Source organism: Amborella trichopoda, chromosome 12 (assembly GCF_054954075.1).
Source record: "Amborella trichopoda isolate Santa Cruz 75 chromosome 12, AtrichopodaSantaCruz75HAP2 v2.0, whole genome shotgun sequence".
Lineage (NCBI taxonomy): Eukaryota > Viridiplantae > Streptophyta > Magnoliopsida > Amborellales > Amborellaceae > Amborella > Amborella trichopoda.
Window position 1 is genome coordinate 36657204 of NC_142347.1, and position 144179 is coordinate 36801382.

At 33.9% G+C, this 144179-nt stretch overlaps 1 non-coding gene across 1 annotated transcript; it reads right to left on the bottom strand.

The window, feature by feature from the left end:
* Positions 1-14682: 14682 nt before the first annotated feature.
* LOC148779564 (small nucleolar RNA U3) lies at positions 14683-14880 on the bottom strand. Its single transcript, XR_016046633.1, has one exon. It is a non-coding gene; the product is annotated as a small nucleolar RNA U3 (small nucleolar RNA).
* Positions 14881-144179: the final 129299 nt, after the last annotated feature.

The window sequence follows — 144179 nt, forward strand, 5'->3', positions numbered from 1 at the left end:
TTATAGAGGCAACACATTTTTCTCTTTATTGGTCGGATCTCATCCCAAAATTAGTCGTAGCTCATCTTTCATATTGCATCACGAATAATAAACCTATTGTCGCAAAAGATCATCATGTACCCTCATCGCATGGGGTCGTATGTTCATGGGCTCAAAAGAGTTCTTCAAATAAGCTGCTCCCTTTTGTAGCCATGCAACCAGCACCAACATTTGAGTTTCATGGGTGAACAACATTATAGTCGGTTGTTCCATTTAGCATGTCAAATACTAGCAGATTCTCCCACTGGAATATTTAGTTTATCTAGATCTCGATCTTTCTCAATCTCACCTCATTCCTTAGGTGATAAAAACATGGTTTTATATACTTGGAGTTCTTATGGAATCATGGCTCCTATGACACGCATATCGTCATTGTGCTGTTGTAGAAAATTCTTACTGCCTCACAACGCATGAGGTGAAAGTCAAGTTGATTAAGAAATTTCTTAATCCATACGGCTTCCTCGATCATCAAACAACATGCCATGCACTCTGCCTTCATGGTGGACAATTTTGTCACATCAAGTTTCTTTGATTTCCAAGAAACTGCATCCCCTCCAAGCATGAACACATATCCAGATGTAGACTTCGCATCATCTGGATCTATGAGATAGCTTGCACATGTATATCTGAATATCCAAGCAGCTAAAAAAATGTGGGATTGTAGCAGCTCCCACTCAATTATTACACATGCAACATATACATTCTCAACATTCTTATGCATATATCATGAGGTAGCATATCAAGTCTTATGCAATATGTAATTCAATACCCGTTGGTTTCACAATATGCAAAAACCTTAATGAACTATAAAAATTCAACCACATTAGATATCTTGGCTATAAATTCATACAAACCAAGTTATCTAATCAACACAATATGTGTTAGGGAAACCCAGCATGATGGCATTCCTACAACATTCCATATGGTTCAAAGTCTTGAGTAATCGAGGATTCTAAATAACTAGAAATATGGGTCAAGGCATATAGGTATTTAAAAAAAAAACAGTGCATAATAGTTTTTCTCCCACTTTTATAAATACCTTCAAGACATAATGTTTTTCTTTTTAATAAAAAATAAATTGACTTGGTATATATATATGCATTCACAAGCAATAGTTATATAATAGTATGACAGTTTAAAATGATTTTCATAAAGACTTAATTACCTTGCAAGACTATGTGGTTTTCTCAAAACCATATTTATAGACTTAGGCTTTCATCAAATCATCCAATTTAATTATAAAATACATGCTTAGCCTTCATAAATCATTTTATCGCATTCACCTTTAATTTCCTACCAAGTCAAGTTCATGGCCAAAAAAACAAATCATATATATTATCTTATAATTTTATCCAAAATAAAGCACGACTAAATAATGTATATTAAAGCCTTGACAAAATACTTCATTTTTGGCAATTATGGAGAATTTATCAAGAGATCATCATCACATGTAACACATCATATTATAGACATTATTGAGAGGATGGTCACCAAGACCAAGTTCTATCAGAACACTCCCTTTGTGCTTACATATTTGAATGAGCCACACCCATCTCTCGTGTTTCATACTTAGGGCTCAAAGCCCTTGATCAAATCACATCTCCATGTATATCACTACCTTAAGTAGTTCATATTCAAGCACAAGGAGGCACAAAAACACAAGGTATTCAAAATCGACGCTTTCAAATTTGTTAGCGCTTATCACTTAATGTCCATACACTCTGTACAAATTCATAAAACAATTAGTCAAAAATAACCAAAGCACATTACACAAAGCTATTGAATCCTCTTTCGCTACATGACCTTACGATATAATGTGGGATAGATTTCATACCTCAAAACCATGTAGTATGGTACTTGGGCTTTCTTGATTCATCGTTTTTACTTGTTTGACAAGTTTTTGTGATCTTGGAAGTGCACGCAACTGATGGAGAATATATTGGTCATTAGTTTCATATGTCACAAAGTGTCAATCTCTTCGGCACTTGGATTCTCCTGTCTTACACCGTGAAGAAAATATCTTCTTCATCCCATTATTTCAATTATCACAATTTTGATTCTCCCACTGATCTTTAGCGTTTCTATGCTACCACCAAGTCTCTCTATATATCCCTACATTTCGAAGAAACTAAGATGTTTTTATAGGTATTGTGTTTCTTCTTCTTTCTGTTATTCTCAGATCGAATACTCTTTACATAAAGTGTCATATCTTGACAACTTTGTATTACCTCTCTCTGAAGTTTTATTTTAATAAACCATACTCATAGCACACTATAAAACCTTTTTAAATGAGCCCTAAAAAAAAAGCATTAATATTTAGGAATCCAAAGATGTATCTTAACATGCCACATCTATTTAATTTATTGAAGAATAAAACTTGAGCATCCCATGATAAAAATATGATATCTCTCAACTCATAAAGAGTTAATCTTCGAATCCTTTTAAGTATTGAAATAGTCTAAAAAATAAAAATAAAATAGTGCTCAGTTCCATCCCTAAATCATACCATTTAGTGAATATTCATTTTAGTGACATTTACGTCACAATGCAATTTTTTTCAGTTGAAAATCAGAATGAGCACCTCTTAATAAAAAATTTGTTTATCTCAATCCTCAAAGAATTTCTTCTTGAAATCTTTTGTGTTGAAAACTAGACTCAAAACCAAATCATAACATCATAGTTTGAATCTAAATAATATTTTCCTTCAGAGAAATGAATAAGTGACATTCACGTCACAAAATAAATCATATTGCAGAATTCCAGGATGAACATTATCTAGTAAAATTGTCTTTTCTCTCTACTATCATGGAGTTCCTCTTTCAAACCAATTTTGTTTGAAATTAGACACATAATAGTAATACATATATTTTCACAAGCCTTATATCACTCTGTTAAGTAGGCTTGATAAATATAGTTATTCATTTATTCAATGAAGAACATACCAAATTGCAGAAAATTCGGGATGACCTCTCTTTAATCCAAAATTTTTATTCCTCTCTTTTCATAGATATTTCTCTCTCAAATAAATTTTATTACAAATTAGTTTCAGAATGGAATTCTAAAAACTTAGTGTGAACCATAAAACATTCTATTAAGAATAGAAAATAATTTTTGTTGTAGAAAACAGCACTTACACATACTTCAATAAATTGATCATATCTTTCAAACCACGAGGACTTTCTGGATGAAACTTGTTTTTATTTGAAAGTAGACTCAATTTTATGAGTCACAATCCAATTTTAGCTAAAAATAAAATAATGTGATTGGTAAAAAAAATCATGGAACTCAACGGACAGTTCCTGAATTTTGCATAGTCAGAACTGAAACCTTTCATTGTTGAGTCCATAACTCTCAATTCCTATAGAATCTCCCACTGAAATTTTGCAGGTAAATCCTACTCTTAAAGACACAAAATATCACTGAGTATGTAATAGAAAAATACCTCATTATATTCTTCATATCACTACTCCAATATAGCTCAGAATACTCATCATACAAAGTGTCTTTTCAGTGTTGAAATATTTCAATAATTCTTAACCGTGGGTATATTTCTTAACCACAAAGGTCATTAGCTTTCTTATATCTCATTCCAAAGCTTGATCTAAACTCAATAAAGAGAAAAGATAACTAATGACATCAAGTATCAATAGCTTTAATACCAATGAAAGAAAGACCTATATGATCTTTTACCTGGGAATACATTTTTTTTTTCTTCACCCCTTTCTGTTAACAAAAGATCACTTACATGTGGTCTTTATTATAATAAGATAAATTTCAAAATAAAATCAACATAACAATAAAATCAAATCTTAACAACTTGATGTCACTGAAACAACTATGCACTATGCTAGAGAATAAAAGATAAGATTGCAATAAACAAAATGAAGAGTGTCGAAGATTACCTCAGCCGGGTTTATTACACCTCACACCGAGTCACCACCATCCGATGGGACAAGATCAACGGTCTAGCTTCAATCTCGAATCGAGAAAGAAAATTTCGACCAAACCACACCAATGGAACATGAACCCCTTTGATAAAAAACTCAAACCCTAGGTGAATTCTCTTAGCAACCTAGTTTGATAGAAATAGATTCTCTTTTTACTAAACCCTAAAACCCTTAGTCATAAATTCATATTTGAGAGATAGGAGATAGAAGAACTCCATAACCAGAACCCTTAGATTCTTTCACAATGTGGGAGAGAGAGATTAAACATGAGAGAGAGAAACTTTCTTAAGAGAGAGAGATAGAAAGATAAGGTGTAGAGATTTTGGGTAGAGACAATCCTTTTTTTATAGGCTTAAACAAGATTAAGGTTTTCATTGGCTTGCCTCTTCTTGTGAGATTGAACATAGACTGTCGATCAAGGGTGACTTGTGAGATGAGCCATCAACATTATGGAACGTGCATGGACCATTATCCCCCTTTCCTTAACTATTTTTCCATCAATAGAAATTACATAAATTAAATCTAATTAAAATATTATGCATTCCATATTCTTTCACAAAATATTCTATAGATATATCAAGTCAATATACACTTTCAATATTTGGTCAATATATGGTCAAAATATTCCATATCTTATTTGACTACATGCCATAACGTAATATTACCAAAACATGGAATAACTTAAACTCCAAGAAAGAATCCAATGGGTGGGGCATGCCACCCATGTGTGGTACATGTGGGCCCCACCCACTTGACATATGGTGAGCCCATGTGCACTATGGGCCCCTCCATGATATTTTATTTAATTTTAAATTATCAAAAAAAATTCTAAAACATTATTTGAATTTTATAATTTTCTAAAATAAATTTCTTCATTTTTAAGTCCAAAAAAAATATAAATAAAATATTAAATGACTCATAAAAATTCAAATAATAATTCTAAAATAATTTCTATCATAAAACAAATATAATTAAATTAACTTGATGGGAAATAGATCCTTATGGTAAGGAATTTAATCTGCAATCATGGGGGCACGCCACCTTCAACTGTAGACTACAGACCACATTGCGTTATCGAACCGACCAAGTGTTTCCCATGACCCACAGTACAAGCAGGGGTTCATTAGCGGGTTACCAAATTTTGGCAGATGAGCAAGGGATCGCAATCCCAGTCTGTAGATTACAGGTCCTTCCCTAAAGACAAGTCAAGGTCACCAAGACCTTATGCGACCACAGCTCTATGGTGCATAAGGTATCTCTCGCACATGCATACGCTTCACTACAAAAGATGGATTTCTGGCTTTCCCAAACGATCTATCGATATACATGCCGTGTCATGGTACAAGGATGAGGTTTTGGCCCCTGTCTCTGTAGGTCACCATCACACACAAGGGTCATACAATCCCTCGGCTCACTCATCCGGGCATGTTCTCCAGCCTCATCAAGGGCTAACTCATAAACCCTCATCGATTTGTTCTTCATGCCCAGGTAACATGGGTTTTTCGTAACCGACTGGCTTAAATCATTAAGCATAGATCGGACTCAGCAAACAATCGTTTGCTTAGTATTGTCCACGAGGGACCACACTCCCATTAAGTTCATGTTCCACTATATCATTTCATTTTACAAGCACTCATAAGGCCTTTAAAGGCCACATAAACCAAACAGGAACTACAAAAAAAATAACTCCAATGTAGTTGATTATTGGAACTTTTTTGGAATTTAGCCTTTACTTCTAGTAAGGAGCTCGTGTATTGCACAAAATCTTAGACATCTATTTAATATATGAAAAGAAGTGTAAATACACAAACATATCGTGTTATCAAGCATAAATAAAGTAATTTACAAAAAATTATAATAATATTGACTTTAAACAACTAACAATAAATCAGCAATTTAAAATGGGATTTTCCTATTAATTATAAATAATTAATATTAAATAGAAAATTAATAAACTATTCATTTTAATATTTTATTGTATACCAATCTATTAAGAAAATAGTTTATACAAGATTGACGCCTTGGAGAATTAAGGTGCTACTAAAAAATACATAGAAAAAGGTTGTTTTGATTTTAGAAAACCATTCATTTGATCATCTTGATATCAAGATGTAGGAATATGATTAACAAATATTTTAAGTCGAGAAAATAGTACATCCTACAATACATTATGTGGACAATCCATTTTCAAGATTTCCATTTATTCATAGGTATGCTTGATTTTAACCATTCATGGAGTTTAAATATTTGTAATTAGAGATGAAAATAAATTCTCCAACCATCCCAAGAATTTTTTACACCAAAATTACATACAAATTACACCCATCTATTTGGATCGAGAATCGATCAGACCAATATGAATCCCCTAAAATATGAGAAACCAGCTAATTCACCCCAAAACCAATCAGTTCCCCCTAGAGCCAGCTGCTTCCTAGATAACCGAACTAGGCTAGACAACCCGTCGCAAATTCAATGATTTTTGTTTCTTGTAATTTTCATTCATGGAAATTATTTTTATTCAAATTTTTTATTATTGATTTCTTTTTATTCCAAGGCGGTATAACCCAATAGAGGCCTCCTCTTTTCCATTGGGCACCTACGTGCGTTTGAATATGCCCAACCCACACAAATCCCATACCCAATATCCCTTTTGTAGGGGCAGCCCCCTTATAAATTGACAAATGAATCTACTAATTGTTTCCCCAAAATGTGCGGAAAAGAGAGATTCGATATTATCAAGACTCCAAACAAGATAGAACAACTAGAGAAACACATATCTTGAAGAACAAATTCACCATAACTGGTTTCATTATCGTTGGATATACAGAAATGGGATATCACATATAAGTGGGATCGAGAGAAACTCCAGGGAATTTAAATCCCTGTTATAATTTTCCCCGAGAAAAATATAGACTCAGGCACCCTTGAAGATATTACAGCTCAAAAGAAAGAAAATATATAGAAGGTGAAACGAAGAAAACATAAATGCTTGGGCGCATCATGCCCGAATAACTGTATTACAAGGGCACGTTCCTTCACTTCCGGTCTTCTTTGAGTCTTGTGGCCTTCAAGTGAATATTGATTGCAGATATTTATCTTTCTAGGTTCACATGGTCTAAGGTAGAGAAGAGGCTGGTGGATCAACTTCACTCTCTCTCACTAAGGCAATTAAGTTTAATGGTATCATGTCCCTCAGTGAGTGAGTGAAAGAGTGTATTTATGGAGTATGAGAGTTGTTCCAGGTAGATAGGTGTACTTCTCCAAGGTCAATAACTTCGACTGCTGCTCTCTCATGTGATAGTTGCAAAAGATAAACTTCAATCCCTTTATTTCGAAATCATATTTTAGGACGTTGACATCCTTTAACTCGTTTTCAATGTCCTTTCAACTTTAAAACCCAACAAACTCGTTAGAACAAGTTTGAACCATGAGAGAACTCATGAGATAAGATATGTCTAGTTTCCAACTGTCAAAACTGCCAGTCTGACTAAACATGTTTCAATTCAATAGCTATAACTCTCCATTGAGAAATCTTTTGCCATGGAAATTTACAGACATATAAAGGACGCAGAAACAACAAAATGGTCCTGGTCTCCCTCAACTTGGATAAGAATCAAGTGACTTATGCTTCTTTGAAGTTTGGGCATTTTTATTCTCATTCTGAGTAGAAATCAACAAATGATGAGATTAATAACTTGACGCCCTTAAAGTGTTTTGGAAAGCTTTTGCCTTGAGGAAGCATTCAAAGGATTTTTGGAAAGCATGAGAAGGCTTTTGCATAATTTTGGTAAGCACTATATTATGAATGAAATTATTTTATTTAATTTTTATTGATGGAAAAATGGTTTAGGAATAGGGGTAAAGGTTCTAGCACCTTCCATAATGTTGATGACTCATTTATGAAAAGGATGGCTCAAATCTCTCACCCCACAAGTCCCCCAAGATCAATAGTTCATATTCAATCTCACAAGAAGATGCAAGCCAAAGAAAGCCATAATCTTGTTCGAAACTTCTAAAAAAGATATTGTCTCGACCCAAAATATATACACCTTATCTCTTACACCTAATTCTCATTTCTCTCTTATATCCCACAAAAGGGGCACTCCCCACTTAGAATATCTCTCTCTCTTAAGAAAGTTGATCTCTCTCCCTCAAGAAACCCAAAGGGGCACACCTTAGTCTCTCATCTTTGATATCTCTCTCATGATGGTTCTCTCAACTCTCTCATGATTGCTCATCTCTCATTGGGTTTAAAGATTTGTGATAAAAGAATTCATAGTTCCATTAAAAGGCTTGGCGTAAACTTGCTTTTTTGATTGAGATTGAAGGTTGATCATTGATCCCGCATCATCCGATGGTGGTGAGTCAATATGGGGTGTAATAAGCCCGGTTGAGATAATCTCTGGGACTCTCTTTTTGTTTCTTGTCATATATAATTATATTGTCTTTATATTCTCAAGCATAAGAATGGTGGATATTTCCTTTGTTTAAAAAAAAATTGGTTTAATAGCATCATGGTTTTTAAGATATTGGATTTGTTAGTTTTATTTTCTTTGAAGCAAAAGTTATTGTAATAAGATTACTTGTAAGCGATCTTTGCCAAAAGAAAAGAAAAAGAAAGAAAGGTAGTGAAAAGAATAATAAAAAAAAAAAAATATTTCCCGATAAAATCGTATTAGTCTTTCTTTCAATAGGTTCAATTGTTGAAGACCTTCAAACACTTTTCGACTTAGATCCAAACTACATCTAAATAGGGCGGGGAGGCATATATTGACCTTGGGATCATTGATCCCATTATCTGGTGTCAAAATAAGATTTGTGACAATCTTGGAGTTTATTGGATTGTTATGATCCCTTTAACTGGCGGAATTCTTCAAAACTTATCAACTTATATCCAAACTTCCCCTAAATAAAACGAAAAATGATGAAATGGCCTTGGGATCATTGATCCCATTGTCTGGTCTCAAAATGAGATTTGTGACAATCCTTGAGTATGTCCGTCGGTCGAGATGTATGAGGACCAATTGCAGAACTTCCAATACATTTAAGGCCTTAAAGGGCAAGGTCCATTTATATTAATCGTTCTGATATAATATTTGAGGTATTTACATAAATAACATATCGATTGACCATTCAAAATATATTTATATCCATTAAGCTTCCATGTGTTTGAGGATTATTCAATTTGCATATTATTCCCATCCGTTGGTTTCTTGTACTTTATCTGAGATTCACGTATCTAAAAATCACGCCCAACACGTCATTCCATTTAATACTTATTTCTTTAACGATGTATCATATGCCCAATTTCATTCACAGCAAGTTCAGCAATGAACATCCAAACAACAAATACCAAGTAAAACAATGACAGTGATGATTTGGACTGGAAGGCAAGAAGTGTAAGTGAAGAATAGGATGAAAAGACTCATCAATTAGAATTATAATTTTGTTGCATGCGTGTGCAAAGATTGAGGACATAAGGTAAGGAAGGGAAGCGGCACCAAGGGAATAACATATTATATAAAAAATAAACAAAAAAAATTAAAAGGACTTTATGGAATATTCAACTGGATCTTGAAAAAACTCCGAATTACTACAAACTAGAAGATCACTATTACAATAGTCTTTGACTTACAATAACAACCTTACAACTTGAGCATCACTCTTTTATAACTTAACTGAAACAAAGTACATTAAAAGCAAACACTAAAGAAGTAAATGTACATGAATTTAGTATGACTTGTGGGAAATCGATTAAAAAACATTCAACGCTTGAATAAAATCAATAGCGCAAGAAGGCATTCTTCTGATCTAATATTAGGAAGAAATCCACTAACACTACACTATTGATATTTCACTCTTACAAAAGAGTCCAAGAGAACCTCGAATGGAATATAAGACCATGAGAGCCAAAACGGGAGAAAACAGACTCAAACCGGGGTAGTTTGTGCACTAGGGTTTGATTGAAACATTCAACCATTGTGATCAAGTGGAAGAGATTTGGTACGTGAAGCGCACTAGGAGCTCACTAGTATGCATCTCATACTTGCAATTGCAGCAACATAAACGCTTGAAACTACACCAACAAAAGGGGCATACAATAAAGGTTCTTTTATTCAAAGACTAAAGCACTTCAAGAGGAAAGATTAAGCAAGAAAGCTCACTGTTATGAGCGATTCCAGCAGCATAATTAATTTCACACTTAGGGGTGGTGTGCCACTCGCTTCTACCGTCTTAAGTATTAAAACTTACACTCTACTTAACCTAATAAAGTATCATTATCATTGGGGGACATTATATCCTTATATCAGCAATCACAACTCCCCATTTTAAAAATCCTTAGTAGATTAAATATTTTAAAAAATATATAAAATCTCTACATTAACAATGCGCTCACACACATATTACCATACATGTCTCACCCATGCGCTAAAAAAAAAACAATACACTTATCAATATTATATGCAACAACTAAACAAGGGCTTCACGCCAAGGTTGCGCCTAAGTCCCATAGTTGAGCCTAAGTCCCCATATCCTCATATCACCAATCACAACTCCCCATTTTAAAAATCCTTAGTAGATTAAATATTATAGAAAATATAGAAAATCTCTACATTCACAATGTGTTCACACACATATTACCATACATGTCTCACCCATGCGCTAAAAAAAAAACAATACACTTATCAATATTGTATGAAACAACTAAACAAGGGCTTCACATCAAGGTTGAGCCTAAGTCCCATGGTTGAGCATAAGTCCCCATTTCCTCATAACACCAATCACAACTCCCCATTTTAAAAATCCTTAGTAGATTAAATATTTTAGAAAATATATAAAATCTCTACATTCACAATGTGTTCACACACATATTACCATACATGTCTCATCCATACGCTAAAAAAAAACAATACACTTACTTATCAACATTATATGCAACAACTAAACAAGGGCTTCACGTAAAGGTTGAGCCTAAGTCCCATGGTTGAGCCTAAGTCCCCATATCTTCATATCACCAATCACAACTCCCCATTTTAAAAATCCTTAGTAGATTAAATATTTTAGAAAATATATAAAATCTCTACATTCACAATGTGTTCACACACAAATTACCATACATGTCTCACCCATGCGCTAAAAAAAAAACAATACACTTATCAATATTATATGCAACAACAAAAAAAGGGCTTCACGTCAAGGTTGAGCCTAAGTCCCCATATCCTCATATCACCAATCAAAACTCCCCATTTTAAAAATCCTTAGTAGATTAAATATTTTAGAAAATATATAAAATCTCTACATTCACAATGTGTTCACACACATATTACCATACATGTCACACCCATGCGCTAAAAAAAAAACAATACACTTATCAATATTATATACAACAACTAAACAAGGGCTTCACGTCAAGGTTGAGCCTAAGTCCCATGGTTGAGCCTAAGTACCCATATCCTCATATCACCAATCACAACTCCCCATTTTAAAAATCCACACCAATCACAACTCCCCATTTTAAAAATCCTTAGTAGATTAAATATTTTAGAAAATATATAAAATCTATACATTCACAATGTGTTCACACACATATTACCATACATGTCTCATCCATGCGCTAAAAAAAAAGAATACACTTATCAATATTATATGCAACAACTAAACAAGGGCTTCACACCAAGGATGAGCCTAAGTCCCATGGTTGAGCCTAAATCCCCATATCCTCATATCACCAATCACAACTCCCCATTTTAAAAATCCTTAGTAGATTAAATATTTTAGAAAATATATAAAATCTCTACATTCACAATGTGTTCACACACATATTACCATACATGTCTCACCCATGCGCTAAAAAAAAAACAATACACTTATCAATATTATATGCAACAACTAAACAAGGGCTTCATGTCAAGGTTGAGCCTAAGTCCCATGGTTGAGCCTAAGTCCCCATATCCTCATATCACCAATCACAACTCCCCATTTTAAAAATCCTTAGTAGATTAAATATTTTAGAAAATATATAAAATCTCTACATTCACAATATGCTCTCACACATATTACCATACATGTCTCACCTAGGCGCTAAAAAAAAAAAAATACACTTATCAATATTATATGCAACAACTAAACAAGGGCTTCACGTCAAGGTTGAGCCTAAGTCCCATGGTTGAGCCTAAGTCCCAATATCCTCATATCACCAATCACAACTCCCCATTTTAAAAATCCTTAGTAGATTAAATATTTTAGAAAATATATAAAATCTCTACATTCACAATGTGTTCACATACATATTACCATACATGTCTCACCCATGCGCTAAAAAAAAAACAATACACTTATCAATATTATATGCAACAACTAAACAAGGGCCTCACGTCAAGGCTGCGCCTAAGTCCCATGGTTGAGCCTAAGTCCTCATATCCTCATATCACCAATCACAACTCCCCATTTTAAAAATCCTTAATAGATTAAATATTTTAGAAAATATATAAAATCTCTACATTCACAATGTGTTCACACAAATATTACCATACATGTCTCACCCTTGCGCTAAAAAAAGAACTATACACTTATCAATATTATATGCAACAACTAAACAAGGGCTTCACAACAAGGTTGAGCCTAAGTCCCATGGTTGAGCCTAAGTCCCCATATCCTCATATCACCAATCACAACTCCCCATTTTAAAAATCCTTAGTAGATTAAATAATTTAGAAAATATAAAAAATCTCTACATTCACAATGTGTTCACACACATATTACCATACATGTCTCACCCATACGCTAAAAAAAAAACAATACACTTATCAATATTATATGCAAGAACTAAACAAAGGCTTCACGTCAAGGTTGTGCCTAAGTCCCATTGTTGAGCTTAAGTCCTCATATCCTCATATCACCAATCACAACTCCCCATTTTAAAAATCCTTAGTAGATTAAATATTTTAGAAAATATATAAAATCTCTACATTCACAATGTGTTCACACACATATTACCATACATGTCTCACCCATGCACTAAAAAAAAAACAATACACTTATCAATATTATATGCAACAACTAAACAAGGGCTTCACGTCAAGGTTGAGCCTAAGTCCCATGGTTAAGCCGAAGTCCCCATATCCTCATATCACTAATCACAACTCCCCATTTTAAAAATCCTTAGTAGATTAAATATTTTAGAAAATATATAAAATCTCTACATTCGCAATGTGTTCACACACATATTACCATACATGTCTCACCCATGCGCTAAAAAAAAAACATTACACTTATCAATATTATATGCAACAACTAAACAAGGGCTTCACGTCAAGGTTGAGCCTAAGTCCCATGGTTGAGCCTAAGTCCCCATATCCTCATATCACCAATCACAACTCCCCATTTTAAAAATTCTTAGTAGATTGAATATTTTAGAAAATATATAAAATCTCTACATTCACAATGTGTTCACACACATATTACCATACATGTCTCACCCATGCGCTAAAAAAAAAACAATACACTTATCAATATTATATGCAACAACTAAACGAGGGCTTCACGTCAAGCTTGAGCCTAAGTCCCATGGTTTGTATGTGCGGCACACAAGGCACACATTGCCCACTTGTGTGCCACACATCACACATGTGAACCTTCTCATTTGGAATTATCATTCAACAATTTTAATAAGGAAAAAGTTTATCCAAGGATGCTACCTTATAATGTAGAACTACCGATGCCCCTAAAAAATCCTCTATCTCTCTACCTGTGCTCTTCTCTGTCTACCTCCTCTATCTCTCTACCCGAGCTCTTCTCTGTCTTTCTAATGCAGCCATGGGTATATCTCACTAACCGTGCTTTTATTTGTCTTTCTAATAGTCATGACCCAGCTAATAGGCTGTGGCCGGGCAAAAAAGGGGCATATGACCATTAGAGACAAGTTTGTCATTTTTTTTTAAGTTAATAATGTGTGGCTAAGATTAAATATGATAGATGGCCAAAATTTTGTGGGAATTTTTTAGAGTTATGAGTTATAGAAAAACTTGGTATTGAAGGATTTTTGCAGGGGACAGAGACGCAAGTTTGTAAAAAAATAAGAAGATGTGGATTGACCGACCTTCCTTATGATATCTACTTACAATCGGATCATTTTATATTTTAGGTCATTATTTGAGATCTGGTTGTAATTTACTCTTAATATTTTTTGATAATGTACTTTATTTAAATAGAAATTTAAAAAATAAGGGAAATGGTTTGATAGGGCTGCAGCCCTATCAAAGTAAAGCTTCACCTAATAACTCAGCCGAAATTGTAATTCAAGCATTGAAAAGCCTTTAAATAGATCATTTTGACTTAAAAATTATGATTGTGAAAAAACTAGTATTTCAAACCCCAAAAACAATGTATAATGTTAAAAAATTACCTAGACCCTCTATTTTCTGCTGAAAACAATTGTGTAAAGATCCCAAAGATTTGTATGTTTTATTTAGTTTCAAATTTTATTTTTGGTATTGAAAATTGATATTAGAGCCATCATGGAGTTTCCGCGATGGAAAGTTCTTTCTAGATGAGGATTTAAGGTGAGGCTTTATTTGGTTTTCATAAAGCCTAGGCCTTATAAAAACTTCATCTTAAAAATAAACACTCAAATATAATTTGTGATTTTTTTTACTTTTATTTTTATTTTTTAACAAAAAAAAAAATGGTTTTTTTTGGTTTGTCAGACGACATGGCCATCTCATCAGCCGTTGGTTTTGAGAGCGATCATCTTGGGCTAATGAAGCCCGGTGAGGTCCTATTCACACTCTAGCCACGTGGCAGTATGTGATCTTCCAGATTGTTGTGCGTCTCCATTGTGTCAATGGAAACAGATGTACAACCAAATGAACAGATCCTGTTCAAGTAAGGTCGGAATGTAATTTGTGATCTTATGGTAGAATAAATGATTTTGTAAGAAATTTCCACCCCTTAATTGATATTTTCCCTGAATAATTTTCACGCTTGAGAGATGGGGAAAGTTCTACGAAGGTAGACACAGAGACCTACATATTTTAAGATACATAACTCAAAACGCATTTTCTTACCACGAGAAAGACAGGAGAGAGAAACCAACACAGATATTGCAGAGAGATAGAGAGCCTACAATCTACCAACTTAGAGAGAGAAAGAGAGCACCATCTAGAGAGAGAGACTACTATCTTGGGCATCAAGCTTTCTTTAGAATCTTGCATCGCAGAGAGAGAGAGTGAGAGAAATCTACTCAGAGAGAGAGAGTCGCATGAGCATGGCCATGGCCATGGCCGAAGAGTGCTGCACCCACCGGTACCTAATGAGCCCTTCTCACCCTCAATAGGGAATATTCCCCTATTGCCTCACCCAACGAATTCGTTTCCTCAAAATTCAGCAAAAACAAGTCTCTTCTTTTTCTTTCTACAAGAAAAGAAGATCAAACAACTCCACATCCTTATTTCTCTCTCTTTTCAGTAAACTCCATTGTGGACGCTGCCTGCCTTGCCGGAAATCCTTCTCTTCCGCCCATCCCACCCATGGCTCAGGCAAGAACCAATTTCCGGCAACATTTCCAACCAAACCCAATTTTCCGTTGACAATTCCGGCCAAGATTCAACGGGCTCTAACTACGAGTGGGCTTCATCGCCTGATGGAGTTCTTTTTGTCGATTGAGAGGAGCACGCCACGTGGGCGCCGTTGCATCAAGTTAACGGCGTCGATTTGAACAACTCGGATAGTGATGATGTTGGTTCTGACTACAAGTGGGCTCCATCGCCTGAAGGCATTCTTGGCGTCAAGAGAAAGGTTTCAAGAATCGCCGATCATTTCGAGAGGAAGCAAGAACCCGCCACGTGGAAGGAGATGCATCCAACGGCGTTAAGCCCTCTTGCGCACCAAGTTAACGACGTCGAAGCGGACGGTGATAATACCTCTGACGGAGATTTGTTCTTTAGCTGTCAATCATCGACGAGTCTGAGCTCAGGTATGACTCGATCAGCAGGGACGACTCGATCAACATAGAATAAAAGAGAAACTTGTTTCAGAGATTTGAGGATTGTCCTCTTTTTCTTTTTTTTCTTGGTATAGGTTTGTTTTTAAAAAAAAAAATCGTTTTTTCTTTTCTAGGTATAGGGTTTTTTTTTTAATTTTTTTTTTTTTTCTTTTTTTCTTTTCTAGGTATAGGATTTTTTTTTGAAATTTTTTCTGTTTTCTTTTCTAGGTATAGGTTTTTGAGGTTATTTTTGTATGAATATTTCTGGTGTATGTTGTCCTTTATTTATATTTATTTTTGCCTCCTGGGGTTTAACCCACAAAACTCAAGTTTGTTGCTATAAATGATAGTTTAGTACTGGATTTTTTATGTGAACTATTGGAATTTGTTTTGCTGTTGTCTTAAGGAAAATTGAGAATCCAAAATATCATATATGGTGGTTACTTTTCTACAATATTGGTCCATCGGAAAATTTAAAATAAATTTTTAAAATCATATTGAATTGTGTGCTTATTTTTTAATGTATCTGCCTTGATTTTTGAGATATTTATAGGTAATTTTAAAATAGTATAAATTAGATAATCCATTTTCAAGATTAAGGACCGGAAACCCAACCTGAGAGTCCATTTATATTTCAATCCAAGTTTGTCTTCACGAATTATACTATATTTGTCTCTTGTAATTGTGTGATTTCCTCTATATAATGAGGTACTTATTGATGTAAAATATTCATCCAAAAATAAGTAAAGATGTAGCCCGTTTGGGCTTTGGATCCGTGGAAGTAAAGCTTCGGTCTGAACTATGTAAATGTTGTGTTCTCTCCTCTTTTCTCCCCATTCAATATCTGTATGCTCTCACGAATCTTATCATTTGTCAACAAATACAAAATACTCCATTTTTAAGGCTCAGTCAATCTTTTTTTTAAGGCTCAATCAATCTTTTTTTTAATAGCTGGATGCCAAGACGCACCTAAATGTTTTTCAAATTTTAATAATAAAATAAATATGAAAAATGTTTATATAAGTATGCATCCTTAGCACATCAAAAATCTATCTTTAAAGGTTGTTTTGACCTTGAAAAATCCTCTAATTGATCATCTCTACATCGAGATATGTGAGCATGAAAAGCAAAAAGATTTTACGTCCTAAAAACAATTTATCTCGCAACACATTATCTAGACCATCCATTATCAAGGTTTTCAAGTGTTTGTAAATCTATTTGATTTGAACCATTTTTTTGTAGTTTAAAATCGTATAATTAGAGATGAAAATAGATTTTTAAGCCATCCTAAAAACTTTTGGCACCAAAATTATATTTATAATAAAATTTGGAAGTGCGCCAATTATTTAAGATTGCAACCTTATAAAATCCATACCCAAAAATAAAAGGCATAATGTACTGCATCAATTTACTTCTCAAATGAATCTCACCTTTGATTTCCCTTGTGTTCTCTAACGCAATTTAATAAACTCTAGCCACGGGGAGGACGCTTATTTCTTAAACAAACGCTAAAAATAAGTGCTTCAAATTTTTTTTCAAGAGTAATATTTGAAGAAGTTTGGGCGTCATTCAAATACCCATGATACCAGTGCTTGGGGAGAAAAAAAAAAAAACTCTTATTTATAATGGGTTTTTTTAAGAGGTTGTTTAGAGGGAACTAATATAAACGTTTTGTGTTTTTTTTATTTTTTTGTTTTTTTTTTAATGTGTTTTGAGAGATATTTAAGGCAGGTATAAAATAAGACCATTTATCTTTGGTGCAGAGGTGGTCCCATTAATTTTGTCCATTGAATGTGAAATTGGTTGGCTGTAATTATTCCATTGACCAAGCTCAAACTGCAAAATTTTTTTTTTCGAACTTTATGACACATCCAAGCTATCAAATTTCACATTGGATGGTCGTAAATAATTGTAACCACCTAGTACCAAAAGTAAATGGTCTTATTGTATATAATCCCTTAATAAGATGTTTAATTTTTTTAAAAGGGTTTGATTTGTATAAGTCTGGGCTCCTAAACAATCAAAATAAGACACACCTTCAAATACTATCGAAAGATGTTATTTCAATATTGAAAATTTTTGTGATAGCCAGAGAATTTATTTTAATCTCTAACTATAAACTTTAAAATTCAAAAATAGTTTCGACTGAGCAGATCTATGAACAATTGAAAATCGTAAAAATTGACAATCTAAAAAATGCATTACAAGATAGACTATTTCCAAAACTTGAAATCCATATTTTCCCATGTTCGTACATCTTGAAGTTGAGATGATCGATTTGAGGGTGTTTATACATCGAAACAACTTTTTCTTATAAATATTTGAGGTGTACCTTAATTTGATTGTTTAGGGCCTCACTCTTACATAAACTTTTTCTTTTTCAAAATGGTGTGGAGTTTGGCACTTACGGCAGCTAAGATTGTTGCTAGCGGTTACAAAAATATTGTTATGTATTAGGAGTACCAAACCTTCTCTTGGTTTAATATATTGTTTTATACTCCAATACCGAAACAACTCTTCGAATTTTTATCCTAAACAATTTTAGTACTATCAATATAGAACATATTCTTGTCTTTTTAATATACAGTCACGTTTGGCAGTCATAATATCGAACTGGTTTCAATAACAAAAAAAAAAAAAAAAGATTCTGTTTGGTACTGACATCGCCCAACTTGATTCTATAAAAAAAAATAAAAAAAATTTGAAAGACCATGAATTTTAATGGTCCAGCAGAACACCAATCTATTTTGCAAAGGTGATAAATATTTAGAATGCAAAAATTGAAAGACCATGAACTTTAATGGTCCAGCAGAACACCAATCTATTTTGTAAAGGTGATAAATATTTGGAATGCTATGACACCATGTGCATATGAAGTGCGCTTATGTCATAGCATCACGCCTATTATTTGTCGTTATAATTCAATAGTTCAAACTCAGAGAACTTAATTTCATTTGAATCTAGAACGTTGATTAAGAACCCTCCTTATACATCACGGATGAACCGTGTTATCAGCTTCTGTTTTTGAGTAATTTAGTGGGGAAGAGAGCCCTACCCATTTTTTTCAACTAGAATGGGGAGTTACATTTTGAAAGTATTAATTAAAGGTGTGAGCGGCAGGAATTGGTACCAAATTATGGTAATTGGGTGTGAGGATGCTACTACCATGACCTCAGCCACTTTCGTATCTATCAACTTCAACTTCTTTCAATTTATTCGAAAGGAAACCTTTCCTTTCTTCCTTGTCCGTGAACTTTGTCCAAATGAAAACCTTCACTCATGAAACACTGAAGAAAAATCAGGAGCACCAAGATTGTGGCAATGTTAATTGAAACCTTAGCCATGGCTGGTGTCTTATAACCTGAATTGTGGTGAGGAATCAATGATTAGGTCGCAACAATTAGGTTAAGAGTCGATAATTGATGGTTGGTCGAAGTGCGGCGATTTTCGTATTGACATGACACTGGTTATTAGAAGGAAATGAAGGCACAGTTGGTAGCTTGGGCCAAGGCTGTTGCTTCATATGCTCATTCTTCCTCCTTGGGGTAAAGCTCATACCACGCTATCCTATCCAAACCAATTAAGAAAGAGGGAGAGAGACATGGAAAACTGCGTAAAAATTCAGCGGCACAGGATCTAGCAAAAAACTTAAAAACTTGATTCAAGCAAGAAGAGCAATTGCAAGAAAGATTTTTCTTTTTCTTTTTTTTTGTCCTTTTTCCTTCTCTTTTTGAGATGAGCCAACCATTGTATTAATGTCAAAGAGTATGTACATTTGACAAGTTTTAGGCTCTGTGATGTACAGTTTAGCTTTGTGATTGGGTCAACCGTACAAGAAATCTTGTTATGTCAAGGGCTCAAGGCCACCATACTCTAAATTTAAGAGATTTTGTGCTATGCTACTAACTTACATTTCATTTACATCTCGATTTTCGCTGAGCATTCTTCACTACCAATTAGGCATAATATCATCGAAGAAATGTTTAACCCAATTCTATTTATTCTTTGTCTTTGAAGTTGTGAAATTATGTAGCATGTTGAACCATGGCATTCATTTGCAGCACTCTCTTGTTTGATGAGATTCAGTGTTACTTTGATGTAGTAATGTTAGCAAACGCCGTAAATCTATAGTCATCAGGGCATTTGGGTAACAGATGGACCACCAATCACGTAGCATGTTATTCCCTTACCACGGTTCAAGTAGTAAATTGTTCTTCGCCTTCAATGTTGGTGCATGTATCATCTTGTGGTGAGTCGTGTTGCTTCGTGGTGTTCCTATTCGGCTCTTTCTTTCCCTTTGTGAGCACTTCTTCTATCTCCCTCGATTCAGGTTTCTTATTCCTTTGGCATCAGTTTTAAGGCTGAATAATATTCTCTTAGTGCTATAGTACAGTAAAGTACTATAGTATATTTCAAAATAATGAACATTCTTGTGTTGGTTTCTTAGGTTTTAAATAAGGGAAAAGTTTATAAAAGGTTGAAACTTTAAAATATAGAATTGCGAATGCACCTTAAAAATCCATTGTAGAATGTTGTTTCAATGTTGAAAAACTCTCTAATTGATCATCTCAATATCTATGAAAAAAAAAAGATTTTGAATCCCAGAAATAGTACATTTTGCAACACATTATCTAGGCCGGCTATTTTCAAGATTTTTATATATTTATAGATCTACTTGATTTTTACCATTTTCGGATTTTAAAATTTTATAATTAGATATGAAAATAGATTTTTAGATAATCCTAAAAATGTTTTACAACAAAATTATATGTTGTAATAAAATTTGGAGGTGCGCCTTAATTGGATTGTTTAAGGTTGCAACTTAATAGAAACCACACCCTTTAAATAAATAAAAAGTAGAAAGTAGCAGGTTTTTTAGTCTCACAATGAATAGTGGAGTGTGAAAAGAGTAGTATTAATATAGAAATACTCGTATGTCTTATATTCATGGAATAAATGAGAGAGTATGCGTGAGGGCTAAGGCTCAAGGTTGCTTGATGGCACAACAGTCACATGTCATGTCTGGCACCTTAACAATCTAGGCTCTGATACTACTTGTTGTGCGTGGAAATTCTAAAACCCGAAGGGTTGATTTTCAATAAAGAGATTTTACATGGTTTTTCACAAGTGTGATTACTTCTATAGGCAAAGATAATCAATGATTTTTCACTTCACATTAAAAACCTTTACCACCATGCCACTTGTACGAAAAATTTACATGATTCGTCACAAGTGTGATTACATCCACAGACGAAGACGATCATAATCAATGGTTTTTCACTAATTCAATTTTTTTTTTTATAAGACACTTATTTGAGAGACTCTCAAAACTCAATCTCCCACCATGCTTTTTCTATCTTCAATTCTCCCTCTACACACCCTAGTTTCCTTTGGTTATTTACTAATTTTCTCTCTCTACAAAACCCGCTATATAAAGAGAAGATAAAACCAAAAACTAGGTACTTGAGGCCTCTTTAACTTTCTCATCGCTTTTGAAAACTTTATCCTATCTAATGTAGACTCACGTATCTATTCTAACCCAACTAGGACTGACCTATACAAAGTCATAAAAGATAAGAAAGGTGGTTAATAATAAATCCCCAATTAATAAGAAACCAAAAATAAAAGGAAAACAATCTTTTAAAATTAGGGATTCAATACATAATTAACAACGTGCAAATGCGATGGCACATGATGGTGCACATTGGCCTTCACATGCTTGCATAGTGATTTCTAAAAACCTCATTGGTCACATTTCATGCGAGTATACACCATAACCGTTATTTTTCGCTCTTTAAAAAGGGTGTTTTACTCCTTTTTATATATACTTTTTACTATTGTGAATTGTCTCTCTGAATATTTTCTTACTGACTCTCTCTCTCTAAAAATACAAAAATGAGCCACCTTCTCTATCTAAATTTAGATAATTCTAGTGCGAAGTAGTCTTATCTATATTGTGCAACATTAGGTGAATATCATCGGCGCCTTTCTAATTACATATATCCCAAGGACTTATTTGTCTAGTTTACCTTTTGTATTCTGGTATTGTACATTTAAGAGGTAAATTGCAGTCTTGAGAGAGTGCATAGCGTTTGGAAAATTTATTTTCATAATTGTTTCTTTCGTTCTTTTCTTATTACGCATTCCAAGCCCGTTTCACCCACCGTATAAATTCCAACATATACAATAAGACCATTGTTAAGGCAATTTTTCAAATTTTATTGTCTACAAGAATCCGTTCCCTATGTTGTGTAGGTATTCTTGCGGTGTCTGCTCAGCCATAGAGAAATGGGTTCCTATGGCTGCAGCCAAGCAAGAGAGATGATTTGTGTTCCAAAAGTGAAATAGAAGATTGGGGAACCTTACCCATGCTGGTATTGAGCTATAATTAATAGTTGTAATCAAGAGGGCTTCTCGATGGTTGAATGCCATGAAAGACATGGATTTGCCCCATATAAACCCATTTATTTCCAAGACTTCAAGTAAAGTAATTAAGGTGTACATGTTATTTTTAAATCGGAAAAACATTAAAAAAAAAAGAAGAGGTTTGAATCCTTGAAAGCCCAGTTCCAGTGCATGTCAAACAGAGCCTACTTTCGCCGAAAATGGCATACTCATTTTCTCCCTTTTCTGTGCATGTTCTTTCTGTTTCCTTGTTCTGGTTTTCATTGCCTAGATCTACATGAAGTTTAGAAATACGCAAACTTTAAGATCTAGTAAATATCTACTTCCAAAGTGGCTTAGGCTATAGTAGAAGCCCATTGGCTTATCTAACGTTTTTCTAGCCATGAAAAAATAATAAGTAATGCAATTATTTTTAAAACACAAGTGACTAACCATAATTTCGACAAGCTATTATTGCTGGATCCTTCCACAATCCAAATTGTAAGACCCGAAACACTCGATTATGAAATGTATTGTGGAGATCTAAGTATGTGTTTGTATTCTTTTATAATTTATATGTTGCGTCATTTATTATTTAGAAGTTTCTTTTGGATATGAATCGACCTCAAGATTCATAGACATAAAAAAGAAGAAGGGATTTGTAATCCTAAAACTAGTTCACCTTCTAACACATTATCTGGACCATCCATTTTCAAGATTTTCAAGTGTTTATAAACATGCAACTTTAGGTATTAGAGAGAGATGGAGTTTTGAAAGAGAGATGGTGATTTGAGAGAGAGAGAGACGGTGATTTGAGAGAGAGAGATGGTGCTTTGAGAGATAGACGTTAATGAAAAAGCAAAGAGTTTTGAGACAGTGTCATTTTAGTTTTTTTTTCGTCAAAAATTCATGGTCAAAAGGGTCCAGGGATGTAAGATGGAAAAGATGAAGACTTTTACTTACAAGTAATATTTTCAATCTTTCGGTCTCATGAGAAATAGAAGTAAAAAATAAGAGATAAAGATATATTTTTCCTATTTTGTACTTTCAGGAAAAGTACAAAAAACACCATTTACTTTTTGGACACAGAAGTCACAATCACTCATGTCCTTCAGATTTCAAATTGGGTGGTTGTAGGAGAGTCTTTGGATTGACTCAATGTTAAAAAAACAATTATCCACCCTTACTATGGTATCACCTTGCTAGCTTTGGAGGTACACCAATTCTGTTGTATGTACATATTCTTTTATGGATGCGGTTAGCATGCGGGCCAAGCCTATACATGTAGAAATGCAGCCATTGAATAAATCTATTTTTGAGATGGTTTTTTGGACTTAATTTATAAAGGTTCATGAATATGAAAAAATAAATCAATTTTAAAAACTAAAAATAATACTTCTATTAAGAAAAGAAAAAGTTTATATATGGTTGCAACTTTAAAATGTAGAATTACTGATGCACCTCAAATTTTTTTTGGAAAAGGTTGTTTTAATGTTGAAAAAACCCTCTAGTTGATCATGTCGATATCGAGAGATAGGAATATGAGAAAAATAATAATATTTATAGTCCTAGAAGTAGTGCATCTCGCAACACATTATTTAGACCCTCCATTTTCAATATTTTCATATGTTCATAGATCTACTTGATTTTAACCATTTTTGGAGTTTAAAATTTTATAATTAGATATGAAAATAGATTTTTAGATAATCTTAAGAAGTTTTTATACCAAAATTACATGTTTGGATAAAATTTGGAGATGTCTTTCTTGGATTGTTTAAGGCGGCAACCTTACAGAAACCACACCCATTAAGAAAACATTTGGACCGTTTCTTTCAATTGTTTTTAGATGGACCTCATATTTGCATCCATCTTTAAAAACATTTGATAACTGGAACATCCAGGCCCATAAGATATAAGTTCTAGTTTATTGTAGTACTTCTTTGTTTGTTAATAGGAAGTACTATAGCAAACTGATTTTTAGAAATTATAGGTTCTCAAAAAATGATAACCATTGCTTCCATCCGCCATTAAAGTTCGCTCATCCAGGAAGCTCACCCCTCGTCTTTTTTTGTGTTTTTTTTCCCTACCATGACCTTTCTCCCTCTCTATCTCTCTTTATTTCATTTATCTATGTAACATGCTATTTTTCTCTCTAAATCGTCTCTGACCATGCCATTTCTCTCTTCCTCCTCTCTCTAACTATCACGTTTCTCTAACACTTTTGTCAATCTAAATGTGCCCATTCTCTCTAATACCATCCCTATCTAACTCTATCTCTCTACCCGTGCTCTGCTCTGTCTAACTCCTCTATCTCTCTACCCGTGCTCTTCTCTGTCTTTCTAATGCAGCCATGGGTATATCTCATTAACCGTGCTCTTATCTGTCTTTCTAATAGTCATGACCCAGCTAATAGCCTGTGGCCGGGCAAAGAAGGGGCATATGACCATTAGAGACAAGTTTAGTCAATTTTTTTTTTAAGTTAATAATGTGTGGCAAAGATTAAATAAGATAGATGGCTGAAAGTTTGTAGGAATTTTTTAGAGTTATGAGTTATAGATATACTTGGTATTGAAGAATTTTAGCAGGGGACAGAGACGCAAGTTTGTAAAAAAATAAGAAGATGTGGGTTGACTGACCTTCATTATAATATCTACTTATAATCAGATCATTTTGTATTTTAAGTAGTTATTTCAGATCCGTCTGTAATTTATTCTTAAGATTTGTGTATAATGTACTTTATTTAAATAGAAATTTAAAAATAAGGAAAATGGTTTGATAAGGCTGCAGCCCTATCAAAGTAAAGCTTCACCTAACAACTCATCCGAAATTGTAATTCAAGCATTGAAAAACCTTTAAATAGATCATTTTTACTTAAACATTATGATTGTAAAAAAAATAGTATTTCAAACCCAAAAAATAGTATTTCAAACCCAAAAAATGAGGGTCTAGGTAATTTTTCAACATTATACATTGTTTTTGGTGGCAAGAACCAAGATGGCACATACCAAATTTCATATTTATACAATTTGTATAAAAAAAACTAAAAATAAAATACTTTGAGACATCGGATCTAAGATTAAACGATGAGTGGCTCTCTTGATCAAAATTGGACTGCTGGATGGTAGGGGGAGGATAGAACTTCTATGATGTAACAGAAGCATAGAAACCTTTCTCTTATTATTATTGGGCAGTATCAAATCGCATAAAAAAAACTTTAATATTTCTTGTTAACATTATTGAAATAATTAACACTTGTGAAATACTTTTATTTGATGAACGTATATTCTTGAATTGCAATCTTCAATTGTCTATAAAAAGACCGTTTATCTTTTGAATAAGGAGGTCACGACTATTCTCACTCATTCGGTGTCAAATTAGAAGGTTTGGGGTGAGTCACGAAGTCCGAGGTGTTTTCTTCGGGGAAATTTATGTCTAATCAATGATACTCTTACAACCACCTATTTTGAAATCTAACGAACAATAAGGATTGTGACCTCTTTATACAAAAGATAAATGGTTTGTTTTTAAACAATCCCTATTGAAAAATACCAAACTTTATTAAAGCTAATTTAATGAATATTTATTGGAAGTGGTTTGTGTAAGGTTGCAATCTTAAACAACCAAATTAAGACGCACCTTCATATTTTATCATAAATATAATTTTGGCATTAAAAGTTTTTAGGATGGCTTAATAATCTATATTCATCTCTAATTATAAAATTTTAAACTCTAAAAATGGTTCAAATCAAGTAGATCCATAAACACTTAAAAAAAAATTCAAAATAGACATTCCAGATAATGTGTTGCAAGATAAACTATGTTTAGGACTCGAAATCTTTTTGCTTTTTATATTCATACATCTCAATATCGAGATAATCAATTAGAGGGTTTTTCAAAACAACCTTTTACGATGGATTTATGAGGTGCCCCTTAATTCTACATTTAATGTTGCAACCTTATATAAACTTTTTTACATTTATTTTATTATTAAAATTTGAAAATTCCAAATTCATAGAAATAAGTTAGTGAATATTTATTTTTATTATTACTTTTAGAATAAAAAACAAGGAATTGATAAAAGAAAATGATCGAGCCTTAAAAATGTTTTGTAGTTTTTTTGGTTATCGACAACAAAGATCACCTAATTTGAGCTCCAAATACATGGATTGAAGCATAAATGGACTCCCAAGGTGCGTTTTCGGTCCTTAATCTTGAAAATGAATCGTCTAATTTATATTATTTTAGAATTGCTTATAAATCTCATAAAAGTCAAGGCAGCCGCATTAAAAAATACACACACAATTCAATATGATTTTATAAATTTATTTTTAATTTTTAGAACAGAGCAATATTTCATTGTACATAAATAATTCAAAAAATTAGGCGTCATATAAGAAAATTTGGAATCTCAATTTTCCTCAAGAAAAAAGAAAAAAATTTCCAATAATTCACATAAAAAAATCGTAGATAATGTTGAAGATTTGGTGAGAGCATACATACACAGACATTGAATGAGGAGATAAGAAGATAGAATATAACATTCACGTGGTTCAAGCCGAAGCTTTACGTCTACGGATCCAAAGCCCCAATGGGCTACATCTTCACTTATTTTTGGATAAATATGTACATCAATGGACAAAACTCTAATTTATAACAACATGCTTGAGTTTTGTGGGTTCAACCCTAGGAGGTAAACATTAAATGAATAAATATAGGACAACAAACACTAGAAATATGCATACAAAAATAACCATAAAACCCTATACTTAGAAAAGAAAAAATGAAAACAATTCAAAAAAAAAAAAAAAGCATACAAAAATAACCTCAAAAACCAATACCTAGAAAAGACCAAAAAAAAAAACAAAAAAACAAAAAAGAGGAAAAGAAAAGAAAAGAAAAAGTAACCAGAAAACTCAAAATCTTTAAAACAAGTCTCTCCTTTGTTTTATGTTAATCGAGTCGTCCTTGAGCTCAGACTCGGCGACGATTCCCAGCTAAAGAGCAAATCTCCGTCAGAGGTATTATCACCGTCCGATTCGACGACGTTAACTTGGTGGGGCGAAAGAGGTCTTAACGCCGTTGGATGCATCTCCTTCCATGTGGTGCGTTGTTGCTTCCTATTGAAAGGATCGGCAATTCTTGGAACCTCTCCCTTGACACCAAGAACAGCATCAAGCGATGGAGCCCACTCGTCGTCAGAACCATCATCATCACTATCCGAGTTGTTTAAATCGACGCCGTTAACTTGATGGGGCGCAAGAGGCCTTAACGCCGTTGGATTCAACTCTTTCCACGTGGCGCACTCTTGCTTCCTCTCCAAATGATCGGCGATTCTTGAATCCTCTCGATCGCAAAAAGAACTCCAACGGGCGAAGAAGCCCACTCGTAGTCAGAGCCCATTGAATCTTGGCTGGAATCGTCAATGGAAAATTGGGTTTGTTCTGGAATGTTGCCGGAAAATTAGTCCTTGCCTGAGCCATGGGTGGGGTGGACGGAAGAGATGGATTTCCGGCGAGGCAGGCAGCGTCCACAACGGAGTTTACTGAAAAGAGAGAGAAAGAAGGATTTGGAGTTCTTTGATCTTCTTTTCTTGTAGAAAAAAAAAGAAGAAACTTGTTTCTACTGGATTTTGAGGTAACGAATGCGTTGGGTGAGGCAATAGGGGCATATTCCCTATAAAGGGTGAGAAGGGCTCTTCGGCCATCGCCATCGCCATGCCGATGCTTATTCTACTCTCTCCCTCTCTCTGTGACAGGAGATTTCTTCTCTCTCTCTCTCTCTTTCTGTGACACAAGATTCCAAAAAAAGCTTGATGCCCAAGATAGTGGTCTCTTTATCTCTAGATGCTACTCTCTTTCTCTCTTTAAGGTGGTAGATTGTAGGCTTTTTCTCTCTCTCTCTCTCTGCAATATCGGCATTGGTTTCTCTCTTTCCTCTCTTTCTCGTGGTAAGAAAATGTGTTTCAGTTATGTATCTTCAAATATGTAGGTCTCTATTTCTATGTTCGTAGGACTTCCCCATCCACATCTCCATCTCCATCTCTATCTCTCTAAGGTCAAACTCATTGAGGGAAAATATCAATCAAGGGGTTGAAATTTCTTACAAAATCATTAAATCAGCTATACTATAACAGATTATATTTAGGTTTTTATTTTTAATTTTCTATTTAAATATATTGAGAGTAAATTACAGACGGACTTGAAATAGTTACTTACTTTTACTAAAAATATAAAATTATCAGATTATCAGCAGAAATTACAAGAAAATTCGATCAACCCGCATTTTTTATTTTTTATGTTTTATTTTTTATTTTTTATTTTTTATTTTTTACAAAATTGACCTCAATCCAAGAATTTCATCCTCGAACTGTATTTTAATTTATTTATATTTTTAGTTTTTTTTCCCGTAAGGTAATGCCCCATGCTTTAGGGGTAGTGCCCAAGTGATCTAAGGTTAGAATCCTTAGATCGCCCTGTGGGCACAGCATAACCCTAGTAAAGCAACGAGGTCCTGATCCTCGAACCCTTGTTTTTCTCTAAAAAAAAAAAAAGAAATAAAGTGCGGTCAGAGGATAGGGACCTCGGTCAACACATGTTTTCTTATTTTTTTGAAAATTGGCCCTTAGTCCAACGATTGAATCCTCCGACTGCATTTACATTTTTTTTTTTTTTGGTTTTTTCATTAGTAAAGCAGGGCCTGAAGCTTTAGGGGTAGTGCCGAGTTTATCTGTAGAAAATAATAATTCAACTCCTTAAACCCTTCAATAACAAGTACTTTTATAACTCATAACTCTAAAAAGTTCTTACAAAATGTAGATCATCCATCCTATTTAATCATAGTCACTCATTATTAGCTTAAAAATAAAAGACTAAACTTGTCTCCAATGAAATAAAAAAATAACAATTAAAGTAAAAAAATAAAATCCCAATAATTTCTCTTATTATATTATTGCCTCGTTTTTCCTAGGACTATTGCCTGGGCGAGCTGCATTAGAAAAGACAGAGAATTGAGATACATGAGTTTGAGAGAGAAGGCATTAGAGGGACTGAGCAAATTTAGAATGACAAAAAGAGTTAAGAAACGTGATAGTTAGAGAGAGGAGTTAGAGACAAATGACATGGCCAGTGAGAGGATTTAGATAGAGAAATAGCATAGATAGATTAAATGAGATAAAGAGAGATAGAGAGGGGAAAAGGACTCTGTAGGGAAAAAAAAGAAAAAAACAAGATGAGGGGTATGCTTCCTGAAGGAGCAAACTTTAATGGCGGATGAAAGCTATGGTTCTCATTTATTGAGAACCTAGAATTTCTAAAAATCAGTTTCTTATAACACTTCTTATTAACAAAACATGAAGTGCTACAATATACTGGAACTTCTAGCTTGTGGGCTTGGATGTTCCAATTATCAAATGTTCCGTAATGAAACTTGATTTTTTATTTTTATTTTTCATTTAAATGCTAACTTATTTCTATTTCATTCATCGTTTATCTTTACAATCTAATAAAAGAATATGTACATACATCAGAATTTGTGCACCTTCAAAGCTATCAAGGTGGTACCTTACTAAGGGTATCTACCCTTGAATGGCACTCCTTGTAACACCATGAGGTTGGATCCCGCTCAATATGTCTCAAATTTCGTTGATTGTTAAGATGAATCTCTATGGGATATGTAAAACTGTATTTCTGTATATTTGAGCCTTAAGCCCCTATGGAAGATGTATTTTAGAGCCCATAAAAGATGTGAACAAGAGCTCCAATTTATAGAGTTACAAAGCTGTGTACTACTAAAGAAAGTAGCATATGCAATAAAGCATCTTCTTAATATTGGTACATAACCTTCTTAATATGGGTACACATAAAAGGAAGAAAATATTGTACCAAAAAATAAGCATAGGTTTCTATTATTTTCACACTCCCCCTCAAACTCAAGATACGTCAAGAGAAAGCAACTTGAGTTTGAACAACTGAACGCAGGCCTTAGAAACAAAGCAGGAAAAGAAGAAGCTTGAGCAACTGCAAATTAGCAATCCTAAAAAACTGACGCCTCGAATAAAACAGTCTCAGATAACAACAAATCAATAGGCCTCCGAAATAGATAGGATCAAGTAACGAAAAAAAAAAAACTTGATCATCCTATAGGGTGGAGTAATCGAAAACTCCATCATCCAATTTGATTGAGTAATGGAAAACTCAATCATTAAATATGATCGATTAACGGGAAACTTGATCATCAACCAGGATCGAGAAATTCGAACATCAAACAGGAGGCACGTGGAAGAGCCGATAGCAATCAGTGGCGGATCAACAAGCACAGTTGAACCTTAGATTCAAAGTTGAGAACAGTAAGTTCCAAAACAGATCAAAGAGTCGAAACACAACTTGACAGTGAGACATATCAGAAAGTCGAAACACGACTCGGTGGCTGTTTTACAGATGGTGCAAATCAGTCCTTTTTAGAGGCCTTTTTTAGAGGTGGAGTTAGAGGCGGGTTTCAAATCCGGCTGACCATAGATCCAGCATCAGAGGGGAACACAACAACAATGGTTTACCTAAAGCAATGGGCAGTGGCAGATGGCTTATAGATCATAGATAAAAATTTTGCCATCAAATTTTATTGCCAAGACATCTCCTTTTTCAAAAGCCATATACAAATTATATGAGCACCTTCAGACGTGATCAAGAACCTGGATCTGATATCAAAACTTAGATGCGAGAATTTTTTTTTTGGTAACAAGATCTACAAACACGGAACAATGGATCGATAAACTTTTAATGTACTGTGAGAGAGATCAATTAGCAGGCAAGGGTAAGACGGTGACCAAGACTTTGATGATTTTTTCCCACTAGAAGACATACCAACTGACTTTTAAGAGAAAGTTCGGATGTGTAGCAATGGTTACTAGGGCCTACACCAAAACGGTGCAAAACCAATGGTTAATAAGAAGACTCAAATATGAGAAACTACAAAAGTTTCTCCCCAAAAAATATTTTTGTAGAAAGAGCGAGCAAGATTAATTGGATCTGACGAGCCAATACATTATAGAGATCGATATCTACCGCCATAGTATGGTCGAAAGAAGGAACCCCTCATAGACATGAACAGATAGCATATAGAAACTATGCTCTGATGCCATGTGAAAAAACTTTATTTTTGTACATTTGGGATTTAAGCCCCCAGGGAAGATGTATTTCACAGCTCATTTGTAGAAACCCTATCAAAATTATGGTCAATGGAACTCCTAAAAACCTCAATTCTGAGCCTGAAGGACCACAAAAACTCTAGTATACCATCGGCAACCTAGACCCAATATAACTTTATCAAAACTACCCAAAACCTATTCCAACTTGACTTATATCCCGAAAGCTTTCCAACGGTCTAAGAATTGCCCGAATCTGATCTACATATAAAAAAGTCATATAAATGATAATTTAATCGCTATGAGACCCAAGTGTCGAGTTGCGGGCTGGGCCGTGACGAGACTCGAAAGGCCTAGATGTGGCCCGATGATGTAGTGAACATGCTTTCTTTAATTAGATAAAGCCAAAATTTCCAAAAAAAAAAAAAACAAGAAAAATCACCATTCGAATCCTATAAATACCCCCCTCTATAACCCAAAAAGAAACCAGAGAAAAGATATCAAGAAAACCTTTAAAAAAACCCAAAATTAGGAAAATAGTCCAAAAATACCAAAAAATAGAAAAAACCCTAACGAATTCCTAAAACACTAAAAAAAATACCAAGGAATTCCAAAAATCACAGAAAATCTCAGAATTCATATTGAACCTTAGGAGATCCTAAAACTTTAGAAAACTAAGAAAATTCTCCTCTAATCTTAAGAAAAGCCTAAGTAGTCCCTACTTAAAATTCTCAATTTTTTTCCCTGCTTTATAAACATAGATCTAGATCAATGAAAGTTAGATCTATCAATTCCAACAAGCAAAAACATAAAAAAAAAGAGATGGTAGTGCGAATCAGAAGAGCGGCTTGATTCAAAACCGAACTCTAGGTTTCAGGTCCCTAGAGGTGAGTATTTATTTCTTCGCTTAATTTAGTTTGTTTTTATTCATTTAATTATTTGCTTTATTTTATTTTCTTTTGAAAATTAATTTATTATTATATTTAATTACATTTAGAAGTGTTTTTTTATGTCAAAATACGAATTTGGAGCTGGGGCTACCAGTGGACTCAGAAAAAGAACGAATCTGCATAGATCTGGGATTTTTTTGAGCCCTTAATTTAAGCGACCTCACTTTCTCTACTTTTTAAAAAATAATCCAGTTTTGTTAATATTTGAGCATATCTCATCCCAGAGATCGGCGCAGCGTAAACAGTTTTGTTCCCACCGTGGGGGACTTGAGCTTCATATCCATATTTTAAAGTTAAAAAAAAAGCTTCTTTGTTTTCTCATATTTATTTTCCTGCAAAAATAAAAAAACAAAAAAGAAGAAAATTAATGTAGATTTGAAAAGATTTCTTTTAGATTTTATCTTTTCTTTGTAGATTTTATATTTTTTCTTTCTCCATAAAAAATTTAGGAACTTTTTTCTCTCAATCTTTATGATCTTTTAGATTAATCTTTATCATCTTTTGGATTAATTTTTATCATCTGTTTTATATCAGGCTTTTTTAGATTCATCTTTTAGATCAATCTTTACCATCTTTTTTAGATCATCTTCTTTTAGATTCATCTTTTAGATCAATTTTTATCATCTTCTTGTAGATCAATCTTAATAACCTTTATCTTTAGTTCTTCTTTTATATTCATATTTTAGATCATCTTTGTTTTTTAGATCATCTTTAGATCCATGTTGATCATCTTTTACATCTTCTTTTTTAGATATTATTTCAATCATGCTCATCATCTTTAGATCATCTTTATCATCTTCAAAGCATTCTTTATCATATTTTAAATCATCTTTATCATCTTTGGAAGCATCTTTAAATTTTTTAGTAGCATTTTTTATCTTCTTTAGATCATACATATCTTCTGTAAGTGCATATTTATCTTTTTAGAATACATCTTTTAGAAAGGATATTTATCTATTTCCTAAGAAAAAAACGAATCTTTATATCTTTTGATAAAATAATTTTAAAATGAAAAAAAAAAACCGAAAAGAAAAGAAAAAAAGATAGATCTATGCTTTCTTTGCTTTATCTGTTTAGATTGGAAATATATCTCATCTTTTTTTATCTTATCTTTTGCTTTTAAGCCTTATCTGCATAGCTTAGAATTTTCTTGACTTTATCTTCTTTTTAAGAAAAAAAAAAAAAAAAATCTTTTAGAAGCATTTTTATCTTGTTTGTTTAGATAGCTAAGAAGAAAAAAAGCATAAAACGAAAAATATGAAAAAAAAAAAAATAAAAATAAAAATGAAAAAGAAAGAAGATTTTTGTGCATGGTTCACGGTGACTCACTTATTAAGTCTACTCCATAGTCTAGACTCCTTTGGATGACAAGACCTACAAGACCTTATAGCTCAGTTCCCTAGGTCTACCCTATCTTAGGTCAGTCAATATCAAGTTTTAGTGGGTTCATAATCCACACCAGGGCAAAGCCTAGTTGGCCCATCTGCAGTCCATCAAAGTCGTATAGTCCAGCTAGTCTGCATGGCTAGAGCTACTCAAAACAGTCAAGGCATTCGATCTGAGACTAAAGAACCAGGGTTAAACCCACATTCATATTCTGAGTTTAGGTCTAGGGAAGATGCAACCCAATCAGGGGCACACCTCCCACAAATGTCCAAGTCTAAAGGTAATGTTGCACAACTAGGGGCAAACCACCCATATATGTCTAGCTCTAGAGTTAATGCTGCCCAATTAGAGGCACACTACCAACCTCCTCAAAAGATCCATTCTAGGGGTCACCAACTCAGTAAGGTTCATAGCAACTCAGATGATGAGCTTATCAGGCAAGCCAACCTGTTAGACTTAGAGTACTGGCTAAGATTAAGTTAAGGCCCAAGCAAAGCTAGCCGCCAATGAAATCTAGAGAGTCAAACATATTCGCTTAAATCGAAGAGTTCATCAGGCCATGCATCTATTCCTCAAGGTTCACCCTTGATTCTATGGACTACGAGTCCCTTTCAATCTAGTGTCTTAGGAACTTACCTGAGGTCAACACTTTCTTGAGGCCTTGTTGAGCCACATGCCCCACCTAAGATATCCAGTCGTTGGTCAGGTCAGAGTCATTCTAGCCCTTGACCAAAAGAATCATGTGAGTTCAACCACGTTGGCGAGCCGACACTAGCATTCTTCTTGTCCTCCACCTTTCACAGAACCGACTCAACCATGGGACCGTCCATACCATAGTCAATCCAGACCTGACCCTCCTCAGGTCCTGTATAGTCACCCACCGATGCAGCCTATTTAAGCCGTCTTGGTCTCACATTATTATTCACAAGTGGCATATTCAGCCCTTGTTCTAACTCAGTATCCTCTGAGTCAGTCATATATGTCGGCCCCATACTCTCTGGCCTCCAGCCATCCTTACCTGGGATAAATACACCAGGCCCCCATTGTCCATTGTCATGCACTAGCACCAGCTTTCCAGTCCCATGATCCTTCAGTCCAGGTCACTTCTCAGACATATCAGTATTATCCCTCTGCTCAGGCACCATTACCCCATGCCTATTCTGTACCAAGCTCCAACCGCCTCAGCTCAGGCCTCTTCACCTATGTCAGCATATGCGGCTTCAGCCATCTCGTTGGTCCAGCCTACGCCTAGTCTGGTGCAGCCAATATCAGCTGCATCTCCTGCACCACAAATTATGCCATCGGTTTTGGGGAACCAACAGATTTCTGAGATTAAAACCCATGAGTCAGTTGAGTTCGTCCAGCTGAAAGGTAAATTGTCCACATTGAAAGAGACCCTGGCTAAGATCTGAGTTCCAAATATACTCCCTCCACGATCTTATGTCAAATATGTTATTGAGGATGTCGAACCCATTTTTTTTTAGTCTATCTAAAGGGAGGTTTCCCTTAATTGTAAATCAGAGTGAATGAGTTATTAAAATTTGGTCTCGTGAAGAGATTATATTTGGGGTGGATCCCCTTGCAAATCTTTGAGAGAGTGTATTTTCTCTCAACCTTCATTTGTTTTTAGCATTAACTTTCTGTATTTATTCTTTCCCTGTATCACAGGATCTATGATCCTAGGCCCTAGTGCACTGACCACCTAGAATCATCCTCTCTGACTCGCTCCCATTGCACAATGGGTATTGGATTTAAAGTCTTGAAATTTCATAATTCCAACAGTAGTTGGGGTCACCCTTAGCGGCATTGATTGTGGGGACTTGTCTTATCATCAATCATAGTTTTTTAGTTACAATATATCTCTCTTGGCATAGGCATTCTCCTTCCCTTGCTATCTTTTGGGAGTGTTCGTCTTCTCTCATTCCTTCCTCCCGCTTAAGGGGGGTTACCTATTAAGTTGACTTGATAATGTTCGAAGAAGGTAACTTGAATAATTCTTCTGGGTCAGGCTATTCATCCCAATTAGGTGGGTTTTTAGGAAACCACTTGATAATGGTTCAGGGGGACCCTTGGGGGTTTCTTGGAGATCGTATTTTGGCCATTGGGAAGACAAAATAGTTGATTCAATGAGAACAATTGAACTTGGCTCCTTTAGATCTTCCATGTCTTCCCTTGAGTTTACCTTATAAGGAGGTATAATTGGATCCTCTAAGCTCAATTCTCTTTGGATGGAACACTCATATTTTTGGATTTTCGAGATTTGTGAGATGTAATCCTATCATCATCATCCTAGCCTTATCCTCTAATTAGTTGGGATCAGATACACGAATCCTGCTCCAACCTTTTGTTCGATCAAGGGCCATACCCCTAGTCAGACCACAAGTCACCACATCCCTTCTTACTATTTCTATTAATGTCCTTTTGCGCATCTCATTTGCCCTTTTAGAGCCTTCCACTTGAACTAAATCACCCCTCCTTACTGGTGCAATCTTTTGCTGAGTTTTTTTTCTAAGCACTTGTACACCTTTTGCTTGTTGTTCTTATTATTTTCATTGAATTTGTTTCTTTACTATTCTTAGTTGCTTTTTATTGTCTGCTCCCGACATTAGAGGATGCATACCATGTTATTGTATTTATGAAATTTGGACAAAATATATTCAAGTATGACACTAAATGCTAGCAATCCATGACATTTCATCATTTTATTTTAGGATACAATTTCTGCGAGTCCTCGACAAAATAGTAGAAATGTGCCCCCTCTTAATAACCCATTTTTTAAATGCATTTTGGCCCTAATTTTTAAGGAATATATATTCTAACATTGAGATAATTAATATGTTAAGAATAAATAAATTTTAAACCAAAACATGATAATTTTTGGAAGGAAATATTTAGACTGTGGGTTTTAATTCTGTTAGAGGGATCACCATTTATATATATCTTTGGGAAGTATAGTTTATGCCTTGGGGATGCAATGTAGGAATGCATCACCCAACACATATAATATAACTCTTTCATTTTATGTTATTTATATCTATTTGAAATTTTATTTTAACTCAATTTTTTTAGCCAAAATTGAAATATTCATGATTTTTTATTTGCCTAATTTTTGACTCACCATATTTTTTGCCTCGAATTGTTAGATAAAAACTTATTGATTATTGTATTTTGACTTGCAGATATATTGTTGTCTATCACTTGCTAACTATCATCTGAACTTAATTTTACTCTCTTCACCCAAAAATATGAGAGACAATGTTTCAGCCCATTCATAATTTCATTCTCTTCATCCGAAAACATGAGACACAATCTTTCAGCCCATTTGGAGAAGGAGAAGAAATTGATAATGACATGTCTTGTATTGGCTTTTGCTTTTATGTAGTCATCATCGTGACATTTCTTTCTTTGAGGGAATTCAACGAAGACATCATGAAACTTAACTAGATGGTGCTTAATCTATAAACAGTCGGATTATGTTTGTTGTACATAACAATAGAATAAGCAATGATGACTTTCTTATATATATATATATATAGATGTGTTGACTCTATTTCACCTAACTATAATTTTTTTATTTTTGCCTATTAGCCTCCTGTAACCCGATCAACTTATAATGATTAACAATTGACAACAATATTGTACGATAACTAAGAAGATGATATTTCTTAGGTATTGAATGAAAGTAAGCAATACTATAATAAACAACTTTCTAATTGTCCATACCATATGATTAAGATGTTGTGTGCTTTCTTTTGTTAAAACCATATTACATGCATACAATATGAAAGACAAACAAAACATACTAATAACAAAAAAGCTTTAGTTATATTAACTTATAAAAGATAATGATAGAAGAGTGGCTCAGAGAGAAGCCAATGTACACTACTTTGTTATAATTGAAAGAACGATAATTTAATATATGGACTCTCTCTTTCTCTCTCTCTCTCTCTCTCCTCATATTTTACTATTTGGTTTTTCTTTTAGTTTATTGGGTTCATTTCTCGTTTCTTTATTTTTTTACTGGTTATTTTTTAGGTTTTGTTATATTGGTTCAGAGACTAAGTTTCTTCTTTGAGGTAATGATTTCTCCATCATACTTTGCTTTTTTAGTATTTTGTGATTACTCTGTTCTCTGTTCAAATGGCTTGCATATTTTTTTATTATGGATTTTTAACGGTAATAATGAATGTGAATACAATTCGGCATCTTTGAGTTTATTTTATTTTATTTTTATATTTATAGTACATGAAATCACCCTAAAAAAACCCACTTTACATATGCATTTAAAGAATAAAGATTGATATAGAGCTCTATATATCTCTGTAAAGCCTCTGGTTAAATAAATCAATAAAGCCTCTAAATAAGTTAGAAGATTGAAAATAATGCATACTCTCTCTATCTCTCTTCCCGTATACGTACTCTCTCTCTCTCTCTTCCCTTATGATTTATTTACTTTCTAAGTTGGATTTAATACTTTTTTTTTTTTAACGACAAAATAATGTCGCTCTCTCTCTCTCTCTCTTTTCCCAATAATCCCGTAAATATGGGAGCAATGAGATCCTTATTTATTATTTTATTGATATGGTAAATTTTTCTCTCTTCTCTATAATCTCATAAATATGGAAGCAATGATATCCTTATCTATTTTGTTGATATAGTAAATATGGAGAAATGATATCTGTATCTATTTTGTTGACATTGTAAGTATCAATAATAAATATCCTTAGCAATGAAATACTTATTTGGATTTGCCAATTTCTGATACACGGCTTTCGGTATCAATTTGGGATAAAATGGTGGAAAGAGTTCAAGTCAAGTTGGATTTATGGAAGCCAAAATTTTGATCTTTGGGTGGAAGGGCAACTCTTTTGAGTTCATGTTTGGCAAACCTCCCTATTTATGAAATATCTATTATTTAGATGCCGGCTTCAGTTGCTAGGAAAATTGAGTGTATGATGCAAAATTTTTTATGGGGCTCTTATGGGGAAGCTAGGAAGTATCATCTCCATAGGTGGGATATAGTATGTACTTCGAAGAGTAAAGGAGGTATGGGATAAGGAAAATTAAATGTTTCAATCAAGCCCTTCTTTAGAAATGGTGGTAACGCAATTTTAACTTTGAGGATCAGTTATGGTAACAAGTTCTTTCCGCTAAATATGGCATTAATAGACAGGGATTTGGATCTTGGGTAGCAGAGGGAATAACAAATCTATCTTTTGGATATCTATTTTTAATTGCAAACCTTTGATTGCGGGTTATTTGGGTTTGTCTGTTGGAAATGGTGATCAAATCTCATTTTGACATCATCAATGGCTTGGAAATAGTCCGTTAAACTATGTTTTTCTAGGAATTTTTGACAAAATGACTAATCTCAATGCTAAGGTGGCTGATATTTTAGAAGTGAGAGGGAATCAGGTTATTTGGAATGTGAACCTTATTTGAAATGTGCCCCTCCAATATAGCATGATAAATGGTACGCTCTTCTCTCAATTAAGTTTTTTGATGGAGACTTTGCATGAACCTCCAATATAAAGGGATAAATGATACACTCTTCTTTCAATTAAGTTCGTTGATGGAGACTTTGCATGAACTTTATATTCCATGAAATTTGATAGATGAGATGGTATGGGAGCTGGAAAGTGATAGGCTTTTCTTGGTTAAATCTTGCTATAGGATGTCATTTCATGATCGATGACGATGGCGGCTGGAATTCACCTGTTCAATGGAGTTTCAAACTTAAATTCAATAGTAGCTCTTTAGGTAATCCAGGTGTGGCTGGAATTGGTGGGGTCTTTCAGAATTGGAATGGTAATGTTACTTTTACCTTTGCCACCCCATAGGAGTTGCCACTACAAATCATGCTGATGTGCTTGCTCTTTTACATGGACTGAAGAGTTTTATTAGTAGAAGTTTGGGTAACCGTTGTGTGATTGAAAGTAACTCGATGAATGTCATAAGATGGTGTAATAAAGAGCTACAAGTTCCCTGGGAGCTCAAAGCGGTGTGGCTTTAGATCTTTGACATGGTAGAATTTATAACGATCTCTTTCATCCATATGTATAGGGAGGCAAACTCTTTGGCTGAGGGTGGGGCTTCGCTTACCTCTTTTACAGTTTCTGATGATATAATTTCTTTTATATAAGTATTTCATCAATAAAATTAGATAACATTTATAAAAAAAAAAAAAAAGTATATCCCTCTCTCTCTCTCTCTTCCTTTTTGGTTTATTTACTTTCTAGGTTTGATGTAATGCTCATATCAATAATCCTATAAATTTGGGAGCAATGAGATCCTTATCTATTTTGTTAATATGATAAATATGAGAGCAATATATGGTCGGTATCTCCGTCTTCATTAATTTTGTTAAAAATAATCCATACTCTGTCTCACTCTTCCCTATAATCCCATAAATAAGGAAGTTTAGTTAAAGTGATAATAAAAAAATTTTCATCTAATGACTTATGCGTTTAAATATGTTTGAAGTACATGTATCATACAAGTTGGGTTAGAGTGGTAAAAAGGAAAGTGTAATAATTGTAGTGGATATGTAGAATTTCATACTGCAAATTCAATTTTTTTATTTAATTGTTAAAAATTCTACTTATAAGTGCCACGCCACCATTAAACGCCCCCAAAGCTATTATTGGAGAAACCTGATATACCTTTATTTTCAAATTAATCTATTAAGGAGCAAAACTACTAGGGCATCCAAACTCGTCATTAGGAAAGGGGCTGGTTAGGTGGTTGCACCCCCATATCTAGTTACTACGTTATGGTTTCCAATTCTACTAACACTTTCAGAAAAGCTAACTCCCTAATCTATCTGAAAAAAAAAGAAGAAGCTAACTCCCTAATCTATATGAAAAAAAAAGAAGAAAAAAGCTAAAAAAAAGAAAGAAAAAAGAAAAAAGCTAACTCCCTAATTTATCTGCAAAAAAAAAAAAAAGAGGTTAGGAACCTCTGCTGAGTTACCTCAAAAAAAAAAAAATCCAAACTGATCATAGCTTATACATTTTGGCACTAAGTAATTAAGATCTTGAATTATAGTGTTGGGATTTAGATATCTTGGGTTCATATTGATATACATCATTATGAATGTATATGTATAGATCTCTTGATAAGGTTAGGTATCTAGAAGATAGAGACCAAGTTACTTGGTGACCAAGTTATCATACCATAATTATCTCCTCTAATCGTGTGATTGTCCTCTATATAAAGATGAATTTATTGATGTAAACATTTATCCAATATAATGAAGATATAGCCGGTTGGGGCTTTGGATACGTGAACGTAAGGGTTCGGCATGAACCACATAAATATTCTCTCTCCCTTCTATGCTCCCACAAATTCTAACATGGTATTAGAGTTGATCTCAGGAAATTTCAAGACCATCTGCAACCACCAATTCTTGTTGATGTGTTGGTAGCATAACCTTTATTCTCCCATGATGTTCGAGGATCGAGTTGGTAAAAAGAGTAATGGTGATTCCAAGGTTCCTTGTGAATGATGGCGATGTGAAGCGAGTGCTAAATATTATCCAGGGTTCTTTGTCTCAAATTTCAACTGCAACCCTTGACCTCCAAATCATTGGCACGGATCAATTTGCTATGGTGGAAGAATTGGCTTTTCTTATTAAAGATAACTTACCTTGTAAGCATCTCATCTCCATATCTCCATGTCATCAAGGTTGTGTCGTATGTGAGCTTTATGGAGGATGTTTGTTCCTTTCTCTCTCTATAAGTCCACTCGTCAAAAGTCCCCCCTCAAAAGGAGGGATAAGTTGCCAGAGCCAAAGGAGAAAGAAAAGCCAGTTGGCCTATGGTCCATTATCAAAGAAAATAATGGTAAAAGCCTATCTAATATTATTCTCCCTGTGTATTTTAACGAGCCACTTTCCTCCTAAGAGAAGTGCTTTGAAGATTTGGAGTATTCATATTTGGTTGACTGTGCATCAAAATGGGCAAGAAGGGGAACAACCTGATGAGGATCCTAAATATTGTAGCTTTCGCTGTATCCGGCTATGCACTGAAGGTCGTCAATGCAAGCCTTTCTACCCTCTTCTTGGGGAAACCTACGAGGCTGATTATTCAGACAAAAGGCGTCCGTTTCCTCTCTAAAAAGAGCAATTCTGCGCAACTCCTAGATGGTGGCCTCGAAATTCTTCCCAGCTTAAATCAGCAAATTCATTAATTCCCAGGGCTTAATGCATAAGTAAGCCCTTTACTGTTGGTTTCCTGATCGGTCAGTTCATATATCCGTTTCCGTTTGTGGTGGTTTTTAGAGAGAGAGAGATTTATTTGGAAGTTTATGGTTAAAGGAAGGGAAAAAAAAAAAAAAAAGTAGAGAAGAAAAAAAAATTAAAATAAAAATGGGTGGTATGTTTTTAAGATGTGGGCTATTGTTTAGAAGCCCAATTTCAATGGTATTTTTTATATGATTGTACTCAAAAGAGAAAAAGAAAAAATTGTATTTTGCAAGTTGGGTGTTTCTTCACATCCACACCCAATTTGAGGGGGAGAGTATAGGAGAGATGGAGATGAGATGAGTGGAGATGGAGATGTGGACATGAGATGAGTAGAGATGAAGTATAGGAGATATGGAGATGAGATGAGTAGATATGAAATCAACATCTCTAATGTAACCGCTATGTGGACAAGAAAATCCAGATTCTGACTCAGTCCAACTACTATGCAAAGGGAAGTTATGGTCATATTGATTCCAAAGTTCCAGTCTCCAGATGAGGAGATGAAGATGATCAAATTTCTCGATCAAAGTCGATGATCAAGAGCTTTGTCTCCAGATGAGGAGATGAAGATGATTGAATTTCTCGATTCTGGTTGATGATCAAGTTTTTTGTTCTTTGATTTTGTTTGATGATGGAGTTTTTCGTTGCTTTATCCTGTGTGATGATCGTCGAGTTTTTCGTTACTCGATCTCGGATGTTCCGAAGAGAGAGAAAAAAAATCATTTTCTTTTAGAGAGAGAAAGCCTATAAAAAGAAGAGAAACCTCTGAAGAGAGAGATCTTCAGAGAAGCCTCTGAAAAGAGAGAAGCCTCTAAAGAGAGAGATCTTCAGAGAAGAAAGTAGAGAGCCCAAGAAATGTTGTTTCTTGGAAGACCCTAGAGAGAGAGTCTCTAGAAGAAAGTAAAGAGCCCAAGAAAGGTTATTTCTTGGAAGACCATGGTAACATGTGATTTTTTTTTTTTTGTAACTTAGTATTGTTCAAACTCGAGCTGCTTTGTGTCAAAGCATCTTGAGTTTGAGGGGGAGTGTTGGGATATGAATATTTTGGGTTCGTATTGATATATATCATTATGGATGTATATGCATATATCTCTTGATAAGGTTAGGTATCTAGAAGATAGAGACCAAGTTACTTGGTCATCAAGTTATCATACTATAACTATCTCATCTTATTGTGTGATTGTCCTCTATATAAAGAGGAACTTATTGATGTAAATATTTATCCAATGTAATGAAGATATAGCTGGTTGGGGCTTTGGATCCGTAGACGTAAGGGTTCGACCTGAACCACGTAAATATTCTCTTTCCTTTCTATACTCCCACAAATTCCAACATATAGTAGTCAGGAGACTAAGGTGAAGTCAATTAATTCAAGTAAAGCATAGTGCTCTGGGAGTAGGGAGCACGGAATTGATGTTTCTTTGGCTTTGGGGGGGCGTAATCTTGCCTTGAGTCTAACCTCGAGCCCCAGCTCGTGCATAAGAAGAGGGAGCAAAGAAGAGTGTACTTGAAGGGAACTTCTTAGAATACTAAGTTGTCATAGATTTTAGGGGAGAAGAGGGCGCATACTACTGGCCCTTCCTTTTGGGGGTAGGAGAGGGTACATACAACTGGCCTTCATATTTCACAAACTTTGACACCGTTGTTTTTGGCAATCCATATTTTTTACCCAATTTTTTCCTCCGACATTTTGAAATAAAACCCATTTATTACCAATATTTCAGTCGGCCGATATTTTATTATTTTCCAACTTACTAACCATGCGTGAAACACATAACAAATGCTATGTTCATGGTGCAAAAAGTATGGAGATTTGGATAGTACAAGAAGTTACAAGTTCTTACTACTCACGGGTTTAATAAATAAAAATATGAGAATAAAACGTACAGGTCAACCTATTGTTCGCGAGTTGGTATTAAATATGGAAAAGCACTCATATCCAATGGCTTAAAAGTAGTCTCTTATTTTGTTTTTTATTTTTTATTTTTTATTTTTTATTTTTTATTTTTATTTGTGTAACATACGTAGGTGTATTTTTATAAAGGTAAGTAAATAAAAATGATTAAAAAATATTTTAAATAAGATTTACTCAAATACCTTTAAATTTATTTTGGTCAATATTTTTTATTCAAAACATTTTTTGTTAATTTTATTCAATCTTACTTATAAGAATGAACTTTACAAAAAATGTCATATTGATATTATTTTTAATAAAAAATTAAAGATAAAAAACAAGATTTATTATTGGCCCTTGGATGGGCATGGTTCAATCTGAACCATTAAAAGGTTCTTGTGCACCTTTTAGCACATGCTGTAGACGAAATACCAACCCATTGAATATTAATGATCTCTCTGACTCTCTCTAAGATTTCGAAATATTGAAATATTTACGGACCGAATTATAAGGACACAATAATAGTGCACGTACATGATGTCTTACCGTTCAAGGTATTTGGGCCTGTATAAAAATGGACATGGTGTTCCGCTGGACCTCACTAAAATTTGTGCTATTCAGATCACCTTAAGAAAATCACATTTTTTGTGGGGTGACAAATTTTTTTTTTACGAGTGCCTTTTGAATCACCTGACTTTAAATTTAAAATACCTTTAGGGCCTATTTCAGTGCAATGATTTTAAGGCATGGCTTCCTAATATCTTGGATATTGTTAAAATTCACCGTTTGGATTGTTTAATGACTTCGATACTTAAAATCAAGACAATCAAAATCATTGAAATAAGACCTACTTTCCATGATTTCATTTCCACACCAAAACTTGTTTTTTTTGTATTTCCAAGGCCCGTGGATTTCACTCATTGGCTCCCTCGATCCGAAACACAGGGAGCATTTGGCAGCTTTGAAAATTTTAAAGAGAGAAAATACTTAAATTTTTTAAAGAGAGAAACTATCTCAAAAATTTTATAGAGAAAAACTATCTCAAATTTTAACTTTTAGAGAGAGTACGTTAAAATTTTAAAGAGAGAAAGTATGTTAAAATTTTATAAGGAAAAAATACCAATTTTTTTTTAGAAAGATGAAATATCTCAAAATTTTAGAGAGAAAAACTATCTCAAATTTTAACTTTTGGAGAGAAAATATGTTAAAATTTTAGAGAGAGAAAGTACCAATATTTTGAAGAGAGATAAACTATCTCAAAATTTTAGAGAGATAAACTATCTCAAATTTTAAATTTTAGATAGAAACTATCATATTTTAGAGAGAGAAATTACATGCAAATTTTTAGAGAAAGAAACAATCTCAATTTTTTAGAGAGAGAAACTATTTCAAAATTTTTAGAGAAATAAACAATATCATATTTTAATTTTGAGAGAGAGAAACTATATCAAATTTAGAGAGAGTACCTAAAAAGTTTTAGAAATAGAAACTATCTCAAAAAATTTTAGAGAGAGAAAGTATATCAAATCTTAAGTTTTAGAGAGAGAAAGTATTCTTAAATTGTAGAGAGAGAAGATATTCTTAAAATTGTAGAGAGAGAAAGTATTCTTAAACTTTTAGAGAAAACTATTATAAATTTTAGAAAGACAAATGGCTAAAAAAAAAAAATTAGAGAGAAATATCTCTAATTTTGAGTTTTAAAGAGAAACTATCTTGAATTTTGAATTTTAGAAAGAGAAAATATATTAAAACTTTCAAAATAGAAATAATATCAAATTTTAAAGTGAGAAACTACCTAAAAATTTTAGAGATAGAAACTATATGAAAATTTTTGATAGAGAAACTTTCGCAAAATTTATGTTTTAGAGAGAGCAAGTATATTAAAGATTTACAGTAAGAAACTATCTCAAAAAAATTTAGAGAGATAAACTATCTCAAAATTTAAGTTTTAGAGCAAGAAAGTATCTCAAATTTTAAACTTTAGAGAGAAAAAGTATATCAAAGTTTAGAGAGACACTATATCAAATTTTAAAGAGAGAAACTATTTTAAAAGTTTAGAGAGAGAAACTATCTCAAACATGAAGTTTTAGAGAGAGAAAGCTTCTTAAAATTTAAGAGAGTAACTATATCAAAATTTGGAAAGAGAAAATACATAATTTTTTTTAGAAAAAAAAACTATTGCAAAATTTTTAGAGAGAAATTATCTCAAATGCCAGCTTTTAAAAAGAGAAAGTATCTTAAAATTTGAGAGGAAAACTATACCATATTTTAGAGAGAGAATCTGCTGAAAAATATTTAGAGAGAAACACTATCTAAAACTTATTGAAGAGGGGAACTATCTCAAGTTTTAAGTTTTAGAGAGAGAGTATCTTAAAATTTTGAAAAGAGAAACTATATTAAATTTTAGAGAGAGTAAAGCACCTAAAAATTTTCAAGAGAGAAATTATCTCAAAATTTTTAGATAGACAATTTCAAATTTTAAAATTTGGATAGAAAATATATTAAATTTTAGAAAGACAAACCATATCAAATTTTAGAGAGAGAAAAACTGTCTCAAAATTTTTATAGATACACTATCCCAAATTTTGAGTTTTAGAGAGAGAAAGTATATAAAATTTTCAGAGAGAGAAATTGTATCAATTTTTGTTACGAAACAATGGACATGGAAGTGATTGCAAGGTATCCATGAATTTTGCATAGTTTATCCAAACAAGAGATTTGAAGAATTCATGACAAAAATCATCGATATTGAAAATCCATAGATTTGCTCGGATTTCAAATATCTAGGATTCATAATTTCCTCCTATCCAAATGGGCCCTTATATAAATGTTAAATAATTTTAAATTACTTGATTATGAATCCTTTTGGCTCAGATACCAAATGAAATTATTTGAGAAAGCAAAACTTTATCACACGAAACATATAAGCAGTAGGGAAAAGTGGTTGGGTCGTGGTGGTAGCACACTTACACTCTAGTTACCGCATTGTGGTTTTCATTCTTGCTGAGACCACCCTAGTAACATATTAACAAAACTAACTCTGAAAATTCGGGTAGAAGCCTATCAACCCCCATTGAATTATACTAAAAAACAAAAACAAAAGAAAGAAAAGAAAAGAAAAGGAGAACACACACATAAGCAATAAAGTTGATGGAGATATGAAGATTTGGATAGGAAAAGTAGTTGCACTCACGGGTTAAGCAAAAAAAAAAAAAGAAATTGGAAAGTACGGGTCTGCACAAAATGCAAGATTAGAATGTACAGGTCTCACGGGTTAAACAAAAAAAGAAAAGCTTCGCTCCCCTATAACAAAGAATTTCTATCTTCCCCCTACCATCCAGCCATCTATTTTTTTATCAAGAGAGCTACTCACCATATGATCTTAGATATTTAAAAGGGTTTATATACAAGGGAAAAGTTTATATAGAGCCGCCGGGGCTCTAAACAATCAAATTAGAGCCTACATCAAAAATTTCACTAGAAGAGATTGTTTTGACGTCTAAATATCTTCAAATTGATCATCTCGACATCAAGATGCATGGACATGAGAAAAGAAATGGGTTTCAAGTTTTGAAAATAGTGCATTTTGTAATGCATTTTTTGATGGTCAATTTTCAAGAGTTTCAAGTTTTCATAGATTTGTTGAACTACATTATTTTTGAAGCTTTAAACTTTATAAATAAAGATGGAAATATGTTCTAAGTTTATCACAAAGATTTTCAATATTGAATCCACATTTCTCGACACTATTTGAAGGTAGGCTCTAATTTGATTATTTAGAGCCTAGGCTCCATACAAACCGCACCCTTATATACAATGAAACCATTAATCTTTATTACAAGGAGGTTACATTCAGTTTTTAGAGTTCTAATTGGATGGTTTGGGTTAGTCATTAAGTCTTAGGATTTTTTGTTTTTGGAACTTTGAGTCTCTTCAATGACGGTTTTCGAATCACCCAAATTGGAATTTAAGGGACAAGAATGATTGTGATCTAATTGTACAAAAAGTAATGGTCTTTTTGTATATGTTTCCTATTTTAAAAATGAGTAATGATCCTATGAGACCCTCCCACACCCATGTGTATAGGACCCCAAGGATCACTATTAAATTTGGTATAAATCTCTAAAAACGTTATCACATGGGTAGATGTGGGAGTTGACTTTTCTAGAAATCTGTGCCAAATTTAATGGTAATCCTTTGAGGTCCTACACACATAGGTGTGGGAGGGTCTCATAGGATCATTACTTTTGAATTTTACTATGATGTTCCTTATTTCCTACCTTATTATTGTTTTCCCAAAAATACCCGTAAGATTGATATTGGGAGTCTCAAACTAATGTTATAACCTCGCCATTGCAAAACTAATGTTAGGTACTGTGAGTGTCAAACATTGTCTTCGTTTAATGTCTTCTTCAGTACTCCCTGTAACAAATAAAAGCTTTTATTTTTTTTGTCAAAAAACTTATATTTTTTCTTGTAGAATCAAGTTTGGTGATGTTAGTGCCAAACAAAATCTTTTTTTTTTTTTTTTCTTTTTGTAACTTAAACTAATTCGGTATTGTGGCTGCCAAAGTTGATTTTATAAGAAAAAAGACAAGAATATATTCTATATTGATGGTACTAAAATGGTTTCTATTGAAAAAAAGAAGAGTTTTTTCAGTATCGGAGTACCCGACAATATATTAAGGGAAAATATCCTATTATCCCTTATTTTTAACTTTTATATCTCATCAAATCTAAGAATTGAAAATATTACTTGTAAGCACAATGACTCCATCTTTTCTATCTTCCAACCCCCTAAACTCTATTGACCATGTATTATTGACTATCTTCCAAACCCCTAAACTCTATTGACCATGTATTACTGACTTCAACAACTTATGAAATGACTCTATCTCTTTCTCTCTCTAAAACTCAATTTCTCCCTCACATTCGTCTCTCTCTCTCAAAACACCGTTTCTCTCTAAAACCCAAATTCGATCTCTCTCTCTCTCACGTCATCATCTATCTCTCTCAAAACCCTATCTCTCTCCCTAAAACGCAAACTTCATCTCTCTCTAAAACCCAAACTCCATATCTCTCCTTCTAAAACTCCATCTCTCTCACACATATAAGAAGTGTGCTCCTGTTCGAGCTCAAGCTAAAGCCCTTGGCTGGTAACCGAGAAGCGAAGAGAGAGAGATTGAGTTTTAGAGAGAGAGAGAGATGTAGTTTGATTAGGGTGTCATTTTAGTGTTTATTTGGGTTAAAAATTTATGGTCAAAGGGGTCCAAGGGGATGTAAGATAGAAAAGATAGAGACATTTTGCTTATAAGTAATATTTTTAATTCATAGGTCTCATGAGATATGAAAGTTAAAAATAGGGGATAAGGAGATATTTTCACATTTACTAAACCAAGACAATGTTTGGTTCTTCTAGTACCCAATAATAATTTGTAACCGCTAGCTACAATCTTAGCTCGGTACTGTAATTGCTGAGCTAACATTGTTGCTAGTGGTTACAAAAATATTATTATAAATGAGTTATTTTTGCTAGAAAACCCATTATAAATGAGTGATTTTTGCTACCCAAGAACTGTTATTATGGATATTTGCATGAAGTGCAAACTTCTTCAAAGATGCTCTCCGTTGACTCTTGAAATTTTTTTGAAGCACTTCTTTTAGCATTTGTTGAAGAGCAAAGTGTTCTCCCCTTAGCTAGAGTTTATTATATTGCATTAGAGAACAGAAGGGAAATCAAAGGTGAGATTCATGTAGAAAGTAAATTGATTCAGGACATATACCTTTTATTTTTTAAGATTTCTTATTAAATTTTAGAGATGCATTTTTGTAACTTTAGGGTTATTTTTTATAGTTTTAAATTTTTCTTAGGCATTCTTAGGTTTTTTATATTTTTAAGATTTTAGAAGTTGTTAGAAAAGTAGTTAGAGTACTTGTGAAATATTAAAAAATGTTACTACACCGCGTATTTTAATTAGGACTGCTATTTATAATAGAGCCCGGATTTCTTAGGACCTAAGAAAGGTCTTTTATTACACATAGGGGTCTTTAGATATTAGATTAAAGAGCTGAGTTTTGGGATCATTTTCTGTTTTAACCAGTGAATAGCGATTGAAGCATGACTTGTAGGTTTCCTATTTAATTTTCCAATCAATAGACTATTAGATGTTCTTTCTTGAGGAATTCTTTCTGCATTAATAGGTATTAGAGCCAAGTATTCATTCAAGGAGTAGGAATTTGCAATCAAATCTAAGGTATGCTGATTTTGGGGCAAGGTTTGCTTATCTCAACCTAAATTTTGTTCATTTGAGACCAAGGTTTGCCAAATTCAACCTAGTTATAGCTGATTTCAACTAGGTTTTCTTGATTCCCTACTTAGGGTTTGTGTTTCAACGAACCTATAGCAGTGGACGCACGATGGAAAATCTCATAGATCTAGCCCTTGATGCCAGAAACGAAGAAATTGAAGTTCTCAAGTCAAGTAGCTTGCACAAAAACTTGCGGGCATCACTTGCGGGTAAGATGCTGATCTTTCTGGCCAATTAAATGTGAAATACAACTCATTGCACTACCGTGCTTCGTGAGAGGACTCAAGTAAAGAGGAAAGTAATAAAAGACTCAATTTAAATGTAGGCTCCGTGAGAGGACTCAAGTGAAGAGGAAAGTAGTAAAAGACTCAATTTAAATGTAGGCATTCCTAATTTTAACGTAGGTCTTTTCCAATACATGTAGTAGATTGGGATTCTCTATTAACCTTTGATGTATGTACAAATGAAAAAAATGATCTTGTAGCAGATCCAATCTTTGATTAAAAAAAAAAAGAGAACGATGAAGGGATCCAAGAAGAGTCAATGAGTGAACTTGTTAGTTCGACTATCGAATTCAATACTCATCACCATGGTATGTTCTAGGTCAGAAATAGGGCAATTTCAGTAGGTATATGGCTGTGCTATAGCAATTTTAATTGTTTACATTTCTGAATCGAGCATAATGTCACAGTTAATTCCATCAACATATAATAAACGTTTTCCTCTTAGAAGCGTTTATAAATATAGTAACTGATTGCAAATATCATTTTCAATACACAAATCATTGTGTTTTGATTGGGCCATGATATGTAGATCCCAGAATTTGAAGCATAATGTTCAATAGAAGAAGGTTGTCGTCTTACCCTATATTAAAACTTAATGATGAGTTTTTTTCCACCAGAGGAGATAGATTCTAGAGGATTGGACATACAAAATTTGGTGTTAAAATAGTCAGTAAAAAAATAATGAAAAATAAAAAAGTGTAGAGACGTGACATTGTGATTGGGGCAATCATAACCCTCTATTCATAACTCATCAAAAGTTGCAATTCATAACTCATCAAAACTTGCAATTCAAGTGTTGAAAAAGCTTTAAATCGATCATCTCAGCTTAAACAACTTGGTTGTGCAAAAAATTTAGAATTTCATATTCTAAAAATAGTGTATATTGCAACAAATAATCTAGACCATCCATTTCGCCTTAAACACAAGTGTTCACAGATCCGCAAGATTAGTATCATTTTTTTACTTTCATATTTTCTTGTCGATATTGAAAATTAATTTTAGAGTCATGATTTCCACCAAAAGTGTTTTCCGATTGAGGATTTGAAGTGAGGATTTATTTTATTTTCACAAATCTCAGGCCCCGTACAAACTTCATCCAAAAATAAATCATGACGAAGGGCCAATGTTAGCCATAACGTCAGCGTCAACATCATCGTTATCATTAGCCGTCATCTACTTATGGGCACAAAAAAAAAAATTTCTTCGTGAACAGAGAAAAAGAAATATTTCAGAGTGTTAACTCTTTTTTGAGAAAGAGAAAAGAAAAACAATTCTTTTGAGTGTTAACTTGTTAAAAAAAGAAAATAAAAAAGAAAATAAAATTTTATCCGTGAACAATTTATGGTGCGTTCAGGAGTCAGGAAAACTTGTATACAATTATCGGGACTGTACCTCCTTGGTTATCGTTAAGGTTGTAGTTGGCATACGGATGCATCTGCGCCTTTAAATTTTACCATGGTATATAATTTTGATGTAAAATGTTCTTAGGATTATCTCAAAATCTATTTTTATATCTAATTATAAAATTTAAAATTTCAAAATGGTTAAAATCAAGTAGATCTATAAACATATGAAAATCTTGAAAATCGACAGTGTAGATAATATGTTGTAAAATGCACTACTTCTGAGACTTAAAATCTTTTTAATTTTTTATGGTCATACATCTCGATGATCAATCAAAAGGTTTTTCAACATTAAAACGACCTTTTTCAATGGATTTTTGAGGTGCATCCATAGCTCTACATTATAAGGCTGCAACCTTATATAAACTTTTTCCTTTCGTTAATTATCCTTCTCCAATATCTTTTTGCTGAATAAAACTAAATCCAAAAAGATATCCTACTCCCTCAGGAGTAGATTGTTCATTTAATCTCTCAGGTAAAATCCCAACTAGAATTAATTTAAAACTCCAAATTTTGGGGATCCATAGATTAATCCTAACTAAAAAACCCTCAATTGCACTCTCTATGCACCTGAAAATATAGTGTCTCAAGATTGAATAGAGACCATCCAATTTTTAGATTGTGAGATCTAAGCGTTAGAAAACTCAAATTTCATTTTTTTTGTTTGAAAATAATCAAATTTCAAAAATTTTAGATTGAAAAAAATCTACCCCAAAGTAGAATTTCTAGCCTAGGCAGTTAAGTAAACTATGCTCCGGAGGGAGCATACTATACATGCTCAAAACAAAAAACTGGGATTCCTTATTAAAGAACTTGAACTTCTTAGATATATAATTTTAAAGAAAAAAGTTTATATAGAGCTGAGGCTCTAAACAATCAACTTCAAGCCTACCTAAAAAATTTCATTAGAAGAGGTTGTTTTGATGCTCAAATATCTTCAAATTGATCATCTCAACATCAAGATGCATGGACATAAGAAAAAAATGGATTTCACATTTTTAAAATAGTGTATTTTGTAACGCATTTTTGGACTATCAATTTTCAAAATTTTCAAGCTTCATAGATCATTTTTCGACACTATTTGAAGGTAGGTTATAGCTTGATTGTTTTGAGCCTAGGATCTATACAAACTGCGCCCATTTTTAAATAGTAAACATAAAACTCTCTCTTTATATTTTTAAATAATAAACATATTTATATCGGGTGTGGTTTCTATAAGGTTGCAACCTTAAACAATCCAATAAGGCGCACCTCCAAATTGTGTCAAAACATGTAATTTTGATGAAAAACTTATCAGGCTTATCTCAAAATCTATTTTTATATCTAATTATAAAAATTTAAACTCCAAAAATGATTAAAATCAAGTAATACTATAAACATATCAAAATCTTGATATGGACAATCTAGATAATTTATTGCAAGATGTATTAGTTTTGGGACTCAATTTTTTCTTTTTTTATATTCACACATCTCGATGTGGAGATAATTAATTAGAGGTTTTTTAAACATTAAAGTAATTTTTCCAATGGATTTTTTAGTTGTATATGTAATTCTACATTTTAAGGTTGTAACCTCATATAAACTTTTTCGTATATATATATATATATATATATATATATATATATATATATATATATATAGAAAAAAGTTGGGATTAGCCCACTAGCTCATATGAACATATGAGCCCAACAACTTAGATTGAATCTGGGTTGATATGAAGATCACGACCTCATTTCGTGTTTGAGTTTTAATTTTTTTTTCTACCAATCTAAATCACTTAAAATTTTAAACATGTGTTCTTCTCATCTGCAAGATTTTCAACTATTAACATTACAAAAGCAAAATAAAATAAATAAAAATTATATAAAAAATGATTACTTAAGCGAAAACAACAAAGATTTTCGAAATTGGTACCTATCAACATTATCAAAAGAATTAATACAAATAACTCATAAAAGACATAATAAATTCTTGAAAAAAGAAAAGATAACCTTAGGATTTTTTGAATGGCTTAAAACGACATTACTCTTAAAAAGAGAAAAAATACTTGAATTCTATATTAAATCTAAATATAAATCTATATTTAGATTTATTTAGATTTATATTTAGATCTAAATATATATCTAATTATTTATTAGATCTAAATATATATCTAAATAGATCTAAATATATTAATACTTAGATTTAAATAGATCTATATTTAGATTTAATATATCTATTAAATAGATCTACTTAATTAGATCTATTAAATAGATCTATTTAATTAGATCTATTAAATAGATCTATTTAATTAGATCTCTTAAGTATATCTAAATTTAGAAATAGATCTAATTTAGATCTATTCTATAGATTTATACAAATAGATTTAGAATATATTAATTAGATCTATAGATTTAGAATAGATCTAATTTAGATCTATTCTATAAAATTTAGAATAGATCTATTTATTTTAGATCTATTTGTACAAATACTGAAAGATCAAAAGTTATTATCCCTAAAACAATACAATGGTCATAAATACAACTCCCACAAGAATGGAAAATTCAGACTTCAAATCCAGCAATTAAAACCCCTTAAAATAATATTCCAAATCAAATAATTGAAAATATAGATGGAGAAGTAAAAATATTATTTAATACAAGATCTCCTTCCTTAAAAATAAGAGACGATAATTATCTTCCCTTATCAAAAAATACATCAAATTTCTTACCATCCAGAAGATATGTGTCTAGCATATCCAGACCTGAAACTACATCATCTTTAGAACCTGAAATACAAGGATTAGTTAGGACTCAGAATAATGTACACAAACCTCTATATCACGCCATAAGTACTAGTACTCCAGATCAAGAGTTTCAATTATTAACATTACAAAAGGAGAATAAAATAAATAAAAATTATATAAAAAATGACTACTTAAGCGAAAACAATAAAGATTTTCAAAATTGGTACCTATCTACATTCTCAAAAGAATTAATACAAATAACTCAAAAAAGATATAATAAATTCCTTAAAAAAGAAAAGATAACCTTAGGATTTTTTGAATGGCTTAAAACGACATTACTCTTAAAAGGAGTAAAAATACCTGAATTCTATAAACACCATACTCTTGAAAATCAATATCAAACATATACTACTGATCAACAGAAACATATTCGAAGTATCCATCCTCCTGAAGAAAGTATAAAAATCTTAGGAAAAGATAAGCAAGAAGAATTAAAAACTATAGCTACTCCATATCAAACACTTCCTGGAGAACACTATCATAAAATAGAACTATTACCTCATATATTAGAACAAAATAATTATACAAATTTATATTTACAAACCATAGGAAAACAGACCATCAGGATAGAAAACATTATCAGACAACCACAAGAAAAAATTAAAGAAAAGAAAAAGGCAATATTATTTAAACCTCCTCCTCTAATTAATAAAGAAAGATTTCAAATGAAAGAAGAACATTCTTCTGAATTAATGCAACAATTCATTACTAAATTAGTGAATCTAGATATCCAGGATAAAGGTAAAGCTAAAATTCAAGAATCAATAATAAAGATAACATAACCAGCAGCTATGATGTTACATGAAATACCAGAAATTCAGAATACCATTGCTAATATCAAAGATGCGTTTACATCATCATCTCAAGACGCTAATATCAATAGAATAGATTATGGTAAAAACTGGAGACCTGTAACTCAAACTAGAATGTACCATCATAGACCTACTCCAGTTATATACAATTCGAAGAAGACCTTATATCCCATACTGTATCATATTCTGGACGAACTATTGTTAATTGGAATACAGACAGAATGTCCGAACTTCAGATTTAGATATAATGAAACACATGACCATGTATGCCACTGCATGCAAGGTCTCTGGAGCTCATGACCAAGATGTAGCGAAAGCTATTATTTGTGGTTTTACTGGTTGGCTCAGAGGATGGTGGGACTTCCACCTTAATGATACATCGAAACAACAAATATTAACAACCACTAAACAATCATATAATAAAAATGAATTAAATCAAGACATCGTTCAAGTCAAAAGCGATGCTGTCAATACCCTCATATACACAATAACCCTACATTTTTTTGGAAGTACTGCCCTACTAGAAGCTCGATCAGAAGACCTCCTTTCTAATCTTAAATGTCCAACCCTTTCTCACTATAAATGGTATAAACATGTTTTTTTTTCCCGCCTCCTTATCCGTGAAGATAGTAGTGCCGACCATTGGAAAGAAAAAATTATTTCAGGTCTTCCCTATCTATTTGCTGAAAAAGTCAGCAATCGACTTAAGACCAAAAATGGGGGGATCATACCATATCCACTTTATACTCTCGGTGAATTATCAGCCGAAATATATGCAGAAGGGCTAGCTCTTTGTACTGATCTAAAACTTAAAAAACAACTTGACAAACAAAAGATGACAAGTCACAAAGAACTTGGTGACTTTTGCGAACAATTCTTATATAGTCTAAATCTTTCCCAAAATAAACCCCATAAAAGAATTAAATAAAAAAAGAGACAAAAATCATACAAAAAAGGATATAAGAAAAATAAATACAAAAAATATGAACAATATCCTAAAGAAAGTTCTAAACATAAAAAGCATAAAAGAAAAATACCTAGATGCTATAAATGTTGAAAATTAGGACACTATAAAAATAATTGTAATGTCAAGAAAAAGATTGAATCATTAATATTAGATGAAAATATAAGAAATCAATTATATGAAATTATTCAGCTATATGATAATGATATTAGTACAACTTCTTCTTCCTCTTCTGAAAGTTCTGATGAAGAATTAGATATAGAACTAATAAAAGATGAAGATTTATTAAATGAGACATCTTTAGAAAACGACAAATGTCATACTCTTACTAAATAAGACAATTTAATTCTGGAAATTATAGAAAAAATACCTAATACTGAAGACAAAAAAACAATAATAAGTCAATATATTCAAATAACAAAAGCTAGGCATAAACCAGCTCCATTAATTAAACCACCAGAAGATAAGAGCTTCTCTGAGATTCTTAAAAGAATTGCTCAGAAGAATACTATTCATAAAGAACCTACTATTGCTGAATTAAAACACAAAGTTAATGAAGTAAAATCTGAACTTAATAATTTGAAAAATAGGATTAAATTATTAGAATTAACAAATGAGTTAGTAGATAATCTTTTCGAAGATGAAGAAATAGAATTTGATGAACTACTAACCAATGATAGAATATTGGATAAACCAGAATTATCAGACAATAAAAATGAACCCCAGTTAAAAATGGTATACCTTATTAAAAATCATAGTTCATAATGAATACCTTTTTCAATCCATGGCCTTGATAGATTAAGGTGCCGATTTGAACTATATAAACACAGGACTCGTCCCTACAAAATATTTTGATAAAACTACTCAAATTCTAAATACAGCTGATGGAAGCAAATTAAAAATAAACTATAAATTATCAAATGCTGCCATATGTAATAATGGCATCTGTCTAGAATTACCATTTATCATGGTAAAAGGACTTAACCAAGCTGTTATTTTAGGCACTCCTTTTATCAGTATGTTATACCCTATTGTTATAGACCATACTGGATGAGAATCAACAATTGAAGGAATAAAAGTAAAATTTGAGTTTATTGACAAACCAAAAATAAAAGAAATAAATAATATAAAACGAAACATACAAAATAAAGAAAATTTTTTATATCAGCTCAAAAGTGAAATAAAATATAAAATTATTGAAGAACAACTATTACTTCCTGAAATAAAGTCAAAAATTGAAAACCTAACACAACAATTTGAAAAAGAAATATGTAGTGATTTACCTAATGCATTTTGGAATTGAAGAAAACATAAAGTATCTCTTCCATATGAAGAAGGATTTTCTGAAAATAAAACACCAACAAAAGCTCGTCCAATTCAAATGATTAAAAAATGGTAGAAATATGTCATAAAGAAATAACTTCTCTCTTAGAAAAAGTACTAATAAGGCCAAGCTCATTTCCATGGAGTTGTACTACCTTTTATGTAGAAAATAATGCCAAGAAGGAACGAGGAGTTGCAATATTAGTTATTAATTACAAACCACTAAACAAAGTTTTAAAGTGGATCAGATATCCAATTCCTAATAAAAAAGATTTATTAGACAGACTTGTAAATGCTTGTATCTTTTCAAAATTTGACCTCAAGTCCGGATACTGTCAAATACAAATAAATGAAAAAGATCGCTACAAAACAGCATTTAATGTTCCATTTGGCTAGTATGAATGGAATGCAATGCCATTTGGCTTAAAAAATGCACCATCTGAATTCCAGAAAATCATGAATGATGTTTTTAACCCTTATATGACATATATGCTAGTTTATATTGATGATGTTCTTATTTTTTCAACTGATATTCATCAACACTTCAAACATCTAAATATATTTCTCAATACTGTGAAAAATGCAGGACTTGTAGTATCTGCAAAGAAAATGAATCTTTGTCAAACTAAAATTCGATTCTTAGGTCATAATATCTTCCAAGGTACAATCATTCCAATCGATAGAACTATTGAATTCTCTATTAAATTTCCTGATATTATCCTCAATAAAGTCGAATTACAACGATTCCTAGGATGCTTAAATTATATTTCGTATTTCATTAAAGATTTTGCTATAATTGCTAAACCTTTATACGATCGATTAAAAAAGAATCCTCCTAAATGGACGGATCAACATACAAAAGCCATTTGAATTCTTAAAAGTAAATCAACTGAATTACCATGCTTAGTCCTATCCGACCCTAATGCTTTTAAAATTATTGAATGTGAAGCTTCCGAACTTGGTTTGGGAGGAATTCTCAAATAAAAAATAGATAATAAGGAATAATTAGTACACTATACATCTAAAGCTTGGAATTCAACACAACAGAAATATTCAACAATTAAAAAAGAAATTTTAGCCATTGTCCATTGTGTGAATAAATTTCCAAGTGATATTCTTAATACTTCATTTCTTATTAGAACTGATTGTAAATTTGCACGAGATATTCGGCAAAAAAATGTTCAAAATCTTGTCTCTAAACAGATTTTTACCACGTTGGCAAGCAATTTTATCTTCTTTCGATTTACCAATGAACATCTGCATGGTTCTTCCAATTCTCTTCCTGATTTTCTCACACGTGAATTTTTGCAGGGAGGAAGGGGTCTACCGCTATTTAAAATGAATATCAATAATAGTAATAAAGGAAAATTGCCTATGGAGATTGTCCCAACTATATCTGACTCTCATCTAAATACCTTTCCACCTTTATCTCCAGCAAGATCAATTAATTACCCAGAATATTCATCTCAACCAAAATCCACTCCAGTTTTCACTCCTGCATCTAGTCCCAATAAATCCAATAACCCAAATAAATCAGTATTTGAAGAAACTACTTTCTTGGTAGATTTTACTAGTTATGACAAGCATATACATATAGACCCAAACAAACTAGCCCCTCTATATTTACAAAACCACCTCTATCCTTCAAACGGCTACAAAACCAGAGAATGGTACGAAGCTGTTCTTTTAGAAACAAGATCTATTTCAATAGTTCATTTCTTCAATCCCAATACAAAAATAATTGGATATTCGAAAATGCAGATCAAAAAATTACTATCATATGATGATTGGGGATGCAGTCCATCTCAAGACCGGAAACTTCAAGCCTCATAATTTCAATATAAATCGTATCGATATACTGAATATATAGATGTATGGCATAAAGTATTTGCATATCAAAACCTAAATAATTCTCATACATGGTTTATTCAGATAAAAATGCCTGTTTTTGAAAGATTCCCTAGTTGGTTCCGTTACTGGTTTCTAATCTGGGGATCAGGAACTCAGATATTGCCAGATCCATTTAAAAAAGCTCAAATAACATTTGCTGAATACAATGGAGTTGATGATGATTTTGACTATCATCTTTATTTTATGGCTATATATCAAATACCTTGGATAGTAAAGTGGGAATACGGACTAAATGAGAATATTCATAATAATTTTGAATATATACCCCGTTTGGGAAAGAGAATATCGATTAGATGGTGGGATGTTTTTAGCATGGACCCAAATATGATAAAACCCAAACGAATACTTCCTGCTACTCATGATTGTCAGAATACTCTTAAATTTGACCCAAATACTTTCGCCGAATATATAAGACAAATGCGAAGACAAAACCGTAGAGCGGCCAAAGATGAACTAGAAAATCAACTGTTAAAGATCATACAGGAAGAAACTTTTGAAGCTACCCCTTCTCCATCTAAGCGTGCTGATGACTTCAGCCAAAGACCCGAATAGCCCGGCTCAGCCCAGCAACCTGTATAGCTTGTCACATCCTCTAGATGTCTTGTCACTATGAAGCCACCTATAGAGCTATCCAAACGAATCTACAAAAAAGACAAAAGGAAGTCACCAGATGGCATCCGCCGTACGACAAAAGATGCCTTTCGTACTATATGGCTGACAGAAGATATTTTTACTTTTTCTTTAAGACATGTCATGTACAAAAGTAACTTTTACTTTTTCTTTTATTCGTGTCAAGTCGTGTTATGTTTTTATCTTTAAGTCAGATCTGACTTTAAAGATCCCTTATGTCTTATCCACCTCGCCAGCTTACCTCTGTGAGTGCAATACCAGCTCACCATTTCCTTTCTGCCTTATCCATCTTGCCATCTTACCTCTACGAGTGCGATGACAGCTCACCTCTGAAAGATTCCTTTCGCTCAGAGATGACCCCTCTCCACTTTACAGCTCAACTCTTGCTCACTCACACTTGCCTATAAATATCTCTCTTCTCCTCATTTGAGAAATCGGGGAATTCTCACCTTCTCCCTCTCTGCTCTGAAAAGCTCTGCCTGCTCTCTCTCTCTAAAGCTTCAGTGCTATCTCTCCTATTTACCCGATCCCTGCAAATTTTCCAAGCAAGCCTTTTGCAAGTAAGATCTTTCCATTAGTATTTATTTTCTATTTACAATGTGTGACTGTAATATACATAAGTTAGCATCGTTCTGTCCTGACGAATGACAACACTTTTCAAGTTTCTGCCTTTGTACCTTGTAAGTTATACACCGTCTGTATTCAGTTTGTAATTTGTATCTTTTTGCTGTACTGTTTATAGTATTTTGTTTAAATCTGTATCTATATTATCTGTATTTGGTCTGTTTTTACTTTTTTTAAAGCAGTATCAATAAAATTTGTTTATATTACTGTCATGCAGTTTAAATTAATATTTAGTGTTAAACTACTAAATAATACTTATACCACTTGGATATTAGTAGATATCTTTGTTATTTCCTTTATTATTATTCTCTTCACATTTCTCTATTACTCTTCTCTTTTTAGATCATTATTAGACTATAGTACCATGTTCTTTACGATATTAAGATAAAATTAGAAGTTAAGAATTTCAGACGATTTTAGATCTTGGAGCTGTTTGGTATCAGAGCCATTAGAAATTCTTAAAATTTTTACTGTTAGACTATTTTTAGCTGAGTATAGTATTTATTAGATAAGATTATAATAAAATTAGTCATTTATACGGTAGTCCGAGAGTTAAGACTCATTGCCGCCCAGTCGTTAAAGACCATTTAGGCCAAGGAGAGCCGTTCAAGACGTAAGAGGTTGACTAGAGTCATTACTCGTACCGATAAATGGAGAATTTTATTAAAACCTTATCTAATAAAACACTATCATCTTCTAAAAATACTCTAAGGGTAAAAAATAAAGAAGAAGTAGTTATTGAAAATGTTGAACAATATATTCAAAATTGGAACATACCAAAGGTCCTAGTAGCCGACGTATAACTTCTAATTTTATCTTAATATCATAGAGAACATGGTACTATAGTATAATAATGATCTAAAAAGAGAAGAGTAATAGAGAAATGTGAAGAGAATAATAATAAAGGAAATAACAGAGATATTTACTAATATCCAAGTGGTATAAGTATTATTTAGTAGTTTAACACTAAATATTAATTTAAACTGCATGACAATAATATAAACAAATTTTATTGATACTGCTTTAAACAGAGTAAAACAGACCAAATACAGATAATATAGATACAGATTTAAACAAAGTATTGTAAACAATACAGCAAACAGATACAAATTACAAACTGAATACAGACGGTGTCTAACTTACAAGGTACAAAGGCAGAAACTTGAAAAGTGTTCCCATTCGTCCGGAGAGAACGATGGTAACGTATGTATATTACACTCGCACATTGCAAATAGAAAATAAAGACTAACGGAAAGATCTTACTTGCGAAAGGCTTGCCTGCAAAATTTGCAAGGATCGGGTAGATAGGAGAGAGAGCACTGAAGCTTTAGAGAGAGAGAGCGGGCAGAGCTTTTCAGAGCAGAGAGGGAGAAGGTGAGAATTCCTCGATTTCCCAAATGAAGGAGAAGAGAGGTATTTATAGGCAAGTGTGAGTGAGCAAGAGTTGAGCTGTAAAGTGGAGAGGGGACATCTCTGAGCGAAAGGAATCTTTCAGAGGTGAGCTGGCATCGCACTCGTAGAGGTAAGCTGGCAAGATGGATATGACAAAAAGGAAATGGTGAGCTAGTATTGCACTCACAGAGGTAAGCTAGCGAGGTGGATAAGACAGAAGTGAATCTTTAAAATCATATGTGACTTAAAGATAAAAACAAGACACGAATAAAAGAAAAAGTAAAAGTTACTTTTGTACTTGACATGACTTAAAGAAAAAGTAAAAATATCTTATGTCTGCCATATAGTACGGAAGGCATCTTTTGGCGTACGGCGGATGCCATCTGGCGACTTCCTTTTGTCTTTTTTGTAGATTCGTCTGGATAACTGTACAGGTGGCTTCATAGTGACAAGGCATCTAGAGGATGGGACAAGCTATACAGGTTGCTGGCCTGAGCCGGGCTATTCGGGTCTTTGGCTGAAGTCATCATCAGGCTCAGATGGAGAAGAGGTAAATTCAGAAGTTTCTTCCTGTATGATCTTTAACAATTGATTTTCTAGTTCATCTTTGATCGCTCTAGGGTTTTGTCTTCGCATTTGTCTTATATATTCGGCGAAAGTATATGGGTCAAATTTAGGACTATTCTGACAATCATGAGTAGCAGGAGGTATTCGTTTGGGTTTTATCATATTTGGGTCCATACTAAAAAGATCCCACCATCTAATCGATATTCTCTTTCCCAAACGGGGTATATATTCAAAATTATTATGAATATTCTCATTTAGTCCATATTCCTACTTTACTATCCAAGGTATTCGATATATAGCCATGAAATAAAGATGATAGTCAATATCATCATCAACTCCATTGTATTCCGCAAATGCTGTTTGAGCTTTTTTAACGGAACCAAGTAGGGAATCTTTCAAAAACAGGCATTTTTATCTGAATAAACCATGTATGAGAATTATTTAGGTTTTGATATGCAAACACTTTATGCCATACATCTATATATTCAATATATCGATATGATTTATATTGAAATTCAGGGGCCTGAAGTTTCCGAACCTGAGATGGACTGCATCCCCAATCATCATATGATAGTAATTTTCTGATCTGTATTTTTGAATTTCGAATTATTTTTGTATTGGGATTGAAGAAATGAACTATTGAAATAGATCATGTTTCTAAAAGAACAGCTTCGTACCATTCTCTGGTCTTATTGCTGTTTGAAGGATAGAGGTGGTTTTGTAAATATAGAGGGCCTAGTTTATTTGGGTCTATATGTATATGCTTGTCATTAATGATAACATCTATCAAGAAAGCAGTTTCTTCAAATACTGATTTATTTGGGTTACTGGATTTATTGGGACTAGATGCAGGAGTGAAGACTGAAGTGGATTTCGGTTGAGATGAATATTCTAGGTAATTGATTGATCTTGCTTGTGATAAAGGTCGATAGGTATTTAGAGGAGAGTCAGATATAGTCGGAACAATCTCCATAGGCAATTTTCCTTTATTGCTATTATTGATATTCATTTTAAATAATTGTATTGCGTAAGTATCTGATTCTGGTTCTGGTTCAAGAGGCGGTAGATCCCTTCCCCCTGCAAAAATTCACGTGTGAGAAAATCAGGAAGAGAATTGGAAGAACCATGCAGATGTCAATGGTAAAATTGAAAGAAGATAAAATTGCTTGCCAACGAGCAAAAATCTGTTTAGAGACAAGATTTTGAACATCTTTTTGCAAAATATCTCGTGCAGATTTACAATCAGTTCTAATAAGAAATGAAATATTAAGAATATCACTCTGAAATTTATTCACACAATGGACAATGGCTAAAAAAATTTTTTTAATTGTTGAATAATTCTGTTGTGTTGAATTCCAAGCTTTAGATGTATAGCGTACTAATTATTCCTTATTATCTATTTTTTGTTTGAGAATTCCTCCCAAACCAAGTTCGGAGGCATCACTTTCAATAATTTTAAAGGCATTACGGTCGGATAGGACTAAGCATGGTAATTCAGTTGATTCACTTTTAAGAATTCAAATGGCATTTGTATGTTGATCCGTCCATTTAGGAGGAATCTTTTTTAATCGATAATATAAAGGTTTAGCAACTATAGCAAAATCTTTAATGAAATCCGAAATATAATTTAAGCATCCTAGGAATCGTTGTAATTCGACTTTATTAAGGATAATATCAGGAAATTTAGTAGAGAATTCAATAGCTCTATCGATGGGAATGATTGTACCTTGGAAGATATTATGACCTAAGAATCGAATTTTAGTTTGACAAAGATTCATTTTCTTTGCAGATACTACAAGTCCTGCATTTTTCACAGTATTGAGAAATATATTTAGATTTTTAAAGTGTTGATGAATAACAGTTGAAAAAATAAGAACATCATCAATATAAACTAGTATATATGTCATATAAGGGTTAAAAACATCATTCATGATTTTTTGGAATTCAGATGGTGCATTTTTTAGGCCAAATGGCATTACATTCCATTCATACTGGCCAAATGGAACATTAAATGTTGTTTTATAGCGATCTTTTTCATTTATTTGTATTTGCCAGTATCCGGACTTAAGGTCAAATTTCGAAAAGATACAAGCATTTACAAGTCTGTCTAATAAATCTTTTCTATTAGGAATTGGATATCTGATCCACTTTAATACTTTGTTCAGTGGTTTGTAATTAATAACTAATCTTGGAACTCCTCGTTCCTTTTCGGCATTATTTTCTACATAAAAGGCAGCACAACTCCATGGAGATGAGCTTGGCCTTATTAGTCCTTTTTCTAAGAGAGAAGTTATTTCTTTATGACACATTTCTACCATTTTTTAATTCATTTGAATTGGACGAGCTTTTGTTGGTGTTTTATTTTCAGAAAATCCTTCTTCATATGGAAGAAATACTATATGTTTTCTTCAATTCCAAAACGCATTAGGTAAATCACTACATATTTCTTTTTCAAATTGTTGTGTTAGGTTTTCAATTTGTGAATTTATTTCAGGAAGTAATAGTTGTTCTTCAATAATTTTATATTTTATTTCACTTTTGAGCTGATATAAAAAATTTTCTTTATTTTGTATGTTTCGTTTTATATTATTCATTTCTTTTATTTTTGGTTTGTCAATAAACTCAAATTTTACTTTTATTCCTTCAATTGTTGATTCTCATCCAGTATGGTCTATAACAATAGGGTATAACATACTGATAAAAGGAGTGCCTAAAATAACAGCTTGGTTAAGTCTTTTTACCATGATAAATGGTAATTCTAGACAGATGCCATTATTACATAAGGCAGTATTTGATAATTTATAGTTTATTTTTAATTTGCTTCCATCAGCTGTATTTTGAATTTGAGTAGTTTTATCAAAATATTTTGTAGGGACGAGTCCCTCGTTTATACAGTTCAAATCGGCACCTTAATCTATCAAGGCCATGGATTGAAAAAGGTATTCATTCTGAACTATGACTTTTACTAAGGTATACCATTTTTTATTTAATATTTTATTGATTAAATTTAACTGGGTTTCTTGTTTATTGTCTGATGATTCTGGTTTATCCAATATTCTATCATTGGTTAGTAGTTCATCAAATTCTATTTCTTCATCTTCGGAAAGATTATCTACTAACTCATTTGTTAATTCTAATAATTTAATCCTATTTTTCAAATTATTAAGTTCAGATTTTACTTCATTAACTTCGTGTTTTAATTCAGCAATAGTAGGTTCTTTATGAATAGTATTCTTCTGACCAATTTTTTTAAGAATTTCAGAGAAGCTATATTCTTCTGGTGGTTTAATTAATGGAGTTGGTTTATTCCTAGCTTTTGCTATTTGAATATATTGACTGATTATTGTTCCTTTATCTTCAGTATTAGGTATTTTTTCTATAATTTCCAGAATTAATTTGTCTTATTTAGTAAGAGTATGATAAGCACATTTGTCGTTTTCTGAAGATGTCTCATTTAATAAATCTTCATCTTTTATTAGTCCTATATCTCATTCTTCATCAGAACTTTCAGAAGAGGAAGAAGAAGTTGTACTAATATCATTATCATATAGCTGAATAATTTCATATAATTGATTTCTTATATTTTCATCTATTATTAATGATTCAATCTTTTTCTTGAAATTACAATTATTTTTAGAGTGTCCTAATTTTCCATATTTATAGCATCTAGGTATTTTTCTTTTATGCTTTTTATGTTTGGAAATTTCTTTAGGATATTGTTCATATTTTTTGTATTTATTTTTCTTATATCCTTTTTTGTATGATTTTTGTCTCTTTTATGATTTAATTCTTTTATGGGGTTTATTTTGGGAAAGATTTAGACTATATCCGAATTATTCGAAAAAGTCACAAAGTTCTTTGTGACCTGTAATCTTTTGTTTATCAAGTTGTTTTTTAAGTTTTAGATCAGTACAAAGAGCTAGCCCTTCTGCACATATTTCGGCTGATAACTCGCCGAGAGTATAAAGTGGATATGGTATGATCCCCCCATTTTTGGTCTTAATTCGATTGCGGACTTTGTCAGCAAAGAGATAGGGAAGATCAGAAATAAATTTTTCATTCCAATGATCGGCACTACCATCTTCACGGATAAGGAGGCGGGAAAAGAAAACGTCTTTATACCATGTATAGTGAGAAAGGGTTGGACATTTAAGATTAGAAAGGAGGTCTTCTGATCGATCTTCTAGTTGGGCAGTACTTCCAACAAAATGTAGGGTTATTGTGTATATGAGGGTATTGACAGCACTGCTTTCGACTTGAACGATGTCTTGATTTAATTCATTTTTAATATATGATTGTTTAGTGGCTGTTAATATTTGTTGTTTCGATGTATCATTAAGGTGGAAGTCCCACCATCCTCTGAGCAAACTTGCAAAACCACAGATAATAGCTTTCGCTACATCTTGGTCATGAGCTCCAGAGACCTTGCATGCAGTGGCATACTTGGTCATGTGTTTCATTGTATCTAAAATCTGAAGTTCGGACATTCCGTCTATTTTCCGATTAACAATAGTTCGTCCAAAATATGATACAGTATGGAATATAAGGTCTTCTTCGAATTGTATATCAACTGGAGTAGGTCTATGATGGTACATTCTAGTTTGAGTTACAGGTCTCCATTTTTTACCATAATCTATTCTATTGATATTAGCGTCTTGAGATGATGATGTAAACGCGTCTGTGATATTAGCAATGGTATTTTGAATTTCTGGTATTTCATGTAACATCATAGCTGCTAGTTTTGTTATCTTTATTATTGATTCTTGAATTTTAGCTTTACCTTTATCCTGGATATCTAGATTCGCTAATTTAGTAATTAATTGTTGCATTAATTCAGAAGAATGTTCTTCTTTCATTTGAAATCTTTCTTTATTAATTAGAGGATGAGGTTTAAATAATATTGCCTTTTTCTTTTCTTAAATTTTTTCTTGTGGTTGTCTGATAATGTTTTCTATCTTGGTGGTCTGTTTTCCTATGGTTTGTAGATATAAATTTGTATAATTATTTTGTTCTAATATATGAGGTAATAGTTCTATTTTATGATAGTGTTCTCCAGGAAGTGTTTTATGTGGAGAAGCTATAGTTTCTAATTTTCGTGCTTATCTTTTTCTAAGATTTTTATACTTTCTTCAGGAGGATGGATACTTCGAATATGTTTCTGTTGATCAGTAGTATATGTTTGATATTGATTTTCAAGAGTATGGAGTTTATAGAATTCAGGTATTTTTACTCATTTTAAGAGTACTGTGGTTTTAATCCATTCAAAAAATCCTAAGGTTGTCATTTCCTTTTTCAAGAATTTATTATATCTTTTATGAGTTATTTGTATTAATTCTTTTGAGAATGTAGATAGGTACCAATTTTGAAAATCTTTATTGTTTTTATTTAAGTAATCATTTTTTATATAATTTTTTCTTTATTTTATTCTCCTTTTGTAATGTTAATAATTGAAAATCTTGATCTGGAGTATTAGTACTTATGGGGTGATATATAGGTTTGTGTACATTATTCTTAGTCCTGACTAATCCTTATATTTCAGGTTCTGAAGATGATGCAGTTTCAGGTCTGGATATACTAGATACAGATCTTCTGGATGATAAGAAATTTGATGTATTTTTTGATAAGGGAAGATAATTATCGTCTTTTATTTTTAAGGAAGGAGATCTTGTATTAAATAATATTTCTACTTCTCCATCTATATTTTCAATTATTTGATTTGGAATATTATTTTGAGGGGTTTTAATTGCTGGATTTGAAGTCTGAATTTTCCATTTTTGTGGGAGTTGTATTTGTGACCATTGTATTGTTTTAGGGATAATAACGTTTGATCTTTCAGTATTTGTTTAAAAGAAAGTAGTTTGTCCTTTTGTATGTATTTGTATAACATTTGGACATGAAGTGGTCATTACTTTATAGTATATTCGATAGATGATAGCTATATTTTGATATCCTTGTAACATATCAAATCCTTGTGTTTTAATATTTAAAGTTAGTACTTTAAGTAAATTAGGATCATGTAATGATATAGCATAATTAGGAAAGTAATTAAAATAAATTGGTCCATTACATAAATTGGACCAATTTATGTAATGGACAATATCCTAAAGAAAGTTCTAAACATAAATTGGTCCATTACATAAATTGGTCCGACCCTAATGCTTTTCAAATTATTGAATGTGATGCCTCCAAACTTGGTTTGGGAGGAATTCTCAAACAAAAAATAGATAATAAGGAACAATTAGTACGCTATACATCTAAAGCTTGGAATTCAACACAACAGAATTATTCAACATTGGAAGAACCATGCAGATGTTCAATGGTAAAATTGAAAGAAGATAAAATTGCTTGCCAACGGGCAAAAATCTGTTTAGAGACGAGATTTTGAACATCTTTTTGTAGAACATCTCGTGCAGATTTACAATCAATTCTAATAAGAAATGAAGTATTAAGAATATCACTCTGAAATTTATTCACACAATGGACAATGGCTAAAATTTCTTTTTTAATTGTTGAATAATTATGTTGTGTTGAATTCCAAGCTTTAGATGTACTATTCTATTGATATTAGCGTCTTGAGATGATGATGTAAACGCGTCATTGATATTAGCAATGGTATTCTGAATTTCTGGTATTTCACGTAACATCATAGCTGCTAGTTCTGTTATCTTTATTATTGATTCTTGAATTTTAGCTTTACCTTTATCCTGGATATCTAGATTCGCTAATTTAGTAATTAATTGTTGCATTAATTCAGAAGAATGTTCTTCTTTCATTTGAAATCTTTCTTTATTAATTAGAGGAGGAGGTTTAAATAATATTGCCTTTTTCTTTTCTTCAATTTTTTCTTGTGGTTGCCTAATAATATTTTCTATCCTGGTAGTCTGTTTTCCTATGGTTTGTAAATATAAATTTGTATTATTACATATATATATATATATATATATATATATATATATATTCATATGGAAAATTTTATATAGAGCCAAGGCTCTAAACAAACAAATTTTAGCCTACTTCACTATAAGAGGTTGTTTTGATGCCCAAATATGCTCAAATTGATCATCTCGATATCAAGATGCATGGACATTAGAAAAAAATAGATTTCAAGTTTTGAAAATAGTGTATTTTGTAACCCAATTTTGAACCATCAATTTTCAAGATTTTCAAGTTTTCATAGATCGGTCGATCTACACTATTTTTCAAGCTTTAAATTTTATCATTAAATATAAAAATATATTTTAAGGCTATCACAAAGATTTTCAATATTGAAACTACATTTCTTGATACTATTTGAAGGTAGGCTCTAATTTGATCGTTTAAAGCCTAGGCTCTATACAAACCGCACCCATATATATATATATATATATATATATATATATATATATATATATATATATATATATATATATATATATATATATATATATATATATATATATATATATAGATATCCATTAACTATTAGTTGGTCTTTAGAGGAATTAGTCTTCCATTTTTTTTCCTTATCCCGTGAAACTCTATTCCCTGATAAGTTTGAAACTCTTCAATCAACTTGTTTCCCATCTAATCAATCAAACCCGTGAAATTCGATTCCCACCTTTCTTCACTTTCAAACCCTATAAATATATTGTCTTTCTCCCACTGCAATCATTCTAAACAAAGAACTTCAATATTGAAACCACATTTTTTGATACTATTTGAAGATAGGCTCTAATTTGATTATTTAAAGCCTAGGCTCTATACAAACCACACCCATATATATATATATATATATATATATATATATATATATTCTCTTTCTCCCACTACAATCATTCTAAACAATATATTTGTTTTATAAACTTGATAGGATTCAAACTCAACCTTCATGAGAATATTTGTTCTGTAAACATGGCTTCGATAGAAGCTTTGGCCATGGCAGGCGTAGACTATATCCAATGTGGTATCGAATTTGGATCCGATATCGAATTGCCATGTTCATATTACACAGAAGAAAAACTACAGCCTCTGCCGCCGCCACCATCGTTGCCCCACCACCACCAATTTCATGTCAGCAACAACCTTATTCTGATAGATTTATGGCTACCGAGTTTCTGATAGATACAAGGCTCATGGGTAATGAGAAAGCGATGAAGGCATTGCTACTTACATCGGCCTGGGCTGTTGCACACCATGCTTCTTCAGAGATTAAAGGAGAGTGAGAGATTCTCTACAGAGAATTAAGATAGAAAAAAAACTGAGAGAAATTGAATGCAGGAGCTTCTTTAATTTTTTTTATGATCACGTCCATGGAGGCAGTGAGAGAAAATTGAGGTTGCGAAGAGAATGGTGTTCTCTATGCTTTCAAGGGCGATGACGTAGGAATCAAGACAGTTGCAAGGACCAGGGCTCTTGTCATTCTTTTGTCAAGTGGGAAGATGAAGGCGTAATTTATTTACACTTGTATTTTCAATTTTGATTGTTTAAACGGCTTTTAATCAGTACCAAACCCAACAATTATCAAGATTTTTATTCCTCAAATTTTAATTCTCTGGGTCATAAATTTCTGACCACTGTTTTTGTACTTGGCTAAGGAGACTCGGACTTGGCTTATTTTTATTATTTATTTATTTATTTTTTAGCATAACATGAACTCGACCAAATAACTCGCCTCGACTTAAATCTAACTCCTGAAAACTTGGTTTTGGTTATGAACCTACCAAAAGTGCGCAGTTTTTGCAACATGTACGGTCCAATGTAACTAGAAAGATACAAATTGAACTCGAAATTGAGATATTAGTTTTTTGGGAATGATTTGGTGTAAATCTAGGGGTTCGTGACATTCACCGGCCCTCATTGGCCAAGTATATATATTTTTATATACATTTCTTAATGTTGTATTATTTTAGCTAATTTATGATATGATAAAGTAGTTGGAGTCTCAAATCAAAACATCTTATGAGGAATCAGGTTTGGGTGATCAAGCGGTAGCAGTTGGGTTTTCATAGCACTGTGTCTCAATTTTATTCCTATATAACCAAATTTTTTTTTTCTTGTGATATAATTTAAAAGATTTAAAATTAATATTTTTTTATTTTTAAGACTACTAATGATAATTTAAAATAAACCAAGGCTCTAAACAATCAAATTAGAGCCCACCTTCAAATAGTGTTGAGAAATGTGGTTTCAATATTGAAAATCTTTGACTAGCCTTAAAAAATATTTTCATCTTTAATTATAAAATTAAAAGTTTCAAAAATAGTATAGATCGAGCAGATCTATGAAAAATTGAATAACTTAAAAATTGACGGTAAAAAAAATGCATTACATGATGCACTGTTTTCCATACTTGAAATCCATTTTTTTTCTCAAGTCCATGCATCTTGATGTTGAGATGACCAATTTTAGGATATTTGAGCATCAAAACCACCGCTTCTAAGAAATTTTTTAAGGTAGGCTCTAATGTGATTGTTTAAAGCCTCGGTTCTATATAAACTTTTCCCATATATATATATATATATATATATATATATATATATATATATATATATATATATATAATTTGATTGTTTAAAGCCTCGGTTCTATATAAACTTTTCCCATATATATATCTAAAGCACTACGCAATGTCCATTAGTGTTTCTTTTTTCATTTTTTTTCTATAAATTGGAATAACCTGAAATTTGGAGTGTGTAATCATAAAAAATAGGGGAATCTTTGAAAGGTATAAAAACAATATTTTACATGAAAGAAATTTGGGGTGTGTATTCACTTTTTGGGGGTATTTTGATCAATTTATTTTTATGGATAAATTTTTTTTAATATTTTTATTAGATGCACATAAGTAAGATGTACATGCTCTTCAAATTTTAAGTCATTCCGATTTATAGAAAAACAATGAAAAATAAAACACTACTGAACAATCGTGACCACACGACGAATTTGGACGGTGATAAGGGTAGGATAAATCACTATTCATTTTCACCTAGCAGCTATAATGAATAGTAATATAGGTGGAATCTCAGCCGTCAGATATTCATCGAGTGGTCCAAAATACATGTCACTATTTTACTTTTATTTATTTTTATATAAATCTGATTAAGATGAAATTTTGGGTGTATATTCGCACCATATAAAAATATAAAAAAGTATTTTTAATAATTTAAAATGACTAAATTACCCCCATCATTTTTAGGGGTATTTCGATCATTTTATATTTTGAAAAATATTATATATATATATATATATTTTAATTGTGCGCCCTATTTTTTAGTACACACCTCTAAAATTTAATTATGATAAGATCTCTAGAAAAAATATTAAAATTTATATAGTGATATGAAGATCTTATGGTTGAGACTCCACCTACATTACTATTCATTATAGCTGCCAGTGTTTGTTAGATTTTTCCATTATTTATATATACACTTATGTATGTAGGCACACATAACACATACACACGTATATGTATGTGAATATGGACCCTCCAATCCACTCTCTATAATATGGAAATGGATGTAAGTTGAATTATGGATGAAAAATTCATAACACCCCAAACCCTAAAGCCCAAAATATAATAATAATAATAATAAACACAAAAAAGAGAAAAAACAAAAAGGGATCAGATTTGAACTTGGGTGGTTGTGGTGTATGTTGTTCTCTATTAAAAGTCTGTCAAACTTTGACATACTCCGAGTAGATATGCAATACATCTCAACTCTCATATTTCACATCTGACAGATAAGGGGTTGTGAATTTTCCACCTTAACTTTAATTGCACTCGTATCCGAACCCTAATAATGTAGTAATTTTACTCTTTATTTTTTTTTGCCAAGAGTATTATCCAAAATCAATACAATAAGAAACTAACAAATTTATAGGATTAAATTCACCAAGACTAGGGAAAGGGATTCAGGTTGTGGATATGGCACACCCCATACGTCAGTTGCACGTTGTGGATCCCGTTCCCACTGACACCTTCAAACACTACAAACCATTTAAAAAATGGGTAGGAGTCCGTATTGAATTATCCAAAAGACAATTTCACTATGATTGAGATATCATTATTTAGTTTTTGCCCCGATTCACTATGCAAAAAGTTATATTTGTAAAGCATATGACCAACAAACACTGCACTAGAGCTTCACGGAATCAATGAGATTAGATTTTTGTGTTCACAAAATGGGGTTCTTGTCCCTTAGATATTTTTGGATAGATCCTAGCCATCCAAGTGGAGAATGTGTGAGCACCCTAACATAACCCTTCATATAATACACATTCTACTTTCTATTTCATGTTCTAAGACTACAACAAGTTTTTTAATAAAAATATATTGTTTCAAATTTGGAATAACGTCATTTAACTTAGGGAAAAGTTTATATAGAGCCGAGGCTCTAAACAATCAAATTTGAGCCTACTTCAAAACTTTCACTAGAAGAAGTTTTGATGCTCAAATATCTTTAAATTGATCATCTCAACATCAAAATACATAGACATGAGAAAAAAATTGATTTTAAGTTTTGGAAATAGTGTATTTTGTAACGCTTTTTTGGACAGTCCATTTTCAAGATTTTCATAGATCTGTCAATCTACACTATTTTTCAAGCTTTAAACTTTATAAATAAAGATGAAAATATATTTTAAGGTCATCACAAAGAATTCTAATATGAAAACCACATTTTTTGACACTATTTGAAGGTAAGCTCTAATTTGATTGTTTAGAGCCTAGGCTCTATACAAACCTCACCCTTTAACTTAAAAGGCCCAAGCCAAAGTGATACTTGACCACTGGTGACTTCATAAAAGCTTCAAAGGTTCGTCTCCCTGTATGGCTTATGCGCCCTTTATTGTAATCCCACGGGTTTGAAGGAAACAAGCAGCAGTACTTCTATTAATATTTTGAGGATTCTTGCGGGGGTAAAATGTAAAATTATTGTCTTTAGTCGCTCAGGCCTTCCAATATCAAACGTGGGTATTAGTAATTTATGTACGGACCCAAAAAGGCCTCCCAACATCAAATGTGGGTAATCTGAATAAATATTAGAATTTGAATATTTATGTACGGACCCAAAAAGGCTTTTAAATATCTTGGTAATTTGAAAAAATTATTAGTATTTGAGTGATGTATGTACAGAGCCAAGAACTTTACCTATAAAATGGGGCAATTTAGATGAAAATTGTACGGAAGGTCGTTCAACCGGTATTCTTTTTTTTTTAAAAGTTGCTCCTCTGTCCAAGAATGACATCTTTGTTCCACATTTTATTTTTTTAGTTTTTTTGTTTGTAGCGCAGTGCCCAGGTGATTCGAGGTTGAAATCCTCAAACATTCCTCTAGACTGAGTAGACCTTAGTTCTTAAGAGGTCAGAGGTTCCCATCCTCGGACCGCTCTTTCTTTCTTTCTTATTTTTTGAGAAAAACAGCAATCCTGGTCGCCATTCTCAGACTGCGCTTTATTTCTTTATTTATGAGAAAAGTAGCAATCCGAAAATGGGGACTTCAGACCGCTCTCTAGACTTAGCAAAACTCAGTTCCAAGATAGTCCAAGTTCCCCATCCTCAGACTGCACTTTATTTCTTATTTTTTGAGAGAAACAACGTCCGAGGATGGGAACCTCAAACCGTTCTATTGGATTTTTGTTGTGGTCGCAGGGCGGTAAGCGGATTGTAACCTCGGATCGTCCGAGCACTACCCTAAAGCTTGAGGCACTGTCCTACTAACAAAAAAATAAAAAAATAAAATAAAATGTGGATCGAGGATGGAATCTTTGGACTTAAGTTAATTTTCGAAAAAATAAGAAAACGTGGGTATTACTAATTTTTTGAAGAAAACAACAATCCGAGGATGGGAACCTTGAACTGCCCTGTGTTCACAAGGTAGTTCGAGGATTTTGACCTTGAATCACCTGGGCACTACCCCTAAGGCAAGGGGCACTACCCTACGAATGAAAAAAACTAAAAAAATAAATAAACTAAAATACCATATGAGGGTGGAATCTTTGGACTGAGAGGCAATTTTGTAAAAGCAAAAAAAAATTGTAAGTTGACCAACCTTTCTTGTAATTTCAGATCTGTCCACAATTTCCCTTTCATATTTTTTTTTAAGAACGTACCGTATTTAAATAAAAATTAAAAAATAAACATTCAAATATAATATGTAATATTATAGCTGATTTAATGATTTTGTAAGAGATTTCCACCCCTTAATTGATATTTTTCCCATATAATTTTGAAGCTTGTGAGACGGGGAAAGTCCTACGAAGATAGACACAGAGAAGAGAGAGAGAAACCAACGCATTTTCTTGGCACAAGAAAGAGAGGAGAGAGAGAAACCAACGCATATATTGCAGAGAGAAAGCCTACATTCTACCACATTAGAGAGAGAAAGAGAGCACTATCTAGAGAAAGAACTATCTTGGGCATCAAGCTTTCTTTAGAAGCTTTTGTCACAATTAGAGAGAGAAAGAGAGAAGTCTCCTCTCAGAGAGAGAGAGGAGCATGAGCATGGGCATGGCGATGGCCGAAGAGTGTAGCACCCACCGCTACCTAATGAGCCCTTCTCACCCTCTACAGGGGATATGCCCCTATTGCCTCACCCAACGAATTTGTTTCCTCAAAATCCAGCAAAAACAAGTGTCTTCTTTTTCTTTCTACAAGAAAAGAAGATCAAACAACTCCAACTCCTTCTTTCTCTCTCTTTTCAGTAAACTCCATTGTGGACGCTGCCTGCCTCGCCGGAAATCCATCTCTTCCGGCCATCCAACCCATGGCACCAATTTTTCGGCAACATTCCCGAGCAAACCCAACTTTCCGGCCAAGATTCCGGTGATTCGATAGGTTCTGACTACGAGTGGGGTTCATCGCCTGATGGAGTGCTTTGCGTCTATCGAAAGGTTTCAAGAATGGCCGATCATTTGGAGAGGTAGCAAGAGCACGCCACGTGGAAGAAGTTGCATCCAACGGCGTTAAGGCCTCTTGCACCCCATCAAGTTAACGGCATCGATTTGAACAACTCGGATAGTGATGATGATGATGGTCCTGACTACGAGTGGACTCCATCGCCTGATGCCGTTCTTGGCGTCAAGAGAAGAGAGGTTCCGAGAATCGCCAATCATTTCGAGAGGAAGCAACAACCCGCCACGTGGAAGGAGATGCATCCAACGGCGCTAGGGCCTCTTGCGCCCACCAAGGTAATGGCGTCGAAGCGGACGGTGATAATACCTCTGACGGAGATTTGTTCTTTAGCTGCCAATCGTCGCCGATTCCGAGCTCAGGGATGACTCGATCAAGAGAGACGACTCAATCAACATAGAATAAAAGAGAAACTTGTTTCAAAAAATTGCGGTTTGTCTTTTCTTTTTCTTTTTTTTTGAAATTTTTTCTTTTTTTCTTTTCTAGGTATAGGTTTTTTTTTTTTTTTTTTCTAGGTATAGGTTTTTGAGGTAATTTTGTATGAATATTTCTGATGTTTGTTGTCCTTTATTTATTTTTATTTTTATTGTTGGCCTCCTGGGGTTGAACCCACAAAACTCAAGGTTGTTGCTATAAATTATAGTTATGTCCGGGATTTTTTATGTGAATTATTTTATTTCTTTCCTTTTTTCTTAAGGAAAATTGAGAATCCAAAATTTCATAGATGGTGCCTAATTTTGTGAATTACTCATGTACAATGAAATATTGGTCTATTCTAAAAATTAAAAATAAATTTATAAAATCTTATTGAATTGTGTGCTTATTTTTTAATGCGGCTGCCTTGATTTTTAAGAGATTTATAGGTAACTCTAAAATAGTATAAATTAGATGATCCATTTTCAAGATCAAGGACGGAAAATACACCCCTGGGAATCCATTTATGCTTCAAGCCATGCATTTGGATGTCAAATTAGATGATCTTTGTTGTTGATGAAAGAACAAAAAAAAGCACAAAACACACCACTTTTAAGGCTGAATTGGTTATTTTTTATTTTTTGTTGATGATCATGGTAAAATTTTTTTTACTCAAATTCCATCTCTAAGATGAATTTGGGAAGTGGACTCACTTTAATAGCTGCATACCCTGACGCACGAAAAGCCCAACCTTTTTATCAATTCCTTATTTTTTATTCTAAAAGCAATAATAAAATAAATATTCACTAAGTTATTTCGATGAATTAGGAATTTTCAAATTATAGTAATAAAATAAAGATGAAAAAAGTTTATATAAGGTTGCAATCTAGAATTAAGGTGCACATAAAATATATATCATAAGAGGTTGTTTTGATGTTGAAAAACTCTCTAATTGATTATCTCGACATTGAGACGTATGAATATGAAAAGCAAAAAGATTTCGAGTTCGAAAAATAATTTATCTCACAACATATTACCTAGACTGTCTATTTTCAAGATTTTTAAGTGTTTATATATTTACTTGATTTGAAACATTTTTGGAATTTAAAATTTTATAATTAGGTATGAAAATAAATTCTTAAGCCATCTTAAAAACTTTTGACCCCAAAATTATATTTATGATAAAATTTGGAGGTGCACCTTAATTTGATTAACCTTACACAAACCACACGCAATAAATATTAATTAAATTTGTTCTATTAAAGTTTGGTATTTTTCAATAAGGAATGTCTACAAAGAAACCATTTGCCTTTTGTACAATGAGGTGAAAATCATTATAGCTTTTAATAAGGTTCGGCCGAAAGTAGTTCTTACCCTATAATTTGGTATTTTTGGCCTGAGCCTTAATGATTAGGAAAAACATTAGATAAGCCAATGGGCTTATACTATAGCCTAAGCCAATTTCGAAGTAGAGATGTACTATATCTTACAACATGTATGGTTTGCGTGAAATTTTTGGAAACCATATTCACACGAAAAAAGATGAATTGATGGAGTTGCCCATTGGTGTAAAAAGATGAATTGAGACAAATTGGTATGAAAATATTCTCACACTTAACATATGAAAGAATTTTTTCACATTAAAATAACTTCGAAAAAATATTTTCACGCGAACCAATCATGCCCTTAAAGTATGCTTATTTCTAGACTTCATCTAGACAATGAAAATCAGAAAAGGGAAAGAGATAACATGTACAGAAAGGGAGAAAATGAGTATGTTATTCTCAGGAAAGTAGGCTTTGTTTGGCATTCACTGGAACTGGACTTTCAAGGATTCAAACTTATTTTAAAAAAAAAACAAATTTCCGAATTTATAGATAACATGAACACCTTAATTAGTCTTAGAAATAAATGGGTTTATAAGGGGGCAAATGCATGTCTGTCATGGCATTCAACCATCGAGAAGCCCTCCTGATTACAACTATTAATTAGTAGCCCATTACCAGCATGGGTAAGGTTCCCCAATCTTCAATTTCACTTTTGGAACCGAGATCATCTCTCTTGCTTGGTTGCAGCAAATGCAATGAGAGGTTGCAAAAGAGCAGACTCTGCAAGAATATCTGCTCAACTTTTGGTGAATACACTGCAAGGGGAAGGATTATTGCAGACAATAAAATTTAAAAAATCGCCTCAACAGTGTTCCCATGGTATATCACTAAATGCCCTAAACTGATGCCAAAGGAATAAGAAACCTCAAACAAGGGACATGGTAAAAGGGCTCACAAAGGGAAAGAACAAGCAGAAAAGGAACACCACGAAGCAATAGGACTCAACACAAGATGATACATACACCAACGTTGAGGACGAAGAACAATTTGCTACTCTTAACTGTAGAACTGGAATAACAATCTACGTGATCGGTGAAAACCCGGTCCATCTGTTACTGAAATGTACAGATGGCTATAGCTAGCATAACATATTACAGTGTTTAAGAGCATTACTACATCAAAGCAAGATTGAATTTCAGCAAACAATAGCAACTTAGAGTGCTGCAAATGAATGCCATGGTTCAACATGCTACATAAACAATTGACAACTTCAAAGACAGAATAAGTAGAATTGGGTCAAACAATTCTTTGATGATACTATGGCCTAGTTGGCAGTGAAGAATGCTCAGTGAAAATCGAGATGTAAATGAAATGTAAGTTAGTAGCATAGCAAAAAATCTCTTAAATTAGAGTATAGTGTCCTTGACACAACATGATTTCTTCTTCTTAATCACAAAACTAAACTGTACATCACAGTCTGAAACTTGTCAAATGTACATACTCTTTTAGATTGGTACAATGGTTGGCTCAGCCAGAAAAGAGAAGGAAAAAGAAAAGAAAATTTTATCTTTCTTGCTATTGATCTTCTTGCTTGAATCAAGTTCTCAAGTCTTTGCCTATATGTTGTGCTGCTGAATTTCTACCCACAATTCATCACCCCTGTTTTCCATCTCTCTCTTGCTCTTTCTTAATTGGTTTGGATAGGATCGCGTTGTCTGAGCATTACCCCAATGAGGAAGAATAAGCATATGAAGCAACAGCCTTTGCCCAAGCTACCAACTGTGCCTTCATTTCCTTCTCATCACCAGAGAGTGTCATATCAATGCGGAGAATATCACGCTTTGACTAACCATCAACTATCGATTCTGGACACAATTGTTGCGATTTAGTCATTTCTTTACTGCGATCAAGCTTATAAGAAGCACAATCCACACCAGCCATGGCCAAGGCTTCAATTGCCATTGCCACAATGCAAGTGCTCCTGATTTTTCTTCAGCGTTTCATGAGATACTTATAGATGCTCCAAAAGAGAACTCCTGTAATGTAATATCTCTAAAGGTTTCCATTTGGAAATCATGAACAAGACAAAAAAACGGGAAAGAGAAACTTTATCACATGAAACATAGAACAAATGCTATGTTCATGGTGCAAAAACTATGCAGAGTTGGATGGTAAAAGAAGTTACAGGGTCTTACTACTCACGGGTTAATAAAGATAAATATGGCAATAGAAAGAACTGATCAACTTATTATCCGCAGGTTGGTATTAACATGGAAAAGCACCTTTTCAATGGTTGAGATCTCATGTGGTCATCTCCAACGGCTGAAAAGTAATCTATTATTTTATTTTTTATTTTTATTTGAGTAATAAACGTAGGTGTATTTTTATAAATGTAAGTAAATAAAAATGATAAAAAAATATTTTAAATAAGATTACACAAATACCTCTAAATTTATTTTGGTCAATATTTTTTACTCAGAATATTTTTTCATTAATTTTATTCAATCTTACTTATAAAAATGAACTTATAACCAAAATTTCAGATTGATATTATTTTTAAATAAAAACAAGATTCCTTATTGGCCCTTGGATGAGCATGTGGACCATTAAAATGTTCCCAAGCACCATTTAAGCGTCCACATTACCAACCCATTAAATATTAATGATCCTTCTCTCTCTCTTTAAGATTTTGAAATATTGAAAAATTCATGGACAGAATTATAACAACATAATAAAGGAAAATATATAATAGACTATTTATTTTTGGTACGAGAAAGTCACACACACTATTTTCGTCATATTTTAAATTGGGTGGTTATAAGAGTGTCAATGACTAGACTCAGAAAAGATAACATTATAAAAGTATAGTTACTGGGAGCGGGAATGGCTCCGGTTCCGGGAGCGGATTGGGTGGTTATGAGAGTGTCAATGGCTAGACTCAGAAAAAATAACATTATAAAAGCATAGTTACCAGGAGAGGGAACGGCTCCAGTTCTGGGAGTGGGAGCATTTGAGCGACGTCTGCCCAAAGCTCCGGAGCTCGGGAAGCGTTTTCCGGTGAAGGTAAAAGTAGCGGATCGAGGTCCCGTATGAATAGGGAAGCGCGTTTCCAATATATCGGGATCAAAATCCCTATTTAACAGGAACACTTTCCTTGTCAAATGGGATCGTGTTCCTATATTCATTGGGATCGTGCTCCCATTGACAACAAGATCGTGCCCCATCTAAGAATGATTGTGTTCCTATTTGGAAAGGATCGACCTTCATTCAAGGAAGGATCGCATTCGGTGCATGATTAGTCCACGCTCTCATCGCATAACTCCACTTTTATGAAAATTTGGCTTAAAATATAATTATTTTATTTTAAAAATTAATTTTATTTAAAAAGTATTTCTTAGGATGTTTGGGGAAAATATGATAATAGAAAGTACGGATCAACCTATTGTCCGCAATTTGGTATTAAACATGGAAAAACACCTTTTCAATGGTTGAGATCTCATGTGGTAATATCGAATGGCTTAAAAGTAGTCTCTTATTTTATTTTTTATTTTTATTTGAGTAATATACGTAGGTGTATTTTTATAAATGTAAGTAAATAAAAATGATTAAAAAATATTTTAAATAAGATTACTCAAATATCTCTAAATTTATTTTGGTCAATATTTTTTATTCCGAATATTTTTCAGTAATTTTATTCAATCTTATTTATAAAAATGAACTTATAACCAAAACTTCGGATTGAAAATATTTTTAAATAAAAAAATAAAAATAAAAACAAGATTCCTTATTGGCCCTTGAATGAGCATGATTCAATTTGGACCATTAAAATGGTCTAATGCACCTTTTAAGCGTCCACAATACCAACCCATAGAATATTAATTATCCCTCACGCTCTAAGATTTTGAAATATTGAAAAATTCATGGACTGAATTATAATGACATAATAAATGGAAAAATATATAAATAGATTATTTATTTTTTATACGAGAAGGTCACAAGCACTCTTTTTGTCAGATTTTAAATTGTGTGGTTATAAGAGTGTCAATAACTAGACTCAAAAAAATAAACATTATAGAAATTCATGATACATCCCATGCTATTTAATTTTAACATCTAATGGCTACGAGTAATTGTTACATCCTCGTGACAAAGATAAGTTGTTTCCTAGTCCACAATCTCATTGCCCCTTTATTTGCAGGAATGCCCGGAGATTGGTACGTTGGTGAGATACCCGCTTGCAAGAAACCTTTTAACAAACCAAGCCAATGCATCCAAAACAAAAGCACCCCAAAAATAGCAGTAAACCCATATATTTTTTAAAAACTTTTATGAAGTTGTTCCTTATTTCCTAACTCCTTTTTTTTTTCTTTGTTTCCTAGTCCACAATCTCATTGCCCCTTTATTTGCAGGAGTGCCCGGAGATTGGTACGTTGGTGAGATACCCAGCTTGCAAGAAACCTTTTAACAAACCAAGCCAATGCATCCAAAACAAAAAGCACCCCAAAAATAGCAGTAAACCCATATATTTTTGAAAAAATTTTATGAAGTTGTTCCTTATTTCCTAACTCCTTTTTTTTTTCTTCCTAAAGTGCCTTTAAGATTGGTAATGAGAGTCTCTAACCAATTTTGTAGCCTCACTATTGCAAAACTAGTGCTCTTCTTCAGTACTCATTACCAAATAAATCCAATTTTTTTTTTTTTCAAGAAACTCGTATTTTTTCTTGCAGAATCGAGTTCGGTAATGTCAATTGACGACCATTTTTTTTTTTTTTTAACGAAAACAAATTCGGTATCATGACTACCAAACTTGATTCTATAAGTAAAAAGACTTGAATATATTTTAAAATGATAGTACTAAAATGGTTTATGTTGAAAAAAGGAAGATTTGTTTTTTTGGGTATTGGAGTACTGAACAATATATTAAGCCAAGACAATGTTTGGGAGTCCTAGTACCGAATAATTTTTTTGTAACTGCTAGACTACAATATTAGTTTGGTTCTCAAAGTTCCAAACTCAAGGCCATTTTGAAAAAAATAAACATCTTAGAAGATTTTTTTTTTTTTTAAATATCTCTAAAAACAAAAAAAGTTCATGTTAATTTCCCTCAAAACAACTTCGAGAAAAACCCAGTATAAATGAGTGATTTTTGTTACCCAAGCGCAGTTATTATGGATATTTGAATGAAGTGCAAACTAAGCGCCCTCCCCTGAGCTAGAGTTTATTATATTGCGTTAGAGAACATCAGGGAAATAAGTGGAAAGATTCATTTAGGAAGAAAATTGATGCAGAACATTATGCCTTGTATTTTTTAAATTTTCTTATTAAAATTTAAAGATGTATTTTTCTAATTTTAGGGTTTATTTTTATAGCTTTTAATTCTGTTTGGGCATTATAGGGTTTTTTATATTTTTTAAGATTTTAAGAGTCGTTAGGAAAGTAGTTAGAATATTTATGGAATAGTTTGTTTCATCAAGAGGTAAAATTGTTATTACAAATTTTATTTTAATTAGTACTATATTAGAGTCCGGATTTCTTAGGTCCTATAAAAGATCTTTTATTACACATAGGGATCTTGATAAATTAGATTAGAGAGCTGGGTTTTGAGATCATTTATTGTTTTAACCAGTGAATAACTATTGAAGCTTGACTTGTAGGTTTCCTATTTTATTTCCAATCAATAGATTATTAGATGTTTTTTCTTTTTTCTGCATCAATAGGTATCAGAGCCAAGGATTCATACAAGGGTATGAATTTGAAATCAAATATAAGGTATGTTGATTTTGGGCAAGTGATTGCTGGTTTCAACCTAAAGTTTGTTGATTTGCGTCCAAGGTTTGCCCAATTCTGCCTAGTTCTTGCTAATTTCATCTAGGATTTCTTGATTCTCTAGCTAGAGTTTGTATTTCGATGAACCCATGGCAGTGGGAAGGGGTCGAGGAACGGGAACTCTCATATATCTACCTTGTGATGCCAGAGATGAAGAAATTGAAGTTCTCAAGAGGTAAGTTAAGCTGCTTGCATGACAACTTGTGAACATCACTTGTGGGTAAAATGGTGATCGTTCTACCCAAAAAAATGTGAAGTACAACCCATTTAACTATTGTGTTCCATGTGAGGAGTCAAGTGAAGAGAAAAGTAATAAGCGACCTAGACATAAGAGAATCTAGGGTTTTCAATTTGAAAGTGGACGTTCTTGATTTTAACGCAGGTCTTTTCCAAAATCATCATGTTGTAGATTAGGATTCGTCATCAATTTTTAATGCGTGCATAGATGAAGAACAAGATCTTATAGAAGATTTTATCTTTAATAAAAAAAAAACAAAAAAATGAAAGGATCCCCGGAGAATCAACGAGTGAAATTTTTAGTTCGACTATCAAATTCAATACACACACAATGGTATGTTTTAGGTATGAAATAAGGCAATTTCAATGGATATGTGGTTGAACTAATGTGATTTCAACTGTTTGGGTTACTGAATAGAATATAATGTCGCATTTAATTTCATCAACATATAATGATTGTTTCCTTGAGGTTTATTAGAAGCATCTACAAATATATTAATTGATTTCAATGACCCATTTCCACTATACAATTATTGTGTTTTGATTGGACCAATGATGCATAGATCCCATAAATGTTCAGATAAAAGAAGGTTATGGGCCTAACACAAAATTTATTTTAGCTTATTTCAAAAATCGAACCGGCCTCCGAAACCGACCAAGGGCTAGGTGGGGTCCAAGTAACCATTGAACTAGCCTGTTCAACTGCCCTAACCGGGTAGGTCCAGACTAGTAAAAAAAGTGTTAAACAAAGCACATACAAAGGAAGTTGAAAAGTAGTGAAAAAAATCGATTTGTGCCAGCGGTATTTTCAAAAAATTTCAAAAAAAGATGGGAAAATGTAAATATAAGTATTCATAGCCAAAACACTCTCCATTCTTTTCCAAAATGATAAATTTTTTTTTAAAAACACACATTACAAATAAATTCTTTGAATTTTAGGATATATATATACTGGCCGGACAACCAAAACTGAAAAAAATCGGACCAGCCAGTGACAGTTCCGGTTTGACCGGCCGGTTCCGAGTTGGAACGGCCGAGTTTGAGAACAATGGGGAGTGGTTATATTCTACACTTAGCCTCATAACCTACAAGGGTTTTTAAAACTGGAGTTTCTTGATTGAGAATTGCTTATTAGGATCAGATTTAGTGAGTGGGCTATGATATAGAACTTTCCCCCATGAATCCCCCAATTATTGTTTGTAACTTTTTAACTTCCACTATTTCGGTAGATCTGGAGGTATTTACTCTAAGTGAGCTTCAAAAAAATAAACATCCTATGATTGAATAAGAACTGTCCAATTTTGGTAGGACAAGATCTACGGATTCAAAAACTTAAAATCCATTTTTTGCTGAATAACATGAAATCCAAAAGATATCCTACTCCCTCAGGAGTAGGATGTTCATTTACTCTCTCAGGTAAAATCACTTTTAAACTTAATTCTAGGACTCCAAATTTTGGTGAGATAACTTATTTAATCCATAGATTAATCCTAATTAAAAAAACCCTAATTTTACCCCCTATGCACCTGAAAAAAAATAGTGTCTTGAGATTGAATAGAGACCATCCATTTTTTAGATTGTAAAATCTAAGTGTTATAAAACTCAAATTTTTAATTTTTCTTTTGAGAACAATCATATAGTGATTATTCTCAAAATTTCAAATTGAAAACATCATGGGGGAACGTAGTATATGTCGTGAAAACTAAAATTGGGACTCCTTAAAGAACTTGAACTTCTAAGATATAGATTTTTAAATAGTAAACATAAAACTCTCTCTTTATGGCACACCAAACTTTCAAATTTCACATCAGATGATTGTAATTAATTGTGACCACCTTGTATCAAAGGTAAATAGTCTCATTGTATTCATTCTCATTTTCAAAGAGTAAACATAAAACTCTCTTTAGGAATGGTTTCCATAAGGTTGCAACCTTAAACAATCCATTTAAGGCGCACCTCCACATTTTATCATAACATATAATTTTGATATAAAATATTCTTAAGATTATCTCGAAATCAATTTTCAAATCTAATTATAAAATTTTAAATTCAAAAAGTGATTAAAATCAAGTAGATTTATAAACATATCAAAATCTTGAAAATGGACGGTCTAGATAATGTATTATAAGATGCACCATTTTTGGGACTCAAAATCCTTTTTTTTTCATAGTTATACATCTCGATGTCGAGATGATCAATTAGAGGGCTTTTCCAAATTAAAAGACCTTTTACCGATGGATTTTTGAGGTGCATCCGTAGTTCTACATTTTAAGGTAGCAACCTTATATAAACTTTTCCCTATATCTTCCCCTTTTCCGCTATATGTTCCCCCTTTCCATGTATATATATATGTTTCCTTATAAACTTGATAGGATTCAAACTCTATAAATAAACTTGACCAGGGCTCTTCTCATTCTTTTGTCAAGTGGGTAGATGAAGGCGAAATTTATTTTCACTTGTATTTGGTCGAAGAGACTCTGACTCAGCAGAGTTACTTATTTTTGTTATTATTAGTATTATTATTTTTGACCTAACATGAATTCAGCCAAATAACTCGTCTCGACTAGGTCTGTGTACTTTGGCCCACTCAATTTTTTAAACATCTTTTCCAACTCATGATATTCATTGAGAAACTTAGTTTTGGTTCCATACCCACCAAAAGTGAATGGTTTCTGCAACATGCACTATCCAATGTAACTAGAAAGGTACAAATTGAACTCGAAAATCGAGATATTAGTTTTGGACGTGATTTGCGCCATCTAAAGGGGCCGTGAATTAACATGCACACGTCCTCATGCTTCAAGTATTTTTCTTTTTAGTTTTGTTTTATTTTAGCTAATTTATGTCATGATAAAATAGTTGGAGTCTTAAATCATAACATCTTATGAGGAATGAGGCTTGGGCCGTAGGGCTTTTGCAGCACCAGGTCTCAAGTTCTATTATAACCTTAAGAAAAAAAAAACCATCTTATGACAAAATTTAAAATATTTTAAATTAAGTTTTTGTTTTGTTTTAAGACTACTAATGCTAATTTAGAATCAGATTTTTTTTTCTTTACTTTCTAATTAATCCGGTTGAAATTAGTGGAAGAGAGATAATACTCTTACCCAGTGGTTTAAAAAGAGGATCAGTGACCCGGATCGGGCATCTCGAAAACCCATCCGGATCGGCGAATCGGTGTTTCAGATCGGGAATCGGCCGAATCGGTCGGATTAAACCTTAAAAAAATCCGAAAAAATATTAAAATTCATTATAAATGTTGGTTTTTAAGAATTCAATAAGAAATGAGGGTACTCCATTAAGAATTTTCATTTTTTTGCATGAATCTGCGAATATTGATATGTTTTTTCCCTACATGAACTACTGATTATCATTTAATTTACATCACACGAAAGGATAAACTTAGAATTATCATGGATTAAGTATATCATCATATATGAACTACAATAAGCATACAATTCGTAACATACGATCTAAAAATAAAATGACAGACGACGTCGTTCTTCATCTTGGTCACGCTGGTGCCATTGATTGAATTCGCATGATAATTCATTGACTCGATCTAAAAACGAATCATCTAAATTAGTGGGCATATGACTATACTCAAACCCCTGAGTGTTAGTGTTTTGTTGCGGTCCTAATCCAAAATCCTCGAAGCTTGTCTATCCTTCATGCTCACCTGCACTATCATGCTCATCCCTACCTTCTTGTTGTTGGGACTCGATATGTGAATAATTTGGTTGGGATTGAGTGGCCTTAGAATCATCATCTCTCTCATTTTCCCTTAGACCCCCTTCCCACTCTCCCTCATTAGATGCAATATCACCGACATCTCCGACGAATTGTGGATATGTTGGCGGGCTGCTTCCTCTTTCATGCCGTTCATCACCTTCTTCAAGATCTCCCTCACCGATAGCCTCAAGGAACGCTCTCTTGTGCAACACTGGCTCCTCTTTTTCTACTACCCATTGTTTTGCTGTGTCTGTGACAAATATTGTGTCCAAGTCTATTAGCCCATAGTCTTCAAGCTTCCTTCTTATTTGTCGCTCTCGGAGGTTTAAGTTGTAATGAACGTAGACTAGTTTATGACGCTTCTCCGAATCGAGTCGATTTCTTCTAGTAGTGTGCAACCATTGAAACATACTCCAGTTTCGCTCACAACCAATATCAGAACATGTCTGGGAGAGCACCTTGATTGCTATCCTCTTTAGGTGAGGTGCATCACTACCATATATCTCCCACCATTCAGCTGGATTAAAATGCAAAAAGCATTGTAAGGGCAAGAACAATTCATAAGATTAAATATATGAATGAACAAAATATTAGTTAGGGGATAACCTGGATCCATCTTAGTTCGAGAATTCCTGGCTAGTCTAATTCCGAAAGATCCTATAGCATCCCCATACATAGCAAATTAAAACAAAATATTTCATTTTAGTGTATTATTCCTCATAAATATAACAACTCAATCAAATTCTTATCGAAATATTAAATAATACATCTTGTATTGCTGCTATTTGGTTTCGATGGCTTCTCTCCAACTTGACAATAATGTATCTGACCCGTTCTATAATCTTGTGACGATGTTCTGGTGTCAAATAGAAAATTTTTGAGTTGAAGTAGTAACGTGGAAAATATATAGATAGAGAAATGTCATTTAAAATTTCATAAAAAAATAATTTACAATGAAAAATTCTAATTATATAAATATATATTTACGTGTATAATGAATTGGACGTCCAAATTTGGTGTTCCACCTTCTTTTTATAATCTCGATCACTTTACTAGCAGAACTACACTTCTCCCTAATAGCTGATTTGACCATCTCGATACCTTCATAAAGGATGCCCATGGTAGCTTTCTTGTCAGCATCCACCATTTTTAACACCGTGACCAAATGGGCAGTGGCCTCTACGATACTGGAACATCGAGACCGGAACCTCTTATTTGAGACTATGTCGTCCACTTTTAGCCCGGTACTGGACTTCGAGAGGCGGTCATTTAACCACTCTTCACTGGTAAAAAATCTCTTTAATGCATCTTTAGATTCCCAAATAGAGTCCACATCCAAGTAATCTGTCGCAAAGTGGGTTATGACAAGCCTGATTATCTCTTTTTTCTTAGACTATTCTCTAAACAAAAATAAACTTTTAGAATGATTATATATAAATATTGACACCAACCTCTCTTCCTGTAAAGTCTCCTTCACAATTTTGATCTCAACGATCTTCTATAACATCAAATCGATGTTGTGTGCAGCACATGGGGTCCATACTAGACTCTTCCTATAGAGTCTCCTTCACAATTAAGATGCACGCACATTGTCCGTAATAAACTGGACTATATGCTTATCTCCTACCTCCTCCACTATCTGATCGTATAGTAGTACGGAGAAGTTTGCATCCTTCTTCATCCCTGATACGTCTTTGCTAGTCAAAAAAGTTGTACCTTTTGGGGAATAGGCAAAGAAGTTTACAAACGCTTTTTTGCTAACTTTATTCAACCAACCAGCACTCATGAGAGTAATGCCTGTTCTTGGCCAACTTTGTTTATGTTCTTCAATCAACTTTCTAACTTCATCCACCTCTTCATCCAATATTGGCCCACTGAGCTCATATGCCGTCGGGGGTTTTACCACGGGCCTGGCTCTTTGGATTGCGTTGACTATAGGTGGAAAATATGAGGTATTAGTTGCATCAAAGTGGATCCCTTTATCGTAGAACCATTTTCCTATATATCTGCCCAACATGTTTCTTGTTCCTTTCACCATGCCTTTGAGGGTCATCTGTTCTGACTTAGGCTTTGAGAGAAATGGGTGTATACAATACTGGCACTCTTAGGTAAGCTAGAAACAATTTCTTCGACCTCTGATTCCTCTTGATACATATTGTCACCAACCCCTCCATACATATAAACTAGTTATCTTCTCATCCATCCTTTGCTTTTACAAGTTTTTTACCTTTGGTAATCTTGAAAAATGTCATCATCTGCTTTCTTACATTATTAAGGACATTATTGCATATAGAAACATCTCCCTTAACCCTTGCCAAATGTTGTATGTATCCCACTACTTATTGGGATCAAGCTTGACCCCATGTTGCCTTGCAGGGTCTTCCGCAGATCTTGCCATGGTTCAACTTTAAAATGTAAAAGGTTAAAAATTAACCTGACAACTCAACATGAAAAATAATCATCATGCGTAGTGATAATATGTAGGGGTAGTTCATGAAGTTATATTTGTTGTTAATGCAAAATACTTCTATTGACAAAAATATTTTAATTCCTACTAGGAAAAATAATTTATTTATGCAACATTATAGATAAAAATAGCCTATATCAGCCACTACATATAGAACAATAAATTTACACTGATATAGTACCAATAAAAAATATATTTATAACGGTATAGTAATTCACAATGGCAATACATATGGATTTGTCATAAATCTTCATTTCGACAAACATGAATTAGTTCCTACGGAAAAAAAGAAAATATTTATGCAACATTATAGATAAAAAAAGTCTGTATAAGTCACACTTAGAATCAAGAAAAAAATTACATTAATATAGTCATCTATAATGCCACTACAGGTATATTTGACACAAAAAACATTTACAATGATATAGTCATTCACAATGCCACAAATAAAATTTACAATGATATAGTCGGCACAATCCCAACTCAATTGAAATGATCACAAATAGTCGTACATCTCAATTACAAATATGCAAGATAATATAATAAAAAATCCAAGCTCCAAATATGGCTACAACTCAATTATCAAGAACATACATTTTTTACATTAAAAATTTAATAATAAAATTGAAAATTGCAAGATAATATAATTGTCATACATGCCACGATTTTTTTACAATGACATTTACGTTAAGTCCTCTTGATAATACAGTTTAACAATACGTATTTTTTGCATTAAAAATTTTAAAATTAAAAATACATTTTTAATGCAAAACTGCATTAAAAATATAATACAGTTTAACAGCATGTATTTGTTAACGTATGTTTTTGCATTAACAACAAATTAAAAAATACCGTTGTGCATTAAAAATATAATAACATGCCATGATTTTTTTACAATGATATTCATTTTAATTCCTCATGATAATACAATTTAACAACATGTATTTTTTGCATTAAAAATTTTAAAATTAAAAATACATTTTTAATGCAAAATTACATTAAAAATATAATATTGTTTAACAGCATGTATTTGTAAATGTATTTTTTTGCGTTAACAACAAAGTAAAAAATATCGTTTTGCATTAAAAATATAATAACATGCCATGATTTTTTTACAATGATATTCACTTTAATTCCTCATGATAATACAGTTTAACAACATATATTTTTTGCATTAAAAATTTAAAAAGTTAAAAAAACTTTTTTAATGCTAAACTACATTAAAAATATGATACAGTTTAACATCATGTATTTGTTAATGTATTTTTTTGTATTAACAACAAATTAAAAAATACAGTTTTGCATTAAAATATATAATAACATGCCACGACTTTTTTACAATGATATTCACTTTAATTTCTCATTATAATACAGTTTAACAATATGTATTTTTTGCAATAAAAATTTAAAATATTAAAAATGCTTTTTTGATGCAAAACTGCATTAAAAATATAATACAGTTTAACAGCATGTATTTGTTAATGTATTTTTTTGCATTAACAACTAATTAAAAATACAGTTTTACATTAAAAATATAATAACATGCCACGATTTTTTTTACAATGATATTCACTTTAATTCCTCGTGATAATATAGTTTAACAACATGTATTTTTTGTATTAAAAATTTAAAAAATTGAAAATACATTTTTAATGCAAAACTACATTAAAAATATAATACAGTTTAACAACAAGTATTTGTCAATGTATTTTTTTGTATTAACAAGAAATTAAAAAATACAGTTTTACATTAAAAATATAATAACAAGTATTTTTTTAGATAAATAATCTATCAACATGCAATTTTTTGAACTAGAAATTTAACAATAAAAATTTACAATATTGTTTAATTCCTTCTGATAATCAAAAACAATTTTTCATAAAATCACGATTTCTCAAAAAAATTGATCATGAATAAAAAAAAAAAAAAAGCAGTTCTTCACAGACCAACCTAACATCAGTCATTCCAACTCAAAAATCCGCCTCAAATCGAATAAATTACGTCAAATTGAATACATGTTTTGATAAACAACACAATAAGGAATCAAAGCCCTATAATAATAACACATTATTATCAAAATATTAAATAAAAGCGATTGAATTGAGGAAAAAAAAAAAAAAACGCAGTTCTTCACAGATATCAGTCATTCAATCTCAAAAAAAAAGCTCAAATTGAATAAATCAGATAAAATTGAATACATGTGAGGATAAAAAACACCATAACGAATCAAAACCCTATAAATTTAACACATTATTTGTAAAATATTTACTTAAATTGAGAGAATGGCAGGAAAAAAAAAAAAAACTCAGTCCATTTTTTTTTAACAGCCATCAATCTTTTTTTCTCAAAAATCCAACTCAAATTGAATAACTATAATCAAATTGAACACATGTGATGATAAACAACACTACAACGAATCAAAACCCTATAAATTTAATGCACGATTTGCAAAATATTGACTGATTTTGATCTTCTTGGGGAAAAAAAAAAAAACACAGTTCTTACCTGTTCTTCGTGCATCCGCGCCTTCAAACTCAAATTTGATATGTATTCCTCCAAGATAATCACAAATTATGAACAAAAAATTCAGACCAACACTTTTACGATCACTTATCCTGAAATTTTACAAAAAATGATGCGTTCTTTCGCTTGAAATCAGTGAAATGGCGGAAACCCTAAAACTCACTCTTCGATCCAAATTTGTTAATAAAAACCGGTGCTTTTTAATTCGTTTTATTGATTGAAATGGATGAGAAGTTTGAATTAAAGCCTGCAAGATTCGTTCATAAGGTTGAAAAAGTTGAAAATCGATAACAAAATGACAAAAAAAATTGAAATCCCGTGAAGAACACTGTACAGCCCGTGTTCTTGCTGGTGACTCAGTTTGACTCGCGATTCACTATTGGGAATCTCCCGGTTCCCTCTAGACACGGGCGATTCCCGATTTATTCGTGAAACCGGCTCGTTCTCAGGCGATTCTCGTGTCGAACCGAGCGAGTCCGGCTCGACTCGGCGATTTTTTAAACCCTGCTATTACCATATTAAGTTAATACACTTACCACATTCAAAAGGATAGTAGATATATTGTTGTGGAGAAACACTTTTGAAAATTTTTGAGCAAGATTATGGTAACCAGAGTGTGGTCACAGAAATAAAATATGATACTCCAGAGAGAGAGAGAGAGGGAGAGAGAAAGAGAGTACATCCCTTTGAACAATCCACTACTTCATTTCACATGGTTTAGAAGCAATAAATTTGTTGTCGCACATTCTGCTGTTCTGGTGACCAATGTTATAAGGAAAACGGTTTGATAGGGCTGCAGCCCTATCAAAATAAGTATATCCTCATTCCATAACTCATCGAAAATTACAAGTCAAGAATTGGAAAACCTTGACATCAATCATCTTGACTTGAACATTGTGATTGCAAAAAAATATAAAAATATTAGGATTTCAGGATCTAAAAATAATGTACATTGTTAATACATTATCTAGACCGTCTAATTAGCTTTAAAAATAAGTGTTCACCAATGTGCAATATTTTTACCATTTTTTTAGTATCAAATTTTATTGTCGGTGTTGAAACTGATTTTAGAGCCATCATAGAGATATCCGTCGCTGAAAGTATTTTTCGGATGATGATTTGAGGTGAGGCTTTATGTGGTTTTCATAAAGCCTAGGACTTATAGAAACTTCTAGCCAATGACACATTCATAACTACCTGATTTAAAATAAAATTTGACGGACAAGAGTGATTGTGACTTCCTTGTACTAAAAAATAAATAGTATCTTTGTATACTTTTATTTTTTTAAATCTATGTTTTCTTTACTTTTCAAATTTTTCAAATTTTTTTTGTGCTTTTGGCCCGGTGCTCTACCCCACCGAGTTATAAGGACTTCACAAGTAGGCCCTTGCTGAGGCGAGTCCTACACAACAATAAAAAGTAAAGTCAAAATAGAGTTTTTTGTGCTAGAGAATCCTCAATTTATCGTTTAGACCATGACAATAATGAACGGATACAAAACTGATTTAAAGCCCTAAAAATTAAAATATTTTTTCCATCCATTTATGAGTCTTCGTAGATATGTCAGATCTACACCATTTTTTTAGTTTCAAATTTTATTATTGGAGATAAACTAAATTATTAGGCCACCATTGGGGTTTTGGGTATGGGCATTTTTTGATGGGGTTTTTTTATGCAGTTGCCTATACAACATAGGGCGGTTTCCTTATGCAGTTGCCTACATAACACATGGTGAGGTTTCTATAAGGTGCCTACCATATACTATACAAATACACAAATAAGGTGCTTCTTTGAATTTTGCTGGAACATGGAGTTCCAATGTCGAAAACCTAAAGATGCCTTGAAAATTCATATTTAATCCTATTTGTGAAATTAAAAACTCCAAAAATGGTGGACATCGGGTATATCTATAAACACTTGAAAATCTTTAAAATAGACGGTCTAGAAAAATTTTATAAGATGAACTATTTTTAGGACTTCAAATTCTTTTTATCTCTATATCCATACATCTCGAGATTAAGATCATCAATTGGAAAGTTTTTAACTTCGAAAAATCTCTTTTCTACTAGATTTTTTAGGCGCACCTTATTTTTATAGTATGAGGCAGCATCACACCATTTAAAATGATGCAGTTACGTGAAAATAACATTTTGTAGTTCTAGGGCTTCATTTGTTTAAACAAGTATGCTGCTTCTCATTGCAAATTCATGTGGTTCTATTCTTATAGACTCCAAGTACAAAACAAACAATGGTTACCCCAACGTTTTGAGGGCAAGTGGTACTACCAACACAATATAGTAAAAACAATACAACTCACCAATCATTTGAGTTCCCTCACTTTGGGACTGCAATAACTGTCTTGGGATTATGATCACCACACATTGTTCAGTCCAAATTCCAAAATACAAAAATCTCCTCTTTGAGCAACCTCTAATTCCGCATGTGCAGAGGGTAAAAACCAAAAATTTGAGTAAAAATAAAAGAAAATTAAAAATTGTGTAAAAAATAATAGAGCAAAACATAGAGATTTATGCAGTTTTAGCAATTATATCCACGGACGGATACGCAAACTTTCTCTTCTACGAGACCCAAAAATATTTATGCAGGCACGAAGAATACAAAGATTTATAAACTCTCTATCAAAAGCCATGAAACAGATATTCCCTCTCCAGAATACCCACCTAAAGGCTAAATGAAACAACTAAGTAGTTTGCAATAGACCAAGATGATTTCATAACAAAAACTGTTTGTCAAAATAGAAGGAACTGACTTGGTGCGTGAAAACCTCCTCTAGGAAAAAACCTGAAGCTTAATTCGATGGACTCGAACTGAAAGGGTTTTGGGAAACTGCAATAATATCCAAAAGAAACATTTTTGAGTGGCTGATACGCAGGCAGAGACTGGAGTCCTAGATGGTGATGTGCATCTAGAGGTAAAATTGCTAGATGGTGGTGAGACTGAAGTTTTCTCAAGGGTAATTCAAATCCCATCGAGATTCATCCCAACAATCAACCAAACTTGAGACATATTGAGCGGGATCCATCCTCACCATGTTACAAGGAGTGCCATTCAGGGGTAGATACCCTTACTATGGTATCACCTTGCTAGCTTTGGAGGTACACCAATTCTGTTGTATGTGCATATTCTTTTATGGATGCGATTAGCATGCGGGCCAAAATGTAGAAATGCAGCCATTGAATAAATCTAATTTCTAGATGGTTTTTTGGACTTATAAAGATATGTAATCTCTAACATGGGTTCATGAATATGAAAAAATAAATCAATTTTATAAACTAAATATAATACTTCTATTAAGAAAGGAAAAAGTTTATATAAGGTTGCAACTTTAAAATGTAGAATTACCAATGCACCTCAAAAATCTATTGAAAAAGGTCGTTTTAATGTTGGAAAAACCCTCTAGTTGATCCTCTCGATATCGAGAGGTAGGAATATGAGAAAAATAATAATATTTATAGTCCTAGATATAGTGCATCTCGCAACACATTATCTAGACCGTCCATTTTTAAGATTTTCATATGTTTATAGATCTACTTGATTTTAACCATTTTTGAAGTTTAAAACTTTATAATTATATATGAAAATAGATTTTTAGATAATCTTAAGAAGTTTTTATACCAAAATTGCATGTTATGATAAAAAGTTTTTTCCCTACCATGACCTTTCTCCCTCTTTATATCTCTTTATTTCATTTATCTATGGAACATGCTATTTCTCTCTCTAAATCTTCTCTAACCATGCCATTTCTCTCTTCCTCCTCTCTCTACCTATCACGTTTCTCTAACACTTTTGTCAATCTAAATGTGCCCATTCTCTCTAATACCTTCTCTATCTAACTCCTCTATCTCTCTACCCGTGCTCTTCTCTATCTAACTCCTCTATCTCTCTACCTGTGCTCTTCTCTGTCTTTCTAATGCAGCCATAGGTATATCTCACTAACCGTGCTCTTATCTGTCTTTCTAATAGTCATGACCCAGCTAATAGCCTGTGGCCGGGCAAAAAAGGGGAATATGACCATTAGAGACAAGTTTAGTCATTGTTTTTAAGTTAATAATGTGTGGCTAAGATTAAATATGATAGATGGCCAAAATTTTGTGGGAATTTTTTAGAGTCATGAGTTATAAAAATACTTGGTATTGAAGGATTTTAGCTGCGGACAGAGACGCAAGTTTGTAAAAAAATGAGAAGATGTGGATTGACCAACCTTCCTTACAATATCTACTTATAATCGGATCATTTTGTATTTTAGTGATGATGATGGTTCTGACTACGAGTGGGCTCCATCGCCTGATGGCGTTCTTGGCGTCAAGAGAAAGGTTTCAAGAATCGTCGATCATTTCGAGAGGAAGCAAGAACCCTCCACTAGGAAGGAGATGCATCCCACGGCGTTAAGCAAGCCCTCTTGCGCACCATGTTAACGGCGTCGAAGCGGACGGTGATAATACCTCTGACGGAGATTTGTTCTTTAGCTGTCAATCGTCTCCGAGTCCGAGCTCAGGTATGACTCGATCAACATGGCCGACTCGATCAACATAGAATAAAAGAGAAACTTGTTTCGGAGATTTGAGGACTGTCCACCTTTTTTTTTTTCTTTTTTTTTTTTTTTTTTTTTTTTTTTTTTTTTTTTTTTTTTTTTTTTTTTTTTTTTTAAACAAATTTCTTTTTCTTTTTTTTTTTCCAGGTATAGGTTTTTTTTAAAAAAAAAACTTCGTTTTTTCTTTTCTAGGTATAGGGTTTTTGTTTTTAATTTTTACTTTTTTTCTTTTCTAGGTATAGGGTTTTCTTTTGAAATTTTTTCAGTTTTCTTTTCTAGTTATAGGTTTTTGAGGTTATTTTTGTATGAATATTTCTGGTGGTTTTTGTCCGTTATTTATATTTATTTTTTGCCTCTTGGGGTTGAACCCACAAAACTCAAGTTTGTTGTTATAAATGATAGTTTAGTCCTGGATTTTTTATGTGAACTATTGGAATTTTTTTTGCTGTTGTCTTAAGGAAAATTGAGGATCCAAAATTTGATATATGGTGGTTACTTTTGTGAATTATTCATGTACAATATTGATCCATTAGAAAAATTAAAAATAAATTTTTAAAATCATATTGAATTGTGTGCTTATTTTTTAATGTATATGCCTTGATTTTTGAGACATTTATAAGCAATTTTAAAATAGTATAAATTAGATAATCCATTTTCAAGATTAAGGACCGGAAACACACCTTGGGAATCCATTTATGTTTCAATCCAAGTTTGTCTTCACGAATTATACTATATTTGTCTCTTGTAATTGTGTGATTTCCTCTACATATTGAGGTACTTAATGATGTAAAATATTCATCCAAAAATAAGTAAAGATGTAGCCCGTTTGGGCTTTGGATCCGTGGACGTAAGGCTTCGGCTTGAACCACGTAAATGTTGTGTTCTCTCCTCTTTTCTCCCCATTCAATATCTGTATGCTCTAACGAATCTTATCATTTGTCGTTAAAAACAAATACAAAATACTTTATTTTTAAGGCTCAATCAATCTTTTTTTTTTGGGTTCATGATCATGTTAAACTTATTTTTTTTATTCAAATTCCATCTTTAAGATGAATTTTGGAAGGGTGGACTCACTTTAATAGCTGGATGCCAGGACGCACCTAAATGTTTTTCAAATTTTAATAATAAAATAAATATGAAAATTGTTTATATAAGTATGCAACCTTAACACCTCAAAAATCTATCTTTAAAGGTTGTTTTGACATTGAAAAATCCTCTAATTGATCGTCTTGACATCGAGATATGTGAGCATGAAAAGCAAAAAGATTTTGAGTCCTAAAAACAATTTATCTTACAACACATTATCTGGACCATCCATTATCAAGATTTTCAAGTGTTTATAAATTTATTAGATTTGAACCATTTTTTTGTAGTTTAAAATTGTATAATTAGAGATGAAAATAGATTCTTAAGCCATCCTAAAAACTTTTGGCACCAAAATTATATTTATAATAAAATTTGGAAGTGCGCTAATTATTTAAAATTGCAACCTTAAAAAATCCATACCCAAAAATAAAAGGCTTAATGTACTGCATCATTTACTTCTCAAATGAATCTCACCTTTGATTTCCCTTGTGTTCTCTAACGCAATTTAATAAACTCTAGCCACGGGGAGAACGCTTATTTCTTAAACAAATGCTAAAAATAAGTGCTTCAATAAATTTTCAAGAGTAATATTTGAAGAAGTTTGGGCGTCATTCAAATATCCATGATACCCGTGCTTGGAAAAAAAAAAAAAAACATTTATTTATAATGGGTTTTTTTAAGAGGTTGTGAGGGAAACTAATATAAACGTTTTGTTTTTTGTTTTTTGTTTTTTTTTTAATGTGTTTTGGGAGATATTTAAGGCAAATATAAAATAAGACCATTTATCGTTGATGCAGAGGTGGTCACATTAATTTTGTCCATTGAATGTGAAATTAGTTGGTTGCAATTATTCCATTGACCAAACTCAAACTGCAAAAACAAAATTTTCGAACTTTATGTCACATCCAAGCTATCAAATTTCACATTGGCTGGTCGTAAATAATTGTAACCACCTAGTACCAAAAGTAAACGGTCACATTGTATATAATCCCTAAACAATCAAAATAAGACACACATTCAAATACTATCGAAAGATGTTATTTCAATATTGAAAATTTTTGTGATAGCCTGAGAATTTATTTTAATCTCTAACTATAAACTTTAAAATTCAAAAATAGTTTCGACTGAGCAGATCTATGAACACTTGAAAATCGTCAAAATTGACATTCTAAAAAATGCATTACAAGATGAACTATTTCGAAAACATGAAATCCATATTTTCCCAAGTCCGTACATCTTGAAGTTGAGATGATCGATTTGAGGATTTTTATGCATCGAAAGAACTTCTTCTTATGAATATTTGAGGTGTACTTTAATTTGATTGTGGGCCTCACTCTTATATAAACTTTTTCTTTTTCAAAATGGTGTGGAGTTTGGCACTTACAGGAGCTAAGATTGTTGCTAGCGGTTACAAAAATATTGTTATGTATTAGGAGTACCAAACTTTCTCTTGGTTTAATATATTTTTTTATACTCCAATACCGAAACAACTTCTAATTTTTATCATAAACAATTTTAGTGCTATCAATATAGAACATAATCTTGTCTTTTTAGTATAAAGTTTGGCAATCATAATATCGAACTGGTTTCAATAACAAAAAAGAAAAAAATTTGTTTGGCAATGACGTCGCCCAACTTGATTCTATAAAAAAAATTTGAAAGACCATGAATTTTAATGGTCCAGCAGAACACCAACCTATTTTGCAAAGGTGATAATATTTAGAATGCAAAAATTGAAAGACCATGAATTTTAATGGTCCAGCAGAACACCAATCTATTTTGAAAAGGTGATAAATATTTAGAATGCTATGACATCATGTGCATATGAACAGCGCTTATGTCATAGCATCACGCCTATTATTATGTCGTTATAATTCAATATTTCAAACTCAGAGAACTTAATTTCATTTGAATCTAGAACGTTGATTAAGAACCCTCCCTATACATCACGGATGAACCGTGTTATCAGCTTTTTTTTTGAGTAATTTAGTGGGGAAGAGAGCCCTACCCATTTTTTTCAACTAGAATGGGGAGTTATATTTTGAAAGTATCAGCCTCTTTTTTTGAGTAATTTAGTGCGGAAGAGAGCCCTAGCCATTTTTTCAACTAGAATGAGGAGTAACATTTTGAAAGTATTAATTAAGGGTGTGAGCGGCAGGAATGGGTACCACATTATGGTAATTGGGTGTGAGGAATGGGTACCACATTATGGTAATTGGGTGTGAGGATGCTACCACCATGACCCCAGCTGCTTTCATATCAATCAACTTCAACTTCTTTCAATTTCCTCGAAAGGAAACCTTTCCTTTCTTCCTTGTCCGTGAACTTTGTCCAAATGGAAACCTTCACTCATGAAACACTGAAGAAAAATCAGGAGCACTAAGATTGTGGCAATGTTAATTGAAACCTTAGCCATGGCTGGTGTCTTATAACCTGAATTGTGGTGAGGAAGCAATGATTAGATCGCAACAATTAGGTTAAGAGTCGATAATTGATGGTTGGTCGAAGTGCGGCGATTTTCGTATTGACATGACGCTGGTTATGAGAAGGAAATGAAGGCACAGTTGGTAGCTTGGGCCAAGGCTGTTGCTTCATGTGCTCATTCTTCCTCCTTGGGGTAAAGCTCAGACCACGCTATCCTACCCAAACCAATTAAGAAAGAGGGAGAGAGACATGGAAAACTGGGTAAAAATTCAGCGGCACAGGATCTAGCAAAAAACTTAAACTTGATTCAAGCAAGAAGAGCAATTGCAAGAAAGATTTTTCTTTTTCTTTTCTTTTTCCTTTTTCCTTCTCTTTTTGAGATGAGCCAACCATTGTATTAATGTCAAAGAGTATGTACATTTGACAAGTTTTAGGCTCTGTGATTTACAGTTTAGCTTTGTGATTGGGTACAACCGTACAAGAAATCTTGTTATGTCAAGGGCTCAAGGCCACCATACTCTGAATTTAAGAGATTTTGTTCTATGCTACTAACTTACATTTCATTTACATCTCGATTTTCGCTGAGCATTCTTCACTACCAATTAGGCATAATATCATCGAAGAAATGTTTAACGCAATTCTACTTATTCTTTCTGTCTTTGAAGTTGTGAATTGTTTATGTAGCATGTTGAACCATGGCATTCATTTGCAGCACTCTCTTGTTTGATGAGATTCAGTGTTACTTTGATGTAGTAATGTTAGCAAACGCCGTAAATCTATAGTCATCAGGGCATTTCGGTAATAGATGGACCACCAATCACGTAGCATGTTATTCCCTTACTACGGTTTGAGTAGTAAATTGTTCTTCGCCTTCAATGTTGGTGCATGTATCATCTTGTGGTGAGTCGTGTTGCTTCGTGGTGTTCCTTTTCGGCTCTTTCTTTCCCTTTGTGAGCACTTCTTCTATCTCCCTCGACTCGGGTTTCTTATTCCTTTGGCATCAGTTTTAAGGCTGAATAATATTCTCTTAGTGCTATAGTACAGTAAAGTACTATAGTATATTTCAAAATAATAAACATTCTTGTGTTGGTTTCTTAGGTTTTAAATAAGGGAAAAGTTTATAAAAGGTTGCAACTTTAAAATATAGAATTGCGGATGCACCTTAAAAATCCATTGTAGAATGTTGTTTCAATATTGAAAAACTCTCTAATTGATCATCTCAATATCGAGATGTATGAATATGAAAAAAAAAAGATTATGAATCCCAGAAATAGTACATTTTGCAATACATTATCTAGGCCGGCTATTTTCAAGATTTTTATATATTTATAGATCTACTTGATTTTTACCATTTTTGGATTTTTAAATTTTATAATTAGATATGAAAATAGATTTTTAGATAATCCTAAAAATGTTTTACACCAAAATTATATGTTATAATAAAATTTCGAGGTGAGCCTTAATTGGATTGTTTAAGGTTGCAACTTAATAGAAACCACACCCTTTAAATAAATAAAAAGTAGAAAGTAGCAAGTTTTTTAGTTCACAATGAATAGTAGAGTGTGAAAAGAGTTGTATTAATATAGAAATACTCGTATGTCTTATATTCATGGAATAAAGAAGAGAGTGTGGGTGAGGGCTAAGGCGCAAGGGTGCTTGATGGCAAAATAGTTATATGTCATGTCTGGCACCTTAACAATCTAGGCTCTGATACTACTTGTTGTGCGTGGAAATTCTAAAACCCGAAGGGTTGATTTTCAATAAAGATATTTTACATAGTTTGTCACAAGTGTGATTACATCTATAGGCAAAGATAATCAATGATTTTTCACTTCACATTAAAAACCTTACCACCATGCCACTTGTACAAAAAATTTACATGATTCGTCACAAGTGTGATTACATCCACAGACAAAGACGATCATAATCAATGGTTTTTTACTAATTCAAAAAAAAAATTTATAAGACATATTTGAGAGACTCTCAAAACTCAATCTCCCACCAGGCTTTTTTCTATCTACAATTCTCCCTCTACACACCCTAGTTTCCTTTGGTTATTTACTAATTTTCTCTCTCTACAAAACCCGCTATATAAAGAGAAGATAAAACCAAAAACTAGGTACTTGAGGCCTCTTTAACTTTCTCATCACTTTTGAAAACTTTATCTTATCTAATGTAGACTCACATATCTATTCTAACCCAACCAGGACTGACTTATACAAAGTCATAAAAGATAAGAAAGGTGGTTAATGATAAATCCCCAATTAATAAGAAACCAAAAATAAAAGAAAAATAATCTCTTAAAATTAGGGATTCAATACATAATTAACAACGTGCAAATGCGAGGGCACTTGATGGTGCACATTGCCCTTCGCATGCTTGCATAGTGATTGCTAAAAACCCCATTTGTCACATGTCATGTGAATATACACCATAACCGTTATTTTTCTCTCTTTAAAAAGGGTGTTTTACTCCTTTTTATATATACTTTTTACTATTTTGACGTGTCTCTCTGAATATTTTTTTACTGACTCTCTCTCTCTAAAAATACAAAAATGAGCCACTTTCTTGATCTAAATTTAGGTTACTCTAGTGCGAAGTAGACTTATCTATTTTGTGCAACATTAGGTGAATATCATCAGCGCCTTTCTAATTACATATATCCCAAGGACTTATTTGTCTCGTTTACCTAGTCTGGTATTGTACATTTAAGAGGTAAATTACAATCTTGAGAGAGTGCATAGCGTTAGGAAAATTTATTTTCAAAATTGATTCTTTCGTTCTTTTCTTATTAGGCATTCCAAGCCCGTTTCACCCACCGTATAAATTCCAACATATACAATAAGAACATTGTTATGCTAATTTTTCAAATTTTTTTGTTTATAAGAATCCGTTCCCTATGTTGAGTAGGTATCCTTGCAGAGTCTGCTCAGCCATAGAGAAATGGGTTCCTATGGCTTCAGCCAAGCAAGAGAGATGATCTGTGTTCCAAAAGTGAAATAGAAGATTGGGGAACCTTACCCATGCTGGTATTGAGCTATAATTAATAGTTGTAATCAAGAGGGCTTCTCGATGGTTAAATGCCATGAAAGACATGCATTTGCCCTATATAAACCCATTTATTTCCAGGACTTCAAGAGAAGTAATTAAGGTGTACATGTTATTTTTAAATCGGAAAAAACTTCAAATAAAAAAAAGAGGTTTCAATCCTTGAAAGCCCAGTTCCAGTGCATGTCAAACAGAGCCTACTTTCGCCGAAAATGGCATATCATTTTCTCCCTTTTCTGTGCATGTTCTTTATGTTTCCTTGTTCTGGTTTTCATTGCCTAGATCTAGATGAAGTTTAGAAATATGCAAATTTAAGATCTAGTAAATCTCTACTTCCAAAGTGGCTTAGGCTACAGTAGAAGCCCATTGGCTTATCTAATGTTTTCCTAGCCATGAAAAAATAATAAGTAATGTAATTATTTCTAAAACACAAGTGACTAACCATAATTTCGACAAGTTATTATTGCTGGATCCTTCCACAATCCAAATTGTAAGACCCGAAACTATTGGAAAAGGTTGTTTTAATGGTGAAAAAACCCTCTAGTTGATCATGAAAATAGATTTTTAGATAGTCTTAAGAAGTTTTTATACCAAAATTACATGTTATGATAAAATTTGGATATGCCTCTATTAAATTATTTAAGATTGCAACCTTATAGATTCTGCACCCATTAAGAAAACATTTGGACCGTTTCTTTCAATTGTTTTTAGATGGACCTCATATTTGCATCCATCTTTAAGAACATTTGATAATTGGAACATCCAGGCCCATAAGATAGAAGTTCTAGTTTATTGTAGTACTTCTTTGTTTGTTGATAGGAAGTACTATAGCAAACTGATTTTTAGAAATTATAGTTTCTCGAGAAATGAAAACCATTGCTTCCATCTTCCATTAAAGTTCGCTCATCCAGGAAGCTCACCCCTCATCTTTTTTTCTACTTTTTTCCCTACCATGACCTTTCTCCCTCTCTATATCTCTTTATTTCATTTATCTATGTAACATGCTATTTCTCTCTCTAAATCCTCTGTAACCATGCCATTTCTCTCTTCCTCCTCTCTCTAACTATCACGTTTCTCTAACAGTTTTGTCAATCTAAATGTGCCCATTCTGTCTAATACCTTCTCTATCTAACTTCTCTATCTCTCTACTCGTGCTCGTCTCTGTCTAAATCCTCTATCTCTCTACCCGTGCTCTTCTCTGTCTTTCTAATGCAGCCATAGGTATATCTCACTAACCATGCTCTTATCTGTCTTTCTAATAGTCATGACCCAGCTAATAGCCTGTGGCTGAGCAAAGAAGGGGAATATGACCATTAGAGACAAGTTTAGTCATTTTTTTTAAGATAATAATGTGTGGCTAAGATTAAATATGATAGATGGCCGAAATTTGTGGGAATTTTTTGGAGTTATGAGCTATAGAAATACTTGGAATTGAAGGATTTTAGTAGGGGACAGAGACGGAAGTTTGTAAAAAAATAAGAAGATGTGGGTTGACCGACCTTCCTTATAATATCTACTTATAATCGGATCATTTTGTATTTTAGGTAATTATTTCAGATCCATCTGTAATTTACTCTTAATATTTGTTTATAATGTATTTTATTTAAATAGAAATTTAAAAATAAGGAAAATGGTTTGATAGGGCTGCAGCCCTATCAAAGTAAAGCTTCACCTAATAACTCATCCGAAATTGTAATTCAAGCATTGAAAAACCTTTAAATAGATCATTTTTACTTCAACATTATGATCGTAAAAAAAAATAGTATTTCAAACCCAAAAAACAATGTATAATGTTAAAAAATTACCTAGACCCTTTGTTTTGTCCTAAAAACAATTGTTTAAAGATCCCAAAGATTTGTATGTTCTTTTTAGTTTCAAATTTTATTTTTGATATTCAAAATTGATATTAGATTCATCATGGAGTTTCCGTGACGGAAGTTCTTTCTAGATGAGGATTTAAGGTGAGGCTTTATTTGGTTTTCATAAAGCTTAGGCCTTATAAAAACTTCATCTTAAAAATAAACACTCAAATATAATTTGTGATTTTTTTTATTTTTATTTTTATTTCTTAAGCCAAAAAAAAGGTTTTTTTTGGTATGCCAGAGGACATGGCCATCTCATCAGCCGTTGGTTCTGAGAGCGATCCTCGTGGGCTAGTGAAGATTCACACTCTAGCCACGTGGCACGATGTCATCTTCTAGATTGTTGTGCGTCTCCATTGCGTCAATGGAAAACAGATCCTGCTCAAGTAAGGCCGGAATATAATTTGTGATCTTATGGAAGAATAAATGATTTTGTAAAAAATTTCAACCCCTTAATTGATATTTTCCGTGTATGATTTTCACGCTCGAGAGATGGAGAAAGTCCTACGAAGATAGACACAGAGACCTACATATTTGAAGGTACATAACTCAAAACGCATTTTCTTACCACGAGAAAGAGAGGAGAGAGAAACGTAGATATTGTAGAGAGAGAGAGCCTACTATCGACCACCTTAGAGAGAGAAAGAGAGCACCATCTAGAGAGAGAGACTACTATCTTGGGCATCAAGCTTTCTTTAGAATCTTGTGTCACAGAGAGAGGGAGAGAGAGAGAGAGAAATCTCCTCACAGAGAGAGAGTCGCATGAGCGTGGCCATGGCCATGGCCTAAAAGTGCAGCACCCACCGGTACCTAATGAGCCCTTCTCACCCTCTACAGGGATTACGGTAATCAGAGTGTGGTAACAGAAATAAAATATGATACTCCAGAGAGAGAGAGAGGGAGAGAGAGAGAGTACATTCCTTTGAACAATCCACTACTTCATTTCGCAAGGTTTAGAAGCAATAAATTTGTTGTCGCACATTCTGATATTCTTGTGACCAATGTTATAAGGAAAACGGTTTGATCGGGCTGCAGCCCTATCAAAATAAGCATATTCTCATTTCATAACTCATCGAAAATTACAAGTCAAGAATTGGAAAACCTTGACATCACTTGATCATTGTGATTGCAAAAAAAAATAAAAATATTAGGATTTCAAGATCTAAAAATAATGTACATTGTTAATACATTCTCTAGACCGTCCAATTAGCTTTAAAAATAAGTGTTCACCAATGTGCAAGACTTTTACCATTTTTGTAGTATCAAATTTCATTGTCGGTGTTGAAACTGATTTTAGAGCCATCATAGAGATATCCATCGCTGAAAGTATTTTTCGGATGATGATTTGAGATGACGCTTTATGTGGTTTTCATAAAGCCTAGGACTTATGGAATTGTCGACGAAAAGAACTCCATCGGGTGAAGAAGCCTACTCGTAGTCAGAGCCCGTTGAATCTTGGCTCAAATTGTCAACTGAAAATTGGGTTTGGTCAGGAATGTTGCCGAAAAATTGGTCCTTTCCTGAGCCATGGGTGGGGTGGACAGAAGAGATGGATTTCCGGCGAGGCAAGCAGCGTCCACAATGGAGTTTACTAAAAAGAGAGAGAAAGAAGGATTTGGAGTTGTTTGATCTTCTTTTCTTGTAGAAAGAAAAATAAGATACTTGTTTCTGCTAGATTTTGAGGCAACGAATGTGTTGGGTGAGGCAATAGGGGCATATTCCCTGTAGGGGGTGAGAATGACTCATTAGGTACCGGTGGGTGCCACACTCTCTCTGTGTCAGGAGATTTCTCCTCTCTCTCTCTCTCTCTTTCTGTGACACAAGATTCCAAATAAAGCTTGATGCCCAAGAAAGTGGTTTATTTATCTCTAGATGCTACTCTCTTTCTCTCTCTAAGGTGGTAGATTGTAGGCTTTCTCTCGCTCTCTCTCTCTCTGCAATATCTGCGTTGGTTTCTCTCTTTCCTCTCTTTCTCGTGGTAAGAAAATGCGTTTTGAATTATGTATCTTCAAATATGTAGGTCTCTGTTTCTATGTTCGTAGGACTTCCCCATCCACATCTCCATCTCCATCTTCATCTCTATCTCTCTAGCGTCAAACTTATTGAGGGAAAATATCAATCAAGGGGTAGAAATTCCTTACAAAATCATTAAATCAGTTATACTATAACCGATTATATTTAGGTCTTTATTTTTAAAATTCTATTTAAATAAACGTTCTCAAAAAATATTGAGAGTAAATTATAGACGGACTTGAAATAATTACTTACTCTTTCTTAAAATATAAAATTATCAGATTATCGGCAGAAATTAAAAGGAAATTCGATTAACCCACATTTTTTATTTTTTACAAAATTTACCCTCAATCAAAAAATTTCATCCTCGAACTGTATTTTAATTTATTTATATTTTTAGTTTTTTTTCCCATAAGGTAATGCGCATGCTTTAGGGGTAGTACCCAAGCGATCTAAGGTTAGAATCCTCATATCGCCCTGTGCGCACAACAAAACCCTAGTAGAGCGACGACCCTTGTTTTTCTCAAAAAAATAAAGAAATAAAGTGCAGTCAACCGATAGGGACCTCGGTCAACCCACATTTTCTTTTTTTTTTCGAAAATTAGCCCTAAATCCGAGGATTCAATCCTCCGACTTCATTTACATTTTTTTGTTTTTTTTGGTTTTTTCATTAGTAAAGCAGTGCCTGAAGCTTTAGGGGTAGTGCCGAGTTTATTTGTAGAAAATAATAATTCAACTCCTTAAACCCTTCAATAACAAACCCTTCAATAACAAGTACTTTTATAACTCATAAATCTAAAAAGTTTCTACAACATGTAGATCATCCATCCTATTCAATCATAGTCACTCATTATTAGCTTAAAAATAGAAGACTAAACTTGTCTCCAATGAAATAAAAAAATAACAATTAAAATAAAAAAATAAAATCCCTATAATTTCTCTTATTATATTATTGCCCCGACTATTGCCTGGGTGAGCTGCATTAGAAAAGACAGAGAAGAGAGACATAGAAGTTTGAGAGAGAAGGCATTAGAGGGACTGGGCAAATTTAGAATGACAAAAAGAGTTAAGAAACATGATAGTTAGAGAGAGGAGTTAGAGACAAATGACATGGTCAAAGAGAGGATTTAGATAGAGAAATAGATTAAATGAAATAAAGAGAGATAGAGAGGGGGAAAGGACTCGGTAGGGAAAAAAAAGAAAAAAAAAAGATGAGGGGTGTGCTTCCTGAAGGAGAAAACTTTAATGGCGGATGGAAGCTATGGTTCTCATTTATTGAGAACCTAGAATTTCTAAAAATTAGTTTCTTATAACACTTCTTATTAACAAAACAAGAAGTGCTACAATACACTGGAACTTCTAGCTTGTGGGCCTGGATGTTCCAATTATCAAGTGTTCCCTAATGAAACTTGATTTTTTATTTTTATTTTTCATTTAAATGATAATTTATTTCTATTTCATTCATCGTTTATCTTTACAATCTAATAAAAGAATATGTACATACATCAGAATTTGTGGACCTCCAAAGCTATCAAGGTGGTACCTTACTAAGGGTATCTACCATTGAATGGCACTCCTTGTAACACTATGAGGTTGGATCCCACTCAATATGTCTCAAATTTCGTTGATTGTTAGGATGAATCTCCATGGGATATGTAAAAAATTGTATTTCTGTATATTTGAGCCTTAAGCCCCTATAGAAGATATTTTAGAGCCCATCAAAGATGTGAACAAGAACCCCATTTTATAGGGTTACAAAGCTGTATACTATTAAAAAAAGTAGCATATGCAATAAAGAACCTTCTTAATTGGTACATAACCTTTTTAATATGGGTACACATAAAAGGAAGAAAGTATTGTATCAAAAAATAAGCATAGGTTTCTATCATTTTCACACTCCCCCTCAAACTCAAGATACGTCAAGAGAAAGCAACTTGAGTTTGGACAATTGAACGTAGGCCTTAGAAAAAAAGCAGGAAAAGAAGAAGCTTCAGCAACTGCAAATTAGTGATCCTAAAAAACTTACGCCTCGAATAAAACAGTGTCAGATAACAACAATTCAATAGGCCTCTGAAGCAGATAAGATCGAGTAACGGAAAAAAAAAAAAAAAAAAAAACTCGATCATCCTACAAGATGGAGTAATAAAAAACTCCATCATCCAATATGATTGAGTAATGGAAAACTCAATCATTAAACATGATCGATTAATGGGAAACTTGATCATGAACCAGGATCGAGAAATTCGAACATCAAACAGGAGGCACTTGGAAGAGCCGATAGAAATCAGTGGCGGATCAACAAGCACAGTTGAACCTTAGATTCAAAGTTGAGAACAGTAAGTTCCAAAATAGATCAGAGAGTCGAAACACAACTTGACAGAGAGACATGTCAAAAAGTCGAAACACGACTCGGTGGCTGTTTTACAAATGGTGCAAATCAATCGTTTTCAAAGGCCGTTTTTAAAGGTGGATTTAGAGGCGGGTTTCAAATCCGGCTCACCATGGGTCCAGCATCAGAGGAGAGCACAACAACAATGGTTTACCTAAAGCAATGGGCAATGGCAGATGGCTTACAGATCATAAAGATTAAAATTTTTCCATCAATTTTTATTGCCAAGACATCTCATTTTTCAAAAGCCATATACAAATTATATGAGCACCCTTAGACGTGATCAAGAACCTGGATCTGATATCAAAACTTAGATGCGAGAATTTGTTTTTTTGTAACAAGATCTACAAAAACGGAGACAATGGATCGATAAACTTTTAATGTACTGTGAGAGAGATCAATTAGCAAGCAAGGGTAAGACGGTGACCAAGACTTTGATGATTTTTTCCCACTAGAAGACATACCAAACTGACTTTTAAGAGAAAGTTCGGATGTGTAGCAATGGTTACTAGGGCCTATACCAAAACGGTGCAAAACCAATGGTTAATAAGAAGACTCAAATATGAGAAACAACAAAAGTTTCTCCCCAAAAAATATTTTTGTAGAAAGAGCGAGCAAGATTAATTGGATCTGACGAACCAATACAATATAGAGATCGATATCTACCGCCATAGTGTGGTCGATCAAGAAAGAAGGAACCCCTCACAGACATGAACAGATAGCATATAGAAAACTATGCTCTGATGCCACTTGAAAAAACTGTATTTTTGTATATTTGGGATTTAAGCCCCCAGGAAGATGTATTTCACAGCTTATTTGTAGACACCTTATCAAAATTATGGCTAATGGAACTCCTAAAAACCTCGATTCTGAGCCCGAAAGACCACAAAAACTCTAGTATACCATCGGCAACCTAGACCCAATATAATTTTCTCAAAACTATCCAAAACCTATTCCAACTTGACTTATATCCCGAAAGCTTTCCAACGGTCTAAGAATCGCCTGAATCGGATCTACATATAAAACAATCATACAAATGATAATTTAATCCCTATGAGACCCAAGTGTCGAGTTGCGGGCTAGGCCATGACGCGACTCGAAAGGCCCAGATGTGGCCCGATGATGTAGTGAACATGCTTTCTTTAATTAGATAAAGCCAAAATTTCCAAAAAAAAAAACAAGAAAAATCATCACTCGAATCCTATAAATACTCCCCTCTATAACCCAAAAGGAAACCAGAAAAAAGATATCAAGGAAACCCTTAAAATTTCCCAAAATTAGGAAAATAGCCCAAAAATACCAAAAAATAGAAAAAACCCCAACGAATTCCTAAAACACTAAAACAAATACCAAGAATTTCAAAAAAATCACAGAAAATCTCAGAATTCATAATCAACCTTAGGAGATCCTAAAAATTTGGAAAACTAAGAAAATTCTCTCTAATCTTAAGAAAAGCCTAAGTAGTCCCTACTTAAAATTCTCAATTTTTTTCCCTGCTTTATAAACATAGATCTAGATCAATTAAAGTTAGATCTATCAATTCCAGCAAGCAAAAACATAAAAAAAGAGAGATGGTAGTGCAAATCAGAAGAGCGGCTTGATCCAAAGCCAAACTCTAGGTTTCAGGTCCCTAGAGGTAAGTATCGATTTCTTTGCTTAATTTAGTTTGTTTTTACTCATTTAATTATCTGCTTTATTTTATTTCTTTTGAAAATTACTTTATTATTATACTTAATTACATTTAGAAGTGTTTTTTAAGGTCAAAATACGAATTTCGAGCTGGCGCTATCAGTGGACTCAGAAAAAGAACGAATCTGCATAGATCTGGGATTTTTCTAAGCCCATAATTTAAGCGACCTCATTTTCTCTACTTTTTCAAAAATAATCCAGTTTTGCTAAGATTTCAGCATATCTCATCCCAGAGATCGGCGCAAATCTGAGCGTAAATAGTTTTGCACCCACCGTGGGGGACTTGAGCTTCATATCCATATTTAGAGTTAGGAAAAAAGCTTCTTTTTTTTTTCATATTTATTTTCCTGCAAAAAGAAGAAAATTAATGTGGATTTGGAAAGATTTCTTTTAGATTCTATCTTTTCTTTGTAGATTTTATATCATTTCTTTCTCCATAATAAATTTAGGAACTTTTTTCTCTCAATCTTTATGATCTTTTAGATTAATCTTTATCATCTTTTGGATTAATATTTATCATCCTTTTTATATCAGGCTTTTTAAGATTCATCTTTTAGGTCAATCTTTACCATCTTTTTTGGATCATCTTCTTTATTTCAGTCGGCCGATATTTTGTTACCGATATTTCAGTCGGCCGATATTTTATTATTTTCCAACTTACTAACCATGCGTGAAACTCATAACAAATGCTATGTTCATGGTGCAAAAAGTATGGAGATTTGGAAAGTAAAAGAAGTTACAAGGTCTTACTACTCACGGGTTAATAAATAAAAATATGAGAATAAAAGGTACAGGTCAACCTATTGTCCGCGAGTTGGTATTAAATATGGAAAATCACTCATATCCAAGTAGTCTCTTAGTTTATTTTTTATGTTTTATTTTTATTTGTGTAACATACGTAGGTGTATTTTTATAAAGGTAAGTAAATAAAAATGATTAAAAAATATTTTAAATAAGATTTACTCAAATATCTTTAAATTTATTTTGGTCAATATTTTTTATTCCAAACATTTTGTTAATTTAATTCAATCTTACTTACAAAAATGAACTTTAAATATTATTTTTAATAAAAAATTAAAAATAAAAAACATGATTTATTATTGGCCCTTGGATGGGCGTGGTTCAATCTGAACCATTATAAGGTTCCTGTGCACCTTTTCGCACATGCTGTAGACGAAATACCAACCCATTGAATATTAATGATCTCTCTGTCTCTCTCTAAGATTTCGCAATATTGAAATATTTACGGACCGAATTATAAGGACACAATAATAGTGCACGTACATGATGTCTTACCGTTCAAGGTATTTGGGCCTGTATAAAAATGGATATGGTGTTCCGCTGGACCTCACTAAAATTTGTGCTATTCAGATCACCTTAAGAAAATCACATTTTTTGTGGGGTGACAAATTTTTTTTACGAGTGCCTTTTGAATCACCTGACTTTAAATTTAAAATACCTTTAGGGCCTATTTGAGTGCAATGATTTTAAGGCATGGCTTCCTAATATCTTGGATATTGTTAAAATTCACCGGCTTTTGGTGAGATCATTCTGATGATATCAAGACCCCACATGGCAAAGGGTCATACAGGCGGTGTTGAGTTGAGTGCTACGGACGGTGCACGGATTACGTCTCTATAAAGCTGACATTTGGGACACCTCTTTACGAACTTCCAATAATCTTCAGCCATGGTGGTCTAGTAATAGCCTTGGCGCCTGATTTTTTGAGCTAAGGTGGCTGCACCATAATGACCTCCTTCATTGTGTAACTCTGTCAATACTTGGTCAATTTCTGGCTGATCAAGACACCGTAGAATAATGCCATCGAAGGACTTTTTGAGCATGAGATCACCTCTTATTAAGAATCCTATAGAAAACCTTCGAAGGGCTTCTTTATCCTTTTTGGTGGCTCCTTCAGGGTATTGCTCATCTTTCAGCAAAGGACAGAACATTGTGGAACCATGGTTTTGCCTTAACTTGTACATCTGAAGCCATGAGAGACACTTCCTCATCGTTCTTATTTTCTTGCTCTATTTCTTCTTCGATCCTTGGTGGGAAAGGATCATGTTTGTTCCTAATATAGAATAACAACGTGGTGATTCCTGGAGGAATATCAACCATTGAAGCAAGGGTCGCAAGGGCGTCGGCGAACCGATTATTTTCCCTAGTTACATGCTGAAAAATGATTTTCTTAAAATATGGGATCATCTTTTCCACCTTTTTGTGATAGGGCTTGAGCTTTTCTTCTTTTACCTTCCAAATCCCTTTAACTTGGTTTATGACGAGTAAGGAGTCACCAATCACTCGTATTTGTTGAATTTTTATTCCCATGGCATTCTCGAGCCCGACTATCAACGCTTCATATTCAGCAACGTTATTGGTACATGGAAAATTCAATTTGATGGCTGTTGGCATTAAAATCTTCTCCGGTGAACATAGTATGACTCATATACCTGACTCGTATTCATTCCTTGCACCATCGAAGTATAGCTCCCAAATTGATTCCTCGATTGTGAAGAGGTTCTCATCAGGGAGATCCGTGTTGACGGGAGTGTTATCTGGCACTGTCTGTTCTGCTATGTGGTCAGTAATGGCTTGTCCTTTGATCCATTTTTTAGTAACATATTCAATCTCGAACTCGCTCAATAACATTCTCCACTTCGCCAAATGTCTGTTTAGGACTCTTCTTTCCAATAGGTAATTGAGTGGGTCCATTTTTACGATGAGCTTGACTGAATGAGATAAGACATAGTATCTTAACTTTTACATGGCCCACACAAGCGTCAAGCAATGCTTTTTCACATCCGTATATCTTGTCTCATAGTCCACCATAGTCTTGCTGATGTAGTATATCATTTGTTCTTTTCTGTGATCATCGTATTATCTTAATATTGCCCTCATGGTCTTGTCTCTCACTGACATGCATAGGAACAGGGGACTCAGGATGACAGGTTTTGTGAGGTACTCCTTGATTTGATCAAGGCTTCTTAGTACTCATTATCCCACATGAATGAGGTATCTTTCTTGAGTAGTCTATTAAACGGCACGCACTTGTCTGCTAGTTGTGGATGAAATGCCTTATGGCTTGCATGTGACCTTACAGCTCACGAATTTCTCTAATATTCCGGGGAGAGGGCATTTCAGTAATGACTCGTAAGGGCGGGTCCACCTCAATGCCTTTTTGGCTTACTATAAAACCTAGTAATTTGCCGGATTCAACCCCAAAGGCACATTTTTGCGGATTGAGTTTGAGTTGATGTTTTTAGAGCTTTTCGAAAATAGTTCTCAGGTTAGTGAGATGATCAGGCATGGTCTTCGACTTGACCAGAATGCCATCGACATAGTCTTCCATGATGGTGTGCATTAAGTCATGGAAGATGCTAGTCATTGCCTGTTGATAAGTTGTCCCTGCATTTTTTAGGCCGAAGGGCATGACTCTATAGCAGTAAGTTCTCGAGCATGACTCTATAGCAATAAGTTCTCCATTGCATTATGAACGAAGTCTTGGTCTGGTCTTCTTCTGCCATGAAGATCTAGTTGAAACCTGAGAAACCGTCCATGAATGACAACATCTCGTGCCCCGCAGTGTTGTCGACCAAGGCATCAATGTTTGGTAATGAAAAATTGTCATTTGGGCATGCCTTGTTGAGGTCTCTGTAGTCAACACACACTCGAATCCTCCCGTCTTTCTTGGGTACGACCATTATGTTGGCCAACCATTCTGAGTAATCGACAGCGGTAATGAACTTCGCTTTGAGCAGCTTGTTGATTTCTTCTTTAATTTTGAGCTCAAGGTGGGTCTTCTGACGGTGGAGTTTCTACCTTACCGGCTTGGCCCCTTCATTGAATATTAGGTGATGTTGCACCAATGTGGGATCACCAGGCGAAGACATTGTGATATTCCTTGAGAAAGGAAATTATATTTTCCCACTCCTCAAGAGATAAGGAGGTTCCAATCTTGGTTAACCTTGGGTCCTTCTCAGTTCATAGGTTTATGTCGATCATCTCTTCGATGATAGCTGTTGAATCACCATCGAACCTCTTCTTGAATTGCTCAATATGGGAAGTGAGTTCCTCAGATTGAGGGATTCCTTCAAACTCTTGGCTCTCTTGATCTTCGTCGTGGTCATCCAATTCGCCATCTTGAGTATTGTGCACCGTTATCGGGCTATCTTGAGTTTTCATCGGTTTTGAAAATTCTTTTTCATTATTATCAGTTTTATCATGTTTTGATTTTTTAACGGTTTTTGAAATAACACAAGAGGTGTCCCTTATGGGACTCGCGAGAAAAATGTTGGGGACTAGACGCGTAGGGTGGTTAGATAGCCACCCTATCCATTTTTTAACACCGGGACTTGAAGGTGTCATTGATATGCTTCAAGCGATTCTCAAGATAGGGGAGTGATCGACCAATTCCGTTCTTGGGTTTGAATCAGTGGATGGGCACGCTTGGTTGCGTTAGAGCCGATTATGCATACCTTCAAATCCAAGTCAGCAAAAAGATCTTCAATTCCCAGTTCTTGTGTGTGCTGAGATGTGGAAGAAGAGTTATTCCCTGTTGAGGATTCAAGGATCACCTTAAGCCGTTTTGAAGGACGGGCATCGAGAGGATCGAGGCCTTGAATGCCTCTAGATACAAAGTTCGAATAGCTTGAAGGATTCATCCGGCTTTGCAATAAGGTTAGAGAACCGAGTCCTCTTCAATCCCCGTTTTCAGTTTTGGCTTCGAATGATTCAGAAATTATCTCTGTTACACTTGCCCTTGACTACCTACGCCTTGGCATGGTTGGAAGCCTTGGGAGAAAAGCATGTGCCAAGCTTCGAGGGACTTGAAACCGTATCGATGTTGACATTAGATAATATCAACCATCGATGCAGAAGTTTACAAAATTTGAGGAACAGGGTCGCCGGCCTCTAGACATAAGGTGGCACAATCGGCTTGCTGGAAGGAAGTGAGTGGGATTTCTCTGAGCTCGACTCCTATAGCTAACTTCCCGTTATGTATACTAGGATTGAGAAAAGCAGGGGGTTCAGCACATACCTTTGCGATACCTTTTTTAGTTGGAAATTTAAGGTATTGATGGAGTGTAGACGCGACCACGAGGTTTTCATGCAACCACAGTCTTCCTAACAGCATGTTGAAAGAAGGGTTTATGTCCAAAACATAAAACTTTATCACTTGGACAGTAGGGCCGATCTTGAGTGTGAGAGGCAGTATGCCTTCAGCTTGTCTTTTGGTTCCATCGTATGCAACAATAGTTAGTTGACATGGCTCAAAGTTATCGGCGATTTTGCCTATTTGCTCACTGTTTTCATAGGGTATATGTTTAAGGATGCCCCATTATCAACAAGCACTCTTTGTATCTCATATCCTTGCATGAATACGGTGATGTGCAAAGGTTGGACGTGAAATCGGTTGAAGCTGGCTGGGATGTCATCATCTGTGAACACGATTGGTGTTGGTGCCATCAACTGGTTGATCATTCCGTACAACTCATCCAGCTGTGTGTTGCTCAGGATGTGTGTCTAGGCAATGAACTTCTTTATCTAGGTTCTATGTTCTGGTGAATTGGCGAGTAGCTCCAAGATGGAGATTTGAGCCTGGATCTTCTCGAGATTAGCTGGTTGATTGTAGGTGGTTGCATATCCTTGAATTTCTTTGTTCGGCTCATGATCTACGACCCCCACTGGTTGTTTGGTTTTTGAGGTATTTCTCATTCTTTCATCGAGAGTATCGGCCATCAATTGAATGGCTTTGAACACTCGGCCTCTTCGGGTTAAGGAGTCAACCTCGCCAGCCTAAAGCTCGTTAGGGTCAGCCTTAGCAAGAGTAATGGGAGACTTTGGGGTGTTGGCCCCTTGTTTGGAAGATGACGCCTTTTCATTGGTCCTGACCATATTAATCTCTGGTGCATCATCTTCATCATATCAGTCCCATTTGGGAAGGTTATCGAGGTTTGGAGATGAAGGGCTTCCTCTTAGGAGGCTCAAAAGATCTTCTTTAGGTTCTTGAAAGTAATGATCACAAGCCAATATGAACTGACAGGGATCCTCTTCTTCATCTCCACACTCAATCATATGAATGACAATGTTCTCTTTCAAGTTGTCTTGAGCTCTCAGCTTTTCAGTTGTTGTGACCATATTTTTATGGACAGGATTTGTGAAGATACTAATCTTTTGATTAGGCTCTTCGACATGTCGATTTCTAGGTACGACAGTGATGTCTCCCCTATTGATTAACCCTTGAATCATCCGTTTCAAATATATGCAGTTGTGAGTATCATGAGCATGGTTTTGATGTCATTTGCACCACCTGCTCTTATCCGTGACTTGAAATGGTGGTTCAAATGGTGGCAAGAGATAAACCATATTCTTAGCCAAGAGTAACTCCAACACTTTTTCTATTGGGTCTTTGAGAGGGGTGAAATTACCCTCTCGCCTTTGGTTATTATTTTGAGCGTTGGCTCTAGGCTGACCCCTTTGGTTTTGATTCTGATTTTGCATTGAGTAGCTGAACCTTGGGCCGATCCGTTAACGATGATATCATTAACCTGGCCAGAAGCATTCCCCTTGTTTTTATTGTTATTTTGGGGAGCTGTTATTGGCTTGTTGTGGGGCTTGGTGCTGAGGGGTGTCCCTCTGACCCTTTCATGTCACGCCACCCGCTTGATCATCGAGTCGAAAAAGTGGGGGATAAGACCTTGGCTAAAGAAGGTCTTGTACTCGGAAGCAGCATTCTCTAAGACTATGGAGATCTTGGCTGGGTCTGTAAGTAGACATTCTATAACCCGCATTGCCTCCTCGCGGAATCGACCGATGAAATCCTCGAAGGATTCTCCTAGGTTTTGTTTTGCTGCACTGAGTTCACTCAAGGAGAGAGGTCTTGGTGTCGACCCTCATTAGTGAGAGATGAATAGGTTGAACATTTTGTTTGGAGTGATGTGTGGTCGAGCGGACATTGTTCTCTGATGCCAGTTCAAGGCCTCACCAGTCAATGTTTGTGAAAAGATGGCCTTCAGTTAGTTAGGCCAGTCTCGCAAAGCTCGAACGGATAGAAGGTACTCGTTGACATGAGTATCTGGATTGCTCTTCCCATTGAACTTGTTTCTAAATTCTGGGATGACAAATCCTAGGGGAAGGTCTTCCATGCCTCTAAGGGTCTCATGAACATAGGCCTTTGGGGGTAGAATTTCATGCATGCCCATTCTTACAAGCATATCTTGTATTGCTTTGAAGGTGTCTTCTTGTTGAGTATTTGGCATGGCAGCAGGCCCACTAGTTGGTGGGTTCTCAAGTGTAGACTGATAAGTTGAAACTTGGGGTATATGTTGGCCTGCATGGGTCTGAGATTGATGAGTCGCAGTCACCAAGGCAGTCTGATATATTGGTGCCTGAGGGCGTAATGAACCATAAGTGTCACCACCGGTTGCAGAAATTGCACAGTTTGTTGGACCAGATGGACAGATTGAAGAACTAGTTGTGCTAAGGGCTGACATATACCACTAACTTGGCTTGGGATCGACCCATAAGCTAGGGCATGAACAATGTAACCTAGGTCAACTAGACTTTTGAGGGCAGCTTGTACGCCTATCTTGCCTAAGGGTCGGTTTGAGTCAACACCTCTGCTTCGTACAATGTTTAGGACATCATGAGTTGTACTATGGTAGCTCGAGATTGGGTTAGATCCCCTAGACCTAGGTGGGTCTTGGTTTTGGGATCGCTGCACCTCAGAGTTATCTTGGTTTGAGTTACAGGATATAGCTTTAAATGTTACATGAAATTCTTCCCTCACTTGACTTCTACTTTGGTTGCCTAAAATCCCCTGTAGGACGATACCTGGTCAGACCCCTGACTATTCAAGGTTTTCGGGCTACACAGATCTCAGGATTAGGAGTGGATGCTTGAGACTCTGCCTCTAATTAAAGACTTGGGTATTGGATAATGGATTGTCATGAGGTCTATCGATAACTCCAAGGGATTACAACATACTGGTCCCTAGGTTTAGGCAAGTTAAGCTTAGAGTCGGCCATGGAGCAGTCGTCATGGTCGCCTTGAGTGACTGACATGGTGATTGCTTTTGCCTGGGTTCTAAAATCTAGACTTAGGCAAAATCTAAACTCGATGACTTAGGGCAAACCTAGCCAGACATTAGAGGCAAAAATCTTAGCTATGACTTAAGCTAAGACTAGATTGGAACTTAGACTTACTAGACTCAATGGATTTTGGTTAAGAACCTAAACTAGGGTAAACCTAGTCTATGTCTAGAGACAACTCTTAAGCTTAAACCTATGCTAGAACCTAGACTAAGATCTAGACTAGATGGTGCATGAGTCTCGGCTCGGACTAAGAGTGAGTTTAGGTTTGGAGGGGTAAGTAACCCTAATGTATTTTTTTTTTTTTTTATCATTTTAATTTTGATGAAACACAGTTAAACTAAGCCTGGTGAAAGCAGGGAAAATATGATTTCAATCAAAATTAACAAACAAAAATAAAATCAAAAGGGCAAAAACATAACATATCTATCTGAAACAAAATATTTTTTTTTTATACTTTTTAAAATTTTATTTTAGGTAAAACATTGGTCAACAAGGAGCAAAGAGTCGTTGGAATGGTCCTGTGGGGTCCCAGAATATTTCTAGGACACTTGTAGTTGGGCGACATGAGTGGTGTCGCCCAGGCGGCACTAGTGGTTTCGCCCTTGCAAAGTGGGCGACACGGCTGGTGTCGCCCAAAACATTATTTGTTTTTTATTTTTTTATATTTTTATCTTGTTAATCTTGATGAAATAGGACTACTTTAAACATGGAAGAAGCAGGAAAGAAAAATATTAATGATGAAATAAATTAAAATAAAGAAAAATAGAGAAGCCTAGATTGAACTTAAAAATATTTTTTTTGTATTTTTGAAAATTTTATTTTGATCTGAATTTTTTTTTTTTGTAGTCACAAACGAGTCCTTAGAATAGATCCACAAAGTTCCAAAGGTTTCTAAGACCTTTGAATTTGGGCGACACTGGGAGTGTTGCTCAAAAAAAGCAGGGTTTTGGAGCACCGAAACCCTAGATTCTGGTCATAGCCGACTTTTGGGACATTTCGTGACTGAAAACAGTGAATAAAAATTGTATTTGAAGCTTGGATCAATCTCGAAACTGCCCCATGGTGGGTGTCAAACTGCTTACGATGAAAATCTGACAGATCTTCCAATGAATATCTCTCGGATTTTAACACCTTAAACTAATTAAAAAGATGTAAATAAAGTGGTAGAGAAAGTGGGACAGATCGAATTCAGATCTAAGGCTAGATTTGCCTGAAAACGAGCAGATCTACTCTCATATCTGTGGTAGAGCCAGCATGATTCAGAGCATTAAAACACGATTTTTAAGACATGTTAACAGATAAAAATAAATAAAAGAAGCAAAACAGTAAAAAGAAGAAGAAAGAGAGAGGAAGAAATAATACCAAATCGGGCCGGATGGCCTGAGATTCTCGAGCCTTCGAGGGCTCACCTGAATCAAAATCGGTCATCTTTGCCTCTTTGATTTGGATATTGACTAGCAGATCTCTGGTGTAACAGGTTAGATCTAGGGTTGTTGTGCCCTAGTTCTAGTTTTGATCTAGGGTTTTCGTGCCCTAACTCTAGGTTTTCTCAGTCTTGGAGGTTAGGACTTCAGGAGGCTAGGGTTCTATTTTCTATAGCGTTTTCAATCTAGAGATTTTTCTAAAGTTGTCAGTCTTTTTCGGGGTCTGGAGGAGAATTTCTTTAGTTTTCTAAGGGTTTTGTAATCTCCAAAGGTTAGATATGAATTATGAGATTTTCTCTAATTATTTAGGATTTTTGGGGATTTTTCTTAAATTTTTAAGAATTTTTTAAGGGTTTTTCATATTTTTGGTATTTTTGGATAATTTTCCTAATTTTGGAAATTTCTAAGGTTTTTTTTGTTTCTTTTTCTCCCTCCTTTTGGGTTAGGGAGATGATGTATTTATAAGATTCAATTGGTGATGTTTCCTAAATTTTTTGGAGTTTTTTTCAAAACTTTTTGGATTTATCTTGAAGTTTTAGCCTTATCTAATTAAAACAAAAGAGATTACTGCATCATCAGATGTGTTGACTGCATCATCAGCCCACGTCTAGGCCTATCGGGCTTATTACAGCCCGGCCGTAGGCCTGACAGTTGGGTCTTATAGGGACTAAATTGTTATTTATTATATCGTTTTATCCGTAGGTCCAATTCAAACGATTTTTTGGCCGTTGGAAAGATCGTAGGCTCTACTTAAAATTGGGATAGGATTTGGGTAGTTTTAGGGTAATTAAATTGGGCCTAGTAGGATAATATGGTCCTAAGAGTTCAGAAAACCATAGAATTTGTTAGATTTAAAATAAGGTGTCTACAAGTCCCCACTAAAGGCAACTTAACAGTCATCAAACACTCATGATTGAAGGAAAACTTTCACACATTTCCACCTGATGCAACCCCTGTGCAAGTTGTTAAATATACTCGAGCCTACCTACTCTACCACATCAGCGTCACCATTTTCGCAGATTCATCGGTTGCAATAGTGCCAATGAGGTACTTACAATCCTTTGACGAAATTGAGGAAACCGGTAGATATGTTTGGAGTCCTGCAGCCATTGCATATCTTTATCGTTCCCTTGGAAACATTTATACTTTCAAGCGAAGATATTTTAGTGGTTCAACCACTCTTATGCAAGTAAATTCTATTTTTTGTATATGACATAAGCCAATAGTTTAGACTACCTTCTAAAAAAAAAAAAATTATTTATCATATGTTGTTATAATGTAGTGCTGGTCTTTGAGCATATTATGCATATGAGGCCCATGCTGCATAGTATCTCTCCAACTATGCCTTGGGCAAAAAGATGGGAGCCACAAAAGAATTATTATAACAATCCACATAAGCTGATGCCTCCCATTGGACAAGAATTCGATAACCTCCAACTTAATGAGGATAGTGTGTATTTTGATATTACAAGATTTATTATCGATTAATTGTAATTGATTTTAAGTATTTGTAGTTGTTTATTGATTGATTGTCATATGTTTGATTTCATATCATATAACAGGTAATATGAAATCCCTATTTCAAGCCTGATGAGGCCATTTCAAATGAATGGCGGCAGGCATTCGAAACCACAATGTGCTTAACGACCTTGATATTTGACGATATTGTCGAGCCATATATGCCAGATCGTGTGCCGACAGTTTGGAACTAAACAGGGCATTCAAAGAAATCCCATATATGTTGGTAAGAGGTCTAGTAGACAAGGTGGGGAGCGAGATTGGAGAAATGTAAATTCTGACAAAATCCATCATTGGTTACTCGATATAAGCACATGATGTCAGGCATTGAAGTGGATACTGCCAATGGGTTGCCCCCAGAGGAGTACAAGGTCTGGTACAACCGAGTGTCCTATCCTATAATCCATAATGTCATGAACCCACCAAAAGACATATTGCAACCTGCTAACCAGGAAGAAGAAGAGGTGGTTCCTGCACATGAACCACAATATATAATGAGACCTTGAGGTTATGAGGACCAGTTGATATGTTTATATGTCCTACAATTTTTTAAATTTTGTACTTACCTATTAGTTTCATGAAATAATTTAAATATTATTATTACCTATCTTGTTTTTGCAAGTTAGTGTAGTTCAGGCTAGTACAGTCATGTTAGCAGATGCACTTACACTTAAACATAAGTAGTATCCTGAAGTTTATAATCACGTTAACAACGGTTTTGAAATGGTGTCTAAGTTTGTGCTTGTGGACATGGATGATATAGAAACCCAGATGGAAAATTTACAATGTGAAGTTAATGGCGAAGCTGCACATGACGAGCTCAGACAAGATGTAGTCGGTGAAAGTCGTTGGGCTGCCGAAGACCTGGTTCCATCCACACAACTTGCGGTTGAGGAGTCCAAAAGGTGTACTACACAAAAGAAGTAGTATCAGCCCAAGAGAAGGTGGCCATGTAATTATCTTTTTACCAATGTAATGGTCTTTTTTGACCGTTGTAATGTTATCATATTGTAATAAACTCCCGGGCAATTTAATGGTCTTTTTGGCAATATTTGAATGTTTTGAGTTTGTGTACATACATTTTAATTTTTTTAATTTCTGTAATTAGGATTAGATGATTATGATGATGAAGTAATTTTGAAAGGTTAATGTATTAGCTTAGATGATCATAACAAACTATCATTTCAATTCTTGTAGCGATTAATATGAAGATAAATGAATTGGTAATGGATGAGAATGGAAGTGAAAATGGAAGTGAGGTTAAATGAACTCCCTTTAAATGTGCAGTGAGGAAAACTAATGCCCAAGTAATTTCTAAGAAACCGGAATAATTTTACATGAAACTCCCTTTAAATGAACTCCCTTCAATAGGTACACATGAACGTAGCTCCATAGGCAGGCATATGTGTGAATAATTTCATCATTTTGTTTCATCTTGGCTCTAATAACTGCACTATCTCTTTGTTTCAAAAACCTGATAAATCATCTATGAGTCCCATGTAAGAACTGAATCCAATGAGAAAATCAATCACAATAACAAGTGGTGAAGAAAATGCCACTGCATATTCTAGCAAGCTTCTGGAATGCAGTGGTATTAATGTTAGATTTTCGGTTGTTCAACAACTGAAAATACCACAGCATATTCCAGAAGCTTGCTGGAATACGTAGTAGTATTTTCAATTGTTGAATAACCGAAAATTTAACATTTATAGATGTTGAACAACCAAAATTAAGATATTTTCGGTTGTTAAACATCTGAAAATATCTTTTTTTCGGTTGTTCAACAACTGAAAATAGACATGAGGATAAAAATTTGAAATGTCATTTTCAGTTGTTCAAGAACAAAAAATAAGACATTTTCGGATGTTGAACAACAAAAAATAGGACATTTTTGGTTGTTCAACATTTGAAAATGTCTTCTTTCCAGTTTTTGAACAACTGAAAATAGACATTAGGTTAAAATTTTGAATTGTCATTTTCGGGTATTCAAGAACTAAAAATAAGATATTTTCGGATGTTGAACAACCAAAATTAGATATGAGGTTAAAAATTTGAATTGTCATTTTCTGTTGTTGAAAAATCGAAATTAGGAGTGCGCATTCCAGTAAGCTTTTGGAAAACGAAGTCCTAATTTTGGTGAAAATATGACATTTTCGTTTGTTCAACATCTGAAAATGTCTGATTTTCGGTTGTTCAACATCTGAAAATGTCTTATTTTCGGTTCTTGAACAACCGAAAATAAGGATTGAAATGTTTAACCTCCTATCCTATTTTCGATTGTTCAAGAACTGAAAACAAGACATTTTTGGTTGTCGAACAATCGAAAATGTCTTATTTTTTGTTGTTGAACAACCGAAAATAAAAATGTTATAGTTTTTTAACACCATTATAAATGGGTTAGAAAATTATGTATTTTTTGGAGTTTATTACATTTTCTATTACGTAGAATGAGACCATTGACCTTAGTACTTGGAAAGGCATGTCAACTACAATTAGCACAAAAGTATAATGCATGTAATGATGAGTACATAACACCAAGTACAAAAAAAAGATTGACAACACCGAGTTCAAGATCTTCATTAATTCATCAAAATGATAATTTTATACATACAACACTATGAAATTATGATTCACTCCCTAATGGCCTATCGGTTCTATGCAAGTCCTCCTATTATGACCCACTGCACCGCATCGCTTGCACCTCAAAGGTCTGGTGGTGGGCTGTTCAGTCTCTGATATTTTTCATTGCTTTTTCGGCCTACCGAGAAAGCGGGTCGGCCTTGGTGGCAACACAGTCCGATTGAACATACCAGTCAACTCGATATCATCCAGGACAGGTCCAAAGGGAATTTGAAAGGCCCTTTCAAAGTATTACTCTGTGAAATACCGAAGGCAGTACGCAGTGGGATCCAAGTGCATATGCCAAGACTACATAGAATGCCACATAGTTGCCATTTTCTACAACTGCATGTCCAATGAGTTAAATAGACATCGTACTTCTTCCCAAGATAGTGGATCTCAAACTGCGTATCCATGACGGATATAACTGTGTGTAAAAATCTTGCTTTCATCTTTCGCAAGTCGAGTAATTCTTGGGCTTTCTGTACTAGGATGTCACTCCAACTATTACCTAACTTCCTCTTCTCTTCAAACATGGTCATCAACTGTACCTTTAATTCTTCACACATTGTAATGATCGACTTCTCTCGAGTAGATAAAATCCAAGCATTGAATGACTCAGCTATGTTAGAGGTAAGATGATTGTATCTTGCCCTTGGAAAATAGGCATCTGCCCAAGATTTAGGAGGGATATTCGTAATCCACTCATATGTTTCTGGGTCGGCACACTGTATATCAAACATTATTTTTTTAAACCCACTAATGGTTGCTTTACGGGCAGCCTTCCAAAACAACATCAACAATACTTCAGTATTTGCTGCTTGCTTCATAACGCCCTTGAAGTTCTCTCCTATATGTTACATGCAGAATGCAAGAAAAAATGTGGAAAAACATTTTTCCAGTGTTTATGGTAGGCTTTTCTGTCGATCTGATAAAATTGTTAAGGCATGCAAATTAGAAAACTCATTCAATAGCTCACTCAGTATACTTAAGAACCAATACCAACTCTGATAGTTCTATCTCGACCACTGCAAATGCCATTGGGAAGAGTCCATTATTTGAATCTATGGCAATGATGCATAATAATATGCCTCGATATTTTCCTTTTAAGAATGTCCCATCAATACCCAATAGTGGCCTACATCCATTAACATAACCCATGATGCATGGATGAAAAGCAATAAACAATCATTTGAACCTACCTTCATCTGTATAGATGCAAACTTCGGTTCTAAGGTTGGTTCTTCGGAGCTTATCCATATATAAGGAGAGGTCATGGTATTGTTGTTCATGTGATCCATCTATCATCTCTCTAGCAACCTCTTTTCCCCGCCAAGCTTGCATGTAGGAAAGCCTGACACTGTGATCACATTGGACATCCTTTATAATGCCTTTGGCTTTAATTTTTGGTTGGTCAATAATGCGGGCTTTAGTTTTTTTTTGCCACCCAATCATTATGAGCTAGTGGCTGATGGACCCTCCCCATTGGACCAGTACATGTGTTCTCCTTAACCATGGACTTCATTTTGAAGTATGCCGTACTTCCAACTTGTAAGCATCGCACTTGCCATGTGCATTCCTCTGACTTACAACTTGCCCACACCCGCCCCCCCTTCGCTTTTGTCAAACTTCAGAACAAAATAATTGTGGATAGCAAAATCAACCAGATACTGCCACCATTAATTGACATTTTCAAACAATTGTCCAATTGTCAATTGAACCTCGTTACCAACACCTTTATATGGGCTCTCAAATGGTTCAATATCCTCCATATCATGCTCTGGTACAAGCTCAGGCTCGGGCACCACTTGAATGTTTTCATGTTGATCAGGTAAAAGAGCGTTACGTTGACTGTTAACAAAAGATAAAGTGTAAGATGAAGCAATAATTTACTCCCATAAAAGATTTAAATAAAGCAAATTAGAGATGAAAAAGTAAATTATAGATGTACTTATTCCTTAGAGATAGGCCATCACCAACAGGTTATGTCATTCGGAATTCCATAGATATCCGTTACGGCTCCATTGTAGAGGCAATATATACAGCAATACTCGAAGACTCCCTTCCCAACATAAAATATACATCTATATCATCACTTACATCAATCAATTCAAGGCCACTAGATATACTTGTGTCGATGTACATAATAATCAATTTGTTTGGATCACACGATGTTAAATTTCCAAAATGACTTTTAGTTCCTCCAAGGAACTATTTCCATTATAATTTGTAACTTTCAATTTCCAACTTTTATAAACAACACATTCGTCCTCAGGATTCATCTCAAATGACCCCCCATATCGAAATACTGGTTACACTCCCTCAGTAACCATCGTCAACGCTACTGCGTTAAATGAATACCAAAATTCATGTTACAAAAATAAATACAAGGAATAAAAAAAAATTGCATAGATCTAACTAATTTAAGGTTCATAAAATGTGACTTTTACATAATAGATCAAAATAGTGTACTACTAAAAAAGTCAATTACTCAATAAACAACAAAAAACAACAATTATTAATACAAACACAAAATAAACAATAAATATTAATAGAAACATAAAATAAACAATAAATATTAATACAAACAAACAAGTTGAACAATATTTACCCAAAACATCAAATACAATATAGTGTACTATTATATATATCAAGATAAAGTACTACTAAATAAATCAATTGTTCAATAAACTACCTATAACAACAAATATTAATACGAACAACGAATAATTATGCAAATAAACTTCAACAATGTTTACAAAAAAATATTTATTAATCAACAATACACAATAAATAGTAATACAAAAATATAATATATAGGGGTTTGTTTGGAGTTAACAACCCCTCAAAATACAGAGGGAGAAACAGAGGATCCAAACAAAAGTTAGGGAGAGAAAGCAGTTCCAACTTCGAGAATTCAATCCATGTTTCAGTCCTCGATCCACCCTTGGACGATGAATCATATTCGACTACAGATACCTCTATAACAGAACTTGGACTAGGTAAAATTTCTCATAACATATTAACTGCAATCAAATCTCTCCTTCTCTCGTAAAAAAATTATTCGTATTCATATCATGATAAAGGCCACCTAGTTCTCCTAAGGATGAAGAATTTATATTCTCTAATTTCGAAGCTTCTCTTCTATAAGCTCACTTCTGCATGTTATTAAAATTACAGAGCCGAGGCACATCCATCAAAGCTCATGCTCAATCAGCACATCAAAATGTCGAGTCATGCTTCGAGCTTGACAGAACGAGGCCTAATTTGCGAAGGCATGTTGTCATGGAGTCTTGGGTGAATATTCACAGGCTTTTGAGAGCTGAAGGGGAAGATACAAATTGGGTTTGGAGAGATATGGGGATCGAAACTCACTAGGGGGAAAAAGTAGAATAAGAGAGAAAGACGATGTTTGGGAGACAGAAGCAAGAAAGAGATATGTTTTGAGAGAGAGAAGCAAGTGTTTTGAGAGAGGCACGGTGATTTGAGAGAGACATAGAAGTTAACAAAGAAGAACAGTAAGAAAAGGCTTTGGTTAGAACGTGTCATTTCATTACTTGTTTAGATCAATAATATATATAGTCAAAAGGGGTCTAGGGGGTTGGAAGATATAAAAATTAGAGGCATATGCTATCAGAAATATTTTGAAGCCTTGAGTCTCTATGAAAATGGGTGGAAAAAATGGGAGAAGAGGTCCGGTGGATTGGAGGATAGAAAAGTCAGAGACCATAGGCCTACAGAAATTTTCCCTTTGAAATTTTCACAAAATTATAATAGTAAAAATTTATTTGTAGAGTGGCTTTGTCTTTTAGTGAAAATTTTACTCTTACCCCTCATGGAGATGACAAAAGTAGCGCTTTTCTTGTAGTGATATTTACAAAATTGCTTTTACTTAATAATAAAGATATCATAAAAAGTATTTTTTTTTATAATATATATATATATATATATATATATATATATATATATATATATATATATATATATGAAAAGGCTTCCCTGAGCTAATGAGTTCACAAGAAAAAATGAGCCCAATGGCCCAGATTGAATCTGGGCCGATCTAACGATCATAGATGCCTGATAATGTTTGAATTTTAATTTTTTTTTTTTACAAATTCAAATCACTTGAAATTTTAGAAGTGTGTTGATAAAAAATATATGAATATTCGAAAAATATTAAAAAAATATTTTATATGAAAAAATAACCAAACTACCCCCATAAATTTTTAGGGGTATTTTGGTCATTTTTAATTTTTTGGATTATTTGTTTTATATTTTTATTAGGTGTGGCTTGATGAGAAGAATAGTCATGTAAAATTTCAAATGATTTAGACTTGTAAAAAAATTAAAATTAAAATTCAAACACTCTCGGTCATCAAATCGGCCCAAATGGAATATGGGCTATTGCGCTTATACTATTCTTTGAGCTAGTGGGCTCACCCTAGCGTCTTCCATATATATATATATATATATATATATATATATATATATAGGAAAAGGCTTCTGTGAGCCAATGGGTTCACAAGAAAAACTAAGACCAATGGTCCAGATTGAATTTGAGCGATCACATATGCTCAATAGTGTTTGAATTTTAATTTTTTTTCTACAAATCTAAATCACTTGAAATTTTACACATGTGTTGATAAAAAATAGGTGAATATTTAAAAAATATTAAAAAAATATTTTACATGAAATAAAATAACCAAAATACCCCATAAATTTTTGGGACCATTTTAGTCATTTTTAATTTTACAGATTATATATATATATATATATATATATATATATATATATATATATATATATATATATATATATATATATATATATATATATATATTCTGCTTTATTAAAGGTCATCCACAGTGAGGTTATAAGCCATCATATCTTTTCAGACTACTTCTAACCTCATATGCCTACTCTATGCTGCCCTTTTCAATCCTTCTACTTGAACTAACTTGTACCTCTTAATAGGTACTATATTGGGTCTGTGTCACTCATGACTAGCCCACCTAAGTCTCTTATCTTATTGCTTATTGGAGCATGCCAAAATGTTTTTGAATGGATTCATTTCAAATTCTCTCTCTTCTTGTCATGTTACTCATCTATCTCAACATTCTCATCTCCGCTACACTTATTCTATAAGTATATTGTTTTTTGTCCGCTTAACATGCTACCATATAGAGTAGAACTGTTCCCCATAACTATCCTATAGAACTTGACCTTTAGCTTCATTGGTATGTGACGATCACATAAAATTTCACTTGTATATCTCCACTTCGTCTACCTAGCTCTAATTCTGTATGTGACTTATTCATCAATCTCTCAATTTTCTTGAATTATCGACCCAAGATATCGAAAGTACGGTCATTTCGGTAGGTTGTCAATCTTAACTACTTCCTCAGCTCTACTCCTATTATTACTAAACTTGCATTCCATATACTCTATCTTAGTCAGACTAATTTTAAAACCTTTGAATTATAGAGCATCTCTCCAAAGTTCTAAATTTGTGTTGATGTCGTTGGGAGTCTCATTGATCAAAACTATGTCATCAACGAACAACATGCACCACGATACTTCATCTTATTGATGCCTAGTTAAGTAGTCCATAACTAAGACAAAGATGTGCACAATGCTGACCCTTTAGACCTATTATCACTAAAAATTCATTCTTCTCCCCACTAGTTATTCGTTCACTAGTTAATGCTCCATCATATATATCTCTCACCAAGTTGATGTAGTGTATGAAGACTCATTTCTTTTTTAACACCCGTCAAATCAAATATCGTGATGCCCTATCATAAGTTTTTTCTAGATCAATAAAGACCATATGGATATCTTTTATCTTTGGCTTAAACTTCTCAATCAGTTGCCTATGTAGGAAAATATTTTTGGTTGTTCTATCATAAGCTTTCTCTAGATCAATAAAGACCATGAAAATGTCTTTTTCTTTTGCCCTAAACTTATCAATTAGTTGCCTAAGTAGAAAAATAACTTCGATTGTTGACCTTCCTGACATAAAAGCAAATTAGTTTTCAAATATACTCGTTTCATGTTTTAGTCGTTGCTCAATCACTCCCTCTCAGAGCTTTATAGTATGACTCCTAAGCTTGATCCCTCAATAGTTTGCACAATTTTATGTGACATTTCTTCTTATAAATAGGTACCACAATACTTTTCTTCCATTCATCAGACAATTTCTTTATTCTCAACACCTTGCTGAACAGCTTCGTCAGCCACTGCCAATCTCCTTTATGCACTTCTAAACCTCTATAGGGATATTAGATGATCTTAAAGACTTTCTTATCTTCAACTTTTTCACAAAATTATCATGACCCCTTCCCCCCCAACCCAAATATTCCAAACATCAAATTTAGATGGACAACTGTGGTAGCTTGTATTAAAATGTGACAAGTTAGCCAGTGACCAATTGATCTAGATTCGACGTATCAAAGTATTTTTCTTTTTACTTTTTTCTAGAAATCATATGAATATGAAATTGGATATTTTCCATCATCTCAATGCAGTGCATCTAAAAAAAATACTTTTAAAAAAAAGACCAAAATACCCCTGAAACTTTCAAGGGTATTTTGACGATTTATTTTATCATGAATATTTTTTATAGGGCGAGTTCAAGAGAAGAGTAGACACCCAAAATGTGGTTTCAAAATAATTTCTAGGTAAAAAAAAGTGTATAGGCGTGATATTAAGATAAGGGCCTTCTCAGCCATCCATTCAGATGTATAACTTATATAAGGTAGGGGAAGTATAAAAAGCTTTCTGATTTTAAAACAATCACTCATTTGTGATTGGGAGAAGCTCGATCTCATGTTTAAAAATTTTTGATTTCTTAATTTTTTTCTGCATCATTCATTCGAGATTGGGAGAAGCTCGACCTCATGCTTGATTCTAAGTGGATCCCCTTCATCACCATGTAGGATTATTTTAAGAACTTGTCAATCAAAATTATGTCATCAATGAACAACGTGCACCACGATACCTCATCATGTTGGTGCCTAGTTAAGCAGCCCATAACTAAGACAAAGACGTGCTCAATGCTGACCCTTTAGACCTATTCTCACTAAAAATTCATTCGTCTCCCCACTAGTTGTTCATACACTAGTTAACACTCCATCATACATATCTCTCACCAAGTCGATGTAGTGTATGGAGACTCATTTCCTTTTCATCACCCGTTAAATCAAATATCATGATACATTATCGTAAGCTTTTTCTAGATCAATAAATACCATGTGGATGTCTTTTCTCTTTGCCTTAAACTTCTTAATCAATTGCCTAAGTAGGAAAATACTTTTGGTTGTTCTATCATAAGTTTTCTCTAGATCAATAAAGATCATGAAGATGTATTTTTCCTTTGCTCTAAACTTCTCAATTAGTTGTCTAAGTAGGAAAATAACTTCAGCTGTTGACCTTCTTGGCATAAAACTAAATTGGTTTTCAAATACACTTGTTTCATGCATTATTCGTTGCTCAATCACTCTCTCAGAGCTTTATAGTATGACTCATAAGCTTGATCCCTCAATAGTTTGCACAATTCTATGTGACATTTCTTCTTATAAATAGGTATCACAATACTTTTCTTCCATTCATCAGACATTTTCTTTATTCTCAACACCTTGCTGAACAACTTCGTCAGCCAATGCCAATCTCCCTTATGTACTTCTAAACCTCTATCGGGATACCAGATGATCTTAAAGCCTTTCTTATCTTCATCTTTTTCACAAAATTATCATGTGTACTTAGTTTGCCATATCAAAATTTTTTATACAATTTTAAAAGTGTACCCTTTTAATACTTCCCTTATGATATATAGGTTATATCCTCTCCCCTCCCCCCCCCCCCCCCCCCCCCCCCCCCGCAACCCAAATATTCCAAACATCAAATTTAGATGGACAACTGAGGTAACTTGTATTAAAATGTCACAAGTTAGCCAGTGACCAATTGATCTAGATTCGACTTATCAAAGTATTTTTCTTTTTACTTTTTTCTACAAATCATATGAATATGAAATTTGATATTTTCCATCATCTCAATGCAGTGCACCTAAAACTATACTTAAAATATATATATATATTAAAAATGACCAAAATACCCCTGAATTTTTCAAGGGTATTTTTGATTTATTTTATCCGGTATTTTTTTGTAGGGTGTGAGTTCAAGAGAAGAGTGGACACCACCCAAATTTTAGTTTCAAAATAATTTGTAGGAAAAAAAAAGTGTATAGGCATGATATTATGATAAGGGCCTTCTCAGTCATCCATTCAGATGTATAACTTATATAGGGTAGGGGAAGTATAAAAAGCTTTTTTATTTTAAAATATCACTTAAGTAATTTATTAATTTTGTAAACAATCAATTTTTTAATTACGTGAAGACATATTCAAATTTTCTCAATTGTTTTATTAATTTTAAATATATTACTAAATTTACTACACCATGTTTGATTCTTGGGTGTCTGGATGTGATATAGAGAAGATAAGGAAAAAAATAATTATAACAATAATAATAATAAAGGGTGAGAGAATATACCATCTCTAGGTTTGCAAGGGAGTCCATCCCAAAAGGTCTTTTCACAAGACCCAAATTCTTTACTTAATTCCAATATCTGTATAAAGAAGGAACATCTCCACTTTAAATACACTTAGAAGAAAGAAAAATAAATAAATAAAACCCCAAAAAATAAACTCTATATCTCTCTTTCTCTCCAAAATTCACATAAATCTCTTATTTATCTCCCTCACACGTTCTCTATCTCCATCTATCTATTTGAATCTCATGCCATCTTCTCTTTCTAAAAGATAATTTTTACTTATCTTAAAAGATAAGCTATGTCCTAAACCAAAAGTAAGCCTTCTCGGGTGACAACATATCTTCCTAATTAAACCTCCAAAACATATATATATATATATATATATATATATATATATATATATATATATATATATATATATATATATATATATATATATATATATATATATGTATATATATATATATATATAATACTCACACCCCTCACTAAAACTCACCCCTATCTAAAACTTCCGCCTAAAATCCTCCCACCTAACTTACCCCAACGCACTTCTTATTCTTAAGAAAAATAAACAAAAATAGTAATGACTCTAAACTTTTGAATTTTCCTAACTTTTTTTCTGCATCATTCATTCGGGATTGGGAGAAGCTCGATCTCATGTTTGATTCTAGGTGGATCCCCTTCATCACCATGTAGGATTATTTTTAGAACTTGATCTTCTTCTCCTTCCATAGCCAAGTGTAAATTTTCTTTCTTTTTTGAGCATTCATATGCATTGTGTCTTGTTTCATTATACCAGTAACAAGTAATCTTTGAAATATTCATTTCTTCTTCATTAAATTTTGGTTGGTGCAAAACTTTATGAGTGTAAAATTTCTTATCGATGCTCCATTGGTATTTAGTTTCTACTTGTAAATGAATTTGAAAAGCATCAGTTAAAGTCCACGACCAATGTAAAAAAATGTCGTCCCTAATGATTGGTTGAAGCAACATTTTGTTCTTCCATCTTTTTGAGGTTGTTTGAAGCTACTAATCGATAAAAATCCACAGTATAATCATCCACTTTCTTCTCATTTTGTCAATGATTTTGGAGTTCTTGAAAAAACTTTGCCCACGAACCACATGAAGAAAGTTTTCTTTTAATCTTTTTTTTCTTCTTTACCAATCAGTAATTTTTCCCTTTTCACTACAAAATCGTAACCACTAAACTTGCTCCCACCAGGCCCAAGCACACCTACGGAACTTGGTTGCAACAAGTTTAACCTTACGTTCTTCTGGCAATTCACTCCATTCAAAGTATTTTCGACTACACGTAACAAATCAATAAAAGCCTTTATGTGGAGCTTACCATGAAATTCTGGAAGCTTGACTTTAATACAGATATCTCGTGGACACTTTATAGGATGTGGAACTTGTTTGCAAATTTGTTCTTGATGTTCTAGATCAGTAGCCCGATCGGTCCGGGAGCTCGATTCGTCTCTATAGTGAGATTTAGCGCTAAATCCACGTGGTTGCAAACACCATCTTCTTGATGAATGGCATCTTCCAACCATTGCAACCTCTAATTAGTTTGACTTATGTCTCGTCGGATACCCTCCAAGGCTGTGTTCATGCTTTCCTGAATTTACTGACCCACATACTCAATGATTTAGGAATAATATATCCGCAAATGTAATAGCAGGTTTCAGTGGTATTGTGAATGATGGATTTTACTTGCTCTAATATCAACTGTTGCAAGGAAGATGATGGAAGAAATAATTAAAATACAAACAATAATAAAGGGTGAGAGGATATACTCTCTCTCTAGGTGTGCAAGGAAGTCCACCCCAAAAGATCTTTTCACAAGAACCAATTTATTTACTCAGTTTCAATATCTATACAAAGAAATGATATGTTCTCTTTAAATACACTTAGAAGATAGAAAAATAAATAAAGATAAAAAGCCCACAAAAAATAAACTCTCTCTCTCTCTCTTAAAATCATGTAAATCTCTTCTCTATCTCCCTCACACGTTATCTCTATCTCCATTTATCTCTCTAAATCTCATGTTATCTTCTCTTTCTAAAAGATAATTAAAGATAATTTTTACTTATCTTAAAAGATAAGTTATTTCCTAAATCAAAAGATAGGCATTCTCGGATGATAACGCAACTTCCTAAATGTCCAATAGAATTTTTTTTAATACTGGCACCCCTCAGTAACTCATGCCTAAAATCCTCCCGCCTAACTTACTCAAACACACTTCCTATTCCTAAGAAAAATAAGCAAAGAATAATAACACTAAAATTTTGAATTTTCTTAATCTCTTTCTGCATCAAGATGTCTTGGAATCCATTTGCCGGTGAAAGACAACTTGGTTTCGCGGTATTAGATTTGTTGTAGTGGGGGTTCACCGCAACAAGGGGTAATCGAGATAGCCGCAGTTCCCAACAAGTGGTATAATGATCAAGGGAAGTGTGTAGTAATTTGAGGAAATGACTGCTTACAAATTTGAAGTAGAGAAGTTTGATGGAAGAAATGATTTTGAACTTTGAAAAAAAGAAGTTCATAATAAATTGGTATAACAAGGCCTTCATAAAACAATACAAAGAAAATCTAAGAAACTAGAAAGTATGAAGGATGATGAATGGGAAGACTGGATAGGAAGGGGCTCGTCGCTATTCACTGGTGTTTGGTGAATGAGATACTATTTAACATAGTAAGAGAAAAAGTGGCGGCAGATTTGTGGGCGAATCTCGAAAGCTAGTATCAAACAAAGTCCCTCACAAATCGAGTTTTCATAAAAGAAAATTATATTATTTGAGGATGAGAAATGGTATGAAAGTGCCGAGACACTTGAATGAATTCAACAACATTATTTATCAACTGGAGAGTGTCGGGGTAAAGATGGATAAAGAAGATAAGACAAGGACATTACTTTGATTGTTATTCGAGTCTTATGACTATCTTATTACTACCTTTAGTTGTAATAATGAAAAATCCCTCAAATTGGATTCGGTTTGTGATGCTCTACTAGCCAATGAACCTCGAAATAAAGTATCAATTGATGATACGATGGGCTCAAGAATGGATGTACTTGTGGCAATGGGTTGCTTCATCAAGAGATTCCTCAAGTTACGATCAAAGTCGAGGGTGTACTATGACAAAGGAGGTTGTTATTTTTGTGGAAATTCCGACCACATAAAGAAAAACTGTTGGCAAATTCCTCAAAGGGTTCTAGTTCGAGAATGGAATGGCAAGGTGAAGCTAAGAATGAGGCTTACGAAGTTGAAGAATCAACATCCGGTTATGTTGACAAGGAGGTGTTGATGGTTATCCCATGTACTATCAAAGTTGGGTACTTGATAGTGAAGCTACATATCATATGTGCCCACATAGATCGTGATTGATGCATATGTGCCATGTGAAAGCAGTTTGGCATCAATGGGGAATAATTCAATGAGTAAAACAAGCAGAATAGGCTAGATTCACATAAAGATGTATGATGTGATGGTTCAAGTACTTTAAAATATGAGAGATGTGCCAGATTTAAAGAAGACCTTGATTTCACTTTCTTATGGGTAGCTACAAATTTACCTAGCAAGGTGGAGTGCTCAAAGGTTTAAAGGGGGCTCTAATTATGATGAAAGGAATCCATGAAAAAAACTTGTATAAATTATTGGGGAGTAAATTGTAAATGAAAGGTAAATTTAGTTGAAGAAGAAGAAGAAGAAGCTTGACAACGAGCACATGGTTTGGCAATGGAAGATCTTGGTGGCACAAATCAAGGTCTTGATGAGGATATTCAGCAAGTTAGAGAAATTGAAGATTTGAGATTTTACAAGAGGATGTGGACCTGTAGACACCCCGATCTTGACTAGAGAAGTTATGGATAGGTTTAAATGTTTCAGGAAGACCACTCCGGAATTTTAAACCATTCACCCCACCAAAATCCCTACTTCGTAAACCTAGCCTCTACTAAACCCTTAATGCTCATGTGGGATAAAAGGCATCAAGAGGCAAAACAAGGCGAGACAGACTCAGAACGACTTGACCATGAAGCATTGAAGAAGGAAAGACTCAGATGTTACTTCAATGGGCACCGAAGCCATACCAAAAGTCTAATGGCAAGATACCAAAGGCACATCAGTCATCATACGGGCGACTCAGAAGATCATAAGCTTGGCACCATTCCCAATGATGCCAACGCTAGTACAAATAGCGCCAAGCCCCAAGCCTCCCTTTTTGAGCTCCATAATGCCCAGAAGCATGTCAACAATGCCAAGGCCTCTAGCGTCATTTCCACCAGCGCTACATTTTTGAGACATCCACCAGGCAGGAAACAACGTGGCCAATGTGACTGACATGTCAGATGTCAGTACGGCTTGAGGGTCTCGAATTCTCATTGGTTAAAAATTAGACAAAGGTACAATCAAAACAACGTGCCAACTGGTATCTGTTGGTAGTCCAAATGTCGTCGGCACTAGTCGGTATAGCTTCAAGCAGTGATTGGTTCATCTGAACTAGAACAGAGTCACTAGAACGTGATACGTGTCCATAACAACGTTTGAAGGCAGTCGGAATGGCGTCGACGCTGTTGCTAATGACACCAAATTCTGACATTTCATACGAAAGCCACATTAATGAGCAATTAATATTTACCGACCGTCATTATTACCGCATTAATGACATGACACCATTCCAACGGGCACAAGCACCATTCGTACGGGTGCCTGCGCGAGTCCAAGTGTCGTCGAAGTTCTGATGATAAACAAATCGCACAAAACTAACCTAAAGACTGTCATGGTCATTTTGCCTATAAATAGCCCCTTTTACCTCATCCAAAAGGTCTTGGACCTTCAAGGATTTTGAGTGTAGGTTATGCCCAAATTCCCTTAATCTTGATCCCAAGTTTAGCTTGAAAGAAAAGCCCTAAGGTGAGCCTAATTGAGCAACCCCCATCCTACCAAACACTTTAATCCGAAACTACAACTACAATCTTCTTTAAGCTACACTTCAAACCAAAGGCGGTCATGATAATTGGACCTTCCGGGCCCCCTTCTTCCTATTTCTATTTGCCCCGTTAAAAACTGAAAAAGTTATGGATTGAATGTGCAACTGTACGATCTAAATCGGTACGGACTCTGAGCGTCGGGCTTGGGGGCCCGGTTTAAAGAGTCACTTTCTTTTCCTTTTCTTACTATTTCTCACATTTATTGCTTTTTATTCGTACTTATAATTTTTACCCTAAGTTCCTTTATTTATGATCTATTTACCTCTCCTTGTTTTTCATTTAATGTAGTATTTATTGTCTTTATTTAGTTATAGTTAGTTCCTTATCTCTCTCTCAAATCTCTTATTTAGGGGTTCTTATTGAGTAGCACTTAATCTTATTTTCATCTTTTATTTTGGTTGGTGTTTATTCCCCTTTTGTTCATTTCATGGTGTAGGCTTACCATTCTCTTTCTTGTCTTATCTTGCTCATTATATGATCATTTTTCCTTTTCTTTGTTGTATTTTTTATTTTTGATTTGTAGCATTTACTTCTCTTTCTTATTTTCTTTATGTGGTAATGTAGATCTTCTCTTCTCATCATTGTCACCCATTCTCTTTGTTAAATAGTTTCTTTTCTCTTCATAGTAATCTTCATTCCTTGATGGTTGTGGTGTTTATGCCCTTTTCCCATTTTCTTCTTTTATGATATAGGTCCCCCTTTTCTCCCTTCTTCTTTAATGTAGATTTGCCTTCTCTATCTCTTGTGATTATCTATTCTCTTGGTTTGCTATATTAATGTTTCCTCATAGTTTTATCCATTTGATAGCATAAGCTCTCTCTCTTCTCATCCCAATCTTTCATCTTTTTATTGTGTGGTTGTTTTCTCTCTTTTTTATTCTTCTTTTAATTTGTTGTATGTTTCTCTTTTCCCTTCTTATTCATTCAACCATGTAGATCTCTCCCACCTCTCGTCTTTGTCTTTATATTGATTATTCGTCTTTTATTTATTGTGCTTTTTATATTTTAGTTAGGGAGATTCACCTTAATCTCTTCCATTTCCCCTTATTATGTAGTTTAAATCTCATTGCTTTCATCCCTCTTATTTCCTACTCTCTTTCATACTTACTTTGTCTTTTTCCCTTATATTTTGTGCAACAGCTTAGTCTCTCTCATCCCTTTGCTTATTACATTATCTTTCATGTCTTTCATTATCTTCTATTAGTAATCCGCATTAATCTATTCTTGTCTTCCCCCTTCTATTGAATCATTCCCTATTTCTCTCTATTTCCTTTGTCTTAACACTCTTTCTTATGCTCATTCCTTTTATATATTTCTTATATTTAGTTTTGTTGCTCTCATTGTATGTTGTTTATTAGTATTAGCTTCATTCTCTTCTATTATTTCTTCTCATGTTATATTATTATCTTTATTCGCATTTTATACTCATATCTCTATGCCTTGTTGATGAAGGCCTCATTTCTTTCCTTCTTCGTAATCATGCTTATATTTCTATATTATTCTCTCTCTTTCATCTTATGTCATGCATGTTTAGATTAGACTCATTCTCTCATCTCTATGCTCTTTAATTTCTTATTTTTCATGCATCTTGTAGTTAGATTCTTCACCCCTGTTTATTTATATTTCCCTAGTTTAGTTGCTTATTTGTAGTTCTCTTCCCTTGTTATTTTCCTCAACTTATTTTTTTAAAATCTCATTTTATTTCAACCCCTTTCGAAAGCTTTCTTTGTTGAGTTCTAAGTTAAGATAGTAGGGAAGCCGACTTTGTCGGCGATCCGAGAGGGATAAGGTCCTAGGACCCAATTCTCCCTCAAAACGTAATTTGACGGGACCTATACTCTATCAAATCATTGATTTGTTTGCACCCAAAGTTAAGGTGGGGGTGAAGTCCCCTACTCGCAATTTCGAGTATAAACAGTCAGACGCCCACCGTGGGGCCTGTCAAGCTTCCTTTCCATCTCAACTGTTGAAGCGACCTCTCGTCCCTTTTGGAAGGCCGCCATCAACGTGGAACTCAATGCAGCTCATCGCGAGCTTTTGTTACTTTCGGGATCCGAAACTGACAAAATTTATCAAGGGAGGTGTCAAAACCCCCCTAGACAAATTTTGCCCATCTCGGCTTCCTCTTGTGCACTTTCTGAAAACTCATAGGCTAGCGCCAGTGGAACTGTCGTTGCGCCTGGCCCTTGAGGCTCCAAAAAGTCCTTTCACCCTTCCAGGCTTGTTGTTGGCCTTTTCGACCTTTTTCGCTGAGTTTCAAGGAAAAGGGTTTCGACCCCATTTACATTATCTTCAGCGACATTTTCAATGCTGCCAGGATCCAGTCCCCCCTGATTCTCACTTGGACCGTCTAAGACCACAGATCTTGAGCGCCATTGACATTGGCGCCAAGATTCGGTTGCCTCGGATAGTCCCCTTTTGGTTGGTAGCGTAGTTTTATCGCTTTCCTTCTTTTTCGTGCCTCCTTGGCACCCATGTCTTTTAGGGACCTTCTTCCTTCAACTTATCTTGAGCCCCGAGTATGGTTACACCTTCTTTTTCATGCCTCCTCGACACCCCTATCTTTGAGGGACCTTCTTCCCTCAACTTATCTTGAGGCCCGAGTAGGTTTACACCCGACTCTAAGCGCGCTTGAGTCGACATAAGTCACACTCTTCACTTGGATTGCGCTTCGATCCTCATTGATCCGAAGCGCACATTGCCTAGCACCAAGGTGGCCGGCGCTCAGTCATTGCTTGAGAGTCTAGCCTTTCACCTTCACTGCGTCTCAATCCGGTTCGCTATATCGAAGCGCACCCTACTCGATGTGACTAAGCGCCTCATGTTCACTTTTGTCTGAGCACATTATTGATTGGCTGATACACCTTTTCATGTGCACATGTGCTCATTTACCACACTCACACTTATGGACCTGAGCGCACTAGTGTAAAACTTCTTTCAAACTTAGTTTTTTGAAAAACCTACATCTGGCCTTAATGTTTTCGAAGTAGGCACCTAGTTCCTAGAGGAAGACTAGCTGAGATCGTGGGCCCTCAATGGGAGTGCACCCTCTGTATATTCTCGGCCTTTAAGAACACACCATAATACTTTGGACTCATGATCGCTTATAGGAGTGGCCCAGACCAAAGGTGGATGTACCCTGATACCTTACCTCATTTCTAAGCTAGGTTTTACCCTAGGTAGGAAATCTAAACTTGGCCTTACCCGCTAGTGGTTTAGAGATACTTGTGTCTTTTCACTTGAATTGTGTACCTAAGTAGCGAGATATATTACGACCCAAGTATGGTGGCAAGAGAGTCGGATACTGAGTCGATCGCCAACTTGTACCGAAGGGCGAGTATGTCATCCGGTCATCCATTGAGACAATGTGCAGCTATCCTGTGGGACTATGGACCCAGCCTCAACTGGGCCAGTGGTTAGGTCACCGAGCCGTCGGTCTTGCTCTAGGGATCATCAGGTTTATACTGCCGAAGTACCCTACATAGACAAGGGATTAGGCCTAGAGTAATCCTCCAATAAACTGGAGTACTGCCCTCAAGCAGGTGATTTAAGCATAGGTGATCCTCATGTACTAGTAGCTCCCCATCCTCCCAGTGGAGAGCACTTCGCTAGGGGTAGTGTCACATGACCTTCTAATGCCCGCAGTAGGCATAGGGCTGACCAAAATCCTCTTAGAGTCGCTCAACCTAGTCTTAGGCTAGCACTCAACTCTAGTGTGGCCAAGTTCCCTCTAGTAATGAACTAGCTAGTAGTGGACAATCCCGTAGATCTTACTAGGATAGCTCAAGCTGTTCTCCAAGCCATGGAAATCCTAGCTTAGGGCATGCTAGCTTAGGGCATGCAGCTAACTTCTCCTCCCAACATAATCTAGGCCCCCCTCAACTTGGTGAAGCATAACCCGATCCAGGGATGGTCTCGAACTGACCCACCTTTGAGCCATCATACCAGTTCTACAACCCTCAACCTAGGGAAACTCCTCCTATGGCACTGATACACTCGCCACTGCGCCAACCAAATTCTCTACACTCGCCACTGCACCAACCTAGGAAGTAACCCTTGGGTATCATCCGCACAAGCGAACATGAAATACCAATCCTTGGAAGGACAAATGAAGATCATGTGTGTAGCGCTTCAAAGATTCGGGGTCGACGATCCTGCTCTCATCAAGCCTTACAGCGAGTCCTATTTGGATGGATTCACTGACCAACCAATGGACTTCTTGCCACCAAAATTTTGAAACCACTTTAGTGACCCATGCCTTCACATAACCAGCTATCTTTTAGCCATGCCAGCAATCCGAGATAGGCCAGTCGCCCTTAAAGCAATGTTCGCCTATAGTCTCATAGGAGACACCATCATTTAGTATAATGAGTTTGTGAGGGACTACCCCGAGGCTATGTGCCGAGAAATGTTTAAAAGATTTGTCGCTCACTTCATCACCAAGAAGCTGCAACCAGTCTCGATAGGGGAACTAGTCGCCCTTAAGTAAGGATCAGAAGAACTATTCATTGATTTCATCAACCGGTTT